Source organism: Erinaceus europaeus, chromosome 1 (assembly GCF_950295315.1).
Source record: "Erinaceus europaeus chromosome 1, mEriEur2.1, whole genome shotgun sequence".
Classification (NCBI taxonomy): domain Eukaryota; kingdom Metazoa; phylum Chordata; class Mammalia; order Eulipotyphla; family Erinaceidae; genus Erinaceus; species Erinaceus europaeus.
Window position 1 is genome coordinate 168,926,947 of NC_080162.1, and position 137,692 is coordinate 169,064,638.

General features: G+C 38.4%; 1 protein-coding gene and 2 pseudogenes across 4 annotated transcripts; 2 read left to right on the forward strand and 1 right to left on the reverse strand.

Annotated features, from left to right (window-relative positions):
• Positions 1 to 9,116: 9,116 nt before the first annotated feature.
• On the reverse strand, positions 9,117 to 117,983 carry WWP1 (WW domain containing E3 ubiquitin protein ligase 1). Of its 4 annotated transcripts, none has more exons than XM_016185659.2 (25): positions 117,910 to 117,983; positions 93,353 to 93,448; positions 83,831 to 83,921; positions 78,626 to 78,764; positions 76,308 to 76,432; positions 69,023 to 69,160; positions 68,865 to 68,931; positions 68,089 to 68,273; positions 64,307 to 64,643; positions 51,656 to 51,751; positions 49,068 to 49,242; positions 46,726 to 46,780; positions 46,307 to 46,391; positions 46,063 to 46,191; positions 41,896 to 41,971; positions 41,727 to 41,798; positions 37,660 to 37,748; positions 32,682 to 32,841; positions 30,512 to 30,645; positions 30,277 to 30,417; positions 24,539 to 24,659; positions 20,284 to 20,388; positions 18,103 to 18,199; positions 17,648 to 17,720; positions 9,117 to 11,904 (listed from the first exon to the last, which is right to left on the reverse strand). In XM_016185659.2, the coding sequence occupies exons 3-25, from the start codon at positions 83,898 to 83,900 to the stop codon at positions 11,805 to 11,807; spliced, it is 2,769 nt and encodes a 922-aa protein (XP_016041145.1). In that variant the 5' UTR covers positions 83,901 to 83,921; positions 93,353 to 93,448; positions 117,910 to 117,983; the 3' UTR covers positions 9,117 to 11,804. The 4 variants fall into 4 exon arrangements, with proteins under 4 accessions (XP_016041145.1, XP_007517411.1, XP_060055289.1 ...); XM_007517349.3 differs by lacking the exon at positions 117,910 to 117,983 and adding an exon at positions 117,507 to 117,634; XM_060199306.1 differs by lacking the exons at positions 46,063 to 46,191; positions 117,910 to 117,983 and adding an exon at positions 117,507 to 117,634.
• LOC107522234 (large ribosomal subunit protein uL14-like) lies at positions 66,984 to 67,404 on the forward strand (annotated as a pseudogene).
• Positions 117,984 to 136,321: 18,338 nt separating the features above from the next.
• LOC132542813 (U6 spliceosomal RNA) lies at positions 136,322 to 136,435 on the forward strand (annotated as a pseudogene).
• The last annotated feature ends 1,257 nt before the right edge of the window (positions 136,436 to 137,692 follow it).

Below are 137,692 nucleotides of genomic sequence, written 5' to 3' on the forward strand. Positions count from 1 at the left end.
TTTGTGTTTCCCCTTCCTGTTATTGTTTAAGTTGTATCCACGAGTGAGACCATCCCATGTTCATCCTTCTCTTTCTGGCTTATTTCACTTAACATGATTTTCATCATCCATCTATTATGAGGTGAAGAAGGTGACTTCATTCGTAATAGCTGAGTAGTATTCCGTTGTGTATATACACCACAGCTTTCCTAGCTACTCATCTGTTGTTGAACACCTCGGTTGCTTCCAGCAAATTGTGCTACTGTCAACATAGGTGTACACACATCTTTCTGGATGGGTGTGTTTAGTCCCTCAGGATATACCCCAGAAGAGGAATTGCAAGGTCATAGGGTAGGTCCATTTCTAGCCTTCTGAGAGTTCTTCTGACTTCTCTCCACAGGGGTTGGACCTAATTATATTCCCAATAGCAGTGCAGGAGAGTTCCTTGAGCCCCACAATCTCTCCAAAACTTGTTACTATCCTTTTGGATGTATGATATTCTCGCAGGAGTGAAGTGGTATCTCATTGTTGCCTTTATTTGCATTTCTGTAATAAGCAGTGACTTGAAGCATATATTCATAAGTGTGTTTGGCCCTGTGGATCCCTTTGGTGAATGTTCTGTTCAGATCCTCTCCCTACTTTTGCCTAGTTTTTGTTGTTGCTGAGTTTGGTGAGCTCTTTGTATAGTTTGGTTATTAACCTTTTGCCTTATGTATGGCATAAAAAGAACCTTCAGCCATTCTGTAGGGTGGCGGTTTCTTTTAAAATTTGAAGTTTCTTCACAAATAACAAGGCGACAACAACAGAATAACTGTAATGAATGGTAATAGAAACTCTCAGGTAGCTTATTTTGTATCTGGACAGTATCAGTAAAGCAGTTATGGAATTTTAAGGATCAATCACATTATGTTAGGCAGTGACAATAAGAAAGTTGGATGCTGGGCTGGGGAGAGAGTGCAGTGGTTATGCAAAATGACTGTCCTGCCGGAGGCTCTAAGGTCCCAGATTCAACCCCAGTACCACCATAAGCCAGAGCTGTGCAGTGCTCTGATCTCTCTGATCTTTCATTAAAATAATTAAAATATTAAAAAAAAGAAAAGCTGGCTGTGAGAATGATCTTGCTGCAACATCTCATCCCATTAATCACCAGGGATGATGGGACTGACATGGTTGGCGAGGCAGGTGTCCCCTTCTTCCTCTTCCGCTCCATGTGTGTCCCTCCCAGTAGAAGAGGAGGACCTTCCCAGAATGGATGGTATGTAAGTAGCTGCATCCCCCAGCTAACACCTCCAAACAGGCTCACACACACACAAAGCTTTGTGGAGAAGGTTACATCTAGAGAAGTGCACTGTCAAAGTTGGATTGAGGCTATCCTGGAGCCAACCTGCAGTTCCTAGAGTTGAGAGGGATCTCAAATGGATTTGTTAACTTAAGTCTGATGTCTCACAAGCTTTAGTTTTTCAGTAGACAAGAGTTAAATCTTATTTCCCAATGAGATGAAAGGAGCAGGAGGCAAATGTGAAATGGAAAAGAGGATGCTTTAAAGAGTACATCTGCCTGTTCTGGAGGAGGGGGTATTTTCAGTACAAAATCTTTAAAATTGTCTGGAGTATTAGGAGTATCACTTAAATACATACTCAATATTGTATGTAATAGGTATGCACAAGTAAGATTTTTTCCTAAAGGATTAGAGAATCGTAATAGCACAGTGAATGGTTATGTGCTGTTTGCTTCATTGTGTATATTTTCAAACACAGTGAACTTCATGTGACTCAATAATTACTCATCTTTTTCATTATTTTACAGGTATATCTTTTTTATTTCTAAACATTTGAAACTACTCATGGAAAGCATTTTACCACCGAAATATTTCATTATGTATTTGTCTCAGAGTAAGGGAACCCTCAACAAATTCAAATCTGTGATTAATGAGAAAATTTGGAGTTAACAACTAATATCTATTAGCCATATTCAAGTTTCCGCATATCCCAAAATGTCTTTACTTTGTGGAAGAGATTACATACAAGGGATTGCATTGTCAAAGTTGGATTGAGATTATCTTGAGGATCCAATCAAAAATCATAAAACTGTAGTCTGGGAGATGGTTCAGTGGATAAAGCACTGAACTCTCAAGCATGAGGTCCTGAGTTCAAGCCCCAGCTGTACATATACCAGGGTGATAATCTGGTTCTTTCTCCTATATTTCTCATTAATTAACAAAAGTCTTAAAAAAAAAGAAATCATAAACTGTATTTGACTTTTGAGACATATATTTGCCTCCAGGGTTATTGCTGGGGCTCGGTGCCTGCACTATGAACCCACTGCTCCTGGAGGCCATTTTTCCCATTTTGTTGCCCTTGTTGCGCTTCTTGTAGTTGTTATTGTTGTCCAGCTATTGTTGTTAGATAGGACAGACAGAAATCGAGAGAGGAGGAAAGATAGACACCTGCAGACCTGCCTCACAGCTTGCGAAGACCCCCTATAGGTAGGGAAGTTGGGGCTCGAACCCAGATCCCTAAGCCAGCCCTTGCGCTTTGTGCCATGTGCGCTTAACCCAGCCCCCTTGTTATTTTTTTTAATCTGAAAGTTCCCCCCATCTTTTCTTTTCTTTTTTCTCATCATATTAAGTTTTTGAAAAGGCTTGTCTGATTGTCCCTCATTCCAGAATTCAAGTTGGCCTTATTCGCCACACCAGAGGTACAATGCTTCATCTTACTTTCAGGGACTTATGCTTATCGAACATATTGTTCATTTTCTGATTTTTCTTTTAACTTCTTTAGTTTTGTTATTTCTTCTGTGTTCCTTATTTTTCACCATATGTTTTCTTCCTTTTGTCCAGCAGGTAAAATGTTTTCTGTATCCCACATCCTTACTTTGTCCACTTCTGAGTTTTTATTGGGGCTTCATATCTTCAAATAGTTGTATTTAATTCATATCAGCATACTCTGCTACAGAATGCTACAGTTGGGGGCCAGGCGGTAGTGCAGGGGGTTAAGTACACATGGCTTGAAGCCTAAGGACCTGCGTAAGGATCCCGGTTCGAGCCTCTGGCTCCCACCTGCAGGGGGGTTGTCTCACAAGCAGTGAAGCAGGTCTGCAGGTGTCTTTTTCTCTCCCTCTCTGTCTTCCCTTCCTCTCTCCATTTTTCTCTGTCCTAGCCAACAACAATAATAACTACAACAATAAAACAACAAGGGCAACAAAAGGAAAAAAAAAAAAGGCCTCCAGGAGTAATGGATTTGTAGTGTAGGTACCAAGCCCCAGAGGCAAAAAAAAAAAAAAAAAAGAGAATGCTATGGTTCTATTTGGAGCATTTTCACCTGAGAATTTCCCATTTACAGTTTCCAGAGTGACTGAAATTCTTTTCTTAATGCGATTGTGTGTTATCAGCAATACTAGGTGCTCGAGACATTAGGGGGTTTGGATTAGCCCAAGCTTACTTAACTGCTAAATATTTTGTAAAATGAGTTATCGTCCCATAATAATGTCTTTTCCAAAGGGAAAACTTAATAAAAATAATAATAAAAGCTTTTGAAAAAAGAGAACATTAATCCTGCATATTGTTCCTGGGATTCAGCCTGAGGTCTCATGCTTTCAAGTCCTGTGCTGCACCTGTTTCACAGCCTCCCCAGACGTTAGAGCTCTTATTTTCTTCTTACTGGGGCCAGGTATGGCCCACCCACTAGAGCACATGAATTAAGGTATACAAGGATCAGAGTTCAAGCCCCTGGTCTCTACCTGTGGGGCGGGGGAGACGAGGTTCACAAGTAGCTGGTGGAATCATGCTATAGGTGCCTCTCATCCTGGCCTGAAAGAAATAAGAAAAACTGGCAGCAGTGGAGCTGTGTAGGCACCAAGCACTAGTGATACCTTTAGTGAATATATAAGACTGAAATTTATATTCACAGAAAATTGCAAAATAAGATAGATCCTGTGTAACCTTTCCTGCTTGCACCACTACAAAATCAAAACTAGGAAACTAATAGGCTATAGACTACTCACATCCTACTACTTTGAATGCTCCTGTGTGTGTTAAGGCCATGCTATTTTATCACTTTAAAAAAAAAATTTACTGCTACTACGGTTCTTGCTGGAGTCTGGGGGCTGCATCGCCATCCCCCCACCACACACTTAAAAAGAGAAATCGAGAGGGGAGAGAGACACCCATAGCCCTGCTTCAGTTCTTGTTATGTTTCCCCCTATAGGTAGGGAGTGGAGGGTTAAACTTGGGTCAAACTTGATGCATGGTAAAGTGTGCTCTGGGTGCACCACCACCTCCTGTCCCCAGAAGTGTAATTGTTTGTTTGTTTTTTTGCCTCCAGGGTTATTGCTGGGGCTCAGTGCCTGCACTATGAATCCACTGCTCCTGGAGGCCATTTTTTCTCCCTTTTGTTGCCCTTGTTGTGATTATTATTGTTGATGTTGTTTGTTGCTGGGTAGGACAGAGAGAAATGGAGAGAAGAGGGGGAGAGAAAATAAATCCACACAGAAGGGAAGACTTGACTTTAGATGGACTTTTTAAGAGTTATGAATAAAAAGGGGCAATGTATAAAGGTTACATGCTACATGATTCCACTTACGCAACTTTTTAAGATTTTACTTATTTTGGATAGAGACAAATTGAGAGGACAGGAGGAGACAGAAACAGCACTTCCTAAGATGTTGGCCTGTGCTCTAACAAGTGTGCCACCACCACCTGGCCTGCAATACTCTGAAACAACAAAATTCTATACAACAGGGCTAGGGTTAGGGATTGGCAGGAAGGCAAGGTAGGTAAGCATGACTGTAAAGGGGATTATTTTTATGAAGAAACAGTTCTGGGTGGCCACATGGTGGGTGCCACCTGGTTAAATATTACCAAGTTCAAGGACCAGGGTTTGAGCCCCTGCTCCTCACATGTAGGAGGTCCACTTCACAAGGGGTGAAGTAGGTCTGCAGGTGTCTTATCTTTCTCCCTCTCAATTTCTCCATCCGCACTCAATTTCTCTCTGTCCTAATAATAGAAATTAGAAAGAAAAAAATAGGAAGAAATGGCCGCCAGGAGTGGCAGATTTGTAATCCTGGCATGGTGCCCCAGCAATAACCCTAGTGGCAAAATTTAAATCTGGGGCCAAGCATCACACTGGGTTAAGTGCACATGGCGTGAAACACAAGGACCAGAATAAGGATCTCAGTTTGAGTCCCCGGCTCCTCACCTGCAGGTGGGTCGCTTCACAAGCGGTGAAGCAGGTCTGCAGGTGTATTTTTCTCCCTCTGTCTTCCCTTCCACTCTCGATCTCTCTCTGTCCTATCTGGCAACAACAATGGCAGTAACAACTATAAAAATAACAAGGGCAACAAAATGGGAAAAGTAGCCTCCAAGAGCAGTGGGTTCGTAGTGCAGGCACTGAGTCCCAGCAATAACCCTGGAGGCAAAATAATTAAAAATTTTGTAATCCCCAGTACAGTATCTTCTGGTAGCTGTTTTAAAAAAAACCAAATTACAGGGGTCGGGCGGTAGTGCAGCAGGTTAAGCGCAGTTGGCTCAAAGCACAAGGACAGGCATAAGGATCCCGGTTCAAGCCTCCAGCTCCCCACCTGCAGGGGAGTCACTTCACAGGCAGTGAAGCAGGTCTGCAGGTGTCTATCTTTCTTTGCCCCTTTTTATTCATAACTCTTAAAAATTCCATCTAAAGTCAAGTCTTCCCTTCTGTGTGGATTTCCATTGTATTGAAATAAAAGTTTATTTTACTATCCATTGGAGGGCAGTATGACTTGTTTCCAAATTTTGGCTGCTATTAATGTTAGATGCAGGTTATGCTAATATGAATTTCCATCTCCAGGATAAATGCACAGGAGTGCAGTTGCCAGGTCCTTTGTAGTTACCTTCAAACTTTATCTATCATGTTCCTCTTTACTATGGGTTGACTTCCTTCTGCAGGATGTGATACCTTCCAAGATTCTTTTTTTTTTTTGCCTCCTGGGTTACTGCTGGAGCTCAGTGCCTGCACTATGAATCCACTGCTTCTGAAGGCTATTTTTTCCCACTTTGTTGCCCCTGTTGTTACTCTTGTCACTATTATTGTTGTTGTCATTGCTATTGTTATTATTTAAGAAAGGATAAATTAACAAAACCATAGGGTAGAAGGGGTACAGCTCCACACAATTCCCACCACCCAATCTCCATATCCCACCCCCTCCCCTGATAGCTTTCCCATTCTCTAGCCCTCTGGGAGCATGGACCCAGGGTCATTGTGGGTTGCAGAAGGTGGAAGGTCTGGCTTCTGTAATTGCTTCCCCGCTGAACATGGTCGTTGACTGGTTGGTCCATACTCCCAGTCTGCCTCTCTCTTTCCCTAGTAGGGTATGTCTCTGGGGAAGCTGAGCTCCAGGACACATTGGTGGGGTCTTCAGTCCAGGGAAGCCTGGCCGGAATCCTGATGGCATCTGGAACCTGGTGGCTGAAAAGAGAGTTAACATACATATAAAGCCAAACAAATTGTTGAGCAGTCATGGACCCAAAGGTTAGAATAGTGGAGAGGAAGTGTGTGTGGTGGGGGGTACTCACTGCAAACTCTAGTGTACTTCTGCTTTCAGGTATATATTTTGCAGTAGTTTATGGATACGTGTGAACATACTCTCTCTCACAGAAACTGGTCTATATCTAGGGTTTGGGACTTTGTTAGAAAGTAATCCACCGAGCGGGTTAAGCGCAGGTGGCGCAAAGCACAAGGACCGGCACAAGGATCCCGGTTCGAACCCCGGCTCCCCACCTGCAGGGGAGTCGTTTCACAGGAGGTGAAGCAGGTCTGCAGGTGTCTATCTTTCTCTCCTCCTCTCTGTCTTCCCCTCCTCTCTCCATTTCTCTCTGTCCTATCCAACAACGACAACAACAATAATAACTACAACAATAAAACAATAAGGGCAACAAAAGGGAATAAAGTAATCCACCTGGGATGGAATTAGAGAATGCTATGAAAGGAAAGGTCTCACCCGAGTAATGAAGCTGAAGGGTTGTCATTCCACACCTGAAGTCTCTGGACACAGTTTGAGCTGAAGCATGTTGAGGTGGCAATCGTTGCGTTGATTAGGTTGTGATCGGCTGATGTAATATTATTTGATATGGATTGGGAGAGGCATGCGGGAAAGTGGGCCCCATTCTAAGGTTCCAGGACTGGGGGAAATATAGGCTCTAGTGGAGATGTGAGGTTCCTGCTGTCTTAGGGTTCAAAAAGACAATGGATAGTTAATGTTATCATCACATTATTTGGTAATTGGGTTAACTTTGAAAAGTCCTTTTGTTAGGGTTTGCTGTATAGTACCCAGTATCTTGTAAATAGCTGTGCCACTGGTTGCCTCTGAGTCACTGCTATTGTTGCTGGATAGGACAGAGAGAAGAGAGAGAGGATGGGAAGATGGGGTGGGGGGAGACAGACACCTGTAGACCTGCTTGACTGCCTGTGAAGTGACTCACGTGGTGTGAGCTTAACCCGCTGTGCTAACACCCGACTCCCGTCCTTATGCATTGTAACGTGTGCTCAACCAGGTGCGACACCATCCGGCCCCTATATGTTTTCTTTATCGGAGCACTGCTCTGCTCTAGCTTGTGATGATACAAGAGTTGAATCTGGGAACTTGTAGTCTCAGACATGAGTCTTTGCATAACTACTATGCCATCTCTCCATCTCCTGATAAAAATTTCTTCACTTTAATTACAGATGGAGCTAGCTTTGGATTTGGCAAAAAAATAACTTCTCTCAGATGTGTTTTTACCTACCAAGCATTACAACAACAAAAAAGGTAAACACACACACACAAACATCAACTTTATGAAGTTGTGAGGATTAAAAAGAACAAGGCATAATGCAAAGCACAAGGATCAGTGCAAAGATCCTGGTTCAAGCCCCCAGCTCCCCACTTGCAGGGGGAGTTGCTATGCAAGCGGTGAAGCAGGTCAGCAGGTGTCTATCTTTCTTTCCTCGTCTCCCCGTCCTCTCTTGATTTCTCTCTGTCCTATCCAACAGAAACTACAATAATAGTAGCCGCAGCAACAAATGGAAAAGTGATGGCCGCCAGGAGCAGTGGTTTTGTAGTGCAGGCACGAGCCCCAGTGATAATCCTGGAGGCAAAAAAAAAAGTACTTAAAAAAATTATCTGATTGATGTTTACTGAAATTGGAGATAACACTCTTGAACTAGACTTTGTTGTTGGTACATTATCTTGGAGGTATTTTCTGCTTCTATGACAGTTACTACACAAACTATTTTGCACTATGTGGCTGAATATTGAAAGAAATTTAGGAGGGGTTGGTTATTTTGGCAAGGGCTGAGACTTAATGACTGTCCTGTTTTGACCCATTGCACTACTGAGAGCTATGCACTGTGTCTATCTTGTAACTGAAAAGTATACATTAGATACAAGGAGCCTGACAAAGATGAAGGCCTCTCTGATATATTCTGGACTATACCTTTGAGAGTCCATATCTCCAGGTGACTTTAAAACTTGGTTTAAGGGGAGTCAGGCGGTAGTGCAATGGATTAAGCGCAGATGGTGAAAAGCGCAAGGACCGGCATAGGGATCCCAGATCAGCCCACGGCTCCCTACCTGCAGGGGAGTCGTTTCACAGGCGGTGAAACAGATCTGCAGGTGTCTTTCTCTCCCCTTCTCTGTCTTCCCCTCCTCTCTCCATTTTTCTCTGTCCTATCCAACAACAATAATAACTACAACAATAAAACAACAAGGGCAACAAAAGGGAATAAATAAATATAAACAAAAAAACTTGGTTTAAGTTCAGTGGATGAAAACAAATGTTACAAGGGGTAGAATGTTACAAGAGACTATTCTCTCAATTCACTTTTTAAAAATTAATTTCTAAAAATTGTTATTATTGGATAGAAACAGAGAAATTGAGATGGGAGGGGGAGATAAAGAGACAGAGAGATACCTGTGGCCCTGCTTCACCGTTTGAGAAGCTTCCCCCTGCAGGTGGGGACTAGGGGCTTGAACTGGGGGTCCTTACAAACTTTAATGTGTGCGCATAACCAGGTGTGCCACCTCCTGGCCCCTCAATCCACTTTTTATCAAGAGACTTCTCACGTGTTCACCACTGGTCCTTGGGGTTATCCAACAATTCAGACTCAAAAAAGCCTACAGTTAACTCAATTTCACACCAATTTATTTGGAAGCTGTAGAACAGAACCATAGGTGTCCATCAGATCACTATCACATCTCGTTTCATTGAGATAACTTTACAGTAGCAGTCTATGTAGCATAGCATCTACACAGCTCCATGAGGTAAAATATTCCCAGGAATCTCAATTACAGTTTGCTATCAAATACATGGACAGCCTCTGTCGAGATCCAACTCATCAGTCAAGAGTCCTTTTTAAATTTTTTTGTGGGAGGGGGAGAATGTAGGGGCCATCTCCAGAGTTTTACTACTCTGGGCTGACATCCAAATACTGAGCAAGAAAAGAACACACTAAAGCTTTCTCCAAAGCGGTGGGGGTCGGGCTGGAACCAGGGTCGTACACTTGACAAAAGCAGCACGCTATGCAAGTGAGTTATTTTGCTGGCCTTTTTTTCGTTTTTAGCAGAGCACTGCTCAGCTCAGTCTGACAGTGATGAGTGACTGAACCTGGCACCTCCAAGCTTCAGGCATGAGAAGATTTTTGTGTAGCCACTATACTATCTTCTAGAGCCATCAGGATTCATTTTTAATAGAAACAAACTGAGTAATAATTTTGTTGACACTTGCCAGTCTAGTATTCTGGATTAGAAACCCCGGACCTGCAGGGTAGTAGATTTTATTAATCCTCTTTCAGCCTTAACTGCCTAGGAAGTACTAAAGGTATAATTTGTAGCTTCTCCTGGAAGACTATTAATGGATGAAATTAGTATTGTGTCTATGATCCAGTCCCCAGGTTGAGTTTACTGGTAGTGACAGTGGCAAAGTGATCTAACAGTATAAACTTATCTTTGAACCTCTCTACTTGTCTTGTTTTCTTTGTGAACTGTCTTTGGGCACAGTGGGTTTCTTCTGATTTCTGTGGCTAAACTAGTACAGCACTGAACAGGGTAGGGAGAAAAAAAATGGGCCACATTTTCTCAGATTTTCTCTTTGTTATGGAGTAGATTTATGCCTGTGGGTCTAGGCCTCTGTAACCTATCAAAATTGAAAGGCCCTGTTAAGGTCTCCAAAGGATTCTCCAGAAAGCTGCTTTGGTTTCTTTATAACAATTCCTGTGAGGGTAGGGAGAGGCTGGCACCTTTGAGTACATGACTTCAATTAAGTTGCTAAATGGTGTTCTCATCTGTATTGAATTACATTTGTGGTGCCATCTACGTAACTAATACTTAACTCTCTTATGGTATAATTTAAGTAATTTGGTTGAAGATAAACCTCCTTTTGTATAATGCGTTATGCAATAGAACTTATAGTTGCCTGTTTGCCATAGATTATTTAAGCTTAAAAATAACCAGAGTCAGTAGTTAGAATTTGGGAAGAAATGTATTCAACCAAGTGGATTACTGTCTTTATTTCATCTTCACTGAATTTTGGCTAAAAACGCAGAAAACAGCGTAAATATTTTGGGGAAAAAAATTGGTGAAACAATCTTCAAAGATGTTAAATTGTATACCACTATTTCAGTAAGTACTAAGCAATGAAATGTTACATGTAACATTCTGAGATGTCAAGTCCATGGCTATAAACTTAAAAGAAATTTACAGTGCATATTGAAATTGTTACAAGTGAAAATTATAACTCTGTATTAATAAGGAAGCCCAGTTTGCTGAAGCAGCATTAATATCATTCACATCAGATATTTTTAATGAAGTGTTAGGACAAAAATGACAATGTAGAAAGGGGGTGAGTAGTTAAGGGCAACAGATTTAATTCAGATGTACAGAATTTTCATGAATTTAATAAAAATCAAGAATCATTAGACTCACATTTGCTTAAGTGCCCAAATGCTTAAATGATTCTTTATCTGGTTTTATAAACCTTAAACACAAGTGAAAATTCACATTTTTCATATATTCCTAAGTGTCAAATTATATGAACATCATAGATTTAAAAAGTACAGAAGTGCCTACTCTTAATTCCACAAATAACCAACATCCCAAAGTAACATGTGACCAACTCCTATACTGCTCTATGAATTCTTTCCAATCTCTATAATAAAATAAATGGCACTGGATCTAGTTTATGACTTGATTTAAGTTAAGGTTTCATTCATTACTTTGACCATATTAGTGCTTAACAAAGAAGAAAAATTTTCTACTATTTTATTTAAAACAAAATGACAGGTTCACATCCCTGTCTTGAGAAAAGCCAGCAGCACTTTTTAAAACATACTTAGGAGTAAAATTTGGCCAAAGCCCTTAATACCTTCCTGAATAGCCATGCAACTGAACACCCTCAGGAGATGTTACATAAGGGAGAACAACATGGAACAATTTGCACTTTCCCCCCTGGATAATAGAAACAAGGTAAAGCAAATTCAAAGTTTTGAATGAACAGCTGTCGTGTTTAATACACTTGGAGCTCTATAAAACTAGAGCTACTATCATAAATGCTTATATAGATATATACTTATTTTAAAGTTTCTTGCTTCAAAATTTAAGGATGATCTTTTTCCTTATAGTCACTTTAAGGGAACAATAAATAAAGTAGAAAATGATGAATGTTTTGCATATTTCTGTGGAAAAATGGAAAACATACTTTGAGAGGTTCAGAAAATTCACTGTACAGAATGAACAGCTTATTTATATACACTATCTGTGCAATTTTTCTTGGCAGGGGTGAATAAATGCAAGAGCTCCTCCAAGACAAGAAGCCACATTCATTCTTGTCCGAATCCTTCTGTTTCTTCTATTGCAAAAAGAAGTTTTTCTTTTAGTTGTTCATAACTCTTATATGGTGGTAGATCCAAGCGATTAAAACTAAACAGAAATAAAGACAACCATGTGTGTTAGAATAAAAAAAAACTGAAGAGATTTCTAATACATTATTTTTAAAAACACATTTGAAAAACTAAGTGGATAGAGGAAGTATGTAAAGATTTTTGCCAGGTATGTTCTACCAGCTTGCTAATATATTAACATAATACCACAGTCTATTATATTCATATTTAAGATCTATTAATGAAAACAATTCCTGGGAGTCAGGTGGTAGTGCAGCAGGTTAAGCGCATGTGGTGCAAATTGCAAGGACTGGCCTAAGTATCCCGGTTCGAGCCCGGGCTCCCCACCTGCAGAGGAGTCGCTTCATAGGCGGTGAAGCAGGTCTGCAGGTGTCTGTCTTCCTTTCCTCTCTCCATTTCTCTTTGTCCTATCTAGCAACGACAACATCAATAACAACAGCAACAATAAAATTAAAAAAAGTAATTCCCAGAGAAAACTGTGGTTATACTGATAAAGACTGAATTTTTTTTAAATCACCAACTTTCTGTTTTCTATGCTACTGTATCATGACCCCCCCCAACTTCCCTTAAGTTAGAAGAATCTCTTCTAGAATATGCCATCTTCCCAGAAACTGAAGATATAAAATGATGAAAAACTAAAGTGCATTTCAAATAAGCTCACTGTATAATCCTCTCTAAAATAAATATCAGCCCTGCCAGGATTGATAGCTGCTATGTGAAGAAGACTGAAAATGTTATGTACATCCAGGTACTTTTTTTTAATGGTTATTTACTTATTTATTTATTCCCTTTTGTTGCCCTTGTTGTTTTATTGTAGTTATTATTGCTGTTGTCATTGTTGGATAGGACAGAGAGAAGACAGAAAGGGGGAAAGAAAGATAGACACCTGCAGACCTGCTTCACTGCCTGTGAAGCAACTCCTCTGCAGGTGGGGAGCCGGGAGCTCGAACCGGGATCCTTCTGTCAGTCCTTGAGCTTTGCACCACCTGCACTTAACCCGCTGCGCTACCGCCCAACTCCCCATCCAGGTACTTTTCATTAACAAAGATGAAACAAATTTGATGAAAAAGTCACTGAGTAGCTGGACTGGGATTTAGAGGTTTGTGTTTCCATGCTACCAGTGTGCAGTGAAACAGATCTGAGTAAGACAACCTTTCACTTTATCTTGTGAAATGTTTCTATAGACTCAAATAGTTTCTCTCTTACCAATTCCCATCTGCCCTTGCCCCCACTCCTATGTTAGTTGCTTAAAAATCAAGACCTTTTTTTCTTCTTTTTTTGCCTCCAGGTTTATTGCTGGGGCTCCCGGCGGCCATTTCCCCCCTCATTGGATAGGACAGAAATTGAGAGAGGAAGGGAAGATAGGGAGAAAGATAAGACACCTGCAGACCTGCTTCACCTCTTGTAAAGCGGCCCCCCTGCAGGTGGGGAGCCAGGGGCTCAAATTGGGATCCTTGAGCAGGTCCTTATGCTTATACTATGTGCACTTAACCCAGTGCACTACCACCTGGCCCTCTCAAAGACCCTTTTGAAACAAGGCACGGAATAAAAAAAAATGCTATTCTCAGTTCATTTTAATCTTTTATACAAACAGGAGTTAAATATATTTGTAGTGGATATATGTATTCAATCCCTATCCAAAGGTACATTTTAAAGGTGTTCTAAGCCAGAAAAAAACTTAAGAGTTTAAAAGGGTCCTTCCTATCCAGTCACTTTCAGTTTTTTAATTTTTCATATATAACCTGCTTCAAGTTCTATCTATCAAATTTCCTATCTCTTCCACCCTGACCAGGTCTACTGCTTAGAAGTCCTTACCTGAATCTTGGCTTCTACTTTTTTTTTTTAAAAAAATTTATTCATTTATTCCCTTTCATTGCCCTTGTTTTATTGTTATAGTTATTGTTGTCGTTCTTGTTGGATAGGACAGAGAGAAATGGAGAGAGGAGAGAGGGAGAATGACACCTACAGACTTGCTTCACCACCTGTGAAGCAACTCCCTTGCAGGTGGGGAGCCGGGGGCTCGAACTGGGACCCTTATGCTGGTTCTTGCGCTTTGCGCCAACCTGCGCTTAACTTGCTGCACCACTGCCCGACTTCCCATACTTCTACTTAAAAAAACCTTTTTTTTATTATCTTTATTTATTGGATAGAGAGCCAGAAATTGAGAGGAGGGGGAGACAGAGAGACGGAGAGACACCTACAGCCCTGCTTTACCACTTGCAAAGCTCTCCCCCTGCAGGTGGGGACCAGGGGCTTGAACCTGGGTCCTTGCGCACCATTAACATGTGCGTTCAACCAGGTGCACCACCACCCGGCCCCAGCTTCTACTTTTTATCTTCTTACAATCTACCCTGCTAGAGGTCCATATCTTTATATGCCAGTTGAAAAAATATATCTATTTTCTTTTTACTGCCTTTAATTACTACAGGGATGTGGAGGAGGGAAGTCTCATCAACTTAATGCTAAGTACAACAAAAGTCTTTCTGTTCTGTAACCACATTTAGTTGATGTTTCTCTTATGGCATGGGATAGTCTTTTCTCCCTATAAAATTTTCATCAAGAATAAGCCAAAATGCTACAATTTCAAGATGTTTTCCAACATCTTATATAGACTTAACTTCCCTCTTTGTAAGGTTATTTCTATTTTAACATTTTGTTTAGACTTCTTCCATTATATTCTTAAGCCCACTCTCCAAAATCGAGTAAAATATTAAAAATAAACATAAGAAAATCTGTCTAGGGGAGTCGGGCGGTAGCGCAGTGGGTTAAGCGCAGGTGGCGCAAAGCGCAAGGACCGGCGTAAGGATCTGGGTTCCAGCCCCCGGCTCCCCACCTGCAGGGGAGTCGCTTCACAGGCGGTGAAGCAGGTCTGCAGGTGTCTATCTTTCTCTCCCCTCCTCTGTCTTTCCCTCCTCTCTCCATTTCTCTCTGTCCTATCCAATAACCACATCAATAACAACAATAATAACCACAACAACAATAATAATAAAAAAAGACAAGGGCAACAAAAGTGAAAATAAATAAATAAAATTTTAAAAAAATCTGTCTACACAGATGAGAAGGTAAAAAATAAGTCCTACCAGATACTGTACTAAATTCCATAGTTAGACATACCAAGGGCTCCAAAATATCAGTTTTTTTAAGTATTTATTTTCTCTTTTTTGTTGCCCTTGTTTTTCATTATTGTTGTAGTTATTATTGTTGTTGATGTCGTCATTGTTAGATAGGACAGAGAGAAATGGAGAGAGGAAGGGAAGATAGAGAGGGGGAGAGAAAGATAGACACCTGCAGGTCTGCTTCACTGCCTGTGAAGTGACTCCCCTACAGGTAGGGAGCTGGGGGCTCGAACAGGGATCCTTACGCCACAAAATATCAGTTTTTAACTTCTTGTATTCTGTAATGTAAAACTGATTCATCTTATACTTTGATTGAATCTTTTTACCCATGATAATTTGTAAGTTTCTAAAATTGATTTAGGAATGTTTGTTTACCAAGACATCACACACACACACACACACACACACACACACACACACACACACACACACACACGTAATCTCCTTTGTTTATTACTCCACCAATCTCATCAGAAAAGTCTTAGAAGTTCCTACGGTCATGGTAAAATAGAGATGTTTTCCCAAATTCTAATTTTTTGCTTTAGACCTCAATTTTCTATCAGCTGTCTTAGAAGTAATAGACTTGCTTTTCTTTTTTAAAATTCTATTTACTTGATGGAGATACACTTGCAGCACTGCATCACTCCTCGTGAAGTTTTCCCCTGCTGAAGGGGATCAGGGGCTTGAACCCATGTCCTTGGGTTTTAACACCCAGCCTCAAGACTTGCTTACTTTTCAAGAAAGCCCTAAATTCTCTAGTCTAAATAAATGTACTTTTATTCTTTCAAATAAAAATGTTTTCCACAAACTCTAGTTCATCTTTCAATTCACATTTGAAAGCTTCCTTTTAAGACAGACAACTTCCTCTAGAATGCCGAGTCACAAAAGACTTCATATTTTGTCATGTGAATTATAAAAAAGTATGTACTGAGGCGTTAAGATTCAATAAAATTAATTTTCACTGTTCATAAAATATAATATTAAACAAGCCTGTCAATTTTTTTTTTCCTCCAGGGTTATTGCTGGGCTCGGTGCCTGCACCATGAATCCACCGCTCCTGGAGGCTATTCCCCCCCCCCTTTTGTTGCCCTTGTTGTTGTAGCCTCGTTGTGGTTATTATTATTACCATTGTTGATGTTGTTCATTGTTGGATAGGACAGAGAGAAATGGAGAGAGGAGGGGAAGACAGAGAGGGGGAGAGAAAGACAGACACCTGCAGACCTGCTTCACTGCCTGTGAAGCGAATCCCCTGCAGGTGGGGAGCTACTTGCACTTTGCACCACGTGTGCTTTTCACCCACTCACTGCACCACCGCCCGACCCCCAAGCCTGTCAATTTTTAAAAAACTGCTTTAAACTGGAAGTGTAGGTGTTGAACACACATCAGGCTGCTGCATTAATTTGTACTAAGGCATTCAGCAGTCTTAACTACTTTTGGTTGTGTATTACAGGTACAAATATAAAAACGTTAATATGACTTGATATGAAGATAGTTTTGACATCCTGAAAGAACCGCATACCCTAAAAATTCTTTTGCATGAACAACTAACTCTTCATAGTTCTATGACAAATTTCCCTACATTCACTCTTGTAGCCAATTTCTTTTGTTGGCAAAATGATCCCTTTAAAATGCTTCTATATAATTTAGCCCCTAGCTACATGTCCAGATTCTTTTTATCTCCCTCCCCCATTCACTAAATCCATTCATATTCAAATCTTTCATTTCCTTAAAAAATGATTTCTGACCTCAGGACCTTTACAAAGAGTATAAAAATGTATTTCCCCTGTTACTTCACACAGTATACTGTTTATCAAAGTCAGTGTAAACATTATTGTTTTTAAGAAGTCTACATGAACACCTAATTTGGGTCACAGTTACAATTACAATACTCACTTATTTCCTCCAGAAAGTATTTTCTAGAGTCTATGAATACTTATGTGCTTATTAGTTTATTTGTGCATAAATTAACTCCATAAAAGGGAAGGAACACTGTTGGTATGCTTTAAAAACCCCTTCTGTTTCATTTGGTTTAATCCCCCCTGCATTCTATTTACATAACACTGTATTCTATTTACATAACCTCTGTTAACAAGCACCACCTTCCCTCCAGGGCATTGGTGGTTTAGTGGTAGAATTCTTACCTGCTCCGCCCCCTCTCTCCTTGTCATAGTGATTTTCACCAGTCACTTTTCTCTCCACCCTCTCTGCGTCGCATCCTGTTCCCACCCTACTGGGCTAGTATATTTATAAGGACAAGATTGTTTGTAGTTTTAGTTTAGCCTAGCTTGGTATAGATTGCGCTGCGTCCTGCATGAATAAAGAGATACTGCGCACAACCCAGCCATGAGTCCCGGGTCGTCTGTTACCTGCCCGTGAAGCCAGCCTGGCGAAAACAACAGAACACTTCAATCTTACACATAGTGGGAACTCTATAAATATTTGCTCAATCATTGGATCACTTCTCTATGATTTGCATTAGCCAAGAATAAGTAATTCTATAAAGGTTAGTAAAAGAAAGCTTTATGACTACTAGTCTAGTCTAAAAATTGCAAGTCTGGCTACTTTAAAGAACAAGCAGTTATACTGCATCTTTATAAAAACAAATCACCTCCACTGTCATAGTCCATTTAGGATTTTTGAACTTACCATGTATGGCTTCTTGGTAACCAGGTGTCTTTGCCAACTTTTTCAATGCAAAATTTTTGAGGCCCATTACTTCCTAAACCAGGAAAATAAGGTAGTATTTATCTAGTTTCTTAAGCATATTGGTTTTGACAACTAGTTAAAACTGTATCAGATGGCCATATGAATAACACAATATAAGGTTGCCTACACTTAGAGGAATAATTTTAACACCTATGGAAAAGTAAGTATATGCAGAATCTTGCTTTCACAATCACCAAAAGGAAACAAAGCAGTGGCCAAGCAGGCTATGTGAGCAGACTTTCACTTTTGTCTTCCAAGTATATTTAATACTAACCACTTGTCTTTCTTTTGATAGAACTCTACATAGAACATACAGCAGTCTTGGGTTTAAATCTTTATAGACAAAGGCACTTTCACAAACTTATCTACAGAGAAACAAAAGTAAAACCATTTACCCATGAGCTCAGCAAATCCTCCGAGAGGTAAACGGCAGGTCCCAGTGACAAACTGCAATAGCCTCATTCTTACTTCATTATCTGTCTCTTTTACAAACTGAAACAAAATCAAACTTTAGTATAAAGGCAAATGCTTAATTATTTTCAATAATGGAAAAAAGACATCTGAAGAAGTTATGTAATACTGAAAATCAGTTTATAAAAATACATGGTAAGTGGCTATCACATACTATGGGGAGGCATTAAGTTAAATAACACTGTTAACTTCATTTAATCCACAAAATTATACTGTATGTTAGTTACACACACTCATCTTACAGAGAAGAAACAAGGCTTAGAAATACTGTCATTTGTCCAAGGCCGTACCATTAAAAGGTACAATCAAAATGGATGTAGTTGGCCTATATCATAGTTATCACCCGCCGGCTCTTGTTAAAGCACTCTGCTGTACACTTCGTATGTGTTTCGCCCTCACAGTACTATGAGAGGCACAATCACTAGTATCCCTACTATACATGTAAGAAAACAGGAGTAGGGAGGAAAAATAATTTGTACTTCTCAAATAATAGCAAAATCAATAATAGAACTCATAGGTGAACTCAAATCTGGTGGCATTATCCTGACCTGAGCCGCTGAGCCCATTTTCCTGTTTAAGCTACCAAAACCAGTGATCATGTCTTAATTTCCACTCAGTAACTGACAGTATTTTTCTCCCACTAAACACCCTTTTCATAACTTGTTCTTCATAATGGCAAATTCAATGTGTGTATTCTCTTAAAAATACCTATTTCACTAGTTTTTACAAAGAAACATAAATGGGCAATTTGACTAAGTACTGATTTGAATTGGTGTGAGTGATAGTAGAGCAAAGGATATAAGGAACAGAGTGAATAGAAATGTATCTTTTTTTTTTGCCTCCAGGGTTACTGCTGGGGCTTGGTGCCTGCACTATGAATCCACTGCTCCTGGAGGCCATTTTCAGTCTTTTGTTGCCCTTGTTTATCGTTGTTGTTACTATTATTGTTATTGCTGTTGTTGTTGGATAGGATAGAGAGAAATCGAGAGAGGAGAGGAAGACAGAGAGGGGGAGAGAAAGACACCTGCAGACTTCACTACTTGTGAAGTGACCCCCCTTGCAGGTGGGGAGCTGGGGAGCTGGAACCAGGACCATTACACTGGTCCTTGCACTTTGTGCCATGTGTGTTTAACCCACTACAGTACCACCCAGCCCCCGTGAATGTATCTTTTTAAAGACTACACTTTAGCAAAAGGATAAAATAAACACTATTAATCCTGACCAAAAGTCCTATGTAGAATTGTGCTGAGGTACATTTTCTCAGGACAAAAAAAAAATAGAGTTAATTACTAGCTCTAGCATAAACTTTACCACTCCCCATAAAATAAACTCAACCAGAAAAACCCAACTATTCACTTGAGTCTACATGACTCCAAAATGTAAGCTCCTCAGCTATATTGATAAGACATCAGCAAAGAAGGTCTGGGAGCACAAAGTGGTGATGAAACGACAAGTAGAGAGTATACAGGGCAAGATCACAGACACCTGTATCGAGTCTGTATGTGATGCAATCTATCTTAAGCCTAAAGATGGATTTATCCATAGTGCTTTCATTTATGTTTTTTAAAGCTTTTTCTCTAAGTTTTTGTTATATTTATTTATTTATTGGAAAGAGACAGCCAGAAATCGAGAAGGATGGGGGTGACAGAGAGGGAGACAGAAACATACCTGCAACATTTTTTCACCACTCATGAAGCTTTCCCCCTGCAGGTAGGGACCAGGCACTCAAAACAGGGTCTTTGCACAATGTAACATGTGCACTCAACCAGGTGCGCCACCACCCACCTGTTTTTTTTTTGCTGTTGTTTATTTGTTTTTTATAATATGTACTATGCAATAGTTTAGAATTCAAAGGTAGTAAAGAGACACAGCAAAATAAAGTGACTTTTTCTCACTTCTATTTCCTGCTGTTCAGGCTCAACTTTGGAAATTAAAATAAGCAATGTAAAATACCTCTTAACTATTTACACTATATACTTTTGATTTAGAGCTGGAAGGCAAAAATGACAACTAAAAACATTACCATTTTTTAAAAAAATGAACTATATTTAAAATCACTGTTCTTTTAAAAAATTTACTACTCTTTCAAAAAGAAAAGCAAATACCTGCCAAAACCAAATGATTTGCTTGCTGTTTCTTGTATAATGTCGATACACAGTATTTCTCTGCCAATCTGCCAAGTCAACTTCTTGCATACCACACAGCATAACCTGGGAAACAAGAACATCACCCAATCAAGAGTCAGTGGGAAGAATAACTTGGTATGACAGCTACACATATACATATATTACACCAACAGCTAGAAGCTCTACAAGTAACAATCACAGGAAGCAAATTCAACCATATGTGTAGCCATTTAGCGTAGGGAATTCTTTATTACTTTATCTGAGTTTATTTCAAACTGAAAATGTTTATTTACAATAAAGAATATCTGTTCCAACAAATATATCCCAAAGTAGGCAGCCAAATTTTTGTTAGATTTTAAGCTTGAATGTCTTATTTATTTATTTAAACCAGAGCACTACTCAGCTCTGGCTCATGGTGGTATAGGGGACTGAACCTAGGACTTTGGAACCTCAGGCATGAGTCTCTTTGCGTAACCATTACTCTATCTGCTCTTGCTGTATGTCTTACTTTTCTGAGAACATGACAGACCTTAAGATTTTTACCTTGCCTTACCTTGCTATTTGTAAAAGAACCTTCTCTACACTTCCCTTTTCCTATATTTACGTAGTGTTCCAGGAAATACAAGTATAGTGAGTCAACACTGTTTACAATTCTAGAAATATAGCAATAGCAATACCACTCAAACAAATGTTAAATATTAGATCAGGTATGTCCCTAAGAAACTAGACGAATTGTTGCTATTTGATAGATTTTGCAATGCATTCTCAATATAATTGGTTGAAAGAGATTTCTCTTACAAATTACTTTGCAGAATTGAAAATAAGAGTATATCAAGAATAAATGTTTTTGTGTGTATATATATAATATGCAATTTTAATTACTGCATAAAAATCAAGTACTGAATAAAATTTTAATTCCTTGCCTTTTTTAATTGAGTTATAAAGAATTAAAAAAAATCTATTTACAGAAAGAGAGACACAAAAGTAGAAAGGGGCAGAACAATTATTTATTTATTATTGGACAGAGACAGAGGTAAGTTGAGAGGGGTGGAGGAGATAGAGTCAAAGAGACTGAGAGACATCTGCAGCCCTGCTTTATCACTCATGAAGCTTTCCCCTTACAAGCAGGGGCTTGAACCTGGTCCTTGCTAACTATAATGAGTGTGTTTAACCAGGTGCGCCACCACCTGGCCTCTCAGAACACTTCTCAGTTCTGGCATATGGTCGTATTGGAAATTGAACCTGGAGCCTGAGGCCTCAGGCATACAAATTGGTACTTTAACTGGTTTCGTATCCCATCTTTCCTTTTTTTCTTTTTTTTCTTCTAAATGTATTCTGGATTTAAGAACTTTGTCCTAGTAGTTGCTCCCAGTGTGTTGTTTGCAGGGGGAATGCTTCACAAGTGGTGAAGCAGTGCCTCAGGTGTGTTGCTGTCTCTCCCTGTCTCCCCACTCCCCTTTTGATTTCTTTGTCCCTACCTAATAAATAAATAAATGATATTATATTACATTATAAAAAGTGTTGTTTTAAGATACTTTCTCGGTTTTGATGAAATGCAATTTATCCTTTTAGTATTCTCCCTTAATAAAACTGCTTATACAGTTTTTTCATGATTCTTTTTAACTTTACTATTTATGTTATAATTTTTAATTGATCTTTGTTTATACAAAGGCTCAGAAAGAGATCAAGGTTAATTTTTATCTATACAGATATCCAGCTGAACCACCACGATTTTTTCAAAAGACTTCTCTTTTGCTCACTATAGTATCTTAGTACTTTTGTTAAAAAATTAATTGATAATGTATGTATGGGTTCATACTGAGATTGCCTAGTGTTTCAGTGATGTATCTGTCCTTACACAAATACACTATCTCTATTGTAACTTTAAAATATTCTTGAAGCAGCCCAGGAGGTAGATCAGTGGATAAAATGTTAGGTCCTGAGTTTGACTTGCTACCTCATGCCAGGGTAATGCTCTGGTTCTCTCTTTCTCTCTCTCTCTCATCAATAAATAGATAAATCTTAAAAAAAAAAAAAAAAAAGTTCCTAAAGTTAGGTTTGTCCTTTTTCAAAACTGTTCTGGCTCATTTCAACCTCTGCATTTCCTATAGTTTTATTTATTTTTAATTTTTTATTTGTTATTAATAGTTTGTTACAATCCTAAAATTTTAGAAACAATCTTTCAATCTCTACAAAAAAAATTCTGTGGTTATGCTGAATGGGACTATGTTGAATCTACAGATCAACTTGGAGAAAACTATCATTTTTACAACACTGAGTCTGTAATACATAACTAGTATATCTCTCCATCTATTAAAGTCTTTATTTTCCTGAGCAATGCTTTGAGTTTTCAGTATGGAGGTCTTCGGTTATACGTATTCACTGGGGTGGTGGGGGGTAGGGGCATTTTTGTAACTGATGTTTTTAAGATTTAACTGTTGCTTATACACAGAAAATACTACATTAATTTTTATATTATTTACCTTATACTTTACAGTCTCATTAAATTTGCTCTAACTTCTAGTCATTTTGGGCAGACTGCATAGGGTTTTCTAAGTTGACAACTGTGTTATCATATAGGAATAAATGTATTTTTACTTCTAATATTTTCTTTTATTATCTTTATTTTTATTGGATAGAGAAAGCCAGAAATTGAGAGGAATGGGGAGATAAGGAGAGAAACAGAAAGACACCTGCAGCCTTGCTTCACCACTTGTGAAGCTTTCCTTCTGCAGGTGGGAACCAGGGACTTGATTACTTCTAATCGTTATATTTTTTTATTTTTGCCCTAATACACTGGCCAGGTCATATGGTACAATATTTTGTATAAGTGGGGAAATCTGACATTTTTGCCAATTTCATTGAGAAATACTTAAAATTATCACCATTATTTAGAATTTTTACATAGGGATTCTACTGTATGAAATTTAAAGTGCCAATTTTTCATATGCATGTTTGATTATACATATAAACTAAGTATCTTAATAGAAGATAAAGATGGCCAAAATTCAAATACTTTGCTCAAAGTAGGCCAAGAGAATACGCTAAGGAATACTCTAGATGCTCTGTCTGTGTTCTAATGTATATGGCAAAAGATGACTTTAAGATATGATAACTGATAAGGGAAGCATTGTTGGAAAAGTCATAACACATTTTTGCATAGAAAAATGCCATGATTTTTCTGACAACCCAATACCAATCAAAACCATAGTGCAATATCACAATTACACATGTTGCTGGAACCATTCCATACTGTTAGTGGGAATATAAAATGGTGTCCATTATAGAAAAGGGCTTGCCAGTTATTCAAAATGTCAAAAGTAGAATAATCCAATAATATAAGGAAACTGATCTATATGATTCAATAATAGCACTCCTGGGGAGATGCCTAAAAGAACTGAAAGCACTGTCTAAAGTGCTATCTGTATATCCATGCTCATAGCAGCACAATTTAAAGTCTAATGATGGAATCAACCCCAGTGTCCATCACGGGATAAATGGATAAATAAAATGTGAAATATACATACAACAGGTTATTAAGCAGCCTTTAAAAGGGGGTTCTGTTACATGTTATAATGTGGATGAATTAAGAGAACATTAGGCTAGATGAAATAAATTGGTCCAAAGAAGACAAATATTGCATGATTTCACTTGTATAAGATATCAAGAGTAGTCAAACTTACACAAATAGAAAGGACTGGGTAGGGAGGAAGATTTGGGAAGGAACTGTTTAATGGACACAGAGTTTCAGCTTTGCAAGATGAAAAGATCTGAAGAGATTACACAATACTGTGAATATATTTCACATTATTATACACTTAGATAGTTAAAAGTAATTTTGTACATGTTATTACACACATAAAAATTCCTTATACACTACATCTATAAATACTAAAATTTCAGTATTTAAAATTCTGATAATTGGCAGAACTTAGTACTAAACCAGAATCTGAGAAAGTTCCCAAAATATTAACATTTCACTCACTCTTAAGGACCACTAACAGCTGGTACTGGTTGATTATGTACCCATGATATCATCATGGTTTATAGAATTTACTAAGACCTTCATCCAATGTGAGGATTTTAATAGCCCCAAGACATCTAAATGACTTGAATTAAAGGATCCAAGATTGTGCCACATAGTTTAAAACAGTGTGGGCATTCTTCTGAAATCATAAAACCAGTCCCTCCTCCCCCTGCCATTCCTTGTAACAGCATAATAAAAGAGCCTAACCTCCAATTCTTTTTCATCAAAGTACTGTAGCCATTGAAGGGGCACAACTTCATTAAACCCATCAAGGAAAGCCTTGGTCTGTTCTTGGACTCCTCGAGAAAAACGCCATTCTGTCATTAAACTGAAAATAGAGATGGTATTTTAAAATAGGTAATTTATATGGAGGTAAAAGGCTTAAGACATCATGTATGTTTAGAATTCTCTTTTTCTACACAGACCATATGTGTTTGTGTATACATATATATGTGTGTGTGTATATATGTGTATATATATATAATTTTAGAGTTAACACATTTTTGCACGAGGTAAACAACTGTAGAGCACATACGGAGCTATCAAAAAGATGCTTTTCAAAATAACTAGGCTTGCTTCTTGCCAGTAAGACAGCCAATTTCTATCACTAATAATTTTCTTATTCATTATTCAACACCACCAAATATTATGTGCTAGTGCAGTAAGGGGATGGCTGTGGTCATTAGTCATGGCTTCCCTTTCACTGATGCACTTAACAGTGATGAGAACTTGACTCACAGCCTCTCACAGCAGGAATGCAGAGTACCCTATACAAGGGCAATCTGTCTAGGCGTCATGTTTATGTATGTTTATGGTCCCTGGTTGAAAGGCCTACGGCTGGAAAATTTAAAGTTGTTTTACTGGAGGACATGAAGATATCCTAACTAAAAAAAGAATAAATGGATAAGACGGAAATAAAACATTCTGTGAAGATGTGGTCGAGTAGAGTAGAGCAGTATGATAAAAATGAAAGAAGAAAATCTGTCAGTGGCATATAATCTATACAAAGAGCCTCTGGAGGCTCTTATTGAGGGAAAATATGTACCACCCACTGAGAAAGTACCCTTATCAGTAGAAAGTGAAAGACACTTTATAATGCTTATCATTGCTTCATCTTCTAAGGTTTCTTATGTCACAGAGAAAGCTAATTTACTCTTTTCTGCAGCAAACTTTTCATTCTTCTAATTTCACCTTTTTTCCTACTCCTCTTCCATCTGCTCACAAGCCCTTCTTCAACTCACTCTCTCCTTTAAACTGCACTCCTTTCTTTACCAAACTCATTTATACTAATAGTACTCTATACAGTCTCTATGTGCTCACTTATCCATACAAAATTTTAAACTACTATAGTTTGTGTTTATCCTAAGCCCAGAAGAAAAAAGTTTTTTTAACAGAGGTCACTGAAGAACTTTGAATTGTGGGGGCCAGGCAGTGGTGCACCCAGTTGAGTGCACACGTCACTATGTGCAAGGATCTGAGGTTTGAGCCCCCATTCCCCACCTGCAGGGGTAAAGCTTCACGAGGTCTGCAGATCTCTCTCTTCCTTCCTCCCTCCCCTCTCAATTTTTCTGTCCTATAAAATAAAATAGAAAGGAAAAAAAAAAGGAAGGAAGGGTCGGTCGCTAGGAACAGTAGATTCATCATGTTGGCAGGGACCCCAGCAATATCCCTGATGGAGAAAATCAAAACAATAACAAACTTTGAATTGTCAAGCCCAACACCCTCCATTCAGTGCTCATGCTTCATTCTTTCCTGACATGGAAATAATACCATTTCTAATTATTTTGGTTATTCCATTGTTCCCCTTCAATGGTTTTGCTGTTTAATAAAAAGGTATTGCTGAGGTCTCTGTCTTTCCTAAGTAGTCACTATCACAAGACCATCAGTTATCAAAGTTACACCTATTATAGAAATGCCAATATATATATTTTTTTGCCTCCAGGGTTATTGCTAAGGCTCAGTGCCTGCACCATGAATCCTCTGCTCTGGAGGCCATTTTTTCCCATTTTTTGTTGCCCTTGTTCTTGCTATTATTGTTTTTATTACTGGATAGGACAGACAGAAATCTAGAGAGGAAGGAAAGACAGAGAGGGAGAGAGAAAGACACACACCTGAACACCTGCTTCACTTGTGAAGCGGCCCCCATGCAGGTGGGAACCAGGGGTTCGAACTGGGATCCTTACGCCAGCCGGTCCTTGTGCTTCATGCCATGTGTGCTTACCTCGCTGCGCTACTGCCAGGCCTCCCAACAATTTTTATTTTTTTTTCCTCCAGGGTTATTGCTGGGCTCGGTGCCTGCACCATGAATCCACCGCTCCTGGAGGCCATTCCCCCCACCCCTTTTGTTGCCCTTGTTGTTGTAGCCTCGTTGTGGTTATTATTATTGCCATTGTTGATGTTGTTCGTTGTTGGATAGGACAGAGAGAAATGGAGAGAGGAGGGGAAGACAGAGATGGGGAGAGAAAGACAGACACATGCAGACCTGCTTTACCACTTATGAAGCGACTCCCCTGCAGGTGGGAAGCCGGGGGCTTGAACCCGGATCCTTACACCTGTCCTTGCGCTTAGCGCCCCATGCGCTTAACCCACTGCGCCACCGCCCGACTCCCTTTGTTTTTGCCCCCCAACAATTCTTATGTTTCCAAATCTTGGCTTCCCTCCTGACATTAAGGTAATTATAAATCATCTCTCACTGGATATCCTAACACATCCATTACCAAGCAGTATAGGAACCACAACCAACAAATACTTCGTGCATTATTTTCCTTACTATCTGTAATCAATCACTTTATCTGAACAATTCTATTCCAACAACATATTCAATAATACATTCCCTATTATTATTAGTATTTTTTTTTAATCTCTAGTGTGTCTGCCTTATTTCAACCTTAAAATATCTAGTAACCAGGCTACTGGGAAAAAAAAAAAAAAACGAAAATCCACCATTCATTTCTCTAAAAATGCTAGAATTAGATTAGCTTTTGGGGAAAAAAATATTCTATTCATCCTGTATGTTTGCTTTTCCCCTAGTGAACTGCTCAGCTACATGTTATGGTGGTACAGGGAAGTGAACCTAGGACTTTAGAACCTTAGGCATGAAAAAATCTCTTGCATAACCATTATGCTGCCTCCATTATGCTGGTTTGTTTTTGTAACTATTTCAAACCTCCTTAAATCAATCATCCCTATAGCATTGTAACTGTAGAGTACCAGGATAAACTAATTCATTTACTGTCTCGATCTCCCCGCTCCCGCTCCTACTATTCCTCCTTTCCAAAAGGCTTTTCTTTTATTAGGCAAGCTCTCATCAGCTTAAAGATTTATTTCATATGAGATAGAGAGCATGTTTCACATGAGAGAGGGAGAGAGAAAAGCCAGAATACCACTCTGGTATATGTGGCTAAGAATGGAGCCAGGGTACACTAGGTGAAACTCAGGAGACAGAGTCAGAAGAGAGAACATAGGGTGAAACTTGAACTAGAGGTGCGGTGTTACAACAAAGCAAGGAACTCTGGGGAAGGAGCAGAAGGAGAGCTGGGGGAAGGGGTGGGGTGGGCTTTTGTAGCTGATACTATGTTGTAGACACCCACAATGTAAAGCTGGGAAATGGAGCCCAATTGTAGATAACTGTGCTATAGAACTTTAGCCTCTAAATAAAATGGAAAAATTAAAAGAACTGAGCCAGGAGCCTCAGGCATGCCAAGTTCTAAGCTCTATTAACTGAGCCATCTTCCCAGCTATACTTGCATCATCATTAAGTTTAAGACTTAATTTGTACATAATTCATCAGCAGAATATGTAGTTTTACTTGCATTTTGGATTCCAAGATCACTTTCTACATCATTCTATCATTCATTTACTCTTAGATTCACTGAGTTCTTATTTTACACAACTAAACATGAAGAGCATTAGCACATGATTTAAATGCAATTAAATGGCAAGATGAAAAGCATATCTGAGTTTATTATTACTTCAGAGACTGAAACACTGTCATCCAAAAATTGTTGAGAACTAGGTATCAAGTCTTACATAGTGGGATAAGTGTTTTAATCTTGGTTACTTTAATGCGTATTATAAAATCCAAAGTAGGTAGTTAAAAATAAAATGAATTTTACTAAAGTTGCTTTTGGTTGTGTTATTTAATAGTTGGGTTTTGTAGCAAGCTTAAGACTTAATACAAGGGGGTAGGGCTGTAGCGCAGCGGGTTAAGTGCACATGGCGAGAAACTCAAGGATCGGCCTAAGGATCCTGGCTCCCCACCTGCAGGGGGGTCGCTTCACAGGTGGTGAAGCAGGTCTGCAGGTGTCTGTCTTTCTCTCCCCATCTCTGTCTTTCCCTCCTTTCTCCATTTCTCTCTGTCTTATCCAGCAACAACATCAATAACAATAATAATAATAATAACCATAACAATGATAAAAACAAGGGCAACAAAAAAGAAAAATAAATATTAAAAAAAAAAAACTTAACACAAATAGGAAGTGACAGTGCCTTTGTGAACATATGTTCTTCAAAATGTAAATAGACGTTTTTCTTTTCAAGAAACAGGCTCACTGCATGACAAAGCAAAATAGCTCATAGAATTCAAAGATGTACAAAGCAGATTAATTACTGACAATTCCTCCACTCAGAAAAAATTAACTTAGTGAAAAAAAGAGGAATGTCATGCTCTGGCCATATTAATGTATAAGCAGCATGACACTAAGTATGTTAAAACTCAGAGGCCATAGTAATTTGTATGTTGAAAAGAGGGAAGAATGTACTGTTATGACTTTGAGGAAACAACATAGCAATATATGTCAAGTAGCTTCTGACCTAACTTTTTTTCTTCCTTTGAAAATTTATATCCACAAAGACAATAGCTGCAGAATATATAGATAATTAAAGAGATTTTTCTGCTGCCTTGTTTGCATTAATGGTAGACCAAAGTACACAGTATCTGAATGATACATAGTAGCAAAGACAGCTGAATAAATATAGAATGGACACACCACACTTGCTACAAAAAAAAAAAAAGGTATTAAAATGGAAGATAGAAAAAGCTACATAGAATCATGTAAAATATGATACTATTTTTGAAACAAAGTCTGAATGAAACAAAGACAGTATCATTAATAGAAATAGGACAAAAAGAGGCAACAAGGTAAAAAAATAATAATCTAATTTTGTCACATTTAAGATGGGTCACTTAACAGACTGTATTGGCAAACTGGTCTGTGAACCCAACCCAGCCAGCACTTGTTTTTTTGTATAGCCTGTGAACTAAGAATAACCATTACATTTTTAAATGGGTGAAAAATAGTTCATGTCTTGAAAATTAAAAGGAGTCAAATTTCAGTGTCCAGTAATGGTTTATTGCATCATTGCCACACTATCTGTTCACAAATTGTCAATGGCTGCTTTTGCTTCACAACAAAGTGGGAGCAGTTGCAATAGAGACTATAGTTTGCAAAACTGTAGTATTTTCTATCTGATTCTTTCCAAAAAAATATCTGGATTTATCTGGCTGTTGAATAGAAATTATTTATAAAATTTAGTTATTACTTCAACAGAAAAATTAAGTTGTGGTAGCAGACTATTTAGAGAAGTGAGCTGAATAAAGATCCTTACTTTAATGCACAAGTTTGAGAAATGAAGACCACAGAACTGTCACTAACAGAGAATGTGTAGAACAGTGTGGGATTTTGAAATTCAAGAAAACATACAAAAACTGGTACTAAGAGAATACCCTAAGTAAATATATAACAGGTATGGGAGGTTTTCATTAGGACATATGGACTTTGCAGTACATCTGTTTATATTAATGAGAGAAAGATAAAGAGAAATGACTGAAAAGGTAAGTTAAAGAATGAATGGGTACACTAGACAACTCTGAGTACAAACGGGAATTACACCTCGTGTTCTCTAGGAGATCTAAAAATGAAGATTAATAAGGTATAGCACCTTACCCAATATATTCATCTTTGTTTTCCTCAGTCACCAGGATATTAGAACCTCCTAATTTCAGGTCATGTGAAGTGACTTTTCCCAAAATCTCCATGTCAACAGAAAAGTACATTTCTAGGCCACATTCTTCAATGTTATTGTCTCTGAGTGATACAAATGCATGCACACTAATTAATTAGCAAGATAAATATTAATTGGCTTCTAGAAAATGTCTTATTGAAAGATAAATCTTCAAACCTTATCCAGATAAGAGAGTTATAAAATTCAGTATCAATAGATTCCAAATCCTTAATAGTCAGTTTTTTACTTAGCATACGTTTGTAGAATGGTAAAGAGAAGCCAGTATCAATAAACTTTCCATGGAATAATGCCTGCCAAGAAAATTTTTTAAAATTACTTTAAAAAGTTATGAAACAATTTCTTTATTAGAGTATAATGACAAGAGTCCTCCTGAGGTTTTTTAGGCAAAAACAACAACAACAACAACAAAAACAACTTAGCAAGTATCTACTTAAATTATAAATTTGAACTAATACCCAAAATGCTAACTTTGAAACAGAAACTATTTCATTTTCTTCCCATTCTCAATTTCCTATTCCTGTCCTATTTCTTCAACTTTTATAGCAAATTTATTTAAAAGATTTGTTTTACTTCCATTTCTCCTCTAATTGTCTCAATTTTACTCTCATCAATCCCTTCTTTCTGCTATTAATGCTTACTATTCACCTGGCAAAATCAAAGAAGCGTTTCTCAACCTCATCACGCTCAACTCCTCACATCTGGCATAGCAGCTTTACTTTCTCCTCCTCCTCTCCCCCACAATGCTATATTCCTATTCCTTTATCTGCTGAGAGTAATTCTTATTTAATTCTCCTTCCTCTTCCTCTATTCTTCTACATATCTCTTCTCATCTCCCCATCATATGTCTTTAAACTTCTCTGTGTATCTACTCTAAACAATCATATGGTCTAAAATGTTTCTCTATATGCTGAGAACTCTCAAATGCCTATTATTAACCTATTTATTCCTTCATTGCCAGATTTATACATTCAATTACATATCTGACATCTTCATTTGATGTCTTCAGGTATCTCAAATAAACAAACCAAATACAAACATTTGAATTCTCTCATGCCCAAAATTTGTTCTTGCCATAACCCTGCCATCTTAGAAAATCGTGATGCCATTCTTGACTCTCATACTTTATATCTAAATTGTGAAAAAAATTTGCTAATCCTTAGCTCAAAATATAATATATCCTGAATCTAAATCACTTCTTTTTGAAAAAATATTTATTTATTTCCTTTTGGCACCCTTGTTGTAGTTATTATTGTTGTTATTGATGTTGTCTTTTTGGGTAGGACAGAGAGAAATGCAGAGAGATGGGGAAGACAGAGAGGGGGAGAGAAAGAGAGACTCCTGTAGACCTGCTTCACCACTTGTCCAGCGACTCCCCTGAAGGTGGGGAGCTGTGGGCTCGAACTGGGATTCTTCCGCCAGTCCTTGCGCTTTGTGCCACGTGCGCTTAAGCAGCTGCGCTACCACCCAACTCCCACTAAATCAGTTCTGATCTTCCTACTTAGCTCATGTCATTTAACTATTTAAAACCCTCCTACAAATTTCCTAACATTTTTTTGACTTCATTTCCTACAACATTCTCTCTCATTAACTCTGCTCAACGAAAAAAAGTCTTGTCATTGTTTAATATAAAAAATGTTCTCATTCATCCGAGAATGTACATCTATATGAATATATTAATATTAATACTCCTGTTCTCTTAACATCTGTCAGAGAAAACATACATCTTCCTCTAAGAGAATTTAGTTCTCTCTGAGAATAGCCTGTCTTTTTTTTCATGATCTCATCTCCTTCATACTATGATGTTGTAGTATGAATGAATGAATAAACAACAGTGTACGAAAGCTTACAAAGATCCCCAAACCACACAATAAAGCAGTTATTTTACATCTCAAATTTTCCTTGTGTAGAAATATAGACTAACTAAAATTAGGTTCAAATTTATCAAATAAAAGGATTTTAAAAGATTAACTAGTTACATCAGTAATTATTTTTATTTCATGTAGGTATCAAAAATAAACTATTTTTCATACTGTGTGTGCCTAACCCTGTGCGCCACCACCTGGCCCTTCAAAAGTAAACTGTATTTTAATATTCTATAGGCAAACTTAATTGGTAACATAATTTATAAGTAAACATAACCAAGGTTTATTCATCAAGTCTTTTCTAATATTTTTTAAATTATTTTTTAAATAGTACACTAATCAGCTCTGGCTTATAGTTGTGTGCTGAGAACTGAACTTGGAACCTTTAATGCCGCAGGCACTAAGGTCTGTTGCAGAAACTTGGCCCTTTTAAAATAAATGAATAAAGAAAAGAGAGAACTTACCATAGCAATAAAGCGACCAATGAAACAGAAATATGAAAGATGGTCTGGATTAATGGTTGATGCTGGGTTTATTTGTAGACAGTAGTTGTTCTTGCCAGCATATTCAAATAAGCAATACATGGGGTTCAAAACTTCATGTGAAAGCAAGAAAAACCATTCTCTGGAATAACAAAGTAAATAAAATTGTATCAGCATTCACACAGTCATAAATTAAAAACATCTTAGTATGTCTAGCTGCATGTACATTATACTTCTGGCTACTGTCCTTTAGCAACTCAAATATTCTACTGCTTAGCCTTCTCCATTTACATGTTTTTCTGATCTGGTCATCCATTCTAAGTTACCTGTAGGCTCTTGCAATGCCAAACTATAAACTTCATAATCCTGACATATACTGCCATTATTTCTACATATTTTTATCTCCTCAACACTTACTTGTTCAGCCTATACTTTCTTTCAAGTACACCTTGTGTATCTGTTTAGCAATTTTCAGCTTATCATTTCTATCATTCACAGAACAGCTGATCTTAACAAAAAATGTACTCAACATTCTGCACGATCTTCTATATTCACCAGACTGTAGAATCTTCAGAAGCAAGTCCCATCTTTGTTTTATATATGTGTGTGTGTGTGTATATACACAGACATATATATGTATATATGTACATATGTATATATATGATCTTTTCAGGCTATTTTTTTTATTTATTAGAGACAAGAAGAAATTGAGAAGGGAGAGGGAGGTAGGAAGAGAGATAGAAAGACACCTGTGGGGAGTCAGGTGATAGCGCAGTGGGTTAAGTGCAGGTGGTGCAAAGCACAAGGACTGGCTTAAGGATCCTGGTTCAAGCCCCGACTCACCTGCAGGGAAGTCTCTTCACAGGCGGTGAAGCAGGTCTGCAGGTGTTTATCTTTCTCTCCCCCTCTCTGTCTTCCCCTCCTCTCTCCATTTCTCTGTCCTATCCAACAAGGACACCAATAACAACAATAATAATAACTGTAACAATAAAACAAGGGAATAAATAAATATATAAAAATCTTTTTTAAAAAAAGAAAGATACCTGCAGCCCTACTTGACCACTCATGAAGCATTTCCCCTTGCAGGTAGGGACCAGGGGCTTGAATGTGGGTCCTTGCACACTGTAATGTGTGCACTTAACCAGGTGCAGCACCACCAGCTGGCCCCTGAGGTCACATCATCTTTATATATTTTTGTATCTTTATTTATTTATTTGCCTCAGGGTTATTGCTGGGGCTCAGAACTGGCACTACAAATCCACTGCTTGAAGTGGCTGTTCCCCCTCCCCCCCCGCCCCATTTTACTGCACAGAACAGAGAGAAATTGAGAGAAGAGGGGAAGATAGACAACTGCAGACCTGCTTCACTGCTCGTGAAGTGCAGCTATTGTAGGTGGGAAGCAGAAGCTCCAGCCTGGGTCCTTGCACACGGTGTGATTAAGCAGGTGCTCCACCACCCAGGCCTCTGTACCCCTAACTCTTATAGGACCTAAGTATAATAAATATTATTACTATTAGGACCTAAGTATAATAAAGTTTAATTAATTCTTGCCAATAATACTGAGATAGATTGCTGCCACTATGGAATAGATTTAATTGTACTGCTTTGTTAAGTGTAACTAAAATTAAGGATGAAATATTTAAATGTGATAAGAATTTTTTAATTTATGAACAGCATTTTACCTTATGAATAAAATATATGAAATTCAACTAGATAAAATGTTAATAATTTACATCCACGAAACTCTGTTTACCAAGAGTCTTTTCAACTTCAGTAATTCTTTCTAATGTAGGGTTTCAAATTCAAATGTCTCAGTGACCCAAGAGTAAACACAAGAAGGCTTTCTTCTCTCCATGAACGCCATGTTTTCTTAGTCACAATCTCCCATCTTGTTGTTTCCTTGATTAGTTACTGTTGAGTTCTAAGTTTTAGCTACTATGCTTAAAGACTAGGTAGTGATGATATAGTACAAAAAAAAGGGATCTACTCCTCAAAGGGAAAGCAGCTACTCTGATTCTGCCAACTAAGAGAATGTTAAATGTAGGCATGAGGGAATCAGGCGGTAGTGCAGCGGGTTAAGTTGACCCAGGTTCAAGCTCCTGGTCCCCAACTGCAAGGGGAAAGATTCATGAGTGGTGAAGTAGGGCTGCAGGTGTCTCTCTCCCTCTCTATTGTCCCCTCCCCCCTCTCAATTTGTCTCTACCCAATTAATAAATAAATAAAATTAAAAAATAAAATAGGAGACCTTCCAGTGGAGGGGATGGGATACGAAACTCTGTTGGTGGGAATTATACCCCTCTTATCCTACAATCTTGTTAGTCATTATTAAATCACTAATAAAAAAGGTACTGGGATTTAAAACAAAAATATCAGAGGTAAGAGATAAGACACAGAAGACTGACAAAGGAGATTCATATCCCCACAGCTGATGTCCCTGAAGAAAAATGAAACAAATGAACAAAAAAAATTTTCAAAGGTATAACAGAAGAAAATTTTCCTTAAGGAAGATCTTAATATGTTCCTTTAAAAAAATATAAAACATTCAACAATTAAATAACAAACTTCAAGGAAACAAATTATCTGGACATCAAAAGGGAGAAGTTCTCTACAAAGAGTTGGCCTCACACTTTGCAGTGTTAAATTTTTTTAAAAAATATTTTTATTTTACTTTTTATTATGGATAGAGACAGAGAGAATTTGATAACGGAGGGGGATAGAGAGGGAAAGACAGAGAGACACCTGCAGACCTGCTTCACAGCTTGTGAAACACTTCCTTGCAGGTGTGGAGCCAGGGGCTCGAACCAGGATCCTTACGCCAGTTCCTGTGCTTTGTACTACCTGCGCTTAACCTGCTGCGCTACCACCCGACTCCCGCAGTGTTAAAATTTAATGCTCAAAGATATCATACTGAAGCGTTATTAAGAGTACTGGAAAAACTGTTGTACAAAAATGTAAGTAGGTGTAGTCTGGGAGATGACGGATAAAACATTAGACTGTCAAGCATGAGGTCCCAAGTTTGATCCCTAGCAGCACATATATCAGAATGATGTCTGGTTCTCTCTCTCCTATCTTTCTCATTAATAAATAAAGTATTTAAAATAATATAACTAGCAAAGATATAATTCATATGCAAAAGTGAGAGAAATCATCCACACACATGAAAAGGTTATAGGAATATATCACTCATGTGAATTACTGAATAAATTAAAATGAATTCATGAATCAAATAATTTGAAGGAAAAAAGTCATGTGGAAAAACTGACTAGATGCATTAAAAATATAAAAATGTAAAATTAAACCCAAATAGGGGCCAGGTGGTGGCACACCTGGTTGAGCACACATGTTATAGTGCGCAAGGACCCAGGTTCGTACCCCTGGCCCCCACCTGCAGGGGGAAAGCGTCACAAGTGGTAAAGCAGTGCTGCAGGTGTCTCTCTGTCTCTCTCCCTCTCTATTACCCCCTTCCCTCTCAATTTCTGACTATCTCTATCCAGCAAATAAATATAAAAAAAATTTTAAAAAAGAAAAAAATTAAACCCAAGTAGTTGAAATAAATAGGGGTTTGGACAATTAATGAACCTCATTAAGTCAGACACTGTAAAAAATACCGTGTTCCATTTCTAAAATTTCCCTCCCTCCCTTTCTACACAGGGGAATGAAGCAAAGGCATGAGCAATCAGACTGCTGAACACCAACATTCTACCAAGCCAATATTTTAGGGAGAGAGGAGAGTGGAAGCTACCACCAGACCAACTCTCTATCATACATAGTGCTACCATATGGTTCAAATACAGTGCTGGGGTTCAAATACAGGGCGTAGTGCATAGGGCACGTGCTACAGTGTGTGAGGTATCTCTCTGTCTAAGATGGAGCTTTCCTTTTAATAATCTAAACATTTCTGAAACAGATAAATAACAATAACATGATATGAACATTTACTGAATGATAGCAAGTGTTCTTCTCAAAAAGCCTCTTAATAAATGTTTTAGATGCTAATATAACTAAAACTCAGCCTCACATTTATCTGTCTGTCTGCTGACACCAGCTATGCTTGTTCTTCCATCTCTAGTACAACAGCACTAGAACTGTTATTTTACAGTTCTGTATACTCATGAAGTGAGTGTTCCTTTTTTTTTTTTTTTCTCCTGTGAAAATCAAGTTTATTCTGTTTTCATCATTGTTAGGGATCCACCATTCTGGACTGACTTTATAAGAAAGAAAAAGAGATGGAGACACAAACAGACAGCACAGTACTGAAGTTTTCTCAGCGGCATGGAGCTGAAGTTGTAACTTGGGCTGGATGCATGGCAAAGCAGATGGCTTTGTAAGTAAACTATCTTGTCAACCTGAAAATCAAACTTTAATTCTTTGGAAATATTTAATGAAAGAGCTTTAGCTAAAACATAAAAATCATGAAATTAAGTATAAGAAGAGTAACTGAGAGAAAATTAAAAAAATTTCCATTCATATTGTTTCACAAGTACTGTTCAAATATTTAATGAATGTGAAAGTTTCTTTTCAAGGAAACTCAAGACTGAAAATATAATAAAAGGAACTTTATGAATGTTGATCCATTAATTATAGTTCCATGAAATAGTATAGTCACTAAATACAAATAAAATACTAGGCTTTATATACATTTATATGGACATTCTTAACATACAAAGCTAAGTTACTATGTTATATGATTAAATATGTTTTAAAAATGTATGTATCATACATATAAACACATACATACATATACATATACATACACATATATGCTTGTGCAGAGAAATGTATCTGATAACCAAGATAGTAATAATGGTTACTTCTAATGTACAAATATTTTAATTTTGTCTTAAAAATAATTCTCGATTGCTAGTGAAAAAAATTCATCTTTTCAAAACACAATGTAAACATGTTACATGTTTACAATGTAAACAATTTATTTAAAATCTTATTTAAAATCTTATTTTACCTTGCTAGACCACCATAATCAAGTCCTTCTTCACCTCTAAATATTACATATAATCTCCTCCTCAAGTCATAGGGTTTTAATGCCATAATCTGATTAAAAACAGAAACATAAATATTTAAATATTCACATGCAACATATATTTCTTTCCAAAGCAATAAAAGTTTCATCTGTTTTTAAAACTACCCATTTTCCTTCTCTTGTACACTAACTCAAGAGATACCTAATCTGATCCACAAACTAGGAAAGAAGTATCATACCGTTTCAAACTAGGAAAGAAGTATCATACTGTTAGAAACAGGCTGGGAGAATGGATCAACTTGCCAATGCCTATGGTCAGTGGAGAAGCACTTACAGAAGCCAGACCTTTCACCTTCTGCACCCCATAATGACCCTGGGTCCATGCTCCCAGGGAGGGAATAGAAAAGCTTCCAGTGGAGGGAATGGGATATGGAACTCTGGTGGTGGAAAATGTGTGGAATTTTACCCCTCTTAGCCTATGGGTCTGTAGATATTTTCTATTTTATAAATAAATTAAAATTTAAAAAAGTCACATACAGGACAAAAATATTTTTAAAGCCAAAAAAAAAGAAAAGAAAAAAGAAGTATCATACTGTATTAAACATTCTCTGGTTCATTTTCATATACATAGAGTTATCCTATGCTAAGATTAAGTGGAAGTCATATTTTAGATTAGTGGCAAGAAAATAGTAATTTGAAAAAGCACTGAAGGTTAGAAATATTCTTTTCGGGGAGTCGGGCGGTAGCACAGCGGGTTAAGCGCAGTTGGCGCAAAGCACAAGGACCGGCATAAGGATCCCGGTTCGAACCCCGGCTCCCCACCTGCAGGGGAGTCGCTTCACAGGTGGTGAAGCAGGTCAGCAGGTGTCTATCTTTCTCTCCTCCTCTCTGTCTTCCCCTCCTCTCTCCATTTCTCTCTGTCCTATCCAACAACGACAACAACAATAATAACTACAACAATAAAACAACAAGGGCAACAAAAGGGAATAAATAAATAAAAATGAATATTAAAAAAAATTTAAAAATTAAAAAAAAAAAAGAAATATTCTTTTCCCCACTACTCTTCAAGCTGTACTGAAATATTGCCAAAAAACAAACAACAAAAAAAAACTCTGACTTGTAAATTTTTCTGGCCAATGCAACTTGATGAGCTTAGCTATAACAAATAATAATTTATAAGATGGAAAAATGATATATGTTAGCATATCTTTACTTTTTTAAGATAGAGATACAGAGATGTAGAGAGGGAGAGTGAAAGAGACCACTGTGGTCTCTTTTCAATGGGGATGGGGGACAACTGGGCTAGATTTGGGGTTGTGCATTAGGCAAAGCGGCGTATCATTCAAGTGAGTCATTTCACCTGCCTGATAGCATATCTTAAAACAATACCTGTAGCAAATTTGTATTATCTTTAAAAGATTATTTCAAGTCACTAGTAAATAAGCTTCACTGCTACATAAAAATGAATTACTTCTGGGCTCACTTGGATAACGTGCTAATTTGCCATGCATGGAACCAAAATTTGACCCTGTCCTCACTACTACACTGAAGGAAGTTTTGGTGTTATGGTCTCCTTCACTTCTTTGCCTTCTTTGTCTCAAAACTGAAAGAATAAGATAATAATAATGATCGTTATTATTACTTCCATTACTTGTCAAAATAGTAGCCAAATCAGAACAGAGTTTACAAGCAGGCCCCCACTCAGGGGTAGTCATGGGCTCAGTCAGTCACGTACTTCAGTAAGGCCATTTTCCCTCAAATGAAAGCTACCATGAATTTAAATGTACACTAGCACACTTTAAAAGACAGCACAGGGAGTCCAGCGGTAGCACAATGGATTAAGCGCAGGTGGCGCAAAGAGGAAGGACCAGCATAAGGATCCCGGTTCGGGCTCCTGGCTCCCCACCTGTAGGGGAGTTGCTGTATAGGCGGTGAAGCAGGTCTGCAGGTGTTTATCTTTCTCTTCCCCCTCTGTCTTCCCCTCCTCTCTCCATTTCTCTCTGTCTTATCTGGCAACAACAACATTAATAACAACAATAAAACAATAAGGGCAACAAAAGGAAATAAATAAATATTTTAAAAAATAAAGCAAAAACAGAACCCAGAACAAGATGATTCATTTGACATTTAATTATTAACTCAAATCCCCTGCTCCCCCTCCAAAAAAAAAAAAACCAGTTTAAATTTATTAATTTACTTATGGGGGGAGAACTAGAACATCACTCTTTACATGCAGCACAGGGGCCAAACTAAGGAACTCAAGCTCACAAGTCAAACACTCTACCCACTGTACCACCTTTGGGGAAGCCCAAACTTTTTGAAAAGACTATATTATGTATCATGTTTAAAACTTAAGTAACTAGTAAAACTATACAAGGATTTGGATATCTCTGACATCAAAGTGTTGTTATTTCATTATTTATGTAAATAATGTATAAATAAAAGTTCCATGTACTTGTATGCACAAGAATTGTAATACTCTGTATGGAACTAAGAAGATTTGTATGAAAAATTGTTCATTTCACCAGAGAAAAAGAAATGACATTTTGATTTTTATCTTTAAACATTCTGCACATGGCTCTGGAAAGGTAATCTCATTTCATTCATTTAATCACTCACCAAGTATCTATTAATACCTGCTATACTGGCCTATATTGGGAAGAATGTTTTGCAGACATCTATCATGGAAAGATGCGAAACTAACTCCATATGCCAACAGATGTTCTGTGAATTACTAACTCCCTGAAAGAGTGACTGGAAAAAAAAAACTGGGGGTAGATAGTATAATGGTTATGCAAAGAGACTGTCATGCTGGAGGCTCTGAAGTCTCAGGTTCAATCCCCTGCACCACCATAAACCAGAGTTGAGCAGTGCTCTGGTTAAAAGATAAATAAATAATTAAAAAAAAAAAACTTTTCTGCTATATGCATGGCTCTATTCTATGTACTGGGCACAGTTGCAATAAACAAATAGTCTGTGTGTATACGGAGTATACATTCTAGTAAGGGAGACAAATGATGTCACGTGGTCATAAGAATTACAAAAAAATGAAATAATACAACAAATGAACTTGAATGTGAGTGAGATAAACAGGGAATAGTATATAAATGCTGTGTTGAGATTAGGTCTAAATTCATCATATCTAAACAGAAATCTCAAAGAACTGAAAAGTAACAGATTGTTGAGTGGATATGGAGTACAATATATATGCCAATTTAATTTTCAATGAGTAGTATGGCCAATATATTTTTTTTGAGTCAACAAAGTGTTAGAAAAATAAGTGTCAAAATAGATTAATTTGTTTCAGAAGCTTTTTAAGCTTTGTAAACCTAATTCATGACAGAATGATTTTGTTTCAGGCTGGTGGTGGTACCCCTGGTTGAAGGCACATGTGATAATGCACAAGGATCAGGGTTTGTGCACCCCGTGACCACCTGTGGGTGATGAAGCAGTGCTGCAGTCTCTGTCTCTCTCTCCCAATCACTGCTCTCCCTCTTGATTTTGGCTGTCTCTATCCAATAAATAAAGGTGATAAAAAAAAAAGAGATTTCGTTTCTCAGCTTACCTTTACCTATAAAATCAAGATAACGATAGGAGCTTTTAAAAGGGGTGTTTTAAAAATGATTTAAATGAAGAATATGATCCCAGTGTCAAACTATCATTCATTATGTGAAAGCATAAACACGAGCATTATAATAGGGGCATTCAAGGCTGGGGAGATAGTACAGTGATTTATGCAACAGACTTTTTCATGCCTGAGATCCAAAGGGCCCAGATCAATTCCTGGCACACCTGTAAGCCAGAACTGAGCAATGTTCTGGTTAAATAAATAAATGGACAGAAGGCATTCAGTAATTGTTGATGACTGTGACAGTTGTTTTCTGGATGGTTTAAAACATGTAAAACTCCAACTCTCATTAGAAATATAGACTACAGTAAGACTGTCCAGGAAGTGGTACTATGAAAAGAGCATTGAACTCTGAAGCACGAGAGTTCAGGTTGGATCCCCAGCAGTTATAACTGTTATATTCAGATAAGATCTTCTTTACCTGTTGGAAGGAGTCTTCAAACAATGTCTGCCGAGATACATTGATCTTTACATGACTTGGTAGCGCATTAGACTAGAAGCAAAGATAATATCATGTAAGTTAGAGTATCTATCTTGTAAATATAAGACTAAATTATTACGAACATAAGATTTATTTACCACTGTAGTACCTGGCACAAATAACGGAAGTGAGCAAGTTTCCATCTGAAGCTGCGTTCATAAGCAATTTGGGGACCACCTTTAGTTCTACAGAAAAACAACAACAACAAAAACAACAAAATGTAAGTTAACTTATAATAAAATGGATATTTAATATGTGGTTTGAAATTGAAGTGTAACAGAGGGAAATTATTTGTTGATGAAGAGGTAAGAGCAGTGAGGACAAACAACAAAAACGAACATGCCATCCTATGGAGGTGTAAAAAAAAACTTAAACCAAATGAAACTGTAAAATTAGCTACTATTTCAAATAAAACTTCCAGGGCACTGCTCAGTTCTGGCTTAAGGTTTGTCATATGGGGGATTGAACTTGGGACCTGGGAGCTTCAGGCATGAGAGTTTGTTTGGATATCCATTAAGCTATCTTCCCCCACCCTCAAAAAAAACTGTTGAGGGCTTTAGGGGTATATAGCATAATGGTTATGCAAAGAGACTCATGCCTGAGGTTCCAAGTCCCAAGTTCAATCCCACACACCACCATAAGGAAGATCTGAGCAGTACCCTGGTTTAAAAAAAAAAAAAAAAGTTGGGAGTCTGGCAGTAGTGCAGCGGGTTAAGCGCATGTGGCACAAAACACAAGGATTGGCAGAAGGATCCCAGTTTGAGCCTCCAGCTCCCCACCTGCAGGGGAGTTGCTTCACAGGCGGTGAAGCAGGTCTGCAGGTGTCTATCTTTCTCTCTCTCTCTCTGTCTTCCCCTCCTCTCTCCATTTCTCTCTGTGCTATCCAACAATGGCAACATCAATACCAACAACAATAGTAACTACAACAACAATAAAAAGACAACAAGGTCAACAAACGGGAAAATAAATAATTTTAAAAAGTTTTATTTTTTAACAGAAGCTAATTTTACAGTTTCATTCGGTTTAAGTGCTCTGGTAAAAAAAAAAAAAAATTAAAGCAACGATTGCCACCTCAACATGCTTCACCTCAGACTGTATCCAGAGACTTCACGTGTGGAATGACAATCCTTCAACTTCATTACTCGGGTGAGACCTTTCCTTTTATAGTACACTCTAATTTCATCTCAGGTAGTTCACTTTCTAACAAAGTCCCATAATCTAGATATACACCAGTTTCTGTGAGAGAGAGCTTATGTGCACACGTATCCATAAACTACTGCAAAATATATACCTGAAAGCAGAAGTACACTAGAGTTTGTAGTGAGTACCTCCCTAACACTTCCTCTCCACTATTCCAAGCTTGGGATCCATGATTGCTCAACAAATTGTTTGGCTTCATATGTTAACTCTCTTTTCAATCACCAGGTTCCAGATGCCACCAGGATGCTGGCCAGGCTTCCCTGGATTGAAGACCCCACCAATGTGTCCTGGAGCTCAGCTTCCCCAGAGACACACCTTACTAGGGAAAGAGAGAGGCAGACTGGGAGTATGGACCGACCAGTCAACGCCCATGTTCAGCGGGGAAGCAATTACAGAAGCCAGACCTTCTATCTTCTGCAACCCTCAACGACCCTGGGTCCATGCTCCCAGAGGGCTAGAGAATGGGAAAGCTACCATGGGAGGGGGTGGGTTATGGGGATTGGGTGGTGGGAATTGTGTGGAGTTGTACCCCTCCTACCTTATGTTTTTGTTCATTAATCCTTTCTTAAATAAAAAATTAAAAAAAAAAAAAATCAAGAGAAAACTTTTGAGGGGGCTGGGTGATGGCACACCCAGTTAAGCGCTCATATCAAACCCCTGGTCTCCACTTTCAGGGGAAATGCTTAACAAGTGAATCAGGTCTGCCAGTGTTTCTATCTCTCCCACTCTCTATTTCCCCTTCCCCCGTCAGTTTCTCTCTGTCTTACTGAAAAAGCTTAGAAAAAAAAAAAAGGAAAAAATGGCCACTGGGAACAGCAGATTTGTAGTGCTGGCACCAAGCCCCAGTGAAAGTCCTGGTGGTAAAAATAAAATAAAATACAATTCTGATAATACTGAAATCTTAATATGATCGAAACATCAGAAAGGAGAGACCTAGGAGAAAATTCTACCACTTATCCTACCTAACCTAACACTGAAATGAACTTTGCTAAAGAGAGTAAGTTTTACAAAACCAAATGTCTAGGGAAGAACAATATTCAGGTCACATGGCTCAGTGAGGGAAGAAGCAATGCTAGGTCTGACAATAAATATTCTATTCACACTGTCTCAGTATGGACCACTTGTCTTTTGAACGAGAATCTAAGACAAGCAGAAAGAATGCTGACAATATTCTGGAATATTCTGGAATGCATGGAAAAATTTTCAGATTTTTAGGCTTAAGTGAATTCAATTAATGCATATCTATATAATACATACCATAAATCTCACACTACAGAGAAAAATGTATTGTGTTGTCTAATGCATCTAATAAGTCACATAAAATAGGACTGAAACCAACTTCCGAATTAACAATGTGGAGAGACTACCTATGTCCCTAACAAATTCATGATTTGTGAAACCTCCTTGGAACTGATCTAGGAGATTAGAACAGTAATAGAGAAAAAACTTTTCAAGAGCTTTTCTTGACAGCAATAGAAATATCTTTAAAATGTTTAAAACATTAAAAAAAAATAATTTTGGGAGTCAGGCAGTAGCACAATGGGTTAAGCGCACGTGGCGCAAAGCCCAAGGACCAGCGTAAGGATCCTGGTTCAAGCCCCCGGCTCCCTGCAGGGGAGTTGCTTCACAGGTGGTAAAGCAGGTCTGCAGGTGTCTTTCTCTCTCCCTGTCTACCCCTCTCCATTTCTCTCTGTCCTATCCAACAACAACAACAATAACTACAACAAGGGCAACAAAAGGGAATAAATAAATATTAAAAAATAATAATTTCTACTTAATGCAATTTTTTCTTCTTGAGCTGGGGCCTCACATATGCAATTTCACTGTTCCCAAATTGCTATTTTATTCAGAGAGTGACAAAGAGATAGACTGGGTGTGTGTGTGTGTGTGTGTGTGTGTGTGTGTGTGTGTGTGTAGGGGGAGAATGGATAGGAGTGGGTAGGGAGGGAGTAATAATCTCCTGTGTGGTGCTGGGGCTTGAACCTAGGCCTTATGTTTATACTTAATAAACTATTCCTCTGGCCTACTGAAAGTTTACTTTGTTTTCAGTCTAGGAAAAACAACAGCTAATGAGAATAAATCAGTAGGGAAAGGAAAAACATATTATAGAATAGAAACATAATAATTAGTACTGGATCAAGAGGGAAGATAAAATGCTGGTAGTTATGTAGATACCACTGAAGGAGTTTGCAGAAGAGCTATTTTCTTAGTAATACAAAGCATCAAAACTAAGCGTTAGGACTATGAGATCTTATAGCCCTATAATAAATGCTTAATTAAAATAGATCATCTGGAAAAACACAATTTTCACACAAGTTGCAGCAGTCTGATGTGGCAGTTAACAGTGTATACTCTGGACAGTGACTAGGTCTAAAACTAATTCCATTACTCACTATGTACTTTCACACATTAGTTAATCACCCTAAACCTCTACTACTTACTTTAACACACTATTGGAAGATCTAATGAACTAAGTTATAGAAAGACATCCTTAGTGGGGGTTGGGCGGTGGCGCAGTGGGTTAAGCACATGTGGCTTAAAGCGCAGGGACCGGCGTAAGAATCCTGGTTTGAGCCCCCGGCTCCCCACCTGCAGGGGAGTCGCTTCACAGGCGGTGAAGCAGGTCTGCAGGTGTCTATCTTTCTCTCCCCCTCTCTGTCTTCACTTCCTCTCTCCATTTCTCTCTGCCGTATCCAACAACGAACAACATCAACAATGGCAATAATAATAACCACAACAAGGCTACAACAAGGGCAGCAAAAAGGGGAAAAAATGGCCTCCAGGAGTGGTGGATTCATGGTGCAGGCACTGAGCCCAGTAATAACCCTGGAGGGAAACAAAACAAAACAAAAAAAACCATCCTTAGTATGTTGTAATCAGCATGTCAATACTTTCTCCTATTAAGGAATTACAAGGCACAAATCTATTTCCTGATATAGTAAAAGTAGGAGCACTAGGATACCACTTGTGTAGGTTTTCTCAATCCAAAAGTAAAACTTGTTGGTAAACTTAAGGGTAAATGCTATACTTCATGTACTCATTACACAGAATTGAAGTTCTTCGGATTTTCACTTACACAGATGACTTCCCATTGCGTGGATCCTTGAATGTTGTTGTTCTTGTATTATGATCAACAAAATATCTAACACCTTCCCGAGTATACCTAATTTCCCAGCCTTCTGGAAGGGGTTCTTCATTCTGTAAACTAACAGGCATAATTACAATCACGATGTGAATATGTTCCAGGTGTGAAAACATACCAATCAAGGTTTACTTAATTCTATCTACAGACATGACTTAAGTTTCTAGTAGCCAATTACCCTTGTGTTCTTGGATCCTCCCACTGGGTGGTTTTTGTATTGTGATTCACAAAGTAAACTCTGTCTGTGGCATCAACTCTTTTTTCTAAAAAAAAAAAAAGAAAAAAAGAAAAAGAAAGAGTAAACATAGAATTTAATAACTGTTTGCTATGTATGTCTTTTATGTTTTTACATATATATGTATTTGTTATCATCATCATCATTATTTTGGTCAACTCCAGGGATTCACCCTCTCTGGGAAACTTTTTTGATAGAAAGACAGAAACAGAGAAAAAGAGACCATAGTACTGAAGATTCCCCCAGTGCAGTGGTGTCCGAGTACAAACCTGGGTTTTGCAAGGCAAAGCAGGCAACCCTCCCAGGTGAACTATTATGCTGGCCCCCTTTCAGATATTTTTACCAGTTACATATTAGCTTACCCCAGCCTGGTGGCAAAGGCCCATATGGGTCATTTTCTGCAGCTAACATTGAAGCCTAATTGGAGAAAGGATTGGGAAGAAATAAAGTAACAGCATTTTAATATACAAGCAGTGATAAATAAGCACTTCACAGAATTACATTTTATAGTAATTTTCTAAAAAATATGATAAAAGAATGTAAGTATAGTAATTTCAAAACAAAGCACTTAAGTAAGTTAAGAGTTGATCAACAAAGTGTCAAAGGTGAGCACTAGGGAATTGCTCTCTCATAAATAAGAGCTTGCTCATAAATAATTCTTAAAAAGTGAAATTATTTTAAATAATATATTAACTTCAATATTTAATCTATTAATAATAATAACATGAGATAAAATGAGAAAGAATAGAAATTGTGCTTTTAATTCAAAAAGATACATACATTCCCCCTATGATCACAGCCACACTATTCATAGTGGTCAAATTAGGGAATCAATCTAAATGTCAACTGGATAAAAATGTTGTGGTATATTAAAAAAAGACAAGATGGAATAATGATATATGTACATATGTATCAGTGGAATAATATTCTGTCATTTAGACAAAATAAATAAGCCAAAAAATAAGTGAAATAAGGCAAAAGACAATTACTGGATGGTTTCACTACTATGTAGAAATAGCCAAAATAAATAAAGTGGGCCAGTGAAATAGCTCAATTGGATAATGTGCATACTATGTCAGTGCATGACCCATGTTCACACAGTGGAGGAAACTTGAACACTGTGGTTATTTCCCTCTCCAGTGTGTGGTGAGGAGGCCTGCCAAGGTAGCTTGCCTAGGAGGGTGCTTTGCCATGCTGCTGACCCCAAGTTCAAACCCTGGTACACCACATGGGAATACTACAGCACGGGGTGGAGGTGGTGGGGGAGGGAAACTCCTGGCAGTGTTGTCTGTTGTGCATCTGCCACTCTCTTCTCTACCTAAAAAAGTAGCCCTGGAGAAGTTAAGCTCCAGTGACAACAGAAAATAAACAACAAATCTGAAGAGTTCAGTTTTCTTTATGTATCCTTCCTACCTCCTACTAGCTCCATGTTTTAGATTTCTTCAAGACACTATCAAGACATACCCTATACTTAACATTAACATTCTATTTCCTAAAATTAAACCGATTTAACAAATGTCTTCTTTCTTCTGTTGTTTGCTTTTACTTTACCTGTGATGTCTGCTTTTGTTTTTGATAATAAATAAATCATGCATTGGTCAATTTTTTTCACATTACTTTTTTGTTTTTGTTTTTGACAACAAATCACAAGAGTATCTTCAGTATGTCTAAAGAGATGTGTTATTTCTGAAAATTGGAATGGAGATTAGAAAAACTAGAAAATACGGCAAGACTGGTCTCAAGTAAAATCAAGCGATATCTGGTTTTGTTTTTTAGAAAAGAAAAAAAAAAGACTTGGCTCCCTTGTATAGTTTGATGCTTTGTGCACATGTGCATGACCCAGACTTGAGACTAATCCCCACCACACCAAAGAAAGTTTGCTGCCATAGTTTCTTCCCCTGCCTGCCTCTCTCTCTCTGTGAAAAAGTCAGTCCAGAGCAGTCATGCCCCAGATAAACCCTCTTTCCCTACACCCCCAAGTGTTTACAATTAAAGGTGAAGACCTTGGAATGATAAAGACTTATTATCATATTAATAAATCACATTGGGGGAGTTGGATGGTAGAGCAGCGGGTTAAGCACAGGTGACGCAAAGTGCAAGGACTGGAGGAAAGATCCTGGTTTGAGTCCCTGGCTTCCCACCTGCAGGGGAGTCTCTTCATAGGCAGTGAAGCAGATCTGCAGGTGTCTATCTTTCTCTCCCTCTTTCTGTCTTGTCCACCTCTCTCCATTTCTCTCTGTCCTATGTAACAATGATGACATCAACAACAACAATAACTACTACAACAATAAAAACAAGGGCAACAAAAGGGAAAATAAATAAATAAAAATAAATCACTTAAAATAAAATTACTACTTAATAAAGTAAAAAATGTATATAGCTATTAGTAATCTGAAATTTTAAAACTTAGAATGCTTATATGTATTTGAAACATCATTAGTGATCAACTGAAAAATGTTTTATTAGTAATATACAACATTAGAGACAAATAAAATCAGTGGCCTGGGAGGTGGCACAGAAGGATGGAGATCAACTTGCAAGCACAAGGTTCCAAGTCTGATTCCTGGCATCACATGCCAGAACAATCCTCTGGTTCTCTTACTCACTCACTCAAAAATAAATATTTTAAAAATCATCAATGTAGGAAAGGGCAAATGCCTGGAGAAAAAAAAAATGTATTAGCATCTTATCACTTGCTAGTTACCGAGTAGAGGTATCGTTGGTTGAACTGTTGCATAGCTCCCTGCAATTGGTTCCGCTGTGACTGCCACTGTTCAAAATTTCGAACAGACTCCATGGTAGGCCGCTGCCAGGTGGTAGTTCTGGTATTATGATCCACATAATAAACCCTTCCACGATCGTCAACTCTTCTTTCCCAACTAATAAACAATAATAAAAACAAAACAATCTCTTAATCTAAGAAATTAGAAAGTATTCAGGTCATAGTTCACTTAGTAGTTAAAAAATAAAATCCAAGATATGATAAAGTAACCTATGATCATGCAATCTATTTAAACTAAAATGCCTCCCCATTCCATCACTACCTGATTTCTAAGGATCATCTACAAAAAAGACCAGAGATTTGAAAGTCCCAGTATCAATCTGAATACCCCTTCTACCTCTTTTTTATTTAATGCCACCAGGGTTATTGATAGGGCTCAGTGATGACACTACTCCACTGTTAATCCCAGTGATTTTGTAAAAATTTTTATTGAGAGTAAAAGATAGAGAGAGAGAAAGAGACAGAGAAGAGGAGACAAATCTGGCAGCACAGTTTTACAGCTCATGAAACCTCCCTCGTGCAGGTGGGAACTGAGGGTTTGAGTCTGGGTCTTCACACATGATAACATGTGCATTACTGGGTCAGCCAACACCTAGCCCTTCTCCCTCTATCTGAATAAACATTTATCTGAATGTATATGTAGCTATCTGCCCTTAAAGCCACTAGTTCCAGTTTTTTAAGAAAAATTACTTTCGTATACCCAGGGCCTCCAGCCTATGATTTCACTCTTTGGGATGCTTTTTACATTTAGACGGGGGTTGGGGGGTGATTAGAGATACCACAGCACCAGAGCTTCCTCAGTTGACACATGTGGTGCTAGGGCTCAAAATTGGGTCACACCCTGTGAGTTATCTCTCCAATCTACACTTAGTGTATTAATTCAACACCTTAACAGCTTTTTGTTGTTGTTGTTACTGATGTCGTTGTTGTTAGATAGGACAGAGAGAGAAATGGAGAAAGGAGTGGAATACAGAGAGGGGCAGAGATAGACATCTGCAGACCTGCTTCACTGCCTGCAGGTGGGGAGCTGGGGGCTCAAACTGGGATCCGTTTGCCAGTTCCTGTGCTTCGCACCACGTGCGCTTAACCTCCTGCACTACTGCCCAACTGCCCTTAACAGCTTTTTAACCTACCATATACTGTTGTTATACTGCTGATGATTTTTAGAACAGATCAATTCATGTCATTCCACCTATCACAGCTCTCTGTCATGACAATAAAATGAGCCTATCCAACATTCAGTCTCATACGCCCTAACATCTCTCAAGGGATCATGAGAGCCAAATAACAATTTTCTAGTTACAGATGGGTTATGATTCATTCTGTCATGACTTTGTTAGAATATTCTCTCTGAACAGAATACCCTTCCCTATTTTCCCATCAGCCAGAAACTCTACTCAACGTCAGGGTTCAGTTTACCTTAAACCAATCTTTGTCACTAAGGTGTACAATGATTTCAGAATCCTTGGGGATGCGGTAGGGGGTTTAAGGTGCACTGGATTAAGTGCACATAATGCGAAGTACAAGGACCCTTCAAAGATCACGGTTAGAGCCCCCTCTCCTTACTTGCAGGTGGGTCACTTCACAAGCAGGTCGGCAGGTGTCTTTCTCCCTCTTTTTCTCTCTCCCCCCCACCCTTCTCAATTTCTCTGTCCTAAACAATAAAAAGAAGGGGGGGAGGGAAGTGGCCACAAGGAGTACTGAGCCCCAGCGATAATTCTGGAGGTGAAGGAGAAGAGCAGCAACAGAAGGAGAAAATCCTTTCAGAACCCAACCTCACAAACACAGCATGTTTACTGTCTTGAATTTTCTGGACTTGGACTGTGAGTTATATTGGTGGACTTTAAGGGGGACCTGAAAGAAAAAAACATTCTGAGTGGCAAAAATAATGAGACTATTCCAGGCACAGGCTATATTCCTGGGACTAGAACAAGTATAATTTAACTAGCTGTTAGTGAAGTGTATACAAAGAATTAGCAAAGAATTCAGAGAAAAAGGAAGACCAGTTTGTGTATGGTCTTAATTGAAAATCTTTAACATAAACTTTAGTATGTAATACAAACATTTTTATTAGTTTGAAAACTTTTTTATATTAAGTCTAGCCATATTCTCATAGTTTAACTTATATAATTTTTTATAAATACTGATTTATAACCAGTCTAGTAAGTTAAATACCTCATGAAATAACATAATTTAGATCATTATCAATAGAGAACCATAATGCATATCTATCAACTTAAATGTAGCTTTTATTCCTTAAAAAACAGCAAAGGTTGAAACCGGACCAAAATTTTGCAGCTAATCTCAGTAACTTGTGCCAATGTTTGACAATTTCTCAAGGAAGCCCTTTGGACTAAATGTAAAGAGATCTAACAAATCGTATGAAATACAAATCCAGGCAAGGTAAAGAAACAGTATGCAGAATAAGTCATGTTTAGTGTACCAAGTACATTTAAGAAATCACATAGACGATAAAACACAACTGAAGACAGATAAAGATGCTTCATTACCCTGGAGGTAAAGGTTGTGGCCTCTCCCAAGTCGTCGTTCGAGTGTTATGATCCACATAATAGGTTCTACCATGAGGATCTTTCCTTTGTTCCCACCTTTAAAGTAAAAACAAACAAACAAAAAAACAGGGTTAGAAATTTGAAAAATGGCTCCTCTTGACATCAGGAAAATTATAAATAATTTTTTACTTGGAAAGGTTCTGAGAGAATAAGAGAGTATGTGTTTGAGTGTGTGTAGTTTATCTTCTCAACATGAGTGTGTTTTAAGTACTCAAATATTCCCTATGTATCAGTAGTACTATAAGCTCAGTAAGGATGGATATCAGAAGAGGACAAAATAACATCTAACTTATTTAGAAACTTCTATCAAAAACCAGAAATTTCATTAAGGGTAGAAGAACTTCAGTGAAATATAAAGTTCAAGGCATGAATACAAAAGTAATATCCATTATTGCCTAAAACTTCAAAAATATATACCTATGGGAGTATGGATGGACCTGTCAATGCATGTGTTCAGCAGAGAAGCAATAACAGTAGCCAGACCTTCCACCTTCTGCACTTTAGATAAAGACAGAGACAGATAGCAAAAGAGACCACAGCACTAAAACTTCTTTCAATGTGGTGGGGTTCAGACCAGAACCTGGGTTATGCACATGGCAATGCAGTGATCTATTTTACTGGCCCTTAAGTAATAACCTTTTAAGTGATAAAGACACCAGAGTTCACAATGGATTCAGCATCAGAAAAATTATCAGACTTATTAAAATTCATGGTGAGATTAAGGTCTATACTATTGGAATATTAATGTTATCTTACAAAAATGTAGATATTCCTTATAAAGCATTATACTAAAAAATAAACTAAAATTTCAGATCTACTTCATTCTAATACAACAACACTTTGATGGAAGGCAGGATGTAAATAAGAATTTTATTTGAAGAAACATTTCAAGAATACCTATACCACATGATACTGTTTGGTTGTTTTTTTTTTTTTACTGATTTTTTTAATTTTTATTTTTTTGAAAACTTACCTGCAAAAAACAAATGGGCAGGGAAGACAGCATAAAATTTTGGTAAAAAATAATCATGCCTGAGGCTTTGAGGTCCCAGGTCCAATCCCCAGCACAACCATTAAGTCAGAGTTGAGCAGTGCTCTATCTCTCTTTCATTAAATAAATATTTAAACAACGACAAAAACAAGATGAAAGTTTTATCAAATTTCTGGAGAAATGTGGAAGTATACTCACGTGACAACAAAAATAATATAAACCATCAGATGGGATTAGATCCCTCTCTCCACCATCACTGGTCATCTCCATCAGGAACATCATAATAAACCTTCTTGTGGGCCTCTACAGAACCTTTCCCTCAATGCAGAACAACAATGGAAGAAACTGCCCCACTCTCCAAAGGGAGGCTGGGTCAACATACTCTGCCACTTGAGGAAGACTGGTCCTGAAATGAGTGCGGCATAGAATGTTCCTAACTATGACCACAGAATACAAGCTCAGACCTACATGGATGCAGAGGTTACACAGGCTCCTGTGCTAAATATGAACAGACCTGGGCCTTTACAGTTAACGGTATTTACATACTTTTCCCATATTCAGGAGCTACTCTCTTCCCTGATCCAGCTTTCTAGTCCTATTTCCAACTCTGACACCACTTCCCCAGGCAATACTTTTAGCCTACCTACAGGTTAGCTGTAGAGCTCAGGCAAAAATTAGTAAAGTCATAGGAGCCTTGGAATAAATCTAAAATAGACTTTTTACCTTCTTCCAACATGAAGACTCCAAATCTCATCTGCTGTATTTTTGCCCTTAGGTTCCTGATTATTAAACAACTTATTCTGCTTTGTATCTTAATGCTTTTCAGCCAAGTTGCAGATGCTACCATGACACCAACCTGACTTTCCTGGGCAGACAACCTCACCAATGTGTCCTGGAACCTCAGCTCCCCAGAACCCTGTCCCACTAGGGAAAAAAAAGAAACAGGCTGGGGATATGGATAAGCCTGTCAATATCCATGTCCAGTAGAGAAGCAATTACAGAAGCCAGACTTCCCACTTTCTGCACTCCATAAAGATCTTTGGTCCATACTCCCAGAGGAATAAAGAATAGAGAAGCTTCCAATGGAGGGGATGGGATATGGAATTCTGATGGTGGGATTTATATAGAATTGAACCCCTCCTAGTCTACAATCTTATCAATCATTATTAAATCACTAAAAAAATTTAGCATTTTTAATAAAGTGATATTGGAATTGATAAAAAGAGTTTTATCAAGTTTCAAGAATTTGCTGATAATGTTATTTAGGCTATTTTTAAGTATTAATTCCTATAATTAGCAATTGGATTTTTATTAGTATGGCCTCAATATTTAGCAAAAGATTTTCACACACTTTAATACACACACACACACACACACACACACACACACACACACACACACACACACTTCAACCTAGTGTTTAAAACCATAGCATCTACAAGGCTCACTAGCAAAAGAAACAGTCTTATTTTCTACCCCACAGGTAGTGATCTTAGCTGTTTTAGTCAATTCTTTTAGTATGTACCATGTTGGGTAGTATGCCAGCTCCCCAGGGTTAAAGCTTCTGTCTCTATTCCTGCTTAACTAAGCACCACCCTGCCTGCAGGGCATTGGTTTAATCCCCACTGGTTCACGATGTCTTTTTGCTCTGGCCCCTCTCATAGTCACCCTGATCTCCACCACTGTCTTTTCGCTCCACCCTCTCTACGTCACACCCTGTTTTCACCCTACTTGGCTAGTATATATACAGCTGCTTTTCTGAGTAAAAACACTTGGAATTGCTTTCCGGCTCTGAGAGTTCCAAAGTATATCTCCTGCGACATTAGCTCAGCATGAGTTCCTGATCCTTCTGCCACGCAGCAGCCTAGATTGGCTCCAGTTGAGTTCTCTCCAACCCAGAGAGCACTTGCTCGGGAAGAAGCACCCTCAGGCTATCCTGGCAGTACCACTTTAAAGAAATTTCACTTTTTTCTTCTTAAGATTTACTTTATTTTATGTAGTACAGAGATTTTATAATGGCTGGAGAGGGAAGGAAGAGAGGAGAGGAGAGGAGAGGGGAGGGGAGGGGAGGGGGGGGAGGGGAGAGGAGAGGAGAGGAGAGGAGAGGAGAGGAGAGGAGAGGAAGGAAGCTGGAGTATCATTCCCTTGCACACTATATCTGCAGATGTGGTGCTCTGGTCTCATAAAAATAAATCAAAGAAAGTGATACACACACACACACACACACACACAAAATGGAATACTATGCAGCTGGTGAAAATGAATGTCACCTCCTTTGCCTCATCTTGGATCATGTTAAGTAAAATATGCAAAAAAAAAAAAAAAACCAGAAAAAAGAACAGAAAGTAAAGACACATAATAAACTTGGACTGGGTGGAGTGTACTGCATCAAAAAAAAAAGACTTTGGGAAAGGAACAGAAGGAATAGGGTCATGGAGCATAATGATAAAAAAAGATCTAAGTTGGAGGAAAGAATACTGTAAACCAGGAACACCCCAAAAGAACATATATATATATAATAGTAGTGGTAGTAATATTGGGTTGTTGGAAACATAACATATTTTCTATACAAAAAAATCAAGAACTTGTGGAGGAATGGCTATGAAGTAGCAGCAATCACATTTTGCTCTCCCTGATCAACTAGGAAAAACAACAAAAACCACCTGAAAACTCAACAAAATACAACCAGGATCTTTTAAAAAACTCACCAAGCCACAAGGGCGTACAGACAAATATGACTCACAGACAGAAAAGGTGTGAGTGAGCAATCCTAGGACTAAAAGGCCTACTCGGAACAGCTGGTGCCATACTGGGAGTTGGTAGCTGAGGCACACAACTTCCAGGCCAAGTTAATGATACAACTATTAAAAAAGGGAAGGAATGAAGGAAGGCAGGCAGGAAGGAAGGGAGGGAGGGAGGGAGGGAAATCACCTAAGCCACAAGTGAGTACAGAAAAGGAGTGAGTGAGCAATTCCCAGGACTAAAAATCAGTGCTCAGAGTCAGCAGGCACCAAATTAGATCCTCAGCCGTAACACACCACTTTGGATCTGAGTTTTAGCAACAAAAAGACTGTTAAAAAGGGGGGTGGGATACACCTAAAAACTCACCAATTTACAACTATGACTTCTTGAATCTCCATTGCTGTTGCCCCACAGAGGCTGAAACAGTAGCAGGTGGGAGCTGGGCGGCGGCGCAGCGGGTTAAGCGCACATGGCTCAAAGCACCAAGGACCAGCGTAAGGATGCCAGTTCGAGGCCCCAGCTCCCCACCTGCAGGGGGTTCCCTTCACAGGCGGTGAAGCAGGTCTACAGGTGTCTATCTTTTTCTCCCCTTCTGTTTTCTCCATCTCTCTTGACTTCTCTCTGTCCTATCCAACAACAGCAATAACAACAACAATGATGATAAACAACAAGGGCAGCAAAAGGGAAAAAAAGAAGTGTCCACTGTCATTAAAAAACAAACAAAAAACAAAACAAAAACAGTAGCAGGTAGACCACATATTGACATAAAGGTCACAGAACTGGCCTGGTGACTCAGGATAAAATCTCCCCTTCCCCACCAAGAATATACAAACGGGGAAATCGAACACTTTAGCCACAGCAATTCCTGGTGGCACAACAAAATCCACACTAAATAAGGAAACAGAAATACACAGACAGCAATGACAGAAACCCCAAATGACCATACAGATTGAGATCTAGAAACTGGTGAAGATAGAGTTCAGAAAACTCATTATGAAATCAATTCAAGAAACTAAAGTTAAAGTTCAAGAACTCAGAGATCATTTTACCAAAGCATTACAAAGTACATAAAATAAAATAAAATAAAATAAACTCCAACCAGAACTGCAGGTCCTAGAGGACACTTGAATGGCATTAGGTTAAGGTAAGAGGCTTCAGAAGTAAGACTTAATCAGGTGGAGGAGAAAAATATCAAGGCTAAAAGACACAATCACCACACTGAATTTAAAACTCTTGGAGACAAAAGGTTTAGGAAAAATGAAGCATTTCTCTCTGACATAACAGACTCCATCAGAAATACGAACATCAGAGTCTCTGGGACCCTGAGGAAGAAGAGAGAGAGGAACAGAGAATATATTCAAAGAAATTTTAACAGAGATTTTTCCATACCTGAGAAATGTTCAAACTACAAAAATATCAAGACTGTGAATGCACACCTACATTCTTGAATCCAAAATGGCACACACCAAGACACATTACTGCAGAACTATCCAAAATCAGGGACAAGGAAAAAGTATTACAGGCTGCCAGAGAAAGGAAGTCACATACAAAGGTAGAACCACCAGGCTTTCATCAGATTTCTTATCACAAACCCTAGAGGCAAGGAGAGAGTGGAATGGCATATTCAAAGTATTAAAAGATAAGAATTGGCAGCCACGAATTCTGTATCCTGATAAATTACCCTTCAAATATGAGGGAGAAAAAGAGATCTATTCAAACATTCAGAAACTGAAGGAATTTGCCACTACTAACCCTGCCTTACAAGAATTTTTTAGATGAATCCCACATGAAAAGAAGTAGAGAAATTCCAACTTTATATATTTATTTGTTGGACAGAAACAACCAGAAATGGAAAGAGAAGGGAGTGACAGAGGAAGAAAGACAGACACCCGCAGCACTGCTTCACCACTTGCAAAGCTTTCCCCCTGCACTTTTGTAGATATTCTAAGTTAGACCCAATATTCATAATAACCACAAAAGAAAATATAGCATAAAAGACAAATAGGAAAGACCATTATAGAAAACCATCCACATACAATAATAAACAGAAATAACAGGGAGTCAACAAGAACACAAAGAAACCTTGAATCAACAAACAGAATGGCATATAAGCAAATCATTATCAATAATCACCCTAAATGGGAAAGGCTAAAATTCAACAATCAAAATATTCAGAGTATCTGGATGGATTAAAAAGCAAGACACATCTATTCTATGTCTCCAGGAAACACATATCCAAAAGAAAGACAAACAGAAGCTCTGGGTGACAGGCTGGAACAAGATATTCCAAGCCAATAATGCAAACAAAAGGGAAGAACAGCTATTCTAATACCAGCTAAAAAAAAAGACTTTCAGGCGAAGAAGGTAAAAAGTGAAAGAAAATAAAAGGAACAAATGAAATAAAATTAAAATAAAGGAAGAGGATCCTAAGCAGAAGGAGAGAAATCATTTCAGAACAGCAATCCTAGCCTGGGGGATGGGAATTAGGAACTCATTTCTCAAAGTGACTTTTAATCTTCCTGTTTACAGTGCCACCTTCTCCAACACTTTCAAAGATATCTGATGCTGCCAAGTCTTAAGCCTTTTACAACTGCCAAAGGGCAGACTGGGCTTTTTCCACTCACAGGACAGAATGCAGCTCTCTTAGGTTTACTGACTCTGCATGTAATCATCTTCAGATGATTATGATCTCATGAGACACTGCACAGAAGCACCACGAAAATCACTTCCAGATTCCTGATCCTTAGAAACTGTAAGTTTGTTGCTTTTATCTGCTAAATGTTGCAACATTATAGTAAAACCAATCAAAAGAATTAAGGTTAACCTACATATTTAGAACATAAGCTTCACCCTGGTTAGACCTTTCTATCACTTATAAATGTAGTAAAAGTATGCAAAGCAAGTGCCTGCCACAGAAAGGGCAATTAGTATTTATTTTTAAATTTCTTTATTGGGGGGGTTAATGGTTTACAGTAGACAGTAAAATACAATAGTCTCTACATGTGTGACATTTCCCAGTTTTCCAAGTAACAATTCAGCCCCCACTAGGTCCTCATCTGCCATCATGTTCCAGGACCTGATCCCTCCCCACCACCCCAGAGTCTTTTACTTTGGTGCAATATACCAACCAACTAGTATTTATTGATTAAATATTTGGCGAATGTTAAATCTACTAGTACTAACATGAACATATGACCCCCCCCAAAAAAAAGTTGCCTAAAACCAGTATAGAGTATAATCCTATTAAAATAATTCTACAGGAATATGTAAAATAATGTATATATCTACTTTCTATTCTCCTTGTTACTTTATTTTTCCTAGCAAAACCTGCCAGCTATTTCAAGAGGCTGTAACTTTCTGAACCTCCCAACATGAGATCCTAATTTTTGTGTTCTGGCAATTACCAAGGCTGTGTCTTCAATGTGTAGGAGGCAGCAATGAGCTAAGAATCTTCTGGTGGAAGCTGGGGGTGGGAAGAAGTGATATGGGGGGCAAAGGATGACACTCTAGTTTGGTCTAGGTGGTAAACAGTGATAGTCCACTAGAGTTGTACTTTTACCATAAAACAAAGAATTGAAATTGACCACCATAAACTAGATTACCTAAATACGGGAAACTCATCAACCACTCAAGTAGGTCCAAATTACCTGGCTGACTGCTAAGAATTCATTACTTTCACAGAAATGTTAATTTATAACTGCTTGACTTTAGTTTCAATTATAATACTCATCTTTATAGTATGCTGATATAGACTCCAGTCTCACTAGGATATTACACACAAATTTCCAAAATCTAAATGGAACCATTACAATGACCCTGTTAAAAAAAAAAAAAAAAAGCAAATGTGGAAATGTTTTTAAATATACTATAATAATAATAATAAAAAAACAATTTATAGATAGCTATGGATAAAACAATTTTTGGATAGCTATGGGTTTCAAACTTCAGTGATGGGGTAGATCAAGACTTGTTTTCACATAATTCATGATCCAATAATTAGCCTTTTTCTCTCCTGTACAGCTGTTAATCTGTCTCCACTGACTCCTGCCATCAGCAGCTATCTACCTTCTTACTTCCTCCCATTTTACAAAATGAGAAACTCCCTTGGTACTTTATGCCTTGCCCCATCTCACCCCACCCCCACATCAAACATTCCTCTTCCCATGTGTCTGAAAGGAAAATTTTACATATTAGTCCTGACTCTTTTCAAAAGAATCATCCATCACACAACCCCTTCACTGCACCACAGTAATCTGAATAGTTGTTCCTAGAAACTACTTAGTCAAAGGTCAACTGAAAATAAGTTCTTCATTGCTAATAATTATTATTAAATTTAATGTGTATCTCCATTTTTATTTTACTTGATTCTTTCTGTAGCTTTTGAATTTGTTAACAACCATTTCCTTTTGGTGAATTACAAGTCAGAGCCTTTGCCCAATTATTCATTTAATCAAGAACTAAAGTCACTTAATTAGCAATTATTTATTAAGTAACAGCTATGTGGAAGACATAGTTTTAGATACAGGAATACAAAAAAAGACAAGATAAAATCCCTTGTTCAGTCTAGTGAAGAGAAAACAAAAGACAGTAACACACAGATATATGGCAATTTGATGCTATAAAGAAGTATACTTACATAAAAAGAACCCCTACTAAGAGTTCATACTGATTCCATTTATACCTTCAGATGAGGTAAAAGTTTAAGAATCTATAGTGGGGAAAAAAGGAAAAAGAAAAAGCAAGACAGTAGCTATCCTTTAAAAAGTATAGCTAGTGACTGACTAAAAAGCTTAAAAGAGGGGGCCAGCCCCATAGGACCTTGCCCTCAACATGGATCAACAATGGTAGAGAATGTTCCATCCTCCGATGGGAGGATGGACAACATACTCTATGCTACACCTGAGGAAGATGGGTCCTGAAATTGGAGCAGTTTGGAATGTTCCTACTCATGACCACAGAATGTGAGTTCAGATCTACAAGGATGCAGAGGTCACATAGGCTCCTAAACTGAATATGGGGCCCGGATTAGATCAATTTGATGGGGTTTACAGTCAACAATATTTATACACCTTTCCCATATTTGGGAGCTACTCTCTTCCCTGATCCAGCTTTCTGGTCCTTTTTACAGCCATGACATCATCTCTTCAGACAGTAACTTAGATCCACCTGCATATCAGATGTCAGGCTTAGGGAAAAACAAAACAAAACAAAAACTAAAAACAAAACAAAAAAGAGTCATGGGCTCTTTGGAATATAACTAAAATAGGCTTACTATCTACAAAATGGAGACCCCCCCCCCCAACTCTTCATATGAACCTTTCCAGCCTTTAGGTTCATGATTCGTCAACAATTTGTTTGGCTTTGCATGTTAACTGTCTTTTTAGCCACCGGGTTCCAGATGCTAGCATGATGCCAACCGGACTTCCCTGGGCAGACGACCCCACCAATGTGTCCTGGAGCTCCAATTCCCCAGAACCCCACTCCACTAGGGAAAGAGAGAGAGAGGCTGGGAGTATGGATCGACCTGCCAATGCCCATGTTCAGCAGGGAAGCAATTACAGAAGCCATACCTTCCACCTTCTGCACCCCATAATGACTCTGGGTCCATACTCCCAGAGGGATAAAGAATAGGAAAGCTATCAGGAGAGGGGGTGGGATAGGGAGTTCTGGTGGTGGGAACTGTGTGGAGTTGTACCCCTTATCCTATGGTTTTTGTCAGTGTTTCCTTTTTATAAATAAAAATTAAAAAAAAGAGGGGGCCAGGAGGTGGTATACCAGGTTAAGTGCACATAGTAGGAAGTATAAGGACCTGCATGAGGATCCTGGTTGATGCCCCTGGCTCCCTAACTGCAAGGGGGTTGCAGGTGTCTTTCTCTCTCCCTATCTCCTTTTTCTCTCTCAATTTCTTTCTGTCCTATCCAAAAAAAATTGAAAAATGGATGCCAGGGGCAATGGATTCATAGTGTAGGTACCAAGCCCCAGCAATAACCCTGGAGGGGGATAAAAAAAAAAAAAAACAAAACAAAAAAAAAAACCAACTTAAAACAATTCTTTTTTTTTTAAATATTTATTTATTTTCCCTTTTGTTACCCTTGTTGTTTTTCATTACTGCTGTAGTTATTATTGTTGTTATTGATGGCGTTGTTGCTAGATAGGACAGAGAGAAATGGAGAGAGGAGGGGAAGACAGAGAGGGGGAGAGAAAGACAGACAGACACCTGCAGACCTGCTTCACCGCCTGTGAAGCAACTCCCCTGCAGGTGGGGAGTCAGGGGTTCAAACCAGGATTCTTCCGCCAGTCCTTGCACTTTACGCCACATGCGCTTAAGCTACTGCGCCACAACCCAACTCCCCTTAAAAGAATTCTTAAGGAAATGGTAATGTCTCATATCTTGGTAAGACTTTGGTTTATACTGATAAATGCATCTGTCAAATTCATCAAATATTACCTCTGATTTGTGTAATTCCTTCTATGTAAATTTTACTTTAAACAAATATCAAATCCTAGTTAACTATATTAAAAAATTACTGTTGGAAGGCAAAATAGGTTTACAGCTGTACCTTAGTGAATTGCTGTAGAATGAAATGAAGACCAGGGAAATAGCTCAGGTAGCAGAGCAGATAGCCTTGCATGTATGAGGACATGAGTTAAGGCCCTGATACAACTCCCCCACCCCCCAAACAATCAATATATTTTAAAATGAAAAAAAAATCAGTGGAGAAATGGAGTATAAAAGAAAGCAAACAAAATGAAATGGAAATAGTATAATCTAGTGGTGACGTTTGCTATAAAATGCCTTAAAATTTTCTGTACTCTTGTAAATCTTCATTAACAAAAGATTGAGGGAAGAAGAAGAGAGAAAAAAAAAAGACAGGGTCAGAGGGTAATAGTAGAGACCTAACTGGGTAGGAAAATCAGCTGAAATAATTCCAGCAAACATGGAAGGAAATGTATCAGCCTATATTTAGAGTAACATTCTAAACCAAAGCTAAAGCAAATGCAAGGTTCTTTAAGATCATGCTTCATACAACACTCAAATCTAACTTTCAAGAAGAAAGTCTTCAGAACACACCTGATTGTAGACAGTTAAGACTCTTTTTACTGAGTTTTCCAGACAATTAAGATATCAGATGCAAGTAGTAACTCATGAAGAGAGATTTTTGAGAAAAGAAAAAAAAATCGTGTAGATTTGACAACTAATACAGATAACTACTTATGTAAAGTACATTAGCCAGAAGAACCACCCCAGGATTTGCTCTCCTATTCAAACTTTTCACAACTGGTTACCATGACCCTTCTAATATACCCTAAAATATTCTAACACATTAGTATCTAACTTTGTTCAACCTATTTTAATTTCTCATCTGGGTTACTGACATTTAAACTTTTTAACTACAGCTCAGCGTAAAAAATACATTTTACAAAGACAAGCATGAGGGAGCATGGATCAACCTGTCAATGCCCATGTTCAGTGGGGAAGCAATTACAGAGGTCAGACCTTCCACTTTCTGTACCCCATAATGACTGTAAGTATCCATATTCCCAAAGGGATAAAAAAATAGAAAAAATTATCAAGGGAGGGGATGCAATATAGACTTCTGGTGGTTGGAACTGTGTGGAATTGTACCCCTCTTAACCTTTGGTTTTGTCAGTGTTTCCAATTTATAAATAAAATTTGAAAAAAAGGAGACAAGTATGAGTCTACTAGACTGATATTTACCCACAGATTTTATACACACAACAGAAAAAAAAAACTTCAGAAAAAAATAACACTCTTATTACACATCACTGTTATCACTTGTCCACATCAATTTGCATCACTATATGTTTAAATTCTCATCAGAGCCAATTAAAAGGCCCAACCTATAACCTGAAAAACATTCACTCAGAATTAAAAATTAAAATTAAAATGTCACCATGGTGGCTACAAACATGCTGAAGCATGTATTTTGCCCCAAAGAATTAAGCTTATGCACGAAGTGTCTTAATTTGTTCTATAAGATTTCTTCATTTAAAAAGTAGCCTGACATTCTCACTCTTTGCTGAGGTGGGCCTGCCAACACATGAGTAAATGGATCTCTCACTCCTTCTCTCTCTTGGCTCACGTGTACTCCAACATGTATGTGTTCTAAATTTTTCTGAATAAAGTTTAAAACTCCTGGGGGAAGAAAAAAAAAAAAAACCTGGCATGCTACTTTGTAGTGTGTATAACCAAGGTTCAAACCTGGTCCCCAACAAACTGAAGAAAGCTTCAGTGCTATGGGTTCTTTCTCTCTTTGCCTTTCAACCTTGCTCTTTCTATCTGAAAAGGTCGGTTCAAACTGTGAAGAGCCAGACAGTCAAAATAAATTACTGAGTATATCTGGCTGCTATCTTGTTTCTTGAAATTCTAATCTGTCAATACTATTGTTAGATGGCTTTTAAAAATAAAAATATGAGAGTCAAAGAGATAGCTTGCCTGATAAGAAATTAGAAGAAAACTAGTTCCTGAAATTAATTTTGAAATTTTTACAGGTTCCTGAGATCTGAACATGTAGTTAACTCTCCTCTCTCTTTAAAAGTAAAAACAAGAATCAAGGCAAGAGGGTCTTAACAAATTAACACCAATTGTTTTTCACACTGGATATGCTTCAACTTGATGAGTTAGCTATTCTTTTTTGTTTTATTGTTTTAAAGTATTTGGCTTGGAGCAAATAAACCAACAATATTATTTAAATTTAAAGTTAGATTGCAAATCACTGAGCAATAGAAAATTCCATATATCCATTTAATACTCAAAAAGTTGTTAATTAAACATTAAGCCAAACATCTAAAAAAGAAAAAAAAAAAAAAAAGAAGAAAAGAAAAACCTCACATACCCCGAAGGTAAAGTTTCTGTGCTGACATTTCCAGCCTGCTGACGTAAAGATTCCACATAACCATCTGGCTGTCTCGATTTTGCTGCTTCAAAAGTAGAATTATTCTCAGAACTAGAGATGGCAGAATCAACCGTACTTCTAGCTTCAGAACCAAATGCTGGACTGTTTGACAGAATACATTCACTGTTTTCTGAGGAAGTCAGTATTTCTTGAACTGGAGGATCTTCAACAGTAGTAGTAGTGCAATTTGAAGACAAGGCGGTTTCCTCAGATACTATTACAGTACCCGTAGAGGAAGCATTATCAATTGGTGCAGATGAGGGTGATTCTCCATTAACTGCAAAGGGAAATTATTTAAATTAATTAATTTATTTGCTGCTGGTGCTTTGTATCTGTAAATTTATTTGTTTATCAATAATTGTATTTGCTCTCAGAGGACTTTCCTCCTCTTTTCTTTTCCTCCTTCCTTTCTCCCTCCCTCCTTTCCTTTCTTTTTCTTTCTGCAAAAGCACTGCTCAATACTGATTTATGTTCTGCTGGGTACTGAATCTGGGACATCAGAGCCACAGGCATGAGAGTTGTTTCCATAACCATTATTTCATATACCCAACTTGCATTGGGCACTTTTTCTGCACTGCTCCACTACTTATGAAACTTCCTCTTTGCATGGTGTTCCCATGTGGTGGTCAGGGGCCCTAAAACCCAAGTCCTCTTACAGAGTAGTGTGTGCTTTACTGGTGAAATATTTCACATTTCCTTTAAAGAAGAACATTAGTAATACAATCTAGAAAGCTATGTCAAAACAACCCTTAATTCATCAGTTAAATATATTCAGAGTTCAATGGTAGAAAGAATTAAATAGTAAGTGCAGAAAAAAAAAAACATGACAGTAACATCCATAGTAGATGGATACTTTCATCAATCTATTCAAACAACTAAATATTTAAGGAAGAAGAGTTAAATCTCCAAATTATATACACTTTATCCAGGATGGGGAACATCTGGCCCACTGGCCATATTATTATTTGGTCTGGCCCTGCCAAAGCAACCAGAGCTTTTTTTCATCGCAACATTAAGTGTTGTTGTTGTTGTTTTGAGTTATTAATGTTATTAATATCCAAATGGTCCCTGGAAGGAAGGAAGTTTCCCTACCTCTAATTTAGATGAGGAGAGCAATAACAAGAAATGAAAACAATTCTGTTTAATCTTTTTTGAAATGAGCATTTACCATCTTAAACTTTTCATGAATCAGAGGTAGACTCAATAAATTATTGTCAGAAAGAAATTAGATCTTTCTTCATATCTAGTAACTGTCTCATAATAAACAAATTCATCATTTGTTCACATAGGGTATTATTTTTCAACCTCTTCGGGGAAGTCACAAAATGTTTCATTAAAATGTAAAATGTTTATGGGTAAATAACCCAGCGTTGTTTTTTACTTTGTCTTAGTACTTGATAATTTAAAAGCTCTTCTGGTGGAAGAAGAAAATAAAAAAAAACAAACACTGGATTCATGTTTTATTATGAACCATAGTTAAAAAAATTTGTTTTTTATTTGTTTTGAATGAAGGGATAGAAAATAAATCCAGGGCCTAATGCAAGTACAATACTACTGAGCCTTCTCCCCACTCTGATTTTTTCTCTCTCTCTCCATATATATATATGTGTGTGTATATATAATTATTTTCAGAGCTAGAGTCTCGCATATGCACAATTTCACTGCTCCTGAGCTGCTTTCCCCACCGCCCCCCACACAGAGAGAAGGGAGGGAAAAAAAAAAGAAGAGAAACTGTAGCAGAATTCTCCACATTTCTATGGTATTCTCATGTGGTGAATAGGCTTGAAACTGGGCCACTGCATGACAAAGTTTATGCTCTCCCTGGCGCACTCTCTTCAGTCTCCTATATATTTTGTAGAAAACAGAAACAGGAGGGGGTAGGGAGAGTTACATAAACACTAGTCCACCAACCCTAGAATTCAACCTATTTTTCTGTCCTCTGTACTATTCATGGTAAGCTCACATAGTGGATCAAGTCCTAAGCCTCATGCATGGAAGTCATGTTCACCTTCACGGCACCTTTGTGCTAAGAATTTAAAAATAAATAAATAAATAAATAAATAAATGATTGGTTCTTCTTATAGGTACTCTCTTATACTATTATTTAACTGTAAATTTAATTTAGAATAGGTAATATAAGGCAGAGTTCTTTGAAAAATCATTACTGTGGTCTCAAAATCCTTGAGGATGTAGTTCACACTATGGTGTCTTCATACAATCCATAAGAGATGGGATATCAATATTACCTTTAAAGTATTTTAATTGGTCTGTTTCTTTGGAGACAATTTCTAATAATTTAAGACAGCATCTTCCTTCCTCTCTTGCTAGTGGAAATTTGAGATAAAAGGTTATTCTAATAATTTAAGACAGCATCTTCCTTCCTCTCTTGCTAGTGGAAATTTGAGATAAAAGGTTATTCACAAAAAATAAACCAAATTTAAAAAAACCAAACAGTATTTTGTCCCATTTTCCAGTTATCTTAAGTTAGAGAATAAAAACTTCACTAAGCTAATTGCCTATCCATAGGATATCTAAATCCCTTTTTCTTTTAACAAATTAACTTGAAAATTCAAGTAAGGGTTAACAAGGTTCTCTCTGTCTCTTTCTGACATTCAAGATGTCAAAGTGAGGATGGAGTAGGTCCTCTGGGGCCAAATTCCAGATTTCCTAGAGACTTCCAAAAGGGGCTGTGATCAACAGTGCTGACAACACAGGAGCCAAAAATCTGTATATCATCTCCATGAATGGGATGAAGTAATGATTAAACATATTTCTTGCTGCTGGTATAGATGACACTGTGATGGCCAGTCAAAAAAAGCAAACCAGAGCTCAGAAAGAAGGTACATCCAGTGGTGGTAATTCGACAATGGAAGTCATGCCAGAGAAAAGATGGTGTATTTTTATATTTTGAAGACAATGCAGGTGTCACTGGTAACAATAAAGGGGGAATGAAAGGTTCTGCCATCACAGGACTGATTGCAAAGGAGTGTGCAGACTTATGGTCCAGGATTGCATCTAATACAAACAGTACTGCATGATTCACTGGTGTATTTGTAAAAAAATAAAATCTTATTTGCCCCCCCTCCCATAGCCCCCCCCCCAAAAAAGTTAACAAGCTTACAAAAAAACCCTCAGGATAATTCATACTGAATATAATCCCATTCTTGGAGATGGATCAACCTGCCAATGCCCATGCTCAGCAGAGAAACAATTACAGAAGCCAGACCTTCCATCTTCTGCACCTCATAATGATTCTGGGTCCATACTCCCAGAGGGGAAAAGAATAGGAAAGCTTTCAAGAGGGGGGATGGGATACCAAGTTCTGGTGGTGGGAATTATGTGGAATTGTACCCCTCTTATCCTATGGTCTTACCAATATTTCCATTTTATAAATAAAAAAACCCTCGGAATAATTCATACTGAATATCCTCCCTACCTAGGAAAGAGACTACATATCTGTTTTATCCACAAACCCATCCAATTTTATTTTAATTATTGAATTGCTTCTTTGCATGTTTCTACTTTTGAATACTCTTCCATAAACAGAAAAACAGGAAAGAACACAGGTTTTGGAATCAAAAGATTAAGATTTCAGCTCTAGCTCCTAATATACATACTGGTAATCTAAGGTAAATATTAAGATGCCTCAGTGCAATGTCTTAAGTTATAGTAACAGCTTAGCTTATATATTAATAAACTGTGTCATAAATAGTTCCAGTTACCAGTGTCATTGGCAGGCTCAGATGTGAGTGGTTTTGGAGCTGGTGTACTTTTGGGTCTGGCAGCAACCTGAGACGGAGATGAAGATGTGTTGTCTCCATTAACAATATGTGAACAGCATGAGTTTTGGACAAGGGTGTTTTCAGGTACGTGGTTTTCTACTTCATTAGTACTTTCAATAGGCAACCTTAAAAAAAAAAAAAGATATTTTTGTTTCAATGAGTTAAACTCAGTTAAATATGTTTGAAGTAGAAGTTCTTTGTTTGAAATGACTTAATAACAGACCAAGTACAGTAGAATCAGCACCTGAAAATATAAAGGTATATTGCTATAACATTGATTTGTTGGCGGCCAGGCATACTCAACTAAGTGCACAGGACTTGGGTTTGGGGGGGAGGGGTGAAGCAGGTCTGAATATGTCTGTCTTTCTCTCCCCATAGCTCTCAATTTCTCTCTGTACTATCAAGTATAATGGGGGTGAGAGGGGGGAGGCAAAAGTGGCCACCAGGAACAGTAGATTTACAGTGCTGGCAACCCAGCCCCAGTGATAACCCTGGTGGTAACAATGAGTAAGTAAATAAACAAATCCACAAACAATCTATTTGTTGCTGAAGAACAAGTCTGAACAAAGTCTTGAAAAACTACCATTGAAAACAATTCAACTATATGACATTTATATATAAGCTTTAAAATGAGACGGTTAAGGTTACTACTGAAAAGTTCATATATAAGAAATGGTATATTACTTTGCTGCAAATATCAAAATAAAGTATTCTACCTGGTAGCTGTCCTTGTTGAAGACTCTACATTTTCATGTAAGGCATCACCATTTTGCTGTATTTGTCCTGAACGTAAAAAAGAAAAAAAAAATTAGGTTGCTGTAAATTTCATCATTTTTTTTACTTTCACATTTTAAGACACATATAATTAGCTTACTGGCTGGAGATGAGCTGCAGTTTGTCAGATTTTCTTGTTCAATTACAAGTCCATCAAGCACAACTGTTAATTCACCAGTTTGAACTATGCCATTCTTGTTTTCCATAGAGAGTTTTAACTGTTCTTTCACTTTTTCCACTAAAAAAAAAATTTTTCTACTTTAAATGCTTTTCCACATACATAAATATATCTCATAAAATAAAGCTACATATCAGAATTGTTCTAACTCAATATCTAATGTCTACATATAGAATTATTTTCATTATCAATTAAAAGTTATAATTACTACTAATGGAGCCTTCAATACTACACCAAGATCATTCTCCTTCACACCCAGTCTGCTTAGTTCTCTCCTCTCCTCAAATTTCCATTATTGCATTTAATTGTCCCTTTGAACAGTCTAAACACAGAACACAAACATATACCTAGATAATAACTGTAGTGACTGCCTCAGCTAGCTCTTAAGGTCAAGGCAGTGCAGAAAACCTCTTGTGGCTGAGGCAAACTTTCCGCAAGAGCATCAGAATTTGGTCACTGGTTCCAGCCATACTCATTTTAGCTCTGTGTTGGGGACTAAGGAGACAAACTATTTTAAGTCTCAGTTTCCTTATTACAAAAGGCAGACAATAAATGAACCAAACTAAAGAAACTATGATAAAAAGACCAAACGCTGGGCCAGCAAAATTACTCTTTTGGATAGTGTGCTTCCTTTGCCGTGCACAACAATTCAGGTGTGAATTGGGTTCTAATTACTAACCAAAGGCAAGATTTCTCTAGTAAGAATGAAAAGACTGGGGCCAAGTGAACCTGGTTACACACACACACATTACAGTGCACAAAGCTCTGGGTTTAAGCACTTGGTTCCCACCTGCAGAAGGGAAACTTCACGAGTTCAATTTCTGTCTCTATCCAATAAATAAATAATTATTAAATGAAAAGACTAAGTCATTTGCACCACCATAAATTTCTACTCCACATCACAACAATAGCATCAATAAAGACAATTAGATGTGTTAATACATATTTCAGGGACGTGAAACTGTAACCCTACAATAATAATCTTGCAAAACAGTATTTTCTAAAAAAAAAAAAAGTACAAGAGCATGAATTTCAACTTTATATAGGGTCTAATAATTCATAAATCTGAAGAAAGCTATGCTGGTCACCATTCTATTTCATTTTTTGTTATCTCTCCATTTAAAGTATCTGAAATCTGGAGGTCCGGATTTTGTTAAAATATTTAGTTGGTAGTATAAATTCTTAATGTGGCAAAGTTTATACCTTAAAAACATTATAGAAGGAATTATATTAAGTGATAGACAATAACATGAATTTAGGTGAAGAAAATGTCAGAGCATAAGTAAAGGGAGAAATTAGCCATATATATATTTGCTTCCAGGGTTATAGCTGGGGCTCAGTGTCTGCACTACAAATCCACTATTGTTAGAGGTCATTTTCTCCATTTTTTTTTTGGTTGTTATTGTCGTTACTGTTGCTGTTGTTGTTGGATAGGACAGAGAGAAATTGAGAGAAGACAAGAAGACAGAGGAGGGGAGAGAAAGATAGACACCTGCAGACCTGCTTCACCACTTGTGAAGCGACCCCCCTGCAGGTGGGGAGCTGGGTGCTCGAACCAGGATCCTTATGCTAGTCCCTGCACTTCGCACCATGTGCGCTTAACCCGAGGTGCTATTACCTGGCCCCCTCATTATTTTTCATTAATTTTTTGTTGTTGTTGTTGTCACTGGGGCTTCACTTCATTGCTCCAGACTGATGATTTTTTTCCTCCCAGCTAGAAAGACAAAGGCAAAGAGAAACAGAGAGTGACCATAGCACTGAAGCTTTCTTCAGATAGTAGGGGCTAGGCTTGAACCTGGGTTGTGCACATGACAAAGCAAGCACACTAAGTAAGCTATTTTGCTGTGTCTGTTCAGAAATGATCTCATGAACTCCAAAACATATTTGAATATGGAAGACTACTGGGTATGTATTATAGGAGAATGATCAAAAACTATTATGTTCATGAATTCAACACATTTTTAATAAAGAAATTTTGTTAAAATCTACTAAAGTATACTTAACAAAGAAAAGACCTAGCTGTAAGATATATATATATATATAGTGAAGCAGTGATAAAATATCAGAACCTCAAGCTTGAGTTCCCAAGTTGAACTCCCAGTGTTACATGTGCCAGAATGATGCTCCAGAACTCTCACAAATAAATAAATGAATAAACCTTTAAAAATACACAATTAATGTTATGGTTTTCTAACTTCTCTATTTACTTTTTAAAATTTATTATTATTTATTTATTTTACTGTTTATTATAAACTGAGAAAGGAGAGGGAAATAGAGAGGAGAAGAGACAGAAAGACATTTGTAGACCTGCTTCACTGCTCATAAAGTAGACTTCCTGAAGGTGGGAACCAAGGGCTTGAACCTGGGTCCTTGAGCACTGTAATGTGTGCACATAACCAGGTACGCCACCACCTGGCCACCACTTTACTCAATTTCCTATAGCATATGAACTGAAAACATGCAACTTTTAGAAAACAGGAAGCATTAACCTAAATATATAACACCAGCATGCTATCCACTACTATATAGTCACTAACCACATTTGATAATTGATATACAATTAGTGCAATTAAAGAACTTAGTTTTTAACTTAATTTTAAGTAGTCACTTGTGAATGCTTTTCTGCTTTTTAAAGAAATATTTTAAATGTTTTTATTTATTACTGGATAGAGACAGAGAGGAATTGAGAAGAGAGGGGAGACTGAGAGGGAGAGACACCTGTAGCCCTGCTCCACCATTCATGAAGCTTTCCCCCTGCAGGTGGGGACTAGGGGCTTGAACCTGGGTCCCTGCATACTGCCTGCCCCCTTTAAAGAAATATTTTTTTCCATGTGTCTGCATGTTTTTCTTTTTCTTTTGTAGTTTCGACTTTTTACCAGTATTCATCATTATCTTTCTGTAAAGGTAAATGCTGGAATATCCTTATTTTGTTTTCTTAATTACAAGTGTGAAATCCATTTCTCCTCTGTTATGATTCTGACATATGTGTTTGACATTGGCATCCTTCTCAATATAATTTAATCGTAACTGTTTTTCTTGGATATATCAATTGTGCCATATCTTTCTTGGTCTATATTTTGTTAGATCAATACTACTTGTAATTTCTTTCTTTGTTGCCTCTATTATTTTTAATGTGTCTGTGTTTACTATTTTATTTCTAGTTTTTAAGTTAAACACACACACACACACACACACACACACACACGACTGGACCCAGAGCCTCCCTGCACCAGTTTTCATTCTCTATTTTAGAGGAAGAGACAGAGAAAGATGTGAGATCTGTACCAGCAAGATAGTTCACTTGGTTAGTACATGCTCTGTCATGTACATGGCCCAGGTTCAAGTCTTGCCTCCACATCATTGGTGGAAGCTTTAGTGCTGTGGTATCTTTTTCTCTCTCCTATCACCTCTATCTGGAACTATTGTGCTACTGGAAAATCAAAAATGTGTCAACACTTTTCTGACAATCCAATATAATAATAAAAGCCATAGAAAGATCTTTTGAACAACAATTTCTAAAGAACTGTGCTAACAAAGCTACATTTTATTCTGAAGAGCCAAGAAAAATTACGTAACAGTTTAAAATACTAGCATGAGCACTCACATTACCATGAACAAGGCTGTGGGTTCAAACCCCAGCACTTCATGGGAGCACCACTGCACCAGAGGAAGCTTCAGGGGCAGTAGAGCAGTGCTGTAGTATGTCTATCTCTCTGCTTCTCTCTTTCTCTCCCTTCTCTCTACAGAATATAAAGAATAGAAAAGTTGGCCTAGGAGCAGAGGCACTATATTTGCCCAAGGCCCTGGCACTACAAAAACAAACAAAAATAAATAAAAAACCCTTCAAGTCTAAATTGCCAAGAGTATGTCAATAAAATCTAGTGGTACTTATATCATATAATATACTGAAGAGGATCAGGGGTAAGGCAGCACTTTAACAGTGGAATGCATAAATTCATGTATGAGGCCTCTGATTCAACCCCTAGCACATCACATATACTAGAATGGTGCTCTGTTCTCTTTCATAAAACAGAATAAATTTTTAGTCACACAATAGGCAGCCAAAAGTCAGAAAACCAGTGTCCTCATCACAACTCTTTAAGTACTGGTGTTCTCAAGCAAGTCATTTATTTATTTATTTATTTATTTATCTATTTATTTATTGCCTCCAGGGTTATCACTGGGGCTCAGTGCCAGCACTACGAATCCACTGCTCCTGGAGGCTATTTTTCCCATTTTTGTTGCCCTTGTTGTGGTTGTTATTGGTATTGTTGTTATAGCTGTTGTTGAATAGGACAGAGAGAAATTGAGAGAGGAGGAGAAGACAGATAGGAGGAAAGACAGACACCTGCAGACCAGCCTCACTGCTTGCGAAGTGACCCCACTGTAGGTAGGGAGCGCGGGGCTCGAACCAGGATCTTTATGTAGGTCCTTGTGCTTTGCGCCATTTGAGCTTAACCTGCTACGCTACTGCCTAACCCCCATAAGTCATTTATTTTTAACAATAGCATGAGTGACTAAAATTAATGTCACAGATCTCTTCTTTTAAAGTACTATGATCCTATCACGAGAATATATTTTTGAAAAACATGTACTTTCCTTTTGAATAATGTCACTCATAGTTCAAATGCTGAAATATTAACCCCTGGTATATCAGAAGTTGGCCCTACTTAGAAACAGGATTTTTAAAGAGGTACTCTAGCTAACATTATGGTGATTTAATCCAATACAACCAACCAGTAAATCTGAGCACAGATGCACAGAGAAAAAAAAAATTATGTGAAGATATAGGATGGGTTGCTCTGAAGCCAAAAACAAATTGCTCTGAAAACATCACTCTGGCTAGCATCTTGATATCTGACTTTCAGCTCTCAGAAATCTTGAGAAAATGCACTGCTTAATTCCAATCCAATTCAGTGGTATTTTGGCATGCTAGACTGGCAACTGAATACATTTTCAATTATTTAAAAAAAAAAGTACTATGAGACTGGGGACTGGGCAGTGGTATAACCAGTTGAGTGTATTTTACAATGTACAAGGACCTCCATTCAGGTACCCAGTTCCCACCTGCAAAGGGGAAGCTTCACAGGTGGTGAAGCTGTACCTCTATCCAGTAAGAGGTGTCTCTCCATGTCTGTCTGTCTCTTTCTCTCCTCTTCCCTCTCAATTTCTGTCTCTACCCAATAAGTAAACAAATAATTTTTTTAAAAAAAATACTCATTACTAAATGGTGCATATAAAGCTTCTACAACAATTTCTGAAGTTGTTCACTTAGAAATGTGTGAATGTATAAAACTTTTATTTCTCCTCTGAGGATATTCTGCTCCATTAAATGACTAAGTGGTAACTTTTATGCTTATACAATTTATGAGTTTCATTTCAAGTAAAATGCAATTATAAATTTCTTACACAATCATTTTGGAAGATAAGTATTACATTTTTATATGAAGGATAATTATAGCATTTATATAAAACTTTAGAACAGTCCAATATGATAGAATTGGAAAAACAATTTAAATGGCAATAACAGAGCATAGTTTAAAAAATTACAATGTGGTAAAATATATAAAACTAAAATCAGCTCTCAAAACATACCACATTGGAAGCTTCCAGGAACTGTACAGGAAATGCAAATAATACACTGAAACTAAGCAGTTTGTGAAATTAAATACAATCCCATCTTTTAAAAACATATACATAAACAAAACTCGTGAGAATGTGAATAGCAATTATCTCTGGGTTCTGAGGTAATAATAAATAATGTGTACCAAAAAAAAAGTGATCAGGCCATTCCATCAGCTGAGGCCTGAGATTTCCAAACAGATTTGATGGGCCTAGACCTCGAATAAATCCCTCTCTCCATTGTTACCGGTCACTTATTTTTTTTTCCTCCAGGATTACTGCTGGGGCTCAGTGTCTGCACTATGAATCCACTGCTCCTGGAGGCTATTTTTCCCATTTTGTTGTCCTTGTTGTAGTTGTTATTATTGTCATAGCTGTTGTTGTTGTTGGATAGGACAGAGAGAAATGGAGAGAAGAGGAAAGAATGACAGATACCTGCAGACCTGCTTCACTACTTGTGAAGCAACCTCCTGCAGGTGGGGAGCAGGGGTCTCGAACTGAGATACTCACACTGGCCCTTGCGCTTTGCTCCATGTGCGCTTAACCCACTACACTACCACCCAACTCCCATTACCAGTCATTTCTATCAGGAACAAGAAAATAGATCCCTTTGTGGGACCCCATAGGGCCTTGGCCTCAACTTGGATCAACAATGGTAGAGAATGGTCCATCCCCCAAAGGAAGGATGAACAAAATACTCTATGCTACACCTGAGGAAGATGGGTCTTGATATTGGGGCAGCATGGAATGTTTCTACTTGTGACCACAGAATGTGAGCTCAGATCTACAGGGATGCAGAGGTCACACAGGCTCCTAAGCTAATTATGGGCCCTAGATCACACCAAATTGTTGGGGTTTACAGTAATATTTATACCCATTTCCCATATTAGGGAGCTACTCTCTTCCCTGATCCAGCTTTCTGGTCCTTTTCCCAGCCATGACATCATCTCCCCAGACAATAACTTGGATCCACCTGTATATCAGATTTCAGGCTCAGGCAAAAAGAGAAAAAACAAACAAACAAACAAAAAACCACTAGTATAGCCACAGGCCCTTTGGAATTTAACTAAAATATGCCTACTAGCTATCTACAAAATGGATGACCACCCCCTAACTCTTCATCCACACTATTCCAGTTTTTAGGTTCATGACTGGTCAACAATTTGTTTGGCTTTGTATGTTAACTCTCTTTTCAACCACCAGGTTCCAGACGCTAGCATGATGCCAACTAGACTTCCCTGGACAGTGTCCTGGAAGCTCTGCTTCCCCAGAGCCCTTCCCCATTAGGGAAAGAGAGAGCCAGGCTGGGAGTATGGATCGACCAGTCAACACCCATGTTCAGCGGGGAAGCAATTACGGAAGCCAGAATTTCAACCTTTTGCATCTCACAATGACCTTGGGTCCATAATCCCAGAGGGTTAAAGAATAGGAAAGCTATCAGGGGAGGGGAGGGGATACAGAGTTCTGGTGGTGGGAATTGTGTGAAGTTGTACCCCTCTTATCCTATGGTTTTGTCAATGTTTCCTTTTTATAAATAAAAAATTAAAAAACATTTAGAGAAACAAGGTTAGAATGTAACACTTACATTTTCTGTTGTGTAATAACAGAGCTTGTTTCAAATCTATTGTTGCCTTTCCTAACAAAGCGTCTGCTTTTAAAGTGTGATGACTCCAAACTCGAAATTCCAAAGTAGTCTGTGGGGTCACATTTCTGAAGGGTAAAATAATAAATATATCAGAATATATACATATACTTAAACATAAATCACTTCAACAATATTAAAATAGCATAATTTGGCTTACTGAAGAAAGGTAACACATAAGATATTTATATATTAATAAAGCCACTTCAAAGTACATAAGGATAGTAACTACTGGGTTGTCAGAACAGTTATGACATATTTTTCTTTTTAAAATTTTATTAGTGATTTAATATTGATTTACAAAATTACATGTCAACAGAAGTATAAATCCACTCCATTTCCACCACCAGGGTTCTGAATCTTTAGTCACCCCACTGTAAGCCACCAAATGAGCCAGCCACCATCTCTACAACTATCTGTCTACATTTGTACATAACTGCCCCATTTTTCTTCCAGATCCAATCCTCTCATCCCCTTCAAGCCACTCATGACAACATTACTACTTCCATATGTCTCTCTCCCTTTTCTCCTCTGGGTGCTGATAAAGCTGGATGGAGTTCAAAGTCTTCTCATTCTTCCTATCACTTCTCCCCTACTAGGAGTATGGGTCAAGGTTGTTTTTGGGGTGCAGAAGGTAGGAATTCTGGCTTCAGTAACTGTTGGGAATATGTGTGAGCCTGATAGAGCTTAGGGAGAACCACCCCCATCTTTGGATGGAGGTCTGAGAAGATAACCTCTTGGTAAGTCTCTCTCAACTGAGGTGAGCATAAGGGGGGAAACTCAGACTTGGTTCTTTCCTTCTTGACTCTCAGATCCACAGATACCCCAGTACTTCCCTCCATTAACTGCAGGCCACATGGCCACAGATTCACTCATTCAAAGTCACCTTCTGATCACAGAAGAACACATCTTATCACACACTTCATCACACACCTCAGACCCCAGACAAGAGAAATTCCAAACTATATGGCTTTTGATATCCATCTTCTCACCCTACGGGTTTAACCCCTATGCTTCTCTCAAATACCTTTGGATAATTAAGTTGCTTGTGTTATGGAAAATAACTGTCTTGTATCTTATCAATTCCTGTCATACCAACCCCCTACCTTAGGGGCATGCTGACTGTTAAGAAACCTGTAATTTCTGTCATATTGCAACAATAATTACCTCCATTGCTTTTCTATTTAACTCATGTCAATTTTGCTAATAAACGGACTCTAGGATTCTGGGACTCAAGGACTCAGATTCTAGACTCACGCTAAGAGTCCCCTGGTGTCTTTTACTTCGTGTCACCCCTGTCGTGAGTGAGAAAGAACCAGCCCGTTACCTTTCCCCTGGAGGACACCCTGCCGGAGAAGGAGAGAGACACCCCGAAAAGTAACTGCTTCTCTACTGGACATGGGCACTGACATGTCAATCCATACCCATAGACTTTTTCTATCCTTCCCCAGCGGATCAGAGCTCTGGAGAGGCATGGTTCATGACATATTTTTCAATGCAAAAGTGTATCATGTGGCCAGGTGGTGGTTCACCTGGTTTAAGTGCAAGTGCAAGGACCCACACTAGGATCCAGGTTTGAGGCCCAGTCTCCCCACTTGCAGAGGGGAAGCTTCACAACTGGTGAAGTAGGTCTGCAAGTGTTTGTCTTTCTCTCTCCCTCTCTACCTCCCCCTCCTCTCTCAATTTCTCTCTATCCTATTTAATAAAATGGAAAAAAATGACCACCAGGAGCAGTGGTTTTATAGTGCTGGCACTGAGCCCCAGCAATAACCCCAGAGGCCCCCCCCAAAAAAAAGATAGAAAAGAGGTATCATGACTTTTCTGATAGCCCAATAGGTAAGAACTTTTCTACTTAATAAACCAAAATATTAGCAGTACATCAAGAAGCTGAGATTTTATAATACTATATTTAAACAAATTTCTTATGTTTTAAACAACAGAGGAGATTAAACAACACAAATTTATAACATACCTCAAGAATGAAAAAATGTAGGATAATTAATTTACTGTCTCATTTTTACAAGAAAATATGAGAAAATACTATGAATATATGGAAATAGCTTATAAAGCAAAAGCATTATAAAGCATCATATGCTTCATCATTATAGAAAATGAAATTAACCAAAAATATTTTACAGATTGGGCTGCCTTGTCATATTAGAAAATAGCAATCATTATTTTGAAATCTTACAAAATAGTAAAATCAATCCATGAAACATGCTTACTTCAAAAATACTACACTCTTTATATAAAGTACTTACACAAGTAGCTGTTCATCCCATTTTGGATTAGAAGAACTACTGGATTTTGATGTTTTCTTAATTTCTCCATCTACAACTACTTCTGTATATATTGCTGTTCCAAACCAGTTCTTTTTTCTTTTAAGTTTGGCACTAGAAACTAATAAGAATATGATCACCAGTAAATATATAAATCAAATAGCGACAATTTGTACTAATATGTCAATTTAAAAAAAAGAAAACTTCTTGCAGACCAAGTAGTGTTGGATCAGGTACAGTGTACATGTTACAATGTACAAGGACCTTAGTTCAAGCCACAAGTACCCACCTACAGGGGGAAACTTCACAAGTGGCAAAGCAGTACTGAGGTGTCTTGCTTTCTCTCTCACTATTTTCCACTTCCATCTCAACTTCTCTTTCTCTAACCTATATATATATATAATTTCTTTATTGGGGGATTAACTATAATTAATTAATCAATTATACTTGGCAGTATAATACAATAATTTGTACATGCATAACATTTCCCAGTTTTCCAGATAACAATTTGACCACCACTAGGACCTCCTCTGCCATCATGTTCCAGGACAAACATATATTTTTTAAATGAACTACCTGTGTTTCTTGTGCAACATGAACACCTTTCATTTGTCACAGAGAAAAAAAATAAAGAAAAAGCATGGTTAACAATTCCTAAGAACTGTTTGAATGTTTTAAATTTTGTTTAAATAACATTTAAATATATAAACTATACAATTCAATGTTTTTCACATATTCAGAATTATTCAACCATCACTGAATTTAAGGTTAACATTTTACTATCCCCTGTAGAAATCCCGTAACACTAAGCAGAAACTCTACTCTTTCTCAAACCTCTAATACCCTCACTTATCCTAGCCTTAAGCAACTACTAATCTACTTTTTGTCTCCACAGATTTGCTCATTCTAGATAATTCACATAAATGGATTCACACAGCATATGATCTTGTAACTGGCTTAACTTAGCATATCTTTAAGATTTATCCATGTTGTACTATATGTCAGCACTTCACTCTTCATTTTTGCTATTGTGAATAACAATGCTATGACCACTAGCACAAAATTTTTTTGTTATGTAGACATATCTTCCCCTTTCAGGCATATATGTAGGGAAAGAATAGTTAAGTCATACAGTATTTGTAACTGCCAAACTGTTTCGCAAAGTGACTGTGCTGTTTTACATTCCCACTGACAGCAGATTTTTCCACTCACCAACTTGAATTTAAAACTAACTGCATATTTCAAGAATCACTAATATATCTATTAACAATGGCTCTACCACACAGTATTTGTCACTTGTTCATTCTGAAATTATAAAACTGTACATTAAATATATATTTGATAAGACTTGAATATAATATAAATATATGTACATACACACACACACACACACACACATTGATAAGACAGAGGGAAACTGAGAGGAGAAAGGGAAATAGGGAGAATGAAAGATAGCTGCAGTACTGCTTCACCACTCTTGAAGCTTTCCCGCCACCCCATAGGTGGAGATTGTGGTTTAAACCTAGGTCTTTTAATATGGTAACATGTGCACTCAATCTTCTGCACCACTGCAAAGGCCGAAAGTTTAGTACAACCTCTTTACCTACAAAGTTGATTTTATAAAAATTAACTATTTGCTTTTTTCAAATAAAACCTTTAAAAGAAAACTGCAATTACTGAAACTATTTACAACTCTATGAAAGTATTAAAAACTTAGTCAAAGACAACCTCACCAATGTAACCTGGAACCCAACTTTCCCAGAGCCCCACCCCACTAGGGAAAGAGAGAGACAGGCTGGGAATATGGATCGACCTGCCAACACCTGTGTCCAGGGAGAAACAATTACAGAAGCCAGACCTTCTTCACCCCATAATGACCCTGTGTCTATACTCCCAGAGTGATAAAGAATAGGAATGCTATCAGGGGAGAAGGGATGGGATACAGAGTTCTGATGGTGGCAATTGTGTGGAGTTGTACCCCTCTTATCCTATGGTTTTGTTGATCATTATTAAATCAATTAAAAAAAAACTTAGCCAAGACTTGGAGGAAGCTTTGTTTTAAATTTAGGTCAAACATTTGATTTTAAGTAATTCCTACAGTAACTAATTCAAGTGGGGTAAGGGAGAGCATATACAATTCCAGGGCAAAGTACTGACATTAAGTACTAATAAACATAAGTTAACAAAATCACCTCTATATTCAAGTATCTATGAATACCTCTGTTCTGAGATGAGAAATGATGATTTCCCTTCTATGATATATATGTACCTGTTTTATATGCTAAGGACACAAACATAAAAAGTTAAGGCTCCATTCTAAAGAGAAAACAGTAGTGTAAGCATTCAACACAAATCGCTGCTAAATTTATGTAATAATATATTCTGCAGTAGAAGAGTTTGAAGTATAGTAGCTTTCAACATTAATATCTAAAAAATAGCAAGGGACACTCAAAGGAAACATTATATTTAAATACCAATAACATAAAGCAATAAAAGACTATCAAGTAGTACTTGAAGTGCTATTACCAAGATCCTGGAAAAATATTTTCCCATCCTTTCCTTTTGCAAGCTGTTCTAAATTTAACACCACTATAGTAAATAAAACGCAGTAGCTTCTTTCTCCCAATAATTCCTCAACCAAGATTTTTTTACTCCAACAAATGCAGTTCTCATCTATCTGATGGGAAAAGGAAAAGTCAGTCTAAAGGACATGTTAATAACAAAGTGTCACCTCACCAATGTGTCTTGGAACCTCACATCCACAGAGCCCCAATAAGGAAAGAGAGTCAGGCTGGGGGTATGGATTGACCTGTCAATGCCCATGTCCAGCAGAGAAGCCAGACCTCCCACTTTCTGCACCCCACAGAGATTTTTGGTCCATACTCCCAGAGGGATAAAGAATATGGAAGCTTCCAATGGAGGGGATGGGATATGGCACTCCGGCGGTGGAAATTTTATGGAATTATACCCCTCTTATCCCACAATCTTACTGATCATTATTAAATCACTAATAAAAATAAAGTTGAAAAATATAAAGCAAAACTTGGGACCGGGTTTGGTTTACTGCACCAAAGTAAGAGACTTTGAAGTGGGGAGAAGGCTTCAGTTCCTGGAACATGATGGCAGAGGAGGACTAGAGGGGGTTGAATTGTTATATGGAAAATTTGAGAAATGTTACACAAGTACAAACTACTATATATTACTATTGAACATAAACCATTAATCCTCAATAAAGAAAAAAAAAAAGAGTGTTTTTTTTTTTTAAATGGTGCTAGAAGGAAGGGCCAGGCAGTAGCACAGTGGGTTAAGTGCACATAGTGTGAAGCACAAGGACCAGTGCAAGGATCCCGGTTCAAGCACCTGGCTCCACACCTACGGGCGGGGGGGTGGGGGGGTGGGTCACTTCACAAGCAGTGAAGCAGGTCTGCAGGTGTCTGTCTTTCTCCCTCCTTTCTCAATTTCTCTCTGTCCTGTCCAACAACAAAAATGGAAAAAATGGCCGCCAAGAGCAGAAGATTCATAGTGAAGGCACCAAGCCCCAGCAATAACCCTGGAGGCAAAAGAAAAAAAAAAGTGCAGGAACAGCTGGAGCTGGATATGTTAAAAAAAAAAAAAGAAGGATTGGGGAGGTGGAGGAGAAGAGTATAGTACAGACCTTTTTTTTACTTGTCACACAAATTAACTCTGAGTGGACCATAGGCATTAATAAAAAACATACAAAATCCTAGAATATAATATAGGAGAAATTCAGTTGACACTGGTATGCACTAACTTTTTACACAAAACATCAAATTAAGATCCATGATAGAAATCATTGGTAAGATTTACTTCTTAAAATTAAAAAAAAAACTTCTTGAGGCTTGGGAGGTGGCAAAGTGGCTTAAAAGCATGTGGTCCGAGAGTGGGGTGGTAGTGGTAGCGCAGCGGGTTAAGCGCATGTAGCACAAAGCTCATGGACTGGCGTAAAGATCCCAGTTTGAGCCCCCACTCCCCACCTGCAGGGGAATCGCTTCACAGGCGGTGAAGCAGGTCTGCAAGTGTCTTTCTCTCCCCCTTCTCTGTCTTCCCCTCTCCATTTCTCTGTCTTATCTAACAATGACATCTATAACAACAATCATAATAACTACAATAACAAAGAAAAACAACAAAGGCAACAAAAAGGAAAAATAAAAAAAATTTTTTAAAAGGATGTGGTCCTGAGTTCCATTCCCAGAACCACATATGCTATCTGCTTTTCTGTCTCTCATGCTAGTAAATAAGTTATCTTTAAAAAAGTTTAATTGGGGTGGAGGGTAGATAGCATATTGGTTATACAAACAGCTTCTCATGCCTGAAGCTCCAGAGTCCCATGTTCAATCCCCTGCACCACCATAAGCCAGAGCTGAACAGTGCTCTGGTTAAAAAAAAAAAAAAGTTTAATTAGAGATTTCTGCTATGCTTGTAATGCCAAGACCATGAGGTCCCAGGTTCAATCCCCAGCACAAGCCAGAGCTGAACAGTTCTCTGGTATCAAAAAAAAAAAAAAAAAGTCTGCTATGTGGAAGACACTAGTTATAGATGTGACTTAGCAAGGAAGAGAAGGGAGGACCATAAGCAAAATGGGCAAGAATATATATATATTAGTCAACTCATATCTGTGACCTTAGGAGAACTATTGCAGTTTCCAATGGAAAGAATGGGGACACAAAACTCTTGTGGTAGGGACAGTGTGGAATTATACCCCCATTATCTTATGCTTTTGTAAATATTAAATAAATATTATATTGTAATAAAAAATGCAAAAAAATTGCGATATATTTACACAATGGAATACTACTCAGCTGTCAAAAATGATGTAGTTATCTCCTTTGCATTCTCTTGGATGGAACTTGAGGACATCATGTTAAGTGAGATAAGCAAAAAAAAGAGAAGAATGAGTATCGAATGATTTTACTTAACAAGCAAGGACAAAGAGAGAGAGAACACAAAGTGAAAACATGTACTGAACACTGTGTATTGTACCAAAACAAGGGATTCTAGGGAAGGAGGAGCAAGCAGGGGAGGAAAAAGGTCTGGGGGGTCTGGTACATAATGAAGTTATACACATGTACTGTAAAATGTAAAGCATAAACTCCTTCAACAAAAAAACAAGTAAATAAAAAGAAAGCTTAATCAGTGTATTACTATTTTATTATGAAAATAACTTACCAGTTACCTGTAACTGTAACCTTCCACTGTGGTTAGTACTAGTATCAGACCTTGGAGAAGCAGTAGCCATGTCCCAAAATTCAGCTTAAACCTACAAAAAAAAAAAGTACATTTTAGACAAGAGATTATAATTTTCAAATCTATCTTAAAACTGTCTAATTCAACAAGAGACCACACAGAATAAAATATTTCAACCCATCACATATTGATATATTCACAGACATATCTAGGTCAATTTAAACAACAAACAAAAACTGATAAAATTAAGAATCATGAGTCACATATAGATTTATAAATAGAAGTAATTTAAACCTATCTTTATAATTACATACTATGTGCAGCTTTATTTATCAGAGATACCCAAGTAGGTTCCTCTTTACACACACACACACAATTTATTTATTTATTGGATAGAGACAGAGAGAAATTAAAAGGCAAGGGGAAAGATACCTCCAGCAAAGCTTTCTCCCTGCAGGTAGGGACTGGTGACTTGAACACAGACCCTTTCCCATTGTAACATGTGCACTCAACCTAGTGTGCCACCACCCATCCCCTACCTTTCAATATTTTATTGTGTATTTCCTAAAGTTAAAAATAGTCACCTTGTCAGCAAGAAAGCTACTCTAGGAGGGTGCCTGCTTTGCCATGCACGCATCCCAGGTTTAAGGCCCCAGTACAAGACATGGAATACTACAGCAGTGGGGGAGGTTTTGATGTTGTGCTGTTCTCTCTGTTTGTGGCTGGCACATGAGCTCGCTCCCTCTCTCCCTCCCTCCTTTTTGCTCTCCCTCCCTCCCTCCCTCAAAAACTCAGTATTACTGGAAGCTCCAGTAGCAACAATGAAGATGTGATCTTAAACAGAAATAATACAATGATTCACAAGTTTAACTAGTTTATCACTACCACCTAATTTACAGTCTATGTTCTATAATTTTACTGTAAAATTGTTTCACTTCCTAACACCTTACATTAGTACACAGCATTTGTTATAAGCAATGAACCAATGCCAATACATTATTATTAACTAAAGCTCACGATTCATTCAAGTTAGACAAAACTTAAGCAGGGCTGAAATAAATAGATGAAAAATACCAGAGAGACTAAGGTACAAGGAATGAGATCTGATATACATTTCCACTTGTAGTGTCAGAAAATGAAGAAAGAGGAGGCCATAGAAGGTGGGAATGAGTTAATTTTCCAGAAACTGTAAAAATATTTAATCATAAATCTAAAAAAACACCACAAGTAAAAGATGGGATAAGTATAAAGATCTCCATACACAGCGCTGAAACTGCAGAACACAAAAAGGGCTATATTGAAAGCAGTGAGAGGTAATAAAAGTACATGCAAAAGGAAGGCGGTAAATGGAATTTTCAGCTGCAGCAGTGGAAGCATATAAGGTAAAACAAGTCATCTACAAAATTTATTTACCATCAAACTCTCATTGAACAAAACAGAAGGTAGTAAAACATTGTTACATAAACCAACAAAGTTTACTAATAGTAAATCTTTCTTTCTTTCTTTCTTTATTTCTTTCTTTTTTTTAATGTACCCCAGGAATGAAACAGCTCTTGATCCGGGCATCAAGCTAGGATGAACAAAGACCTGTATCTGTTCTGCCCCTGATATAAGGGCACCACCAATGAGGTGTCTACCCAATGTCAATGGGTACTAATAGTAGACCTTGCCTTTAAGAAAAATCATATCAAGAGTAATGTTACCACAGAAGTATCATCTAAAATGCAAGAAGGAATAATATATTACAGTGCATAACACAAAAAGGGCACAAACTATTAAAAATAGAGAACAACAACAACAAAAAAAGACATGCATATAGTAAAGGAACGGCAAGAGTAATAAATGAAAGAGTTAATGCTGTGATTCCTTGTATGCCCAACAGGGATTATGATCTGCTTTAAACATTATAGTATTCCCAGAAAAATTTTAATAACCATGAAAGAATAGAAATAAGAGTATAATGTTCAAACTAGCAGAGAAGAAGAGACTATAATAAGAAACCATACAAACAAACAAAAGGTTAGATATGATGGGGGGAAAATGCACAAATAGCCAGGGCTACTAGAAAGCACAAAGGATTCTAATACAGAAATAATTATAATTAATGTATATGATGAATTCCAAACTATGAGAAAAAGACACTTACAAAATAAAGATGCTAATGGATAAAAACAAAATTACTGAAAAGGACATACCACACGAATATAAAGAAAGCTGAGATTACTGAGAAGAGCAGACTAAAACTGTTAAGGAGATCAAAGAAAAGGACACAAGATTCAACTCAGTAAATATAAAGCTTTCAAAAAGTTGCCCAACTTTGCTTTTTCCTCTCTGCCACCTTAACACTGCAACCTCAGCAAAAAGAAAGGGAAGACCTTGTCCTTCTAGGAAACGGCAACACTGGTATAAGAATGTCTAAGTCCACAAACCAGTCAGTTAGAACGAGAATACAGATAATGTGGAAGATATTCCAACTACTTCTCCCAGTAATGCTGACAACACGTCTAACGCACCTCCAACTGACTACTGCATCCAGGCTACTGTTCCAGGGGCTGCTAGGGAACTGAATTATCTGCCCAAGTCATCTCCCAAACTGCCAGTCTACACTGCTTTTCCAAGGAATCCAACTAGTGATGTGACTGGAGTCCATATTATTCTTCAGAGTACTGAACATTAATCCAGTACATTTACCACATAAATCCAACAATCCAAAGAGGTTGAAAAGTTTCCACTATGCTGAGCTTGAAAGCCCTGACTCCCCTTAGTGTCCTAAGTCCCAATGAAGAGTTTGTAGGTAACAGAATTCCCACAGACACTGCTGATCAGGCGTAGGATAAAGACAAGAATTTCTCTTCTTTAGACTGAGACAGAAGTCAAGAGTCTCAGCAAAAAGATAAAGACAGGAGGGACTGTCCTGCCACAGATAGCTATGATGACTAGCCACCTAGAAGAGGTGATAGTAGCTTTGAAGATAAACATCATAATCATTATGGAGACTGGAATTGCAATGATGACTAAGATAGCAGCATTATGATAGAGGATATAACTCAGGATAAACACTGAAGAAAATGCATGTGGTAGTGGCTACTATACGGATAATGATTATAGAGTAGGGGGACCACTACGAAGACCAACATGACAGACAGATCATGGACTCCAAAGACTATTACTCTCAAGATGATTACAGGTAACAGTGGAGGTTCCTCCCCAAATCCCATACTGAATCTAAAGTCTCAGGGGAAGCCTAAAGATCATGACTCCTCTGCTGGCTCCTCCCAGTCTAGTCTTCCAGTCTAGTGAAGGAACTTCTGTCTTTGGAGGAACAAAGCTGATTAATCCAGGTGTGAAAGAGTAAGAAGTAGGACAGAAGCTACAGAAGAAAAAGGAGAAATAAGCACTAACTGCTTGTTTTCACAGGTCAGACATCAGAAATCTTATGCAAATAATGGAAGAAATTCCAACCATTTCAGCAGATTAAACTAGGAAAGATGAAATTAAAGCAGATGAAGGGAGTATCTCAAAAAGTAAAAATGTGTATAGCAATGTCAAAGAGATGGAGGGAACAACAACCAATGGAAGGACTCTGGAAGAAAATATAGCCCCCCCCCCAATAAATAAATAAATAATGATTCCAAATCTGTGTATGAGCCACAGAAATCCTAAGAACCTAGCTTTTAAATTCAACACTGTAAGCAGGCTGTTTTCCTAGTTGATGGTAAAGATTAAAATGTAGGAGAAGTTTACATAGAGTAGGCTTCTGCATCCTACAATTTTTTCTAGTCTCTCTCAACCCTGAATGCTCCTAAACAGTAAATCACTAGCCAGATAAGACAGAAGGAAATACATCACTTCCTGGGAAAGGTAGAGGGTTTAGAGTAAGGGTGGGTATTCAACAGTGGGAACCTCAAGTTCAAGTATTAGAAGAAAAAACTGACAAATTGGCTATTGTGGGTAATTTTCGTACATCTCAATTTTTCATAGGTTAAGTGAACCCAAATACATAAAAAGCAATATAAGGAATAAACTATCAGAAATTAAAAACTCTTCTCAAATACATAAGATGTACAGAAAAAACACATACTGACAGATAACGGAAATTTCACTGAGTTTCAAAGACAATATATCATGCTGTTCCCAAGCTCTGATCATAATATTGCAAGTTAAAAATCAATAATGAGCAGCCCAGAAGATGACTCAGTAGATAAAGTATAACTTTATAACAAAGGTTCTGAGTCTGATCCCTGGTATTTCAAGTGCCAGAGTGAAATTCTGATTCTCTTTCTCTCCCCTCCTCTTTCACAAACAAATTTTTAAAATGTGTTTTAAAAAATAAAATAAAAAATATAGTAAGTAGATAAACACTTCTAAGCATTTCTTGGATCAGAAGGAAACAGTTAAAATCTTTAAAAGTGGTAATACTAGCTCATATAAAGAACAGTGGCATATTATAAAAACTATTACTAAAACGTATACAATGGGAGCTAGAAGTGGCACAACTGTTAAAGCATACTAGCCACCATGCAAGAGAACCTAGATCTAAGCCCCCGGGTTCCCATCAGTAGAGGGGAAGTTTTACAAACAGCAGAGCAAGCTACAAGTGCCTCTCTTTCTCTACCTCCACATTTTTGTCTCTATCATAATTTAATAAATAAAACTATAAAAAATAATTTTAAAAAATAACCCTAAACTACGAGGGTCAGATGGAGGGCCACACCCTGTACAACACCTGAGTAGCCATTTGTGAGACCCAGGATTCAAACCCCGAGCCCTCAGCTATAGGGAAGAGCTTGATATGCAGTGAAGCGGTGTTGCAAATGTCTTTCTTCTCTCACTTCTATTTTAAAAAAATAAAGAAAAGAAAAAGGGAAAAAATGGTCACTGCTATTGGAAATCATCAGGCAATACAATAAGGTGTCAGGCTACAAAATTAACATTCAAAAGTCAGTGGCATTCCTCTATGCAAACACTAAGTTGGATGAACATGAACAGACAATTCCTTTTTCTATAGCAACAAAAAACAATAAAATATCTAGGAATAAACCTAACCAAAGAAGTGAAAGACTTGTATACTGATAATTATGAGTCACTACTCCAGGAAAAAGAAAAAGACACAAAGAAGTGGAAAGATATTCCATGTTCATGGATTGGAAGAATTAACATCATCAAAATGAATATACTACCCAGAGCCATCTACAAATTTAATGCTATCCCCATCAAGACCCAACCATATTTTTTAGGAGAATAGAACAAATGCTACAAACGTTTATCTAGAGCCAGAAAAGACCTAGAATTGCCAAAAGAAAAAAATCTTAAGAAGAAAGAACAGAACTGGAGGCATCATACTCCCAGATCTCAGATTGTGTTATAGGGCCACTGTCATCAAAACTGCTTGGTACTGGAACATGAATAGACACACTGACCAGTGGAATAGAATTGAGAGCCCAGAAGTAAGCCCCCATACCGATGGACATCTAATCTTTGATAAAGGTGCCCAGAAGACTATTAAATGGGGAAAGCAGAGTCTCTTCAACTGATGGTGTTGGAAAAAAATGGGTTGAAACATGCAGAAGGATGAAACTGAACCACTATATTTCACCAAATACAAAAGTAAATTTCAAGTGGATCAAGACTTGAATGTTAGACCAGAAACTATAAGATACTTAAGAGGAAAATATTGGCAGAACTCTTTTCCGCATAAATTTTAAAGACATCTTGAATGAAATGAATCCAATTATAAAGAAGACTAAGGCAAGGGGCCCAGTGGTGGCACAGTTGGTTAAGTACACATGTTACAGTGTGCAAGGACCTGGGTTGAAGCCCCTGGTCCCCACCTGCAGAGGGCAAGCTTCACAAGTGGTGAAGCCGGGCTGCAGGTGTCTCTCTGACTCTCTACCTTTCTATTTCCCCCTTTCTTCTCAATTTCTGGCTGTTTCTATCTAAAAAAAAAAGTAAGATAATAAAAAAATTAAAAAGGGAGTCGGGCGGGTTAAGTGCATGTGGCGCAAAGCGCACAGACTGGCGGAAGGATCCCAGTTCGAGCGCCCCCCACCCCCACCTGCAGGGCGGTCGCTTCACAGGTGGTAAAGCAGGTCTGCAGGCGTCTGTCTTTCTCTCCCCCTGTCTTCTCCTCCTCTCTCCATTTCTCTCTGTCCTATCCAACAACAATAATAACAACAAAAAGGAATAAATAAATAAGTAAAAGAAGACTACGGCAAGCATAAACCTATGAGACTACATCAAATTAAAAAGCTTCTGCACAGCTAAAGAAACCACTGCCCAAATCAAGACACCCCACACAGAATGGGAGAAGATCTTTACATGCCATACATCAGACAAGAGGCTAATAACCAGAATATATAAAGAGCCTGCCAAACTCAACAAGAAGAAAACAAATTAACCCCATCCAAAAATGGGGAGAGGACATAGACAGAATACTCACCACAGAAGAGATCCAAAGGCCGAGAAACACATGGAAAAATGCTCCAAGTCTCTGATTGTCAGAGAAATGCAAATAAAGACAACAATGAGATACCACTTCACTCCTGTGAGAATGTCATACATCAGAAAAGGTAACAGCCAACAAATGCTGGAGAGGTTGTGGGGTCAAAGGAACCCTCCTCCACTGTTGGTGGGAATGTAAATTGGTCCAATCTCTGTGGAGAACTCTCAGAAGGCTAGAAATGGATCTACCCTATGGTCTTGCAATTCCTCTCTTGGGGATATATCCTAAGGAAGCCAACACATCCATCCAAGAAGATCTGTGTACACATATGTTCTTGGCAGCACAATTTGTAATAGCCAAAACCTGGAAGCAACCCAGGTGTCTAACAACAGATGAGTGGCTGAGCAAGTTGTGGTATATATACACAATGGAATACTACTCAGCTATTAAAAATGGTGACTTCACCATTTTCAGCCTATCTTGGATGGACCTTGAAAAATTCATGTTAAGCGAAATAAGTCAGAAACAGAAGGATGAATATGGGATAATCTCACTCTCAGGCAGAAGTTGAAAAACAAGATCAGAAGAGAAAACACAAGTAGAACCTGAACTGCAATTGGTATGTTGCATTAAAGTAAAAGACTCTGGGATGGGTGGGGGGAGGGGAATACAGGTCCAAGAAGGATGACAGAGGACCTAGTGGGGGCTTTATTGTTATGTGGAAAACTGGGAAATGTTATGCATGTACAAGCTACTGTATTCACTGTCAAATGCAAAACATTAATTCCCTAATAAAGAAATTAAAAACAATTATTTATTTAAAAAAAAAAGACTGATATAGCTTAAGAACTTCTTTAAATACTAGAATTTCTGACAGTATCAAATAGTGGCAGAAAAATTTAAATAAATGTGACTTATAAAACATTACTGCTAGTGTTTAAATTGCTAAAATGCTATTGATGGTAAAATTCATAAAAGTGCTGGAAAACAACTTGGTACCATCATGTAAAGCTGAACAGATGTTCAACCTTCAAATAAACAAATCTAGATATATACCGTATCATCTGTTGAACTTATTTGTCAAGCACAAGCGTTTTTCATAATAACTGTAGCTACAAAGTAAAAGCATTCTTAATAACTAACAAAAAATATTCAAATGGCCACTGGTAGAAAAATGGTTAAATAAACTGGGGTAACTCACACAATGTAGTATTATGTAGCTGTGAGAATGAATTATAGCTGCAGTAACATGAATGACCTTATAAACATAATAGTGAATAAAAAAAAAAAGTTCTAAGTATTAACATCCTTTTCTCTATCCCACTTAGAAGATTCAGCACTGCAACGCAGTCATCAAGAAATGCTTACAATTCCTGATGACAAAGGCAACACAAGTTTTTTGGTGGTATAATGACCACATATTTCACTTTGCAATTTTATTGAAAATGCCATGCTCCCATGACTAAAACATGGGGGACACTGTGACTCCTAAGTCTCAAAAGCTTGTATAATTCACAAGCAACTGAAAGCTGCTCACTCAAAAATTGCTGAGGTTCAAAGGACAAATGGTAAGTTGCCACCTCCCAAGGAGTACAGTATAAATCTAGTGGAAGCATTTCTTCACAAATTAAATAGTGTATAGAAAAGTAAAAAACAAAAAAATAAATTAAAAAAAATTATTCTGAACAAGAGTAAGAAGACCTCTAAAACACTGACTCCTTTTAGTAGTTATACAGATGTTAATAAAGCTAGACAATTTCCATTTAACTTGATCTTGTGGTGATAGTAGGACTGAATATCAAATAAAATGTCTTGATATTTCAGAATAAAGTATCTTTTTAATCTTACTTCATCTGAAATTCAACTAAGTTAGTCACTAGTAAACAGCAGTAATAAAAGCTAAATGAAAAGTAGAGGCAGTTGAGAAGCAAAGAATAAGTTGTACAAGAAGCTGTTTTGCATTGCGGCAAAGGAATTCATCATTCAATTGGCATTCACATATTTTCAACAACAAAGAAAACCTTTCAGTTCTCAAGACTTGCATGCCTATGGCTCCAGGTTTAATCCTTGGCACCACCGTACACCAGAGTTGAGTAACACTCCGGTCTCTCATAAAAAAAAAAATTGCAGAGTTGGGCCGTAGTGCAGCAGGTTAAGTGCATGTGGTGCAAAGTGCTAGGACCGGCATCAGGATCCCGGTTTGAGCCCCTGGCTCCCCACCTGCAGGGGAGTCACTTCATAGGCGGTGAAGTAGGTCTGCAGGTGTCTTTCTCTCCCCTTCTCTGTCTTCCCCTCCTCTCTCCATTTCTCTCTATCCTATCCAACAACAACAATAATAATAACTACAACAATAAAACAACAAGGGCAATAAAAGGGAATAAATAAATAAATACCAAAAAAATTGTTTTAAAAATTAAAAGATAAATGAATGTGAGGCTGAGTTGTGGCACACCTGGTTGAGTGCACACATTACAGTGTACAAGGACCCAGGTTTAAGTTCCTACCTGCAGAGAGAAAGCTTCACAAGCGATCTAACAGTGCTGCAAGTCTCTCTCTCTCTCTCTTTCCCTATCTCCTACTTCCCTCTCAATGTCACTTTGTCTTTGTCTAAAACAAATATATAATAAAGATATTTTTAAAAGATACAACTCTCACAAAAAGATAAATGGAAAACTGCATTCCATAAATTGTGTTGCACTTAGAATAATGTATTATATATTTTCTTTAATCTGAGCATTATAATAACACTGAATACTACTATCATCTTACAGATGAGGAAACTGAACCTCTGAAGTGTTAAGAGTTCAATAACAGTAGTTTGTAAGACAATACATTGTTGGGTCTACATATATCTAACTAACTATTGATGTGTTTGGCTTTTGTTTTCTTCCACCAGAGCACTGCTCAGCTCTGGCTTACGGTGGTACAGGGTATTGAACCTGGGACTTTGGAGCCTCAGGCCTGAGAGTCTCTTTGCATAACCATTATGTTATCTCCCCCGCCCAATGTGTTTGGATTCTTTAAGATAAAATCTTAAATAAAGAGAGTTGTTGATCACTTACTATGTACCAGGAATTGTGCCAGACACTGGGGATACAAAGATGAGTAAAACACGATTCCTCCTTTCAAGGAGCTCATAGTCTAGTGAGGAGACAGACCTGTAAACAAATAAAAAGTCTTCAGTGTGACAGTCCCTAAAATAAACACAAAGTGTAATACAGTATACCTGAAGCACAAATGTAGATAATCCAGCTTCACAGAAAAGATCACATGACACATGACAAAGTAGGTACATTTCCCAGGTCCAGCTATCTTGACGGCTCACACATATTTAAGTATAACTAACTCACTGCTGCCCAAGTTACCCTTCTAAAATGCAATTCCTTTAATGAAAACTCCTAGGATTTCAGGATAAACATGAAACTGCTATGTACGGTGTGTGTGTGTGTATATATATATATATATATATATATATATATATTTATATAAATATATATATATATTTCCCCCTTGCCCTAGATTATAGTTTATACTGTTTCTCACTGCTTTGTGCTATCTTTAGATTGCATTTTCCTTCTATGCCAACAATTCCCTGACTGTTCCATACTTTATATGATACTGTCTTAAAGAATTACACTTTATTATAGACAGGCAGTTTACACAAAAATAATCTTTTTTGCTGTTACACTTGCTCTGATCAACTTAATTTTGTTTTTTGTTGTTGCCATCGCTTCACTACTTTGAGCTAACTTTCACATAGAAATAGAGAAGAGACAGAGACAGATGTGAGAAGGGGAAGATATCATAGCATTGAAGCTCCCTCCAGTTTTGGGAGCATGACCTTCTCACATCTGTCTCTTCTCTATTTCTATGTGAAAGTAAGTTCAGAATGGTGAAGCAATGACAACAACAAAAAACAAAAATAAATTTAAGATAAGCAGTGTGTGTATGTGGGGGGGGGGCACCTCAGAATACGTACATGATTTTGATCAGATAATTATGAGATAGCCAAGGGTTAGAAAAGATTATGACCAGGAGCAGCAGATAATGTGTTAGACTCTCACATATGTGGTCCTGGGTTCAATGCCTGACATCTGGTGTTTCCTTTCTTCCCCCTAACCCTCTCATTCAATGATTATGGACAACCAATATTTCTTACTTTACTTGAGATGGACTGTGCTGTGCTGTGCAGGATAGGGAGAAGCAGCAGCACAAATTGTGGGAGACAATACAGCAAAATTTCTAAAGTCAACTTTGCAGTTAGAATCTTTGGATTTTCCAATTCTACCACTTAACAATTGTTATGTCCAATGTGGGAGGAACAAAAAGTCTTTGTTTTAACAAACTTTGAAACAATTTGATTATTCATTCAATTGAGTTTAGGTCATAACCTTTGTTGAGAGAATATGGCCAATTCAACCCTCCAAAAATACCAGAGTTGGAGAAGATTACCATCTGGCTGCAAAAGTTAAGAAAGTTGACTACTATAGTAATAAACTCCACTCTCATTCGCCCAAAGTTCTAGAACCATCCATTTCTCACTTAGATTATCTTAACTAGCTACTTGCTTCAAGATACCATTAAGTCAGAAACAAAATAAAAAAGTAAGATATCTGATCCATTGTGTTTAATATGTATAGTGTTTAAGCTTCAGAAAAGTCAGTGAAATGTCATATACTTATGTTCCTGAAATAATAAGCACACTTAATTCTGATTACCTACATTAAATCATGTAAAGTAGGTACAACAAAGACATAAAGGACACCATACACAATTGTGATTTTCTAAACACTGAATCTTTATCCAGCTCTAGTCACTTTATACTACCATTTTTAACCCGAGCTATGTAATCTATCACCAATCCACTCTAAAACTATGAGTTACACAAATACTACTCAATTATTCTAATGACTAGTTAAGAAAGAGTATCGAAATGAGCTTTACTTGGGTTATATCATTTTGTACCACATGAGTACTGAATAAATCAACTAAATATTTTAGATAAATTATTCTTTGTTTTTATACTAGACATTTTGTATTGATTGTGGACTATGGAGAGGAAATAAAAATTGGGATAGCAGATAAGAGGTTCAGAATCAAAAGAGCAAAGAAGAAAAAAGGTACATATATTTATCACCCCCCCTGTACATGATTTGACTTGATTTTCAGTTCTATAGTAAGTCTGCTTAATATGAATTTGTTGATTATTTAGTACTAGTATTTAGATGAGTAGTAGAAAATTTACAGTGAAATGGAAGAAATAAAGCATAGATGATTATAGTGCTAGGAAACACATAGCAATACACTAATCTAAAACTGAAGAGAATCACTTGGGTTTAACCTTGAAGGAGGATTAGAAACTAGGTAGTTTAAAAGTAAGAGCAGCAAGCAGAAAAGTCATCAGCATCAAAAATCTCTCTGTGAAACTCATCCACAGTCTTGTGTTCTGGGACTAGATTAGTGAATAAGATAAAGCCATTAGTGAGCTTTGGGTTAAAATGGCATTCTGGGTAATACTAACCTTCTTATTCATCTAGATATATTTTAATAGAGATGAGAACACACACACACACACATATGTAACTGATAGTAAAGTATTTCCTTTTCTCTTCTGGAACCTAAGCTCTAAAGCTCTAGCACTTAATTGTTCATTAAAAACAGGCGGAAAATTCATGCGTTTGTGAAGACTGGTGCCACCATTCATTTGAGACCAAGTCTCTGCTCAGTCTGTTTTGAACTCCTTACCTGATCAACATCCCTGCTAAAAAAGTAAAATATGCCTATTTTTCTGACTACTCAATATTCTTGAAGAATGCCTCTTCACTGAGCAGCAGGTAGGTAGAATCTCCTTAACTTTTCCAGACCTGTCATCTGCGTTCACATCCATTCTTTTCAGTTTCTAGGTAGTGTCAGTGTAAGACCTATTCTCACAATCTATACACTATACCTCTGCCTTAAATCTTAACCAGTCCTGCATGCTAATAGATATTGTCTCAGTAATCACTCTCTTCTGTAACTTTGGTTTCTTCTACCTGTTAACATGTTCATTTCTTTTTCATCTTCAAAAACAAAGCTGTAAAAACATCCCTTTAAAATTTTCTCTCTTTTCCCTTTTAGTTACAGGAGTAGGATGTAAGGGCATGTACCATTTTAATTTGAAAAGGCAAGATTAAGTTCAGTAAGACTCTGGCTACCAGAGCAAGAGATATATAACAATGCAAGTTCGTGGGTTTGAAGAAAGGAAAATTTGTAGTATTTGTGTAACTCATAGTGTAGAGTGGATTGGTGATAGATTACATAGCTCGGGTTAAAATTGGTAGTATAAAGTGAATCTAGAGATGGATCTAGATTCAGTGTATAGAAAATCACAGTTCTGTATGGTGCTCTTTTATGTCTTTGATGTACCTACTTTATCGATAAATGTGAATTCTCTTTTAAAAAATTATTTATTAATGAGAGAGAAAAATGAGCAAACCAGAGCATTATTCTAGCACATGTGAAGTCGGTAACTGATTGGGCCTCATGTTCACTGGTCAGATGCTACACTTGCTGTGTCACCTGATGGCCTCTTCATCAATTTGAATGCCAATGTTTGAGAGGTAGAAGGCTATTTGAACACATCAAAAATTCTCCCACAAAAAAAAAAAAAAGTAGTGTAACTGGCAGGGAGGTACCCAAGGCCAAACCATATAAACCTACCAGCCTCATAACAGAAAAATCACTTGCATTGTACAAAGAAATCTATTGTTCCACAAAGATGTTTCAGAGACACACAAATACTTATTTGTATGCATGGGCATCCCTCCTGCAAAAAGCAAATTTCAAACTGAAAGTAGTAGTACCAAGAGTATGACCTAAAATATGTAACTGTTTTATCCAAAATCTTGCCTTGACTTCAACCATTTGTTCATTCAAATTGTTTTCATTGCATAGTGACTATAAACTCCAAAACTGCAGAAGCATTCTCAGCACAATTTCCTCTTGCCTCCCTCAAACCAGGAGTGTTTAATGCACCATTTTTCAATAAAGCATACATAGTACTAGCTAAATCTCAAAAAAAAAACTAAATGAATAAAGGTTTACAAGAACAGAGCTTCTCAAATTTATTTTTCCTTTTATAAGTTGCCATCAAAATGAAAAGTACAAAAATTCTTGTAGAAAATACTCCCAAAGTCACTACCTTTGAAAACATTATTCTAGACAATATACAGTATCATAGTGATTCTTTCTTTTTATATTTATTTATTTATTCCCTTTTGTTGCCCTCATTTTATTGTTGTTGTAGTTAATGTCATTGTTGTTGGATAGGATAGAGAGAAATGGAGAGAGGAGGGGAAGACAAAGGGGGAGAGAAAGACAGGTACCTGCAGACCTGCTTCACCGCTTGTGAAGCGACTCCCCTGCAGGTGGGGAGCTGGGGCTCGAACCAGGATCCTTATGCTAGTCCTTGCGCTTTGTGCCACCTGTGTTTAACCCATTGTGCTACCGCCTGACTCCTATCCCCCCTTTTTTTCCTCCAGGGTTATTGCTGGGCTCAGTGCCTGCACCATGAATCCACCGCTCCTGGAGGCCATTCCCCCCCACCTTTTGTTGACCTTGTTGTAGCCTCGTTGTGGTCATTATTATTACCATTGTCGATGTTGTTCGTTGTTGGATAGGACAGAGAGAAATGGAGAGAGAAGGGGAAGACAGAGAGGGGGAGAGAAAGACACCTGCAGACCTGCTTCACCGCCTGTGAAGCGACTCCCCTGCAGGTGAGGAGCCGGGGGCTTGAACCGGGATCCTTATGTCGGTCCTAGCGCTCTGAGCCACGTGGACTTAACTCACTGCGCCACTGCCCGACCCCCCCCTCTTTTTAAATATGTATGTGTGTATATATATTTGTTACCTTCATTTATTTGATAGACAGCCAGAAATTGAGAGGCAAGGGGGAGGTAAGGAGACAGACATACGCCTGCAGCACTGTTTCACCACGTGCAAAGTATTCCCCCTGCAGGTGGGGTCCGAGGACTTGAACCGGGGTCTTTGTGCACTGTAACATGTACGCTCAACCAGTCATAACAATATCATTAATTGGTTGAGTAAGACAAAATTTAAAATCCTCCAGGCCATAGTAATCTTATTAAATTCAAAATGGAATATAAACTGAATCAAGATTTTCTAGCTTAGAACTATTTAACTAAAGCACTGCATATTTCATGAAAATATGAAATAGTACCAGCTTTCCATAAGTGCACCAAGGTAGAACTGCGTTTAACCTTATGACATTATTTTCCTCCAGTGCACACATTTACAAAGTTACAATCCTAGTATACAATTGTCTTATTTTCTGTTCCCACCCCAACCCCATTTATCCAATTAGAAACATGACTGAGCTGTCAGCCCACATCAGAAATCTACTTATGATCACAGTTGTGGAAGATATTTTAGAAGGCCACAAGATGGTGATGTTGTTCCATAAAATGCATCCTTAGAAAAAAAAAAATGTAAGTATATACACTATACTAACTTTTCCTAAAATGAAATCAACATTTTTTTTCCACTGCAAAGGTAGCAAAAATAGCTGAACTTTGTTTACTAGAAAATAGGGTGAAGAGGAAAATAAATTCATATCGATTTCAATTCCTGAGCTCAGTAAGTTGCTATTTTCCTTAAGACACAGAACTCCAGCACTACTGTTTTGTCTTTTCTCATTCATATCTCCTCTTTCGATTTCCTGGTTTTCCTTCTCAGGCTTTAACAAAAAACTGAAACTTACTTTTACTTATCACGTACTAACTTGCGATATTCTTTTCCTTGTTTTTAGACTAAGAAAATGATTACCATTTCTGTATCAGAAGAACTGACCCTAAAATTATGTCAACAAGCGACCCTTGATGTGGTGCACTGGATAAATTCTGAACTCTCAAACATGTGGTCTTGCATTCTATCACTGCCATGTGCCAGAGTGATGCCCTGTTCTTTCCATCTCTCTGCTTCTCTCATTAATAAATAAGTCTTTTTTTTTAAATATGTCAACGAAGGGGAAATTATACCAACATGGTACCAGTAATGAGAATGAGACTGGTTTTATACATTCAAATCTGCTAGTTTTTCAATTTCTTTAAGTATGCAATTTTATGCTTATAATAGCAACTTAGTAATTTTTCAAGTAAAATATATGTGCATTCAGTAATTTCCCAAAGCCTTGACAATTAGCAGAAAACAGGCTCCTGTGTTGCATAATGTCAATTAAGAAAAAAAATTTCAAAAAGCAATGACTGTCTTAAAACTTGGGTTCCAGACTTAGAGAATCAAATTAAGATAACATGTTTTAAAAAGAGCTATACAAAAACTCCCAAGCACAAGAATAAGATCATAAAGAGTAATTATAAAGGACTACCTGCACTTGTAAAAAATAGCTAAGCAATGTGGAAGCATAACTAGCTTTAATCTAGAATCTGAATCAGGTCTCCAATGTCAAAACTCTTATTGGGTTCCTATTATATATCAGTCATGTTACAAAAACAATTTTTAAATAGGGGGTCAGGTAGTCATGTACTCAGTTGAGTGTTCACATCATAACGTACATGTGCAGGGGGCTGAAGGCTCCATTCCCACCTCCAAGGGGGAAGGAAGCTTCATAAACAGGTAAGCAGTGCTGCAGGTGTTTCTTTGTCCCTCTTTCTTCCCTTTCCCTCTCAATCTCCCTCTCTCCTGTCAAAAAAGAAAGTAATAGAGTACCAGGAGTGGTGTATTCATTATGCAAGCAGAGTCCTAGCAATAAAAAAAAAAAAAAAACCTAAAACCTGGGAGGTGGGCTAAGCGTATGTGGCGCAAAGCACAAAGACCGGCATAAGGATCCAGGTTCCAGCCCATGGCTCCCCACCTGCAAGGGCACCACTTCAAAGGTGGTGAAGTAGGTCTGCAGGTGTCTTTCTCTCCCTCCTGTCTTCCTTTTCTCTCTCCATTTCTCTGTCCTATCCAACAATGACGACATCAATAGCAACAACAATAACTACAACAATAAAACAAGGGCAACAAAAGGGAATAAATATTTAAAAAAAACAACAACCCTAAAACCCAATTTTATTTACTCTGAAGTCTCCATGCCATCATTATTCTTAGCAAATGAGATAATTTAGGTTTCAAGAATTTAAGCAAATTGCCCAGGGTCATAAAATTATTGAACCTCAGAATTTTGAACCCAGATTTTTTTAGTTCAAATTCAGTGTTTTCTCTCCTTAATATTTTGTTTACTTATTTATTTTGGACAGACACAGAGAGGAATTGAGAGGAAAGGGGGAGAAAGAGAAGGAGAGAGAAAGAGACACACCTGCAACATTGCTTCACTACTCATGAATCTTTCCCCCAGCAGGTAAGGAAGGACTAGGAGCTTAAACTCAGGCTCATGTGTGTTGAAATGTTTGCTGCATGGTAGTCAATGCTCTTTTCACCACAACTACACCACAAAGTCAGAAAACAAAATAAGGAATGTTGCACTAAAATCAAGCTTTAAAATGAGGAGTTTGTTATTATCAATCTGAGGTGGCCGTCCTTCTCATTTTAACATTGAGAGGCTAAACGACGTAATGGTGGTATGGTTTTGTGAGCCTTTACTTATTATGCTTTATTTAGTTTATTTTAATGAGAGATACAGAGGGAAAGAGACGGAGAGACACACAGACTCCAGAACACTTTTCAGCTTTGGCTTAACCTGGAATTTCAGAACCTCAGGCGTGAAACCATTAGCTGCTTCCCCAGCCTTTTGTGAGGCTTTTAAACAGTCCTTGAAAAAAAAAAAAAACATTTCCTTAGAGTTGAGAAAGAACAAATAATCCAAAAACAGCTTATGTGTTAAAAGCATAAGCACATTAACAATGAAGAAGGCAAGCTGTTAGGACTGTCTTTAATAAATGATCACCATGTGTTCTGGGAGAAACACTGAGCTATATAACAGCCTTACGTCACAAAGAACAAATTTCATATCGTTAGTATACTCGTATTTCAAAATGACACAAACAGTTCCATAAATAATTGGTCACTTGTTTCAAAGAGTGGTGTTTTAATGATTTAACAGATTACCAGACCATTTTCCTTCAAATCCAAAAATGGCACACATTTTGATGATCCTCAAATACACAGTGTATGTACTTTATCTAATGATGAAGAAGAAAGATTAAGAAATGAAAACTAAGAGCTTCAGCTTCAGCTGAGGGGTAGAAAATAAACTTAGAAGCACAAAGCTTCTAAATGTCAGTCGAAACCCACCTCATGAGGAAGTACTTTTATGCACTGTTTATCACTAGAATCTCATGACCTAAAGCTATGTTCATCCCAAAACATTTTCAGATTGTTTCTAAAAACATTAAAAGTTCTGATTTGCCAGTGTTTCAATAGTTACAGAGATTCACTAAATATTCACTTCCAAAATATCAATTTTTAATTTGAAAAGACTGGGTTGGGGTAGTATAACACAAAAAAGTTAGACATACCCATATCCACACTCAAATATATAACTGTGTACAATTAACTTAGTGTCAGTTTTCTTTTTTAAAAAAATATTTACTTATTTTCCCTTTTGTTGCTTTATTGTTATTGTTGTCGTCGTTGTTAGGACAGAGAGAAACGGAGAAGAAGGGGAAGACAGAGAGGGGGAAAGAAAGATAGACACCTGCAGACCTGCTTCACCGCCTGTGAAGCGACTTCCCTGCAGGTGGGGAGCCGGGCGGGGCCTCCAGCCAGGATCCTTCCACCAGTGCGCTTCAGGCCACATGCGCTTAACCCGCTGTGCTACCGCACGACTCCCTGAGTGTCAGTTTTCTTATTCTCAATATGAAAATACTAATATAATCAGTCATGTGAAGGGGGAAAAGAAGTGGTTACCAGTAACTCTAGAAACTAGATTGTTTCTGGAATTCTGACAGTGGAAGTTGCACAATAATTGTTAATTTAAGTTTTACATCTGTTTGGCTGTTGGTTTTAACAACACTGTTGAGCTCAGGCTTATGGAGTTGAACTCAGGAATCAGAATCTCAGGTATGAAAGTCTTGTGCATAAACTATTGAGCTGTTGGAAAAGTCATGATATATTTTTTCTATGCAAAAATGTGTCATCACTTTTCCAACAAATAGCTAATATCTTCCCAGCTCAAGTGTTAATTTCTCTTTTTCTCTTTTCTGCCTCCAGAAATTATCTGTGGTTATAAAATTATACTGTGGTTAAGTACCTGCTTAACTCCACCACTCTCAGCAGCCATTTTTTTTTCTTTTCTTTCCTCTAGATAGAAACAGAGATAGAGAGGGTGAGAGACAGAGAAGAGAGACAACACAGCAGAGTGATAGAAGCTTCCCCTCTGTAGGCACTTCCTGTTAGTGGTCCAAGTCCTACTCACTGTAGGTAACTGGTATGCTCTACGGAATGAACCATCTGCCAGTTCTCCCAAGTTCCTCCCATTACCACTACCACTGTAGCCACACTCTCAAGTACTCCCAGAACCAAGAAAGCCCAGAAAGTCCATAATAAAGTATGTTAAAGCATTTTAGTCACATTACCGCGTGTTAGGATAATACACAGCACCCCGACACATGTACACATCCACACTAAGATTCAGATTAAAATTATATTTAAGCCCTTGAGAAGCATATAGTACTGCTAATTTTTGTTGTTAAGATAGAGACCAGGACAAGGAGTCCAGTGGTGGGGTACCTGACTGAGTGCACCATATTGCAATTCTCAAGGACCCAGGTACAAGTCCCTGATGCCCACTTACAGAGTGTGTGTGTGTGTGTGTGTGTGTGTGTGTGTGTGTGTGTGTGTGTGTGTGTGTGTGTGTGTGTGTGTGTGTGTGTGTTTCACTAGTGGTGAAGCAGTGCTGCAGGGGTCTTCTTTTTCTTTCTCTCTCCCTTCCTATCTCCCCCCTCTTCTCAATTTCTATCTTATCAAAGATTTCTTTAAAAAAATTTTTTTTTAAGATAGAGAGAGGCAGAGTGTGTGTGAAAGAGATCACGGTATGGAATCTTTCTTCAATGTAGTAAGGGCTGGGCTCAAACCTCAGCTGCACACATGGCAAAGCAACACACTATGCTAGTAAGTTAGCCAGGTCAATACTGCTAATTTTTTGCTGTAAACATGTGACTCAAGATATTTAAAGCTATTCAACTAACACACACACACACAAAGATTTACAGATAAAATGCTTTCTCTAATAATTTTTCCTAAATAATTTTAAAGCAGACTGCTAAGTATAGTCTTTCATCAGCTATGCTACTTTTTACAGAAAATGTTAAAATCTAAAATACACATAAATTTCCCAAAATGAGAGATAATCAAGTAAACAGCTAAAATGTTACCACCAGAATAATGTGATTCTTCCCAAGTTTAAAAGAAGTAAAAATACAGGGGCACAATTCTCATCCACAGATACAAAATCCATAAAGCAATAAAAAATTAAAATTCTTTCATAACTCAGCTGGTAACAAAAATCAGACGTGGACTCATTGTTAACAAAATGATCAAATATATGGCTATTCATTGTCCTTATTTATGAATAGGTAAACATGTTCCAAAGAAAATACAAGGTGTTGCCCTGTATTTCACTGAGATTTCATATAACATGGTATATAAAATGCATCACTCTCCAAGAATGAAAACTCTTAAAGCATATCTGACACTAGTGGCAAGGTATTATGAACCAATCCTGGAGAATATTATTGACTGCTAAGTGCATGAGTTAAGTTACATAATAAATTTATGGATTATGCTTTATAATGATTACATAAAGTAGGTCTTAATCCCAAATTAACTTGATCAAGATCACTGAGCCAAAAAAAAATGAATAGTAAGACTTCTATCTATTTCTGTCTTCCTAAGTCCTAATGCCCTAGACAGTCAACACTTTAAAGAAATGTAAACTCATCTTGGATGAAGCTTAAAGAAATCATACTAAGTTGGATAAACCAAAAAGAGGAGGATGAATATGGGATGATTTCAATCATGGGCAGAATTTAAGGGGAAACAAAATAAAACTTGGACTGGTCTGGTGTACTACACCAAAGTGAACTCTAGAGAAGGAGGGAGGAAGGGGGTGTGGGAAAGTAAGGCTTTCAGGTCCTGGAACATGACGATGGAAAAGAACCTAAACTGGGGGGTAAGAATGTTTTGCAGACACCCGTCAAATGAGATGAAAAAGTGTACCCATGTGCCAACAACTGTATTGTAAGTCATTAACATCCCAATTAAAAAAAAAAGGAAAATAAAAGGCAGTCCTAGATATGAATCCAAACAAAAATGTATCATTTTGTAGTTAGGTATAAAATTTTCTAGACTTTAAATGTCTGAGATATAATAACACTAAAATATGAGCTTAAGAATCAACATAAAAATTTTAATATATACCGATTATAAACAACCAAACCATAAAGTATATTTTTCATTCTGAGTATTCATATCTAAAAACCCATTACTTCACAGTTTGAGGATAAAGAGATGAGTTTATTGTTTTTCTCCTAAAAGAATGGGCCACAAAGTCAATGAAGACAAACAAAAACAATACCCTCCTCAAGAAAGTGTAAACTAATTGTTTTGCATGCAAACTTTAAAAGTATCGTGGATTTGACATGGTATGTTGTTTGTTTGTTTTTGCTTTTTGTTTTTACCCACAAAATGTACTAACAGTATAAATCTATAGGTGTTATGTAAACAAAGGTTAAGTTCTTCTAGGAATAGCCCAATGGCAGATATGGTCACAGAACTGGAAAATATTTAGGTGTAGTGACACAAACTAAGTGGCAAGACAAAGGCTTAAACACAAGTTAAAGAATATAAACTCAGGGATGGTGAATAGATAGCATAAGTTATTCAAAGAAACTCTCCTGCTTGAGGCTCCAAAGTCCCAGGTTCATACCCCACACCATCATCCACAGCTGAGGATAAAGGGGTGGGTGTGTGGGTGTGGGTGTGTGTGTGTTCTGAGATTTTTTTTTTTGGCTTGGTCAATTTAAATTTTAAATATTTTCTCTTATTTTCGTCCCAAGTTAAAGCTGTATAATGTTTTCCCCCACAAGAGCCAATTATGGTGCCTCACACAACCAACTTTCTTTATTTTAATTTTTTAGTTATATTTATTGGATAGAAATGGTCAGAAATTGAGAGGGAAGGGAGTGACAGAGGGAGAGAGACTGAGAGACACCTACAGCCCTGCTTCCCCACTCGCAAAGCTTTCCCCCTGCAGGTGGGGACCAGGGACTTGAACCTGGGTCTCTGTGCATTCTAACGTGCGCTCAACCAGGTGTGCCACCACCTGACCCACAACCAACTTTTTTTTTTTTTTTTTGCCTCCAGGGTTATTGCTGGGGCTCGGTGCCTGCACCATGAATCCACTGCTCCTGGAGGCCATTTTTCCCCCTTTTGTTGCCTTTGTTGTTGTAGCCTTGTTGTGGTTATTGTTGCTGTTGATGTCGTTCACTGTTGGATAAGACAGAGAGAAATGGAGAGAGGAGGGGAAGTCAGAGAGAGGGAGAGAAAGACAGACACCTGCAGACATGCTTCACCGCCTGTGAAGCAACTCCCCTGAAGGTGGGGAGCTGGGGGCTCGAACCGGGATCCTTACCCCAGTCCTTGCACTTTGTGCCACGTGCGCTTAACATTTCTACGTAATATTTTCTTAAGTAAAAGCTAATCACATAATTTGACTTAAAAAATTAATTGGTTCAGTTTTTTTCTGGGAGGGGTCTTCAAAAGAATTTCTTTTGCATAATGATGCAGAAATTTTTTAAGTAAGGAAGCTTGACTGATGTCTCTTATAAGGTCACTTCTCTTGTCTACTTCTTACTATAGTCACTTTCTATAGTTGTTAGATCAAGTCCTTAAACCTCCAAACTAGTTTCTTTTTTAAATTTTTATTATTATTATTTTTAGATTTTATTTATTTATTTCTGAGAAAGACAGGAGGAGAGAGAGAAAGAACAAGACATCACTCTGGCACATGTGCTGCTGGGGATCAAACCCGGGACCCCATGCTTGAGAGTCCAAAGCTTCATCACTGCACCACCTCCCGGACCACCCAAACTAGTTTCTTTGTATTGACATTGTAGCTGTGTATTAACTGGATACTACATACCTTTAAAATGGTTAGAAAACACTAAAACTCCAAATTACCTGACTGGTTCTTATTAGAAGTTCTCAAATATACATAAAGCAATGTAAAATATGTATTAAAAATGAAGATCCCTTTATGAATTCTACCATCAAGGACTACACCATAGATGTCAAAGGTTACTCAAGAACCTATTTGACCCCCACCTGCAGTGGAGAACTGCCATCTCTCCTCCGCGCCAAAAAAAAAAAAAAAAGTCACTGGTAATAGTGGAGTCACGCAGGCTCACTGAGTCTTAACAATAAGCCTGGTGGCAAAAATAAATTAACTCTACATTTGATAAATATCCCAGATGACTGTGATAAAAAGACTGCACTTCTGACATTGTTTTACACTATAACTCAACTAATGACGGCACTAACAACTTCTTGTTCCCAGACTGCACAGGCAAACAGCTCCAGGTCCAGCCATTGAGTCAGTATCTTTATCACACTAATTTCTAGCGTTTTCAGCAAGGTAGTTTTTAAGTTAAGAGACTTGACACCAGGTTCCAGATGCCACCAGGATGCTGGCCAGGCTTCCCTGGATTGAAGACCCCACCAATGTGTCCTGGAGCTCAGCTTCCCCAGAGACACACCCTACTAGGGAAAGAGAGAGGCAGACTGGGAGTATGGACTGACCAGTCAACGCCCATGTTCAGCGGGGAAGCAATTACAGAAGCCAGACCTTCTACCTTCTGCATCCCACAATGACCCTGGGTCCATGCTCCCAGAGGGATAGAGAATGGGAAAGCTATCAGGGGAGGGGGTGAGTAATGGAGATTGGGTGGTGGGAATTGTGTGGAGTTGTACCCCTCCTACCTTATGGTTTTGTTAATTAATCCTTTCTTAAATAAATTTAAAAAAAAAAGAGACTTGACAGACAGTTCTGTTTATACCAAGCTAAGCTGTAAATGTCTTTGAGAAATGAATAGATGATGGAATAATGTATTACTTGGTTGAATTATCAGCTTCTTAATTGAAATGAGTTAAGAGCAGTTAAGAATGACTTAAGGGCTACTATGTCTAGGGGTCATTTGTACTTTCTGCTTGACAAACAATTATTTCAATTTATCCTTTAAAAAGACTTAGTAAAGGACTTCCGGAGACGTGGCTATGGAGTAGAAGCTGTTTCAGATCTAGAAAACTAAACTAGAAAACAACAACAAAAAGTCAACTGAAGACTCAGCAAAATACAACCAGAATTTCTTTAGGAACTCACTAAGCCACAGCCACCATGTTGTGGGTGCTACCATGATTTCATCCTGAACTCCCTGGCAGACGACCTCACCACTGTGTCCAGGAACCTCACCTCTCCAGAGCTCTCTACCCAACTAGGGGAAGATAGAAATAGGCTGCCAATGTCTATGTCCAGTGAAGAAGCAATTACAGAAGCCAGATCTTCTACTTTTTGCACTCCGTAAAGAATTTTGGTCCATACTTCCAAAGGGGTAAACATTAGGAGAAGATGACCAGAGGGCTCTGAACTTTGAGATGTAATAATTAGAATTCCACCAGGACTCCAAAGAGAAGAGGGGAAAAAAACAAGACACTCAGAAGTAGTAGGTGACTTAGAAAGAAAGAGAAAGTAGGACCATAGGGAAAAAAAGGAATATATATATTCCTAATACATAATATATATACATATACATATGTAGCTAGCTAGTTATAGAAATTAATAGTCAACTGACTTTAATCTTGGGGGAACTAATTCAGTTTCCAATGCAGGGAATGCGAACTCAGAACTCTAGTGGTGGGAAGGTGTGGAATTATACCCCTTATTTATAATTTTGTAAATCAATATTAAATCACTAATAAAAAATTTAAAAGACCAGTAAGGAAGGTAATCTTTACATTTTACATTAGAAGAAACTGATAGCAAGGCTTGGCACTGACAGACACCAGCTCAGCCTAACTCAAAGCTATTGCTCTTAACACATAAATCAGAATCCCTTTAATAGCTAAGCTTTAAGAGTTAAGCAATCTAGTTCATTAGTTCTGAGGTAAGGTATATCTTAACTTAGCGCTTTCATTTAACTAATTCTTTCTTGACTATCAAATAAGCTCAGTCTACAACAGCAAAACTGACAGAAAAAAATTTATATATATATATATTGTTTTCAATGAATTAGTTTTGTTACAAGGCACTAAGTAAACAAGAAAAAGCTCACCTGCTTCAATACACTGTTTGCATAATTTGTTCAAACCCTGTAGAAAAGAGGTGTAATTAACTATAAGCCCACACATTCACATAGTTTCTGAAAACAGGCTGTGCATTAGTGACACTGTACTAAATTCCCAAGTTCCAAAAGGACAGTCTTATGTGTCATCTCAACACTGATACTCCAGAGCCCAGCATATCTGACATGTTATAGGTATACCAGTATATATTATGAACAAATAAAAAGTTTAAAGAATATCAAAATAAACTCCAGCCTTCTTTGTGCGTTAAGAATTATCATTAAACTTTTTTTCCTGCTTTATTACTTACTGCCTTTCAGACCAAGTTGCAGATGCTACTATGATTCCATTCTGAACTCCATGGGCAAATGACCTTACCAATGTGCCCCAGAACCTCACCTCTCTGATCCCTATCCCACTAGGGAAAGACAGAAAGAGGATGGGGTGTGGATTGACCTGTCAATGTCCATCGGAAAAGCAATTACTGAAGGCAGGAACTCCTACCTTCACCCCAAAAAGAACTTTGGTCCACACTCCCAGAGGGGGAAAAATGTTAGGGGAAGATGACTAGAGAGCTCTGAAACCCAATTCCATCAGGACCTGGAGAGAAAAAGAAGAAAAAAGGGAAGAGATTCAGAAGTAGTAATAGGTGTAGGTGTGACTGAAAATGGAGAAAATGGGCGAATATATATGTATATAGAAATAATAGTTAACCCATATCTGTGACCTTGGGAGAACCACTGCAGTTTCCAATGGAGGGGAAAGGGACACAGAACTCCAGTGGTGGGAATGGTGTGGAATTATTCCCATTATTTTGTGATTTTGTAAACCATTAATAAAAAAAGAAAATTGTGGGGCCAGGTGGTGGCGTACCTGGTTAAGTGCACACTTTAGAGTGTGCAAGGATCCAGGTTCAAGCCCCTGGTCCCCACCTGCAGGGGGAAAGCCTCACAAGTGGTGAAGCAGGGCTGCAGGTGTCTCTGTCTCTCTTCTCTCTACCTCCCCCTCCCCTCTCAATTTCTCTGTCTCTGTCCAATAATATATAAATAAAATAAAATAAAAATAAAAGATTAAAAAAATTTTTTTAAAGTCATGACATATAAAAAAAGAAAATTGAAAGAAAAAAGGGCATCAATATATCATCAATGTATTTTTCAGACAAGAAATGAACTTTTGGGTCACCATGCTGGCTAGAGGCTAGAGGTGGTATATATACACAATGGAATACTATGCAGCTATCAAGAACAATGAACCCACCTTCTCTGACCCATTTTGGAGAGAGCTAGAAGGAATTATGTTAAGTGACCTAAGTCAGAAAGATAAAGATGAGTATGGGATGATCCCACTCATCAACAGAAGTTGAGAAAGAAGAACAGAAAGGAAAACTAAAAGCAGGATCTGACTAAATTGAAAGTAGGGCACCAAAGTAAAAACCCTGTGGTGAGGGGTAGACATGCAGCTTCCTGGGCTGGTGGGGGGTGGGGGTGGGTGGGATGGGACATAGTCTTTTGGTGGTGGGAATGGTGTTTATGTACACTCCTAGTAAAGTGTAGTCATATAAATCACTAGTTAACTAATATGAGAGGGGGGAAATTAATTGTATGTCTCGAAGTTTTTAAAACACAGACTAAGTCTTTTTAATATATAGGCTGTGTATTTGATATGCGGACTCTCTCAAAAGCCTAGACCAAGTAGATCAGAAGCAACCAATGGCACAGCTACATACAAGATACTGGGTACTATACAGCAAAGCCTAACAAAAGGACTTTTCAAAGTTAACCCAATTACCAAATAATGTGATGATAACATTAACTATCGATTGTCTTTTTGAACCCTAAGACAGCAGGAATCTCACATCTCCACTAGGGAGCCTATATTTCCCCCAGTCCTGGAACCTTAGGATAGGGCCCACTTTCCTGCATGCCTCTCCCAATCCACATCAAATAATATTGCATCTGCCGATCGCAACCTAATCAACACAACGATTGCCACCTCAACATGCTTCACTTCAGACTGTGTCCAGAGACTTCACATGTGGAATGACAACCCTTCAGCTTCAATACTCAGGTGAGACTTTTCCTTTCATAGTATACTCTAATTCCATCCCAGGTGGTTCACTTTCTAACAAAGTCCCAAAACCTAGATATAGACCAGGTTCTATGAGAGAGAGCATATGTTCACACGTATCCATAAACTAGTGCAAAATATATACCTGAAAGCAGAAGTACACTAGAGTTTGCAGTGAGTTCCCCCCTAACACTTCCTCCTCACTATTCCAACCTTTGGGTCCATGATTGCTCAACAATTTGTTTGGCTTTGTATGTTAACTCTCTTTTCAGCCACCAGGTTCCACATGCCAACAGGATGCCGGCCAGGCTTCCCTGGACTGAAGACCCCACCAATGTGTCCTGGAGCTCAGCTTCCCCAGAGACACACCCTACTAGGGAAAGAGAGAGGCAGACTGGGAGTATGGACCAACCAGTCAATGCCCATGTTCAGCGGGGAAGCAATTACAGAAGCCAGACCTTCTACCTTCTGCAACCCACAATGACCCTGAGTCCATGCTCCCAAAGGGATAGAGAATGGGAAAGCTATCAGGGGAAGGGGTGGGATATGGAGATTGGGTGGTGGGAATTGTGTGGAGTTGTACCCCTCCTACCCTATGGTTTTGTTAATTTATCCTTTTTTAAATAAAAATAAATTAAAAAAGAAAAAAGAAATGAACTTTTGGGTCATGATGCTGGCTAGAGAGGTTGGGTTTGGTCCCAGCTGAGCATATTAAGAAAGACAAAAACAAGGGGGAGGGGGTTGATAGCATAATGGTTATGCAAACTGACTCTCATAACCGAGTCTCCAAAGTCCCAGGTTCAGTCCCCCATACGACCAAAGCTCTGGTAAAGAAAGAAAAAAAAAAAGAAAGACAAAAACAAAATTGAACCTCATAACTGGCAGAGTGGCACTCTCTTAATTAAAAAATAGTAGGAAAACTTTTTTTGTTTTTTTCTTTCATAGCAAATGTCAAAATTATCAACCCATTGCTACTGCAAAGTGGACAGCCATTTCTTTTTTCTTTTTCTTTTCCCCCATCCAGGGTTATTGTGGGGCTTGGTGCCTGCACTATGAATCCACTGCTCCAGGAGGCCATTTTTCTCATTCTGTTGTCCTATGTTGTTATTGTTGCCATTGCTGTTATTGTTGGATAGGAAAGAGAGAAATTGAGAGACGAGAGGAAGACAAGGAGAGAGAGACACCTGCAGACCTGTTTCACCGTTTGTGAAGTGACCCTCCCTGCAGTTAGGGAGTCGGGAGCTTGAACCAGGATCCTTCAGATGGTCTTTGCGCTTTGTACCATATGCGCTTAACCTGCTGCCTACTGTCTGGCCCCCTGGACTGCCATTTCTACACAAATGTGAAACAAATTCAGATCTAAATAATACAACCATGCATATCAAACATATAAATTCAAACTACTCACATAGCCATGAGTTTAAATTTCCTTCTCTGGGGCCAGGCAGTGGTGTACCTGATAGAATGCACACATTATAGTGCATAGGACCCAGGTTCAAGCCCCAAGTCTCCACCTTGGGGGGGGGTGCTTCACTGGTGATAAAGCAGTGCTGCAGGTGCCTCTGCCTCTCTCTGCCTGTAGCTCTCTCTCCCTATCTCCCCCTTCTGTAAATCTGTCTCTATGCAAAATAAATTAAATAAATATTTTTTAAAAGAAAGTCTCAAAAAAAAACTCTTTAAAAAAACTATCTCTAATAAAAAGTCAGTGGGAAAAGATGACTTTTAGCTTTAGTTCTGATTTTAGCAACTGACCAGGCATATGCCCTAGTAAGTTAAACTTTTTTTTTTTTTTTTGTCTACAGGGTTATTGCTGGGGCTCAGTGCCTACACCATGAATCCACTGCTCCTGGAAGCCATTTTTCCCCTTTTGTTGCCCTTGTTGTGGTTATTATTGTTGTTGTTGGGTAGGACAGAGAGAAATGGAGAGAGATGGGGAAGTCAGAGAGGGGGAGAGGAAGATAGACACCTACAGACCTGCTTCACTGCCTGTGAAATGACTCCCCTGCAGGTGGGGAGCCGCGGGCTTGAACTGGGAACCTTATGCAGGTCCTTGCACTTTGTGCCATGTGCGCTTAACCCGCTGTGCTACCGCTGGACCCCCGTAAGTTAACGCTACTTTTAAGTATGTATTCAATGTCAGCATCTAAAAAGCAATGATGACTGTGTCAGGGAAACGCTTACTTGGGTAGTATGCTGCTTTTCCATATGTGCAAGCCCGGTTTGAGCCCAGCCCCAACTACAATGAAAGAAACTTAAGGCCCCTTTTACTCTCTGCTTTTCTGCCTTCCCCTCTCCACCCCCACCCTTTACCTCCAGGGTTATCACAGGGCTCAGTGCCAGCACTACAAATCCACTGCTCCATGTGGCCATTTTTCCCATTTTATTGGTTAAGACTGAGAGAAAATGAGAGAGAAAAAGAAGATAGAAGGAGAAAGGTAGACAAGACACCTGCAGACCTGTTTCACCACTTGTGAAGCAGGTGGGGAGCCAGGGGCTCGAACCTGGATCCTTGAGTGAGTCATTGCACTTAGTACTATGTGCCTTTAACCCGGGTGCACCACCAACTGGCCCTCTGTACCTGCCTAGTACAAAGACAAAAACAAAAACGAATTATTATCTTTGGAAATATCTACTATTCTGTTACCATAAGTAAATGATATTATGTACATTTTATAATATATACATATTAAAATATTTTAAAAATATATTAAATTTGATTTATTTCAATGATGGAGAGAGAGACAGACAGCACCCACACACAGAACACTGCTTAGCTCTGGCTAATGGACTAAACATAAGACACGGTGACTCAGGCATGAAAGACTTTGCATAGCAACTATAATATGTCCCCCACCCTATATATGGCCTTATTCAAAAACAGAAACAAAAAGGAAAATGCTATAAACTAAGTATAATACTCTCTTAAGAAGTCAGCAATATATATGACTTATATATTGCTTCTGTTAATTTTTTTCTCTACTATGTATGAGTAATTAATTCCTTCAAAACCACTATAATGGCCAATAATTTGGTTTTCCCACTGCATGCAGTAATTACACCTTTTTTAAAATAGAAAGAATAAAAAATGCCAGATTTTTTAAATTAGGGAATCAAGGATAGGAAAGATACCAATTAACAGCCTGCTCTGGCTCCTACCAGGAAGATAATCTTGTAGGCACAGAAAAATTAGTTGTTTATTAATCAAATCATACTTTAATAAAAGTTTAAAAATTTCAAATTTCAGAAAACTTCAAGCTGAGGAAATAGCAAAAAGACTTTTCATGCCTGAGGCTTGAAGGTTCCAGGTTCAATTCCCACCACCACCATAAACCTGAGCTGAACAGTGCTCTGGTAGAAAAAAAAATTTTTTTTAATGTAGAAAACCTCAAATTTGAGGGGGGGAACTTCAGATATTAGGAAAAGATTCACTACCTAAGCCAGTAATGAATGATTCTTAAGCAAGGCACACCTGAATAGAAAAAATAAATTACAGTTTATTTCACTTCACATTTTTCCTTCAATCTATATTTAGCTAAGTAAATGACTCAGTGTGTGTGTATTATCTGCTCTTAATATACACTTTATCATTCAATCTCACCACCTCCCCTCCATACGGAAAGCAAGGTTATGGACAGTCCAGTAAAAATCTAAAACCCACAAATCAAAGATATTAAGTACTAAAGGTACCTCCCATGATCATCTAGTCCTTATTTAAGAAGTCACATAAAGGTATTATCAGTAACTATATCCAACAAGAAGACCAACTGTCAACAAACTTCTATTAATAAAGCCCTTAGAGCAAAAATCACTTAAGCTCTTAAGCTAGAGCAAAAATCACTTAAGCTCTTAAGCTAGTCTGTAACTGTAATATTCTGCAAAGAAACTAAATCAGTAGAAATTTCCTGTAAACTGTGAACCACAACACAACTGTAAGGAGACAATATCTCTAGGTGTATATACACATATCTATAGTCAGGGCTCTTCTCAGTAGCTTTAAGAATCTGAAGGGCGGTAGCAGAGCGGTTAAGCACACGTGGCACAAAGCACAAAGACCAGGTGTAAGGATCCTGGTTCGAGCCCCCAGCTCCCCACATGCAGTGGGAGTCGCTTCACAGGCAGTGAAGCAGGTCTGCAGGTGTCTATCTTTCTCTCCCCCTCTCTGTCTTCCCCTCCTCTCTCCATTTCCCTCTGTCCTATCCAACAACAATAATAACTACAACAACCATGAAAAACAACAAGGGGAACAAAAGGGAAATAAAAAAAATAATAATAAAAAAGAAGAATCTGAAGGATCACTGCTTTAAAAAGTCTTCAATAATTCCAGCAGTTGTTCAGCAGCCCAACCTACTGGCCCTGGGTTCCCTGGATGATCTTCAGATGGTCCAGGGGTACTCCCTAAAAATTATACCATAAAGTAGAGGTGCATAGGGAAATTTGCCAGTTTCACCATGGGTCAGAAGCCCCCCCCCAAAAAAAAAAAAGTTGGTAACTACTGCCATAAAGTAACACACATAAGCAAGCCAAAGATAAAATCTTCTATGGACATTCCTTAGGGTGGTACTATTTTCCAAACCAGCCTAGATCAGAATCCTAGAAATTTTTACTCCCTTCATTTCTTTTTGTTGTTGTTGTTGTTCCCACCACCAAATTCTATTTCCTTCCTTTCTCTTTAGTCCTTTTATCACAACAGCTCAGACCCTCACTACTATGACCACCGCAAACAAGAGATCTTTCAACCTCCAGGTTTTTCTCTACTTCAATTTACACTGCAGAAGGCTGTCTGTCAGATTAACCCTCTGAAAAAACAATCCCTTAATTACTTCATTCCCAATTAAAAAAAAAAAATCTGCAACCCCCCCATCCAAGGTCATCAGGCTGGCACTAAAAATAATCATAAACTAGTACAGTTTTTCTTCAAGCTTTACCATACTGTATACAAATATTGTATGCTCCACTGAAACAAAATTCCTTGCCTGTCCCACAAATAATATTAACTATGTGCTCTCTTCATCCCTTCTCTTTGCTTAGATTATCTCTGAGGCTATCAAAAGATATATTCGTTCTCCAAAACAAAATATTTCAAAAGCTAGAACACTATGAATCAATCTTCCTAACTTCATCTTGCCAAACAGGATGCAAACTCTACCCTTTTAAATATGAAATTAAATTAAAATTAATGACAAAAGACAAATGAGGCACATCTGTACAGGCCTGCCTGGTCTAATCAGTAAAGGCAGAAAGTTATCATCTTCACCTTTATTTCTCCCACATATTCCTGACAATCATGCGGGAGATGCTTCAGAACTGTACAGAGAAACTTCAGCATTCATGGGGCAACCAGCTAAGATTACTGTATCTTTGAAAGCACAGAATCACATGCAACATTCTCTATCATGATAAGCTTCAAATGGCCTTGCACTTAAGTGTTTTACCAAGTGCGGATGCTTTAGCTCTTAATAGTTTCACATTTTAAGGGAAAAAACCATTTGAAGATGCTAATAAACTATGTCCTAGAGAACTAGTCCACATATTTTTCTACACTTCTCAATCTGCATGCACTTCTATACTTCTCAATCCTAAACACTTACTTGGGTACTAAGTTTTCAACTTAAAAAATATGAATTACTTGTGAAAAGTGATCATTATCTAGTCACAACTAAATTTACTTTTTGGTTCAAAGGAGACTATGTAAATAAAAGAAAGCCTCTCCCCCCCCCCCCGCAAAAAAAAAAAAAAAGTGCAGTCTTGTTGTATAACCCACACAGATACTTAGACAAGTAAAGTGGACTTATATAAGAATTCCTGCAGAAAGCTGCATACCACTGTACACCAGATATCTTACTGAGGGAGGAAAGGGGAATACTTTGGACATTATCACTTTTCACCGCCATTCCCAAGAGCATTTTAAGGTAGAACCTTCAATCCTTTTGCTTATTAACCTGAGCGAACACAAGCTCCGCCTCCCCCCCCCCCCCGATAAAAATCTCATCAAACAGAAAAAGAAAGTCACACCAAGCCCCTGGAAAATGTTTCATCCCGAAACAGTGGAAAAACGTCAAAATAATAAAAACACTCTTCTTGGGTAATGAAGGTTCCCTATAATCACTGGAGCCAAGGAAGCTCAACTCCAAATTCCTGGAGTAAAGCAAAGATAGTACACGACCGGTCATTTAAAAGGTTGTGAAAGCAGTCAGCAAACTCCAGAATGCGGGGACGCGGAATGAAGAATAAAGGGGAAAAGGAGAAAGGTCCGAGTCACAGGGTAAAGGAAGGACTAGTAAAAACTGCAAGGTCACTGAAACCCTGCAGGTCACAAAGGTGGAGGCGTGGGTTGTACGGGAAGCTGCAGAGTCAGTGAACAACCGGAATGATTGAAGGGGGGTGTGTGTAGGGAGTGTGTGTGCGGGGGGGGGGGCAGTCCTTTAAAGCAGGGAGTCCTTGGTTTGGGATGGTGGAATTGCGGTGGAGTCAGGGCGCCGGCAGTAAGTGCAGGTATATCTGCTCGGCAGCGAGAGGTGCTCGGGGAGGCAGAGGAGGCGGACAGCGGGCAGAGGGGAGGCTTGGAAGAAGCTTGAGAACTGCGGCTGCAGAGTCACGGAAACACTTCGCTCGGCTCCAGAGCCATTAGCTCAGGCCTGTGCTGGGGCCAACTTGGGGCCAAGACCCGTGACCCCACCCCTGAAAACTCCCGGCCCGCGGGGCGGGCGAATGCAGACACCGCCGGGCAAAGCGGACCCTCGCGGGGTCGCGCCCCGGGGCGGAGGGTGCGGGTGGCCGCAGCGGAGGCTCGCGGCCCGCGCCCCCTGCACCGCCCGGTCCCCGGCCCCCCCAAGACCTGCGCCGCGGCGTCCTTACCCGGCGCGAAGCTGTCGGCTCTCGGCAGCCCGGCGGCCACCGCTGCGGCGCCTCCTCCAGCGGCCGGCACCCTCAGCCTTCCGCGCCCAAGACTGCCATCTCGCAGCAGACGCGGCGGCGGCGGCGGCGGCGGCCGCCCAGGCGTCGGCCCCTGCAGCTCAGGCCGCCGGCAGCCACTCGGAAGCCGCACGCCGAGCTCGCCGACACCCGGCCCACCCCCCACCCCCACCCCGGCCGCACGCCACCCCCAGTCGACCCCACACCTCCCTCTCGGGGAGCGCGCCGCGTGCTCGCGTCACCGGCGCCGCACCCCGAGCGCGCGCCGCCCCACTAGCCCCGGCACCGCGCGCGCGACGCTGCGGCCGCCCAGAGCCTCCAACTCCGGACGCGGAATCGGACTTACCGCGAGCATGCGCAGCGCGGGCTCCCTGATGAGGCCTTTGAAACACTCCGCTCCACCCAGTCTTCGGAGCGGTCGGGGAGGTGGAGGGTCAGCCTATGGCTTGGGGGGGGCGGGGCCTAAGGCTGTGGAGGGGGCGGGCCCGCCGGCCCGACTGGGCTAGAGGCTTCACTAGCAGACCCGGAGAGCTGCTGACTTGACACTTTTGCTCTCAGGCAAACAAATGCAGAACTCCAAATGAGGTCCTTCAGGAGCTAACTGGCAGTCATTTCTCAGAGACTGAATAAATACTGCTTAAGCTAGCTGAGCGTTTGACTTACAACACATTTCAAGAATAGCTAATTACGTCTAGCCGAGGGTAGTTTGATTATCTTTAGTAATCAAAACTCCCCCAGGAGTAAAATGATAAAATACTTACCTAGCAAGTCCAGGTGTCAGTGCAATTAATCAACACAGCACTCTCAAAAAGTAGGATATGTTATCCCTACTTTTTCAAATGTGTCAGCAGGTCTAGAGAAGAAATGTATTCTTTTTAGAAAAAAGAAAACTCATCTTGTTAATAGGTGTCTTTGGTGACTTCCACACTCCTCAGATGGCCTAGCCAGTTTCGACTATTTTTGCCCAACTGCTTTACCTCATGAATTACCTCCCACAAATGACCAAACTTACTACTTTCCCTTTTGATTCCTATTTTAAGCGTCCCTGCCGCTCTCCACAACAAACCTGCACTCCTGTGACCCTCCTGTGACTGCCTTTAGCTTTTGGCTAACATCATCTCTTCTACTGACTGGAACTCCTCAGCGTAATCAACTTTAAAATATATATATTTCCTTTTTGTTGCCCTTGCTTTATTGTTGGTGTAGTTATTATTGTTGTTATTGGTGTCATCGTTGTTGGATAGGACAGAGAGAAATGGAGAGAAGAGGGGAAGACAGAGAGAGAGAGAGAAAGAGAGAGAGAAAGAGAGAGAGAGAGAAAGACACCTGCAGACCTGTGAAGCGACTCCCCTGTAGGTGGGGAACCCGTGGCTTGAACTGGGATCCTCACTCAGGTCCTTGCGCTTTGCGCCACGTGCACTTAACCCGCTGCGCTACCCCCCGACTCCCCGTAATCAACTTTTTACAAGACTTTAACTTCTTTTTTAAATATTTATTTTGTTGCCCTTTTTTTTATTTTTGTAGTTATTATTATTGCTGTTATTGATGCCCTTGTTGTTGGATAGGACAGAGAGAAATGGAGAGAGAAGGGGAAGACAGAGAGGGGGAGAGACAGACAGACACCTGCAGACCTGCTTCACCGCCTCTGAAGCGACTCCCCTGCAGGTGGGGGATCCGTGGGCTGGAACCGGGATCCTTACGCTCGTTCTTGCACTTTGTGCCACGTGCGCTTAACCCGCTGCACTACTGCCTGACTCCCAACATCCAAACTTTTATAAGCACTAAATGCTTTTGCCTTTTTGAATCTTTTCTTTCCTAAGATGAGATTTGAAATTATATATATAGCAACATTGTATAAAGACAAACACTGATAATGTGTTTTAGGATGTTTTCTTTAACTTTGGCATTTTCCCACTCTGCGTTCAAAATAAATTAAACATATTTTCAATCATTTTTTAAAAATATTTTCAATCATTTTATGAGGGGAAGGGGTCAGTGGTTTACAGTACAGTTGTTCACACATGGGTATAATTTCCTATCTCCTTGTGATAGGTATTTGCAAAATATTCTCACTCCTAACTTAGGTCCTTTTTCATCATTGTGCATTAGAACCCTGAGAGCCCCACCCTTCTCTTTTCCCTTCCTTTCCTTCATCTTGGATGGGACTCGAGGAATCATGTCAAGTGTAATAAACCAAAATGAGAAGAATGAATACCAGATGATCTCACAGGTTTTTTGTTTGTTTGTTTGTTTCTAAATTTACTGCTGTATACCCAGTGGTTAAAGCAAAGTCTTGTATAGCATAGGTACTAAGCTATATGATTTTTTTTATCATTAGTTTCTTTTTTATTTTTTAAAAATATTTTTATGTATTATTGGATAAAGACAGAGAGAAATTAAGGGCAGAGGAAGTAATAGAAAAGGTGAAAGAAAGAGAAACATTTGTAGCCCTGCTTTACCACTTGTGAATCTTTCCCCTTGCAAGTGGGGACCAGGGGCTTGAACCTAGGTCCTTGCAAACTATAATGTGAGAATTTAACCAAGTGCACCACCACCTGGCCCCCTTTATTACAGTTTCTTGTTTTCTTTCCACCATGGTTAGTTAGTACTGGGGCTTAGTGCTTATAAAATGAGTCTACCACTTCTAGCAGCCATATTTTTCTTTCTTTCTTCCTTTCTTTTTCTTCCTATCTTCTTCCTTCCTTCCTTTCTCCCTCCCTCCCTCCATTTCCTTCCTTCCTTCCTCTCCTCCTCCTTCTCCCTTTTCTTATGAGAGAAAGAAATTGTGAGGGCAGATGGAGATAGGGAGAAAGAGAGAGAATGAAAGACATCTATAATTCTGCCTCACCTCTCATGAAGCATGCCCTGCAGTTGAGAACCAACAGCTAGATTCAAGGTCCTTCCTTGTGCATGGTAACATGTGTGCTCTACTAGGTGCATTGCCACCAGACCCTGCTACATAACTTTAATGGATTATCCCTTGACTACATATATTACTACCTGTTTAAACTCTTACATAATACTATATCCTCCCCTAATGAAACTAAAGGGAAGGAGATATTTCTTTTCCCTCTCTCTTCTCTCTCTCTAATTTGTGCCCCCTTCTCCAAACTGACTCAACGCTGCTTTTTTTCTTTTAACACAAGTTCTAAATTACTGTGTGTATTAGTTAACTCAATTGTCAACTGAGGTTAACCCACCTTTTAATATTTAAATAAAATTGGCTTCAATATCTTAATCTGAGAAGTCCAATTTTCCTCCTTTCTACTTCCCTGAATTCTTAAGAGAATATGTTTTCATGGTCTCTTTGAGCTGTGTGATTCAGCTTCCTATTAACTTGGCTTTCACACATACCTCATCCACATGGTTGGTCTCTCTCTTTCTCTCTCTCTCCATATTAAACATGAATCATTAAAGACTGCTTTCTTGGATCCCTGCTAAAGGTCCTATATCTCTTTAAAACAGTAGCAACAACTCTCTGGTAAAAGTTTTTCCTTATAGGTAGCATTCTTCTTTCCAGACAGGTGTCAACAAAGGAAATTCACAAGAAACAATGCAATTTAAAATTAATCTTTAGAAATTTCCAGCTTCAATCACCTATGGTCAGGGATTTCTAACTAGCCATTTCTCTCTCTCTCTCTCTGTGTGTGTGTGTGTGTGTGTGAAGAGTGGTTTGTGTAAATCTTTGTCTCATCATCTTCTTTCAACCGTAACCCCCAGTATTTCAAGTTTTACCCTTGTGATATATAATAAGATAGCTCTGTCAACAAAATATTTCTTTCATATGAGAAATTTCAGCACCAGATGTCTAACTTTTTTGCATGCCACTAAAAATTTCACAGTGATCTATTCAGTTCTTTTCATCTATCTTCCTATTTTCATAACTATTGGTATCACTCTGCTCTTCACTACCAATAACTAGAATATATGATTTAATATCTGTGAACATGGTTAATATAACAAATTCTTAGCAATTAGTAAAAACACAAGTATGCACCAATCAGGACAAATGAATTGGTCAATTAATAGCTGGTGCTAAGCAAAGACTATTGGGTATAAACATAATAGTGTGTGTACAGGCTGCCTTTAGGGGAAATGTTTCTCATTATTTCTTCCTTTTCAAAATGTTCTTGTTTATTCTTGCATGACTATTATTATCATTTATATTAGTTGTTTTGTCTAATTAAAGTAAAACTCATCCGGATTGCGGTTGAAATTGCTCTGAACATATAGATGAATTTGGGAAGAACGGGTAGCTTACAATACTTGATTTTTTGTACTCTTGTTACTTGCTTTCTCAGCACATTTCTGTTGCTTCCAATTTTTTTATGTTTTTGGTAATTTTTTTTTTTTTGGTAATTTTTTTAAAGAATATTAAACCACATTCATTAGTAGAATGAGCTTGTGCTCGAGGTAAATAATTTTTTTGCACAGGTATAGAGTCCATTATTGGTTTTTTTTAATACTTTAATTTATTGCATAGAGTGAGAGAAATTGAGAGGGGTGGGGGGAGATATAGAGGGAGAGAGGAGAAGAGACATTGACATCTGCAGCATTGCTTCAGCATTCATGATGCTTATGCCCAGAAGATGAGAGCTGGAGCCTTGAACCTGGGTCTTTGCACATTCTAACAGGTTTGCTTTACTGAGTGCACCACCATTCAACCCATACAACAACAGAGATGGTCCAGACTGTAAGAAAAGAACATTGTTGGGGATTGGTGTAAAGAGGAAAGTAGCTAATAATAAAGCATTACTTCTTTCTTGTTTGTCACTGTTACCTCAACACTCATCAGAGAGGAGAGTCTTCAGGACCATAGCTAAACTCAAGTATTCATGGATACCTGTGGCTCCATTTAAATTTCACTATCATTTCCTTTTGAACAAATATATTTATGTTTATAAGACTGAAATTAAGAAAGAATGAGAGAAAGACAGGAGTACTGCTCAACCTGGGATTGAACCTCTGTGGACTCAGTCAAGCAAATTCTCTGTTCTGACATGTTGACCCATCTTCCTGACCCAATTTCACTGTTGTTTCTAATAAAGGAATATGATATTTCATTTATTTATTTACAGAAGCACAATACTGTAATTTTCTTATATAGATTCACCAAATTCGGAACTTGAATATGAAACTATATAAAACAATATTAAATTTATGCTAGTGCATCAATTATATTTTCAACCTGTCTCTATTTTTCAAAAATATTAATTGATTTATGTCATGACAGAGAGATTAACAGGAGAAAGATCAGAGCATGCTCAGACATATACAATGCCAGGGACTGAACCTAGAATCTCAGGCATTCAAGTCCTGCATTTTACTGCTGAGCCACCTCCTGGACCACTCAAAATATCTTCCAAGATAATTATGCATTTTTCCTTTTTTGATCAGTGGTCTTACTATCATGATGCACTTCATAATAAATAGGTATATTTCAAAAGGCCTGTAGAGAGGGGGAGAGAAAGGTAGACACTGGCAGACCTGCTTCACTACCCGTGAAGTGATTCCCTTGCAGGTGGGGAGCCGGGGGCTCTAACTGGGATCCTTACGGTCCTTGCACTTTGCATTACATGCGTTTGACCTGCTGCGCCACCACCGACCCCCAATATTTTCTTTTCTAGTGGGACTTCCAGGTTGTTTTATTTTTACTAGATTTGAAAAAATTACTTGTAATTTACAGTTGCTGTTATTGCATAGCTTTAACCTTATATTTGATGAGCATATGTCAAATAGAGAATCTACTTACAACTTTAGTAGCATTGTGAAACTGACAAAATTCAGATAAAATCCAAAACTTTTAAGCATCATAAGACACTACTTAAAGACTACTTTTTAAAGTGCCCAAATATCATTATACTAGAAGATTATGCAATTTTTCTTGAGTAGGCTTTTAAAGTGTAGTATCACTGTAGGATCAGGAATCCAGATGTTCTTAAGTCAGTCATCACAATGACTTCATGTAGTGGCTTTGTGAATTCATAGTATTTGTCCTACAATGTTAATGCAAGTTCTCTCCTTCCATGAGTCTGAGCTTAGGCAATTGACTTGCTCTGGTCAGTAGGCTCTTACTCAACACAACACAAGCAGAGACATGAAAAGTACATGGACTTCTTTGTTGCTCTCTTACATGATGGAACCTGTTCACTATTCCCTCAGACACACTATGGGGACCATGCCTGGGCTAGTTTCAGGAAGTATGTGAGAAGCATGTAGAAGAGACTGGATGTCCTCCAGGTAACCTAGTAAGGGAGAGCTTAGATCAACCCACGCCAATCACCCTCCAGATAAGTGAGAAAATCCCAACTGAGATTAGAAGAACCTTCCAACTAAACCCATTCAAAATTATCAGCCTGCCACAAACTAAGTATGTCATTATTTAAATAACTGGGTTTGGAGTGGTTTCTTGTAAAATATTACTGTGATAATAGATAACACGAAGATACTGAATAGCTGTATTTGAGGTGTAACATAAGAAAGAGCATTAACAAATGGTAGATATTTTCAGATATTCATATCCAAATTGATTTTCTTCTGCCTTTAAAAAAAATCTACTTACTATTCTAGGAGCTGTAATGATAACAGAGGATGTTTCTTCCTAAGACTCACGTAAGCAATGCTTTAAAAACTAGATTTGGAAAATAAAAATTAGACTTTTATTATTTGAAGTGTTAAGAGCATAACTGGATTTTATGTCATCAGAATGGTAAAGAAAATGTCATTCTCTGTCTTAGATTCTCATATTGATTTAAGTTAGTTAAAGGGGAAAAGGATGTCATCAGGTTGATTAATGTTGTCAATTATAATTATTCTAACGGCTCATAGAGTGTAGAATAACTTTTACAGAAGTTTTGGAAATGCAGGGTCAGATGAAATCTTTACTCTTACATTAGGCAGGTACAATTCTCTAGAGAGTAACTGAGATTCCAGTCTATATTAACAAACATTTATCACTCACCAATTATACACTAGGCATAGTAAATACAAAACAAATGAAAATTAGCCTCTGCCATAGAGGAACTATCCCAAAGGAGACAAAAAATGAGTGCAATATACCATAGTTTAAAAAAATGATTGGTCTGATCTGGGGCCCATATTCAGCACAGAAGTCTGTGTAACCTCTGCATTCTTGTAGGTCTGCAAGGTTACAACTAGGAACATTCAAGGCTGCACCCAATTCAGGACCATTCTTCCTTGAGTGTCAGAGTATGTTGACCCAGTCTCCCTTCAGAGAGTGAGGCAGTCCCCTACCTTTGTTCCACAATGAAAGCAAGGTCCTGTAGAGGCCCACAAGAGGGTCCATGATGCTGTTCCTGATGGACATGACCAGTGTCAGTGGTTAAAAGGTTAGAGGTCTAGGCACATCACTAGGGCCCCAGATGATGGAATGGCCTGGTAGTGACCAAAAGAGCCCTCATTAAAGTTTGCCAGTCTCCATACTTTAATGATGACTTTTTAGTCACTATCAGGCCACTCCATCAGCTGGGGCCCTAGTCGGGGAGTCCTGGGATTCCCACACAAACACAATGAGCCTAGACCTCAAATAGATCCCTCTCTCATTATCATTGGTTATCTCCATCAGGAACAACATAATGGATCCCTTTGGGGGCCCCCATAGGACCTTGCTATAAATGTAGATAAAAAAATGGTAGAGAATGTTCCATCCTCCCAAGGGGGTTGGATAACATACTCTACCTACCACCTAAAGAAGATGGAACCTGAAATTGGTGCAACTCAGAATGTTCCTACTGATGACCACAGAATGCAAGTTCACACCTACAGGGATGTAGAGGCTACATAGGCTTCTATGCTGAATATGGGCCCCAGATCAAATTGATGGGGTTTACAGTCAACAGTATTAATACGCTTTCCCTATATTTGAGAGCTACTCTCTTCCATGATCCAGCTTTCTGACCCTTTTTTGAGCCATGACATCTCCCCAGACCATAACCTGGGTCCACCTGCATATCAGATGTCAGGCTCAGGCAAAAACTAGTAAAATCATGGGGCCTTTGGAATATACCTAAAATAGACCTACTAGCTATTTCCAAAAATGGAGACCCAAAATCTTCATCTGCAATATTCCAGTCTTTAGGTTCATGATTAATCAACTTTGTGTATGGCTTTATCTGTTAACTTATTCTTAGTCATCAGGTTCCAGATGCTACCATCATGCCAACCAGACTTCACTGGACAGATGATCCCACCAATGTGTCCTGGAGCTCTGCTTCCTCAGAGCCCTGCCCCACAAGGGAAAGAGAGAGACAGGCTGGGAGTATGGATCGACCTGTCAGTGCCCATGTTCAGCAGGGAAGCAATTACAGAAGCCAGACCTTCCACCTTCTGCACCCCCTAATGATCCTGGGTCCATACTTCCATGGGGTTAAAGAACAGGAAAGCTCTTAGGGGTGGGGATGGGATATGGAGCTCTGGTGGTGGGAATTGTACCCTTCTTATCCTATGGTCTTGTCAGTGTTTCCATTTTATAAATAAAATATAAAAGAAAAGTATGCTAGTCTCTTGCCCTTATCCAGCTTTTGTAGTCCTTACTTTAACTAAGGTTAGCCTTAGTGTGATAGAGGAAAGTGAAATAGGAAGTAGATGAGGAGGGTATCTAAGTCTAAGTAGAAGCTATTTGATTAAATACTTTATGGAATCTTTTTTTTGGGGGGGGGAGTTTTTCTACATGCTTTCTGCACTTGAGTCACTGCAAACCATTGTGCACTTTCAAGGTGTATATTTTCCCCTAACTTATGGACACATGTGCACATGGGCTCTATATCATGGACCTTGGTCTTTATCTAAGTTCTGTGGTTTTGTTAGGAAGTGAACTACCCAAAATGAAATTAAGGAGTCCTGTCAGGAAAAATCTCTCCAGACTAATGGAGCTGGAAGGTTGACATCCCAGGCCTAGAGTCTCTGAATATAATCTGAAGTGAAACATGTCAAGGTGGTACTGCTTGCACTGATTTGGTTGAGATCAGCAGATGCAGTATCAAATGCGGGATGCATTGGATCGACCTTCCCGTGGTGCATCCCATGAGTACCCATTCATTGGGGAAACTGACGATCCTTCCTAACCGACTGAATCCACATGGATCCCAGTCACTTTCAAAGCCAGCAACAAGCAGCTCCTGACAGCTTTCAACCTGACCTGTTGACTGGCTACGGAAGAAGGGCAAACGCTAGAAGAAGAAGTATCAAATAGTATGGATTAAGAGAAGCATGAAGGAAAATGAGATATGATCAGATCAATTGCTCCTACCATTAACAATATTTATGTACTTTTCCCATATTTGGGAGCTGATCTCTTCCCTGATTCAGTTTTCTAGTCCTATCTCTAACTCTGACACAATCTCCCCAGATGATACTTTTAGCCCATCTACAAGTTTGTTGTTGGGCTCAGGCACAAATTAGTAAAGTCATGGGGTCTTTCTAATACAGCTAAAATAGATTTCCTAGATCCTTCCAACATGAACACCCCAATTCTCATTTGCTATATTCTTATCTATAGGTTCCTGATTATTAAACATTTTTTCCTGCTTTATATCTTAATGCTTTTCAGCAACCACGTTACAAATAATACTATGATACCAGCCTGATTTCCCTGGATAAATTACCTCACCCCTGTGTCCTGGAACCCCACCTCTCAAGAGCCCTACCCCACTAGGGAAAGATAGAAACAGGCTGAAAATATGTCTCAACCTGCCAATGCCCATGTCCAGTGGAGAAGCAATTACAGAAGCCAGACCTTTCACCTTTTGCATCCCATAATGATCCTTGGTTCACACTCCCAGGGGGATAAAGAATAGGAAAGCTTCCAATGGAGGGAATAGGATGTGGAACTCTGGTGATGGCAATTTTGTGGAATTTTACCCTTCTTATTCTGTGGTCTTGTTGATCATTATTAAATAAATAAATATATAAATAAATGGAATTTCACATGAAACTTAGTAGTGGCCAAGTGGGTGACAACTGTTGGATTGGGTGGGGTGGGGGTTGGGGGCTATGTTTATCTCTAAGAAATATAAGGGATGGATAGATTGAAGAGAGTAAAGAAAAAACTTTTTTACATGAGATATATAATATATACAGTAGATACAATTAACAATCAAGCACTTGTGCTGGGCTAGAGTAGGGCTAGAGTGGGGGTACCTCTTCCCGGGCGTGTACTCTCTGGGTTGGAGAGAATTCAACTGGAGTCAGACTGGGCTGCTACTTATTCAGCAACGCAGGAGAGATGACTTAACTCGTGACAGCATGGCAATGCAATGTCTTTATTGATCAGAGAACAATGCTTTTAAAGGCCAGACTCATAAGTGACAAGTCAGAAACAGAAATGGCTAGGAAAGGGGTGGATAAAGGCAAAAGGGTGCTGAGAAGGTAGAAAGTTCCTTAGCAACTGTTGCGAGGGTTTTAACTGGTGAGATTAATGATACCCTGGAGGTAGGGAGGGTCTTGAGAGATAGATCTAAAGAATAGAATGGGTGGGAATCGTTCAGGCAAAACAATGATTATGTAGATAGGCCATAGTATCAGGAATGCAGGGTGGAGCAGGGGGAGCTGGCTTAACAATTTCCTGACATCTCCCCCTTTCTTTTTATCTAATGGCCATTGTATCAGGAATTTGGGGTGCTTTGTGAGGCAGGGAGTCTGATAGGATGAAGCACACCTTTGGGGTTACTCCTGTCCCTTCTTGCTCAACCTCTCTGTAGAGAGAGAGACTGACAGGAAAGACACACTCCTCAGGTCAAGCCCTGCCAAGCTCAACCACATCCTCACAATTTTCCAACACACTTGGGCAAAACAATTTTTTAATTCATTTGTTGGACAGAGGCAGACAGAGAGAAATGGACAAGGGAGGTAAAGGAGAGGAATTGAAATACCTGAAGCAGTGTTACACCACTTGTGAACCTGGGTCCTTGTACACTGTAACATGTGCACACTACCAAGTGCATCATCAGCCGGCCACTTGCCTTTTCTTTTGATCAAGGATGAGAGACAGAGAGAAATAGAGAAGTAGGGAGAGACAGAGAGGACTAACAACTGTAGCACTGTTCCAATATTTGTGAGGGTTCCTCACTTCAAGTGGGGACCATGAACTTGAATTTAGATCTTCAAGTATGGTAATATGTGTGTCCTACAGGGACCACCATCACTCAGGCCCCCCAAAAGAAAATATTACTTATCATGATTTATGAGCAGGTATTTTATCAGGTATATCATTAAATGAGGTCTAAGCAGATTTAATAAAACTGTAAATTGTCCACAGATGCTAAGTGATGTAAAAATTATTTGATGTATGAAGTTTTAAAAAATTTTCCCAAACACCCATCCAAAAAGATGTGTGTATACCTATGTTCATAGCAGCATAATTCGTAACAGCCAAAACCTGGAAACAACCCAGATGCCTAACAATAGATGAGTGGCTGAGTAAGTTGTGATATATCTATATTGATATCTATATCTATATCATCTATCTCTCTATATATATATTACTCAGCTATTAAAAATTATGAATTCACCTTCTTTTACCTCATCTTGGATGGGACTTGAAGGAATAATGTTGAGATAAGCCAAAAAGAGGATGAATACGGGATGATCTCCTCATGGACAGAAGTTGAGAAATAAGAACAGAAAGGAAAACAAAAAGCACAAGTTGGACTGGGTTTGGTGTACTGTACCAGAGTAAAGGGCTCTGGGATGAGGGGTTTCAGGTCTTGGTGCATGATGGTGAAGGAGGACCTAGGCAGGGGGTTAGAGTGTTTTGGATAAAACTGAGAAATTTTACATATGTACCAAAAATATATATGATTTTATTTTATTTTTCTCTAGAGAACTGCTCAGCTCTGGCTTATGGTGACATCAGGGGTTGAACCTGGGACTTCAGAACCTTAGACATAAAAGTTGTTTGGCAAAACCATTATGCTGTCTTCCCAGCCCAAGTATTGTTTTTCTTCTGTGTTGAAACTGAGAATCCAAATGAGCTTTGAGCCTAAGTAATCAAGATATTTTATCACAAAGTATCATGTCAGAGTTAAAATGGATGGAGACTTGTTTCAAGTGGCCTCCCCCAGGGCTCTGTTCTGGCTCCTACGCTATTTAATATTTACATCAATGACCTCCCAGAAATTTCTTCAAGGAAGTTCATCTATGCCGATGACATCTGCTGTGCAACTCAGGCATCCAAGTTTGGCATCCTCGAGGAAACACTCACGAAAGACATGTCTCTGATATCTGATTACTGTAAAAAATGGCGACTAATCCCTAGCACTGCAAAAACGGTATCATCTGTTTTCCATCTACACCATGCCTCGGCCTCGCGTGAGCTTAATGTGCAGCTTGACGATACGAGAATCCAGCATGAAGCCCAGCCAGTCTATCTTGGCGTTACTCTCGATCGCACTCTGTCATTTCACGAACATCTCATAAAAACTGCAGCAAAGGTGGGCTCGAGGAATAACATCATTGCAAGACTGGCCAGCTCCTCATGGGGCGCGAGTGCTTCCACACTACGATCGTCATCTCTGGCATTATGCTATTCCACTGCAGAATACTGTGCCCCAGTATGGTTCCGTAGCCCCCATGTCCACTTGGTCGATTCCAAATTATATTCCTCCATGAGGATCATTTCTGGAACCATCCGTTCCACCCCGGTTCCATGGCTGCCAGTCCTTAGCAACATCGCCCCGCCAGATATTCGTCGGGATGCGGCAGCATCTAAGTTCATTTCCCACGTCTACGCTCGACCGGACCTGCCAGTATACGTGGATATCTTTGCCCACCCTGTCCAACGCTTGACGTCTCATCACCCAATCTGGTCCCCTACGCCTACACTGAACTTCTCTGTTCCAGACTCTTGGACACAGAGTTGACAGTCAGCCGAGGTAAAGAACAAACACCTCATCACAGACCCCTGCAAGCATCAACCCGGCTTTGACCTAGCACGTTATGATTGGGCCCTCCTCAATCGCTATCGAACAGGCCATGGCCGGTGCGCCGCTATGTTCCATCGCTGGGGAGCCAGAGACGACCCGAACTGCCCCTGCGGCTACAGACAGACTATGACCCACATAGTCAACGACTGCCACCTCTCCAGATTCAAAGGAGGTCTCGAAACTTTACATCAGGCTCAACCTGACGCTGTTGACTGGCTACGGAAGAAGGGCAAACGCTAGAAGAAGAGTTAAAATAAAATTACCTCAAAGTAAAGGAAAACACATTTCATACTATTAATAAGCAGAATGAAACTAGTTTAAAATATGTGCTTTAGCTTTAGTCTTTTTAAAATTTTTATTTATTTTTATTTATAAAATGGAAATATTGACAAGACCATCATATAAGAGGGGTACAATTCCCACCACCAGAGTTCCTCATCCCATCCCCTCCATTGGAAGCTTTCCTGTTCTTTATCCTTCGGGGAACATGGGCCCAGGATCATTATGGGGTGCAGAAGGTGGGAGGTCTGGCTTTTGTAATTGCTTCTCCACTGCACATAGGTGTTGGTAGGTTGATTTATAATCCCACCTTTTCTCCTTCTTTTTATACTGGGGCAGGGCTTTGGAGAAGTGGGGTTCCAGGACACAATGATGAGGTTGTCTTCCCAGGAAGTCAGATTGGCATCATGGTAGCATCTGCATCTTGCTAGCTGAAAAAGTCTTAAAATATAAAGCAGAACAAATTTTTAAATAATCAGGAACCTGAAAGCAAGAATACAGAAGATGAGATTTGGGGTTTCCATTTTGGAAAAGCTAGTAGGTCTATTTTAGGTATATTCCAAGGGGCCTATGACTTTACTAGTTTTTGCCTGAGTCTGACAGCTAACATGCAGGCCCACCAATCCTTAGTCTTTTATAAGAGAAAAAAGTGAAGTGGACTGTATTAATTACATGTATACTTCCTCTAGGTATGGAAGAGGCCCAGAAATTCTAAGTAACTTGATCTTAGATATCATCTTTAAATCAGTTAGCTAACTCAAAGGACTTCGGGAACATGAAAGAAGATCAGTGTAGGAAGCACAAGGACCTGCATAAGGATCCCGGTTCGAACCCTGGCTCCCCACCTGCAGGGGAGTCGCTTCACAGGCGGTGAAGCAGGTCTGCAGGTGTCTATCTTTCTCTCCTCCTCTCTGTCTTCCCCTCCTCTCTCCATTTCTCTCTGTCCTATCCAACAACAACGACAACAACAATAATAACTACAACAATAAGACAACAAGGGCAACAAAAGGGAATAAATAAATAAAAAATAAATATTAAAAAAAAATCAATGTAGGAAGATTATTATAAAAGGTACAGCAAGGCAAGAGCACGCAGATTAAATTATACCTTCTATTTTTATTTATTTTTATTCATTTTTATGAGGTTTTTAAAAAATTATTTTTATTGGATAGAGACAGAGAAATTGAGAGGGGGGAGGAGATAGAGAGGGAAAGAACAGAGAAACACCTGTAGCTCTACTTCATCCCTTGTGAAGCTTTCCCCCTGTAGATGGGGATTAGGGCTTAAACCCAGATCTTTGGGCTCTGTAATGTGTCATATATATATCCCCTTTTGTTGTCCTTGTTGTAGTTATTATTGTTGTTATTATTGGTGTCATCATTGTTAGATAGGACAGAAAAAAGTGGAGAGAGGAGGGGAAGACAGAGAGGGGGAGAGAAAGATAGACACCTTCAGACCTGCTTCACCGCTTGTGAAGTGACGCCCCTGCAAGTGGGGAGCCAGGGACTCGAACCGGGATCCTTACGCCAGTCCTTGTGCTTTGCACCACCTGCGCTTAACCTGACTCCCCTGTAATGTGTTCTCTTAACCAGGTGCGCCATCGCCCAGCCCCAAGTTCTTTTTTAAAATTTTATTTATAAAAAGGAAACACTGACAAAACCATAGGATAAGAGGGGTACAACTCCACACAATTCCCACCACCAGACCTCTGTATCCCATCCCCTCCCTTGATAGCTTTTGTACTCTTTATCCCTTTGGGAGTATGGAGCCAAGGTCATTATGGGGGGCAGAAGGTGAAAGGTCTGGTTTCTGTAATTGTTTCCCCGCTGAACATGCCAGCCCCAAGTTCTACCTTCTCTAGTAATTAGATTTTCTCAAGAAATTCTTTTACCTTTCATGAGAAATCTTAAATTCCTTTTAATTCCAATGATTTTCTTTATCTGCTGGTTTGTTTATTTTCTTGTCATTATGAAGGTAGGTAAAATGTATATATAAAATTTATAGATGAATGTGTGCAAATCTGTAGACAAGTCTACTCTTTCTCATTTAATGGAAGTGTGGGTACAGACAATATCTGCAGGGTGAGGGAAATACCGTAATGCCTATGCAAACTGATTCTCATGCCTGAGGCTCCAAGATCCCCTCCACCACCATAAGCCAGGACTGAGTATTGGTATGTTAAAAAACAAAACAAACAAACAAAAAAAATCATTATCCACAAAATGAAATGGTGATCAAAAAAGTTTGAAAATCATTGAGTTGGAAAAAAACAAGCTAAAAAAGGTTTTCTACAGATATTTAATCTGGTGTTAATATGACACAGTGGAGTTGGGAGGGAAATAATATAAAAAATTAATACTCTAACATAGAAGAAACAGAATAATTTAGCATAGACATCAACAGTTCCATACATATAAAAACTCTTATAGCACTGCTTTATTCATTTCAGTCCAATATGTGTTGAGTTCACTATCTACTTGGCACTGGTAATGGATTCAGTATCTGACCAAAGCTTCCCACTATTTAATGGGGAACACAAATTATGTATGAACATGTAAAGTAGTAGAATCATGTGATACATGAACAATTTGCACAAAATATTGAATGCAATATACTGTGCATAATATCGAGTGGGTAGCTCCTGAAGTCTGATAGAACAGGGTTAGAAAAGTTTCCTGGGAAGCCAGGTGGTGGCACACCTGGTTGAGCACACATATTACAGTGAGCAGGACCCAGGTTCAAGGCCCCTGTCCCCACCTGCAGGGGGAAGGCTTCAAGAATGGTGAAGCAGGGGTGCAGGTGTCTCTCTGTCTCTTTCCCTATATTTCCCCCTCTCCTCTCAATTTCTCTCTGTCTCTATGCAATAAATAAAGATAATGTAAAAAAATAAACTAAGTTTTCTGGTGGAGGCAGTGCCTGAACTAAACTGTTTACTTAAAATATTTTTCATTATTAAAGTTAATATTGCATTAAATATTCTATAAATATCAGGCTTGGCCATTGCATATCAATATGTAAGTAAGAAAGATAGCAACTTTTATAAATCAACTTTCTCAAAAAAGATGTTTGAGAACAGTAAGATTGATTCATAATGAGGGACTTACATGAGTTATAACATACTCATTATTCTAGTTTTGTTCTGTCTAGTGAGGCAGAAAAATCTGCAAGACAATTTATCAAGATTTCTGGGTTTTGTTTGTTTTTATTGTGGCATACATGTTTAAAATACTTAATAATATTTTTATACAATATATAATTAATGGAGAGACATGACAGTACCAGACCTTCCCCAGTGTATTAGTTCTCCCATGTAGTATATCTGAGCTCAAGCCTGGGTCAGCATGGCAAAGAAAATGCCCACTTGTGTGAGTTATCTTGTGGACCCTTGTAGGTAATCTTTAAAACCAAATTTGGAGAAATAACTTTATTGACCTTATTATTTGAAAAACACATAGTTATTATTTTTAAATATTTAATATTATTTATTGACATATTTTTTGTCTATTTTCATCAGAGCACTGCTCAGCTCTAGCTTATAATGGTACGTATGTGTGTGTATGTGTGTGTGTGTGTGTGTGTGAGGGGAGGTTGAACCTGGGACTTTGGAACCTCAGGGATGAAAGTGTTTTTGCAGGACTAAATGCTATATCCCCTACTCTTATTTAGTAATTTTGAAAAAGGCATTCAGATTTATTACTTTTCTCACAGAAAAAAGAATAATAAATCTAGTTGAGTTAGTTTTCATCCTTCAAAGAATTTATATAATAACTTTTGTAAATCACCAGGTCTTTGTTTGTTTTTTTTGTTTTTTACCAGAGCACTGATCAACTCTGGTTTATGGTGGTACAGGGGATTGAACCTGGGACTTTGTAGCCTCAGGCTTGACAATCTGTTTAAATAACCATTATGCTATCTACCCCTGCCCAAATTACCAGGACTTAATATAATAACAAACAATAAATTACATAAGAGGGAGACAGCTCTGTGCTAATACCAAAGATTTGCATGCCTGAGGCCCCAGGTTCAATCCTCAGCACTATATATACCAGTGATGAGCATTTTTAAAATCCCTTTGTTTTTTCTCTTCCTTACAAGTGAAAATATACAAATAAATCTAAAACATCTAATCAAATTAGCAATAAATTACCATGCACAATGAAGTCAACACCACATACAAAAATAATTCGCATATAATTTTATAAAAATAGCTCTTCCTGACTGAGAGAAAAAAAAACATGTCTTTTCTCTGTGCTCTATAAACCAAAATAATGACATTTGCCATTTTGAAATAGATTAATAATGAAACTTGACCTTAAAAAATCCTAAATTTTTATACAGATAGATCACTGAATAATCATGTTAAGATAGAAATTTAAAGCTCAACTGGAAGACGTATTCAAATGAAGTTATTCTGTACAGCACTGCAAATATTTATTAATAAAATATTAGAATATTTGCAGCTTAATTTATAAATTAAAATGTGGAGCAAACTATGGAGGTTATACATACAGAACTGTGGCTTTGTGAAATGAATATATACCTCCCATAGTATGAAATGAACAATACAGATGACAAGTTTGAAACAGTGTAGTGCTTTGCTTTGTTTTGGTTTTGTGCTTTGTTGTTTATTTTCTTCAAGTTACATAATCTTTTTTACCACCCCCCACACTCACTTTTAAACAAGTATTCCTTGAACCAGGTAGTGACACACCTGGTTAAATGTACACATTACAGTTCACAAGGACCTGGGTTCAGGACTCTGGTCCCCACCTGCAGGGGGAAAGCCTCATGATTGGTGAAGCATGGCTACAGGTGTCTCTCTGTCCTTTTCCCTCTCTATTTCCCTCTTTCCTCTCAATTTTTCTCTGCCTTTATACAATAATAAATAAATAGATTTTCAAGTATTCCTTTCACACACTTTTTTAGTCATGACTGTAATTTCACTGCTTCAGGGTAACTTTTTGAGATAGAAAAAGGTAGAGAGAGAGAATGCCAGTAGAGCACTAAAACTTCCAGTGTGATGAGGTTTGAGCTCAAACCTGGGACCTGTGCACCATGAAGCAGGCACATTATCTAGGGGAAAGATATCTGCCTTCATAAAAAATTTATAATTGTTGATTGCTGAAGTTGTACATTTCAATATTCTACATTCCTAAGCCTACACTTATTTGTAATCATTAATACTCTCTCCTTCAGTCAACAATGTTAAAACAACTAATTTTGTTCAGGCACTGATTGTGACCTTACTAGTAGTTGTGCTGGTGACTAAAATCTATAGTTTCCCTGGACCTGTATGCTGGTAGTTACCTCTTTCTAACTTTGCTTCCATCTAAAAAAGTAATTTCTCTAACCAGTCCCCTGGTCACCAAGTTGTAACACAAGATTAAAAAAAAAAAACTCCTTAATCCTAGGAATTCGATATAACTTATTGCAGATAGAACTCATAGTTAAGCAATCAAAAGTCCAGTTGGCCCAGTCAAATTGTCTTTCTCGGAGAATCTGAGTTATTCTTTGAAACGTTGGTGATACAGTGTCCACATGCTCACTTCAGCAGCACATATACTAAAAACTGGAACAATACAGAAGTTAGCATGGCCCCTGTGCAAAGATGACATGCAAATTAGTGATGCAGTGTCCAGAAAAAACATACTTAATTAGACCTGCTACCTCACAGAGGTACTCATCAATAACCCAAATGTCAATTGTTTAAGAGGTATAACTATGACATATTTGAGGGAATACTTGGTTGGACTTTATTCAGTCAGGTAGCTGGATGGTGGTAACCTGGTTGGGTACATGTTACCATGTACAGGGACCCAGGTTAAAATCCCCAGTCTGGGAGTATGGACCGACCAGTCAACACCCATGTTCAACGGGGAAGCAATTACAGAAGCCAGACCTTCTACCTTCTGCAACCCACAATGACCCTGGGTCCATGCTCCCAGAGGGATAGAGAATGGGAAAGCTATCAGGGGAGGGGGTGGGAAATGGAGATTGGGTGGTGGGAATTGTGTGGAGTTGTACCCCTCCTACCCTATGGTTTTGTTAATTAATCCTTTCTTAAATAAAAAAAATAATAAAATAAAATCCCCAGTCTTTACCTGCAGTGGGGAAGCTTCATAGGCAGTAAATTAATGCTGAAGCTATCTCTTTCTCTCCCTCTGTATCTCTCCCTCTTCTCTCTCTCTGCCTCCAAGTTTTTCTCTGGGGCTTGGTGCTGGCACTATGAATTGACTGCTCCCAGCAGTCATTGTTTTCCCCATTTTATTTGATAAGACAGAGAAAAATTGAGAGGCGATGGAGAAAGACACCTGCAGATCTGCTTTAGCACTTATAAAGCATACTGGATGCAGATGGGGAGCTGGCCCCTCAACATAATACTGTGTGCACCAGGTATGCCACTGCCAGGCCCCCATCAGTTTCTGTCTTTATCCAAAATAAAAACCTAAATACATGAATAAATATAAAGTAAAGCTTCGCAGGTCAGCCTAACAAAGTCTGAGATACCCTGAAATCAGTATGAAGCTCTTGCTCTAGTCATTTTCATAGAGTATGTAACATAGTTTGTTCGAAGATGAAATGGCAATCTCACATAATCTAATTGCATCAGTAGACTTGATAATCATGGAGAATATGTATTTTAAAGATTCATTTCATTTATTATAGGAGAGAGGGATGGACACACACACATCACATCACATGTCACGTCACGTCACATCACATCACATCACATCATATCACATCACAGTGTCTAAAGTGGTGCTGGGGATTGAACCTGGGACCCTTTGGGGCCTCTGACACACAAATTGGTGCTTTAACACACTGAGATATCACCTCAATCTCTGAGGCTGAAAATATGTTTAGACAAGCAATTTTTGTTTCTCTGTCTTCTCAGATAGCAACTATTTC

Coding starts and splice junctions, on each gene's coding strand:
- WWP1 (XM_016185659.2), bottom strand. CDS start 83,900: ATGGCTACTGCTTCTCCAAGGTCTGATACTAGTACTAACCACAGTGGA. Junction 69,161..76,307: donor GTTATTACACAACAGAAAAT/GTAAGTGTTACA, acceptor TTTTTTTTTTAG/TGGAAAAAGTGAAAGAACAG. Junction 68,274..68,864: donor TCAACAAGGACAGCTACCAG/GTAGAATACTTT, acceptor TTTTTTTTTAAG/GTTGCCTATTGAAAGTACTA.